The following is a 144179-nucleotide window of genomic DNA, read 5'->3' as shown; positions in this document are numbered from 1 at the left end:
GAGAGAGTGGAGATCCGGCCATACAACAACAGACTGAAGGAACTATGAGTCTTCTTGGAGAAAAGGAGACCTGTGAGAAGGAAGAATAGCCCCCTGCATGATGGCTATATGCTTAAAAACTAAATTGTGTCTGCACTGGGTCCAAGTTGTAGGGACGCAAATTTCTGTTCCCTAAAAGAAAAACTTCCTCAATCAAATTTACAAAAAGTGGAATAACGTAACCTACAAAGTTGGATCATTATAGGTCTCCAAGAGGAAGTCATGTGACTACTTTTCAGAGCTTCTGCAGAGAAGTCTCTTGTTCAGGAATGGCTTGGAAAAGATCACTTCCAAAGTCCTTTCCTTCCTTGTGAATTTACGATTCTGCACCTTATCACGGCCTAAGGTATGTGCTAGTTTCTTGAGTCTGCAGTGATTTTTCCATCATGCCGCATGTTTAACACACACATTTGGTCTCAGGGCAGACAGACAAGTGTCAGCAACATTATCCTTCCAACAGGAGGTGATTTATTTTCCTAAGACTTTTCTAGAGGGCACCAAGGTAGCTCAGTATAGTGCTTGCTCAATGACCTGCATAAAGGAGGAGCATCTTCCCCAGAGAAGCATCCCGTGACAGACAGATGCTGTCAATAATACCGCCGCTCCCATTTCATGGCTTAGCAAAGGAGGCTTGTGGCTGCCATGGCGAGCCCAAAGATGTGACGATGCTGTAGGTGTGACTCAAATGTTCATGTCTGATGTTGGAATGAAATAAGCTCTCACAAGTCTCTGAACACTTAACAAAAGAGGTTTACTTTGTGCAGCTAACATAGCAAGAATATTCAACAAAGGTACAGTCCTAACTAAAATCCCACCTTCCACAGGAAGTCTTCCCCACCACCTCTTAATTCCAGTGTCATCCCTTTGTTATTTATTTCCTCTTTGTTGGGTTTGTGTATCTCTGCTTGCTTCTTGTCTCCCCCATTAGACTGTAAGCTCCTTGAATGCAAAGATTCTTTGACTTATTTCCCCAGTACTTAGCACCATTCCTGGCACATATTAAGGGGTGTGTGTGTGTGTGTGTGTGTGTGTGTGTGTGTGTGTGTATCCATATATACATATTTTATGGATTATTTTTTGATTGACATTTAGCTTCTCTGGACATAGCCCATCTCCATTGGAAATATGTCAGCATATTTCCAAGTCTGCAAGTCATCAGAGGATTATAACTCATGGCTGTCTGTAGGCACCCACCAAGTTTAAGAGGTCTCTATTGAATGTGCCAGACCAGGAAACTACATCCGGGGCTGCCAGGAAGACTGCATCAGCATTCTGTGTCCTGCCACAGTTGACCACTGAGTGGTGGTGACCAGTGCTAGTTGGCTGAGTTCAACCTCAGTTTAGATGGTGCAGCCCCATCTTGGCCCACCCAGTATTCTTCCAGTCCCCAGATGAAGTGTGCAGGCTTTTAAGACAAGCAGATAAATTAGGGAAACAGTGACTTGCCATTAAGGTAAAAAGATTAAAGAGGAGGATATTACTGGTGCCTCACAGTCAGGTCCCACACAAACACACACTCACTCTCTTGTGGTATTTTCATAACCCCCAGCTGAGAAGTTAGATTCTCAGCTGCCTCTGATAAATTTGATAGGTCCCACTTTTCTTCTCCTGGGTTCCCACAAAGTGCTGGAAGTGGTGGCCAGTTTAACAGCTTGCCAACACAATTTTGAGTCATAGAGCAAAAAAAATTGGATACAAGCTTGTGATTGCAATATGCCTTGATCTTTGGGCTTTCCTGAAAGATAAGTTGATAAGTTCAAAACAAAAAAATAATTTAAAAAATTAGCAATCATTTGTATAGTGATGGAAGATGTGTAAAGTACTTTATGCAGATTAACTCAGTTGATTCTCCCAACAACTCCATGAGGTAGATATTATTATTATCTCCATTTTCCAGATGAGAAAGCTGAGGAAAGTTAATAAATAGATTTGACCAGGATCACATAGCTAAGTGTGTATCTGAGGCAGAATTTGAACTCATCTTTCTAATTCCAGATTTAACACTCTATCTACTGACTCACTAGCTGCTTCATAGCTACATATTTGCAAAGGAAACTCATCAATAAATTCTTATTTAAATATACACAGAAAATGAAATTAGTGGCAAGTAACTGAGGATGATACAAAACAATGGCACAATTCTTTAAAGAATGTAAGAGAAGCACCAAAGTCCAAAATGGACCCAAGCTGGTGACATATCATAGGAATACAAAGAAAGGACAAAGCTCAGTTTGGCTTTGTTAGGGATAAATATAAGGTCGAAGATAGGATAGGACCATCGCTTTGGGGATAATTATAATAACAATGATAAGAAGGCTGAGTGAATCAATTTTTAATTTGTCTATTTCCTTTTTCAAGAAAAATATTTGAACTAAGAAGGACAAAGCAAAATTTATGAACAAAGAGTAAAACCGATGATCAATGGGAATTTGGTAAGACATACAACTGTCTAGTGAGTTCAAGATGAAAAAAAAAAAAACAATTGTTTTTATCAATGACATTAAGATATATAGAATGTACAATTTGGAGTGATGGGAAGTGTATTGGGTGACAAAATTGCAATTCCAAATGGTCTTGAAAGATTTGCTGAATGAAATATGATGAATTTTAATTAGCATACATAAATTCAAAGTTCTATACCTGGATTTAAAAAATCAACTTGACAAAAAGCATGAAAGATGTATGGTTATTCAACTATATTTATGAACAAATATTCTGTTTTTATAATGGTCTGCAAATTCAATATGAATTAAAAATGTGACAAAACAATTCTGGGAGGATTCTGGGAAGATGGTAATATAGATCAGTAAATCTCAAGTTTTCTAGATTTCTTCCACAAATAGAACAAATTTTCATCTAAGGGCAAACATAAACTGGTAAAAAATTAAGAAGACCTGGGGCAAAACACAGGTCCTCCTGATATAATCCATGAAGATCCAAAGTATGACCCCAGACTGGGGATTCGCCAGGGTAAAGCACAAATGTCTATCTCCTCAGAAACACCTAAGTAGGGACCTCTAGGTAAACCGGGTTTGGCTAGAGCCTCAGCAGGAGCCATAGAAACTTTCACCTCCAGGACAGTGTGAGTGAGGAGTCAGGATCTGAGTCTGGGAAGACTGTGGGAATCTCTGCTTACTAGGAACATCAGGCCCAGCTGTGCTGCAGAGAAGTGGCTCTGGGTGAGAAGGAATCAGCTCACCTAGTTAGTGTGTGGGGGGGGGGGGGAGAGGGGAAGGCAAGGATGATGCTGACTACAAGAACTTTCAAGAGAGTGGGGCTTTTGTTTGGGGTTCCAGGTCAAGAGGTGAGCTGAAGTGAAGCTAGAGGTATCATCCATCCATTCCCCACCCCATGTTTAGAGGTATTTACACTAATAATTCTTATTTGAAAAAAAAAAAATTAACCTGCAAAGAAGAATGAATGGAATCATAGACACCTTCTGTGGGAATAGAGAAGACTAGGGTTCATCTTCAGATGTATTGTCCTCCTTCAGACGAGGACAGTGAAATAAAAGAAGCTTCCTCTCTCCCAAAGAGTAGCATGAATGTAATGAAAAAAAAAAAAGGCTACTCAACTAGAAAAGGAGCTACAGATTCTTAAAGAAAATAATACTTTGAAAAATTAGAATTTATCAAGGAATTTGGCAAGGGGAAGTCAATAAAACTATGAGAACAAAAAATAATAAAACAAAATATAAAGAATGAACAATTAGAACAAATGTAAAAAAAAAATCTTATGAGGAAAAACAAAAGATCTGGAGAACAGATTAAGAACAGAAAATACAGAGTAATTGGACTATCTGAAAGCTGTGACCAAAAGAAAAAAAAATGATACAATAATGCAAGAAATAATTTTTTAAAATTGCCCTGGATTGATAGAACAAGAGGTGAAAGTAGGGGAAAAAATCCACCAATTACTACCTCAAAGAAATCCTTTGTGGAAAACACATAGGGATATTATTGCCAAATTTCAAAACTCTGAGATCACAGAGAAAAATTTGCAAGAAACAACCAAAAAAACAATTCAAATATGATAAAGCTATAATTAGAATTGTATAGGACATATCAACAGCTACAATAAAAGACCACAGGTCCTGAAATCATATATACGAGCAATCAAAAGAACTAGGCCTGCAGTCAAAAGTATCATATCCAACAAAATTATCCATAATACTGAATGAAAACAAATGGGATTTCAATGAACTTGCAGATTTTCAGGACTTTGTCTCAACTATATCCCCAATCTTAATAGAAAATTTAACATATAGAATTTTGCCAATATCAAAGATTAATTTCAAGGAACCCAACATGGACAAATCGTTTATGTGTCATGAGTGAAAATTTATATTATATATTTATTACTCCTGACATCAGGAGTTGGATAACTCAAAAAAAAAGATTGGGGCAGAACTGAGTATGATCTGATTCTAAAAAGCAATACTATCTAGAAAAAGGTGAAAAATAGCAATTATGTTATATAAATGAAGTGCAGAGGAAGAACCAATACAAAGGCATTAGAGGGGTAGGAGGGCTCATAGTTCTGAAAACTTACATCAGGAATGGATTAAACAGGGAACACTATACACACACACCATAAAGTGTATAACACCTTCTAAAATCCATAAAGAAATAAAAGGGAAGAATAGGATAAGTTGGGATACAGAAGGATGTATAGATTTATAGCAGTGGGACAAGGTATGTAGATTAATGGGCAAGGAATAAAGGATAAGGTGGGGAATAGAAGGGTGTGTAGAGTAATGGTAGTGGGACAAAGTGTATAGATTAATGGGAAAGGGATAAAGAGGGGAGAAAGGGTAACAATGAATAAGGCTGGGCACAGAGGGTGTTTAGATTAATCAGAGTGTGATAAGGTGTGTAGATTAATGGGAATGGGATAAAGAGGGAAGGAAAGGGTTGGGGGGACAAGATAAGGGAGGGATCCATAAATAGGAAAGATTAAGTAATAGCAAGAGTTAGCAGAAATAGAGAAAAATTATAACAAGGATCAGGAGAATTTATTAGAAAAAAAATCATAGGGTTAGTAATCATTGATCTTAGACAAAGTCAAACTTCAAGATTAAATCAAGAGAGAAATCTACATTATATGTCAGCCATATTAATATTGTTTTAGATATATGTTTACTTGTGGGTAAATGCATATGCATATGTGTATGCATTTAGTATATTTAGATATATATATGTGTGTCTGGGTTTATGGGTGGGTATGAATATATATATATATATATATATATATATATGTTTGGGTATGTATGGAAATATATGTGTGTATTCATATGCATGTGTGTGTGTTTAAGTAGAGGAGAATAAAAGGAGAAAAAAGAATAAAGTAAAAAGTATACAGCAGAGAACAGAAGAATAACTTGCAAGGAAGTAAAGAAAAGATGGGTATTCATGAATATAATTTGTTTTATTAGTCTATATGCATCTTGAAATGGAAATTTATTGTTATATATTTTGAATCTTCCCTGATGTCCTACTGGGTACATGACAATGTTTTGTTTTGTTTTGTTTATTTTCCTTTTCTTTCTTTTTTTTCTATTCTGTTTTTTCTTATTTTATGTTTAGTTCAATAAATAAATTTTTAAAAAATAAAAATGTTAAAGATGTTATCTTAGATTACATTGAGAGGAATAGTAATGGAGGAAATAATTCCATTGCATTCTGCTTTGATCAGGACACATATGGGTTGTATTTTCAGTTATTAAAATATTTTAGAGAAGACAAAAAAAAATTGCAGTGTATCTGGAAGAATGCAAGCAGGATAGACTGGAGATTTATATTTTTTCAAGACAGATCTGGCCAAGTCACTTCCCTTCTGAAAAACATTTCAGGTCTGCCATTTTCACTAAAATAAAACAGAAAGTTCTTAACTTGTCATTTAACTACTTCCACAATTTGACTCTCACTTACCTTTTCAGCCTTTTTCTATTCTATTTCCCTTCATTAACTCTGTATTCCCCTCAAATTAGATCTCTATGCTCTACTCTAGATAATCCATGTCCTACTTCTATATTTGATCCTTGAAATAAAAGGGTACCTTTGGGATTTATTGAATTGATACGGTCAAACTTGTACTTTAGGAAAATCATTTTGGTATCTGTGTGGAAGATAGATTGAAATGGAGAGAGTTATTGTGCAATTGTGTAATTGTGATGAATTAAAAAACTATTTCAACAGTCCAGATCAAAGGTAATGAGGGCCTGATTTAAAGTGATAGTTGAGTGAGTGGAGGTTAAAATTTTTAAAAAGCTGGACAACTGTGTGGATATGTGGGATGAATGAGAGTGAAGAGATATCAAGATTGCTAATCTTTGTGATTGTAAAGATGGTAGTCTGCTCAACTGATATATGAAACATTAGAAGAAGGATAGGTTTGAAAGGAAAAATAATGGATTCAGTTTTCCTTTTGAAACATTCAGCTTGAAATGTCCAATATGCCACTGGTGTCACCCAGGTGCTTCAATAGATATTGGTTTCAGAACTCTGTAAATTTAACTATGATCGATGTCTCAAGAGCAAAGGAGGAGGAGTACAAAGGTAAGAGAAGACAATTTCTATCTGAGCAGGGAAATCCTAAAAGCCAATCATGTCTTAAGGATTACTCAGAAAATGACCTTTCCTCCCTAGCTTCTGGATAAACCAGAAATTAGGTTGTAAAACAAGCCCACAGTTATGGCGAATGATCAACAGCTAAAGAATTCTGCCATATTTCCTCAAACTGACGGGTCTCATACTACCTAAAAAGGAAGAATCAAGAATGTTACAGTCTATCCTTTTTCACAGAGGATCCCATCATTGAGACTTCTCTGAGGGAATACCTGAATAATTAGCATATATTGTATCTGAAAAATGATCCAGGCCATTCATTACATTACCACCATCTATTCCTAGAACTAAATTCTAGGGAAAGTAATTATACTTTATTATAATATTATAATTATAAATACAAGGAAGGAGTCCACAAAGTCTCTGAATGAGATGGAGTAAGATGAAAAGGTAATATGGATTAGAATCTCTAATTCAATTCAATTCTGAAGAGTTTAGGTTATTTCTAACAACCAAATGGAGTTCCTAAGAGCATCATTGTTGGTGATCTTACTTTTAAGAGTTTTTCTGGTGAAGAGCAGTTCCATTCAGCTGACTGAGGGACTCCAAATTTATTAGATGCCTAAAACTAGAAGAATAAAGGAATATGTCTACATATGTATGTAATCATTTTTGATTTTTAAGATTAAATCTATACATTCATTACTATTATCAATATGTGAAAGTGGTATGCAGCAGAATCTTCTATATGAATAATAGAGATTTACCCCCAAACATAAATTCTGAAATTTACTAGCTATGTGACTATGATTATCTATAAATGGATATATACATATTTGTAAATGCATATGCACAAATGATGAATAAAGTTGACTCCTGACTTTAGTCAGAATCTCTTACTATCAAAGCATCATTTTTTATTTAGATAAACAATAAATTCATAGTTAAAATTAACTTTGAGGATTCTTTGGGTTTTCATTCTTCTTTTATGAAAATAAGAACTTCTAGAATAGAAATGCAGAGTTGGTCTCATAGATTAAAGCTGGAAACAGCCTTAGAGAGCACTCAGTCAACGCTTTCATTTTATAAATGAGAAAAGTAAAGACTAGAGAAGTTAACTGTCTTGCTGAATGTCTCATAGATATTTAGTGTCAGAGAGACTGGGATTGATGGTCTCTAAGGTCCCTCCTTGGAGGCAGTTAGATGACACAGTGGATAGAGCATTGGGCATGGAGTCAGGAAGACCCAACTTCACATCTTCTCTCAGACACTGGTCTTGTGACCCAGGGCAATTCATTAGCCCTGTTTGCATCAGTTTCCTCATCTGTACAATGAGCTGGAGAAGGAAATAGCAAACCATTTCAGTATCATTGCCAAGAAAATTCCAAAAGGAGTCATGAAAAATTGGACATGACTGAAAAACTACTAGTTTATACTAGTTACAACACTTACCAGTCATTTATTAAGTATCTACTCTATACAAAACATTGAAATGGGCACTAAGAATATACTGACTAAACTAAAAAAGTAATATCTAGAAGCATTCTGCTAAAGGTGGGATGATAGCATTAGAATACTACAAAGAAATAAAAGAAATCTCATATAGGTGTCAGAGATCCAACAGCTAAGGGCTAGGGGATAGAGGGATCGCTAAGTCAGAATTCTGTTTATATTTCTACAATCACTTATGCTATTTTGAGACAATCTATTTATTGATTGTAATTGTCAATATGTAAAAATGGTGCAGTCGAGTTGGAATCAGGAACAGTTTGAATTTAAAGACAAGTTCTGAAACTTGCTGGCTAAATAACAACTATGATCAAGTCAGTTATCTCTTTTTCATCTGTAAAATGGGCATTATTCTACATGTAGTGTCTTCCTATAGAAAAGCAGTGTGGGATATAGTGGTTAAATGGGTTGGCCTTAATGACAGGAAGACTTGGTGCCTATCTCAAATATACATTACACTGTCACCATGGTAGATTCATTTAACCTCCCATTGCTCCTACACAAATCTTTATGATTATAAGTCACAGATGAGAAAGGAAGGAAAAAATAATTTATTAAGTTCTCCCATATGCCAAGTACTGTGCTAAGCATTTTTATAATATTAACTCATTTATGCCTCAAAACCACCCTAGGAGGTAGGTGCTATATTATCCCCATTTGACAATTGAGGAAACTGAGGCAAGGAGATTGTATGACTTGCCCGGGGTCACATGGCTGGTTAGTGTTTAAAGCTGAATTGAAATTAAGATCTTTCTGACTTGAGGTTTAGTGCTCTACCTACTCCATTGCCTCATTGTCTGCCAGAAGGAATTTCCACGCTGGGATTTACTGGAAACTGATAGAATCACAGCCTTTTTAAAATGTAGCTACTTCACGGGGCTATTCTGAGTATAAAAGGAAATATAATGTGCAATGTGCTTTGCAAACCCTTAATATAATTGTATATAAATGTTAGTTCTTTTGATTGTTTGCCAGTTACGGGCTTTAGAATTTAAAAAAAAGAGAGAGAGAGAGAGAGAATCAAACACAGTCACATTGCCTGGACATCATTAACAGTTTTAATCAAGGCAGAACATTCTGCATAAATAAATGACTCATTAGGACAATGGAAGCATAAAGAGGAGTCTAATTCATTAATTTGATAATCATTTTTCTTTCCTGCAGACAGAGGCTGGATGTCCACTTGTTGAGGGGTGCTGCAGATAAGGTTGAATGAGATGACTTCTGGGGCCCCTCCCAGGGGAGGGTCTGAGATTCTATGATATACTGTACCTGTGATACATGTAATTGATGCTATAATACCACTAGCACCTAGCACATTGTGAGTACTCTATAAAATATTTAGCTAGCACAACCCACATCAGCATGTAAATTAGGGCTGATCTCATATGATCTGGCTCCATGGGACTTGATCCAAGACTCTTGGTGTTAACAAACAGTAACGGAGCTTCAGTATGTAATCCTTGGTGTCACAGGATTCTAGACTCAAAACTACACGAAGCCTTAAGGGCCACTTTCTCTTATTTCCCTCATTTGACAGCAAGGAAATTAAGAAGCAGAGTTGTTAAAGGATTTAATTTTTTTTTTTAATTTTCAGTTTCAATTTTTTTCCTTATCTTTGCCCCTTTTCCCACTCATTGAAAAGGCAAGAAATAAGATCCCCATTATACAAATGAAGTCATGCAAAACATATTTCTATATTATATTCTGGGGGCAAGAAGAAAATAAAGAAAAAAAATTATTCAATCTATACTTCAAGACTATGAGATCTTTATCTGGAAATGGATTGCATTTTATATGATAAGTCCTTTGGAGTTTGGTGGATCTTTATATTGATCAGAGTAATTAAGTCTTTCATAGCTGGCAATCTTTGCAATCTTGCTATCACTGTGTAGATTGTTCTGCTCCCTCTGCTCACTTCACTTTGCATCAGTTCATGTGTTCCCAGGCTTTTTCTGAAACTATGTATTAAGGAATTTTCTTAATCGAAACCCAAAGTTTCATAATTAAAAAGTGACAGAGCCACGAGTAGTGTCCAAGTCCTCTAACAATGCATCACGGAAAATAGTGTTGATCAAGTTTACTTAGGTTTTATTAAAGTAATTGCTAAATTCCTTCATGCGAATACATGTGTTATTGCATGCTATTAAAGTACTTTAAAAAACTTAAGAAAAACTCAACTAATGTTGAGTCACCTCAACATTAATAGGTGGTCTGGAGCTCATGGCTCTGCCTCTAATCAAAGGGGGAGAGGATAGTAAGAAAAGAAGTCTCAAAGTAGTGTAGGTAAATGAGAATATAAAGAAATTGGGTAGCATCTTTATCAAATTTTCAGTAATAGAGAGAAATAGCTAGATGATAGTCAGGACCCGACAAGATTTTGACAAACTGGCTCATTTGGCCAAGTCTAATAAGATGAAATTAAATAGGGATGAATGCAAAGTTTTAGACTTGGTTTCAAACAATTCGTTAAACACAAGTAAAATGTTTCAGGGACAAAGTTAGAAAGCATGGTGCTTGAAAAAGATTTAGAAATTTCAGATTTGGATACATGAATGTATATGAGTGAACAATATGACACAGTAGCATAAAAGAGCTAATGTGAAATCACTATAATGGGAAAAGCATGTTTTCCTGCAATAAGAAGCTGATGGTCCTACTATATATATATATCCAGAACCCAATCTTGATTGAAGCATTCTTGCAGTATTTTATTACTTTCTGGACACTACATTTGATACCTGGACTTATAGGGTCTAAAGGGGGGGGGGATATTCAGGATAGAAGATACCCTTCAATTCTTGTCATGTTAGAAGTAGTTGAAGGGAGTGGTAATATGGCATAGCATAAAGACCGGTGAAATTGAAATAAAAGCTGGATTCACATCTTGCCTCTGAGTTTTTTTCCCTCAATGACTTTGCATAAGTCATTTAATTTTCCTCTGCCTCAGTTTTCTCATTAGATACAATGAGGAGGTTGATGCCTCTGAGGTCCCTCCAACTCTAAAAATATAATCATATAAGCTGGGAAGAGGCAGTGAGATGGCATAGAAAACATAGAATTGGGTGTAGAGTCAGGAAGACTTGAGTTTAAATACAGCCTTAGACATTTTCTAGCTGTGTGATCCTGAGCAAGTCACTTAACCCTGTTGCCTCAATTTCCTCATTTATAAAATGAGCTGGAGAAGAAAATGGCAAACCACTCCAGTATCTCTGCCAAGAAAAGCAGAGCTGAAGTCACAAAGAGTCAGACACATTACTGAAATGACTAAACAACAAAATAAACCAGGAATAATTAGCCTGGAAAAGCAAAGAATTCAAGGAGTTCGGTTTTCAAGAAACTAAAAGACAGTCACATAGAAGATGGATTAGGCCCATTTCACTTGACCCCAGAGAACACAACTAGATAGAAATTGCAAAGAATCAATTTTAGGCTCAACATCAAGAAAGCATACTCTACTAAATAAAGCTAACCCAAAATGGAATGGGCTCCCTGGATAGATGCTGGGGTTTTCTTTATCTGTGGTTTCCAAGCAAAGGTTTATTGATCACTAGTCCTCATAAGATTATTTTGGGTCTTCTCTGAGTTCTCTTCCATTTTCTCTTATCCTCTACTGACTAGCTCTCCCCTCACTATTTGTAGCTTCTCTTTGTGTGTTATCTTCTCACTTTGGATTGTAAAGTCTTTGAGGGCAGGGATTGTTTTTGCTTGTGTTTGTTTTTGCATTCATATCATCAGAGCTGATAATAAAGACTTGTAGTTATCGAGATTTTTTTCCCCCTCTTGTAGAAAAGCTAGATTACTGCTCTGAAATTATGTGATTTTCTAGGCATTCTGAAGGAAATTGCACAGGATCTAAGCCTTGAATAAAGCCAGAGTTTTTAAGAAGTAGAAATGAGAAAGGTATGCATTGAAGGGTGGCAGATGCAAAGGGAAAGGTGGGAGATGGACTACTCAGTTCAATGATCAAAAAATAAACCAGTTTGAAGAGAGGGTCTTAGTCAACCAATCAGCATTTATTAAACACCTACTGTATTTCAGATATTGTTCTAAGTGTTGGAGATCGAAAGAAAAGCAAAAACAGTTTTTGTTCTCAAAGTCAGCACATTCTGATGAGGGGAACAACATGCAAATAACTCTGGACAAATAAGATATATGCAAGATAAATTAGGAGGAAGACATTTCTTTATTCAAGGTTTAATCTAGAGGGCCTTTGAGTTTCTTGTAACTAGTATTCTATCTTTCTAAATATATTTGTTTCTGTAATATGTTGCCTCAAGTTCTTATTTCCTGAAGAGGTTTTAGTGAGGAATGTAATGGTAAATGTTTAACAACCAGTTGGAGAGGGGAGATGTGCCTAGACAACACTTTTAAGTTTAATCTGCATTAATACTTTTTTTTCTATTGTTCTCTTAAGTTCAGACAATCAACAAAAATGTAAATAAAGTGCTAATTTCAAGTATTTGCTGATTTCCAAAGTATAAATATTTGTTGGGATCCAAGGGAACTCCAAAATATTGGGATTCTGGATTATGGTACAGGTGTCTCAAAAGAGACTTAGACCATCTCCAAGTCAAGAGGCAGAGTTTTAGTATAATTGAAACACTAATTAAATTGGGCTACATCCCAAAACAGAAAAATAACAAAAAAACCAGGGAGTAAGTAGGTAAATTTATAAGGATTTGGGGAATAAAGAACAAAGAACAGAGCATCCTCATGGGATGAGGGTTCACATGATTGGTGGGAAGTTTGGTAATGGAGGGTAATTATGACCCCCTTTTTTCTTTCGTGAAACCTAGAAGTACTTGTTGTTTGAGTTCAGATGTGAGATAGCAGTCCAGACTTTTGTATGACAAGCCAGGCATCCTTGAAGGATAGCCTAGTAGAATAAAGATCAGGCTCAACTCCCTTTCTTTCACATACAGTCTCCAAGATTGTGCCACATCCAAGGAATTAAAAAATGAGCAGATGCCCATCAGTTGGGGAATGGCTGAATAAGTTATGGTATATGAATGGAAAGGAATATTGTTTTAAAAGAAATAATGAACAGGCTGATTTCAGAGAAGCCTGGAAAGACTTACATGAATTCATTCTGAATAAAGTGAACAGAACCAGGAGAGCATTGTACACAGCAAGATTGTGTGATGATAGACTTAGTTCTTCTCTGCAATGTTATAATTCAAGACAATTCCAATAGACTTGGGGTGGAAAAGGCCACCTACATGCAGAAAGAGAACTACAGAGATCGAATTGAAGCATATGATTTTCACTTTTTTTTTTTTTTTTTTTGCTTTGTTATTTCTTTCTCATGACTTTTCCCTTTTGTTCTAATTTTTCTTTTATAAAAAGACTGATACAGAAATATGTTTAAAATGACTGTACATGTATAATCTATATCGGATTGTTTGCTGTCTTGGGGAGGAGGAAGGTAAAGGAGGGAGGGAAGAAAAAAAATTTAGAACTCTAAATGTTACAAAAATGAATATTGAAAATATCTTTATATATAATTGAGAAAATAAAATAATACTAAATTCAAAACAAAAAAAGGCCATGCCACATCACGCTCAAAAACTACATTCCTAAGTTGAATACATTATTACCAAGACCAGGCAACCTGGGGCTTTCTTGAAAAGTATTGGGGTCTCTACTACTATTGGGGTGTTACTATATTATGTTCACAATGAAAATTTAAGGATCAGCAACCTGAGCTCATTGGAGCCGCTCCAGCATACTCCTGAATGGGGTACTGCAGGGAAGTATGAGTAATCCATGCTCTGTAGTCTATTAAAATCCCTTGAGAAATAAGCACAACCTTCCAAGTATGGGGACACAAGCAGCACTGTAACTGTTATAGCTGATATAGAACCTTTTCAGGGTCAAGACACCCAAGTCTTCAAGGTGCTCAGCCAGGCCTTTGCTTTCTTTCAGAAAGAGCAGCTTGATAATAATAGTAGCTAACATTTATATAGCAGCTGAAACTATGCAAAGGACTTCATATAGATTTTCTCATTTGGTTCTCACTGCAATCCTATGAGATTTTAGAGATGAAAAAACTGAAGGCCGAGAAGTTAAAGAATTTGCCCAGAGCAGCCCAGTGAGCAAGTACCTGAAGAAGCATGTAACAGCCAGTCTCTACCTACAGCACCATCCCTGTCTATTTTTGCCCAGCTTGAGATAAGGCCTGAGGTTCAAGGGGTATGGATGGTTTGCAAAATGGCCCCAGTAAAGCTCCCATATTCACCACTTCAGACACATAAGAGGATCTGAAACCTCCTCACCTTGAATCCAAGCAAGAATACCTCTTTCCCCAAGGGCAATAAGCAGAGAGGCTCAGTCTGGGGAAGCTGGAGGGAGGAGGCTGTAATTTGGCTAGGAGAGGGTAATTGGCTTAAGATGGGCTGATAAAGATCAATTGCCCAGGTTTGGAGTTATGACACCAACAAAGTTACAATGACATTAGCACAAAGAGAGAGACACAAATCCATTACAAAGATACAATCAAATATTCAAAAAAGCCTGGCATGCTCATTACTTATTCATGCTAATACAAGTATATTAAGGAATCTAAACAGTGTTAGCGCTCAATCACTCACAAACCAAATGAGGTTTTGCATTTATCAGGCTCCAGTCATCAAAGCCCAACACTAGCTGTACAAAGGTGGTAATATGACATAACTGGAGATATTTATATCAGCTTACACAGACTGAGTGATACACCGGGATTTATTAAACTGAGTAATGTCTTTACATTCAGTTTGGCAATAAGAGAAATAACTGCTCAGGAGTCATTTCCCCCAGACAGTAAGATTTACCTTTGAAATCTCTTAAAGATACTGTATCTTTTTTCCAAAGGATTCCTGGATGATTTTCAGATTTTAATAAACTATTTATTGTTTAATTTGGGCAACAAAGAAGAGGATGCCCAAAAGGAGGTTCTATAACTCAGAAATCATGAAGTCTCCAGGCTGGATGTTGCTTGTTTTTTTTTCCTAAGTGAGCCTGAGCACTGCCTATTTTAAGTAACATCTTTTAATTTGAATGTTCTTTTTGATTGCTTATTTATTTGTTGTTTAAGGAAATGTTCTCAGTTGATAATGAAGGAAAACTTTACCTTAGGAATGGATGGGCAGGTCCAACTCCCTTACTCCAACTTCTTTGGATTTTAATGGATCATTAATAATAAGTAATCTGTACTCTAAAATTAAGGAATGTATAATAGGAATGTGCTAGGATTGTTCCAGAAAAATCTCTCTCTCTCTCTCTCTCTCTCTCTCTCTCTCTCTCTCTCTCTCTCTCTCTCTCTCTCTCTCAATCTCTCTCTCACTTGCTCTTGCTCTCTCTCTCTCTCTCACACACACACACATGCACATATGCATGAATGTATCCATTGCACACAATAGAATTGTAACAAAAATATGATAGAAGAATGTCCTAGGATCACTTCAGAATAATCTTCTCTCCTCCCCTCAGACATAAAATGTTCTAGAACCGGAATATCATGAACTAGGAATCCCTGTTAGAAATATTCTATAACTATTTCAGAATATAACATACACAATAAGAACCTAATATAAACAATATAGTACGTACTGTAATCACATAATAATGCTAAGTTCATTAAAAATTGCTGCTATCACAAGAAAATGGTATTTACACACATATATTGTATCTAGGTTATATTGTAACACATGTAAAATGTATGGGATTACCTGTCATGGGGGGAGGGAGTGGAGAGAAGGAGGGGATAATTTGGAAAAATGAATTAAAAAAATAATAAAAAAAAATAAAAATGCTGGGAATCTAAAAACAAAAAACAAAAAAAATTTAAAAAATAAAAAAATAAAAATTGCTGCTATCTAATGTGAACTGGGTCCTCACAGCTGGGAGGCAAACTGTTTACTCTTCCCCAATACTTTCTATCCTTTTCATGGCAGCATTTGACCCATTCAGCCCCTTCATGTCTATGAAAGATAACCATAGATAACATTTCAGACAGACTGATAAAGACTAATAAAATTCACAATTGAAGAAAAGCAAAAAATTTAGGGAAAAATGGAGTACTTCTCATAGAAGGAAAATTATTCATTAAGGAGTGTGCATATACTTTAATATATTCAACAAGGTATTCAAAAGTCATGATCCAAGAGACTAGAATCTTCATAAGTGCTATTAAAGAATTAAGATTAGAAAAAAAATAAAGATAGAAATTAGAATTCTCAAGTAAGAAATTAAAAAGTCTAACAGAAGAGAAGAAAAATGTGAAAAGAAGACAAAGATGCTTTCCAAACAGTTCTTTCCTAGAAAGAGAATGGTAAGAGTATAACAAAAAAAAAGAGGCAGAAAGAAAATTAATTGAACAAAATCATATGACAATAAGAATGGAAGAACAAAGATTCCAACCTTGAAGATAAGATGCAAAGAGGGAATATATTATACCTATGCCCCCCAAAATAATGAAAAACAAACCTGAGAAAGATACTTCAGGAATTACTATATTAAAATTGCATAGAAAAATCAGAAACAGAAAACAGAAATTGAAAGAATTTGAGGAATAACAATAAAAAGAAAACTGAAATCTAACTCACAAAAAAGCATCATGTTTAATCAGGATTACAATATAAAGAAACAATTATTTCATGGAAAAAAAATTTAAATCACTTTTACATTACAAGGAAAGGCAATGATAATGTCATGGCTGTTAGGTAGATAAAGTGCTGAGCCTGGAGTCAGAAAGATCTGAGTTCAAGTCCAGCCTCAGACACTTAGCAGCTTTGGGACATTGGGAAAATCACTTAACCTCTACTGGCTGGACCCTTCAATGCACCTAGCACATAGCTATCCATCTTGTCCACAAATACAGCAAAATACCACTCAACTCTCTCAAAAGCATTGTTTTGACAAAGCTATGGAAGATAGCAACCTTTACTCAATGAATCTGGTAAGTCACTTAACTATTGTTTGTTTTAGTATCCTCAGTTCTAATATGAGGATAGCAGCATCTCTCTCCCAGGACTCTTATGAGGATCAAATGAAATAATATTTATAAAGCACTTGGCATAGTGTCTGACACATATGAAGTGCTGTATAATTTCTAGCTATCTCATCATCAATATCATCAGCATCAAATTCAGCAGCATCATATGTCTTATCCTGACTAATGAAGAATCAAAGAAAAAAAGTTGAATAGATATTCCGAAAATGCAAGGAAAATTAGCTTACATCCCCAAAATAAACATCCAATGAAATTGTCTTTGATTGTAAAATAATAAAATTTGGATAGCTGGAAAAATAAAGAATTAAATTTATAAGCTCAAAAAAAAAAAAAAAAAAAAAAAAAAAAAAAAGAAAAGAAAAAGAAAACCCAGAGATAAATAGAGCATTTAACAGGCAAACTTATTAAACAGAAGAAAGAAGAGCTTCTCATAATACTAAAAGACTAGTAAATGAAATTAATGTTGATTGTATATAGGGTTGGGCAAATTTATGCTTCTGAAAATTTTTTGTATTTTAGTGTTCTCTTTTAAAAGAAACCTTTCATATGAAAATTGTTGAGAGAGCATCTATGGATGAAATAATCTTAAAAAAACCAGAAGATATAATAGTATGGAAAGGGGGTTGTAACAACTAGGAGGATAGGATGAAAAGAATTTAGAGATATGAAAACATATTCTCTCACTGTTTATTGTTGTTTTTGGTGGCAGGATAAAAGAGAGGAATTCTACATTGTGAAGGAAAGAGGAGAGACAATTAGGAAGGTCTTAGAAAAAGACAATCAGGATTTGAGAGGAAATATAGGTGGAGTATTTTTTATTTTTCCTTCCTGATTTTGGAGCTGTGATATGAGGAAGAATATAAAGAAAAGACTGAAAGAAAGAAAAAAGGAGGAAGGAAGGAAGGAAAGAGATTGAATTATTTTTAAAAAGACAAAACTCAGAGTTTTTTCTCATAAAATAAAAATAAAGGGATGAAACACAATCCACAATGCTTAAGACAAAAAGTAAAATTTGTAATTATATCTGATAGAGCAACAATAACATTGATAATATCAAGAAATATAAGTATGTAAAACTAAATTATGGGTAAAGACATCACTATAAATGCAAAATAATATTATTAAATATTTGCAGCAAAATTAATAATTTCTTAAAAGAAAAACTAGGTGAATTCCAAAAATAGATAGTGATAGCAGTACACTTTAATATTCCTATCTCATAAGGAGATAAATCCAATAGAAAATTAAGCAAAGAACTTTCAGTGCCAAGATGGCAAAATAAGGAGGAAACCCTCTGAAGCTCTCCCAAATTCCCCTCCAAGCAACTAGAAAACTACCTCAGAAATGCTCTAAGAGCAAAAAAGCAGCTTACCAGCCATGCAGGAAATAGGTCTCCCTGGGATTGGTAGGGAAGTAAGGTTCAAGAGCAGTAGCATCCATTAGCTTCAAATCAGGAGACCCGAAGCAAAACTCCAATCATGGCAGAATCTACCAGCAAGGCTCCATCCTCTGCAAGCCATAGCCTACTGGGCAAGTAAACAGTAGTGCAGGAAAACTCCACCCCAACCATCCCATCTCCAGCATAAGCCACCACAGATATCTTGGCTGCCTACTAGTGGAGCCCCACTCTAGGATTGACCAACTATGAGACCCTACCCATGGGATCTACCAGCAGAGAGGCCTTTCTTCCACAACAACTCGGCAGCAGGGCTCCATTCCTGAGGCAGACCAACAACAAGATCCTTCCTCCAGGGTTAATCACTAGAAAGACACTGTTATCATAGCAACTAGCAGCAAGACCCTACCCCTGAAACAGGCCAAAAGCTAAACCCTATACTCGGGAGAGGCCAACAGGGAATACCAGCCCAAAAAATTTGGGACAATGAAAGACTAGAGCCCAAAATTCACATAAAAACAAAAATAATTACTTAAAAATTAGAATTGAAGAAGTGGAAACTAGTTATTCTATAAGACATCAAGATACAATAAAGCAAAATTTAAAAAGTAAAAAAAAAAAAAAAATAGAATATATTATGAAATTTCTCACTGGAAAAACAACTGACAAAATAGATCCAGGAGAGATAATATAAAAATTCTTGAAATCCATGATTTAAGGGGAAAAAAAAAAAAGCCTGAACATCTTTCAAGAAATTATCAAAGAAAATTGCCCCGATATATTGAATCAGAGGGTAAAATAGAACTTGAAAGTTCTACCACTACATTGCAAAATGAAAACTCCTAGGAACATCACAGCCAAATGCCAGAGTTCACAGATCAAAATATCCAAAGCAAGCAGCAGAAACAAACAATTTCTATATTGTGGAGCTACAGTGAGAATTACGTAGGTTTTAGCAGCTTCCATATTAAAGAAGCAAAAAGCTTAGAAAATAATGACATATCCAAATACAAAGAAGCTAGGATTACAACTAAAAATCACCTACCCAGGAAAACTGAATATATACCTTTAGAGGCAAAACAGACATTTAACAAATGAGAAGACTTTCAAACATTTGTAAGTAAAAGACCAAAGCTGGAAAAAAATGACCTCCAAATACAAGACTCAAGAGAAACATTAAAAGAAACAAGATAGAGAAAAATAAAGAAAAATAAAAAAAAAATAAAAATAAAAAAAAATAAAAGTTCAATAAGGTTATATTGGTTATATTTCTATATGGCAATATAATATTTGTAATTATTACTATATGAGTACTTAGGAGCATATGTAGATAATTAAAAGAAATATAAGTAGATAGCCCAAAAAATACAATAAAGAGTTAAGAAATAAAATTGCATTGTTGGCAGAGTTGTGAAGTGATCCAACCATTCTGGAGAGCAATTTGGAATTATACCCAAAAGGCTATAAAACTGTACATACCTTTTGATCCAGCAATACCCAAAAGACACTCAAAAAAAGGAGAAAGGTTCTATTTCTTTAAAAATGTTAATAGCTTTTTTTTTCTTTTCTTTTTCTGAGGCTGGGGTTAAGTGACTTGCCCAGGGTCACACAGCTAGGAAGTGTTAAGTGTATGAGATCAGATTTTAACTCAGGTCCTCCTGAATTCAAGGCTGGTCCTCTATCCACTTCGCCACCTAGCTGCCCCCCTATTAATAGCTCTTTTTTGTGATGGCTAAGAACTGAAAATAAAAGGGCTGCTTATCAATTGGAGAATGGCTAAATAAGCTGTTATATATGAATATAATGGAATATTATTGTGCCATAAGAAATGACAAACAGGATGATTTCAGAAAAACCTGGGAAGACTTTCATGAATTGATACTAAGTAAAGTTAACAGAATCAGGAGAATGTCATACACAGTGACAATGATATTGTTCAATGAAGAACTGTGAATAACAGCTATTCTCAGCTATGCAATGATCTAAGACAATTACAAAGAAGTAATTAATTGAGGAAGCATACTATTTGCCCCAGAGAAAGAACTGATAGTGATAGAACATAGGCTATTTCATTTTCTTTCATTTTTTATTTTATTCATCCTCTTGTACAAAATGACTAATATGAAAATGTTTTACAAAAAAATTTTGCAAGAAGGAAAATATAGAGCTCAACAGATTGCTTGAAAAATTAGACCTGTGGTATAAATGGGAATATTAAAGAATATACATATTTCCAAGGCAATCCCAGTAAACTTTGAATAGAAAACACCATCTGCATCCAGAAAAAAGAACTATGGAGACTGAATGTAAATTAACACATGCTAGGTTTACTTCTTTTTACTGTTTTTTTTTTTTTTTTCTCCCATGGTTTTTCCTTTTTGCTCTGATTCACAATTAAGTTGAACATGATTCATAAAGCAATGTGCATTAAATAAATAAATATATTTTAAAAGAATATACATATTTTTCAGCATAAAATTATACATTTTAAAAAATTGATTGTATATTGGAAAGAAAGGAATTACAAGTAATTATAGAAGAGCAAAGATGACTAGTAAAGATAACTTCTATAGACTATGCTGTAACAATACAATAACAACAAGCAGCTACTAAAAGAAATGTGCAAAAGATATGAACCTTAATGAGGCTAAAAGAACAAAGCAAAAGGGAAAAATAGATACAATAAATAAGTGTTTAGATGCTACAATGTAGTACACCTCACAGGATACAGCTAGAATATTTTTCAGAAGAAAATGCATGACTCTGAAAATATATATTAACAACATAGAAAAAGAAATGATAGCTGAATTAAAAATTCAATTAAAAAACACAATTGAAAAAATGAATTAAAAAATCATAAAATAAGATAAGAGCAGTGTAGTATAGCAGTTAAAGCACTAATCAGAAGTTTTAGGTTCAATACTCCCTCCTTACATACCTTGGATGTTTGACCCAGGCAAGTCACAGTGTCACAGATCACTCTTCAAGATCCAAGACTACATAAGTTCATAGAAAAGTGCTAAACCTCATCGATTGAGGGAGTTCTTCCCTAGGAGATCTGTACTATAATGAAATCACATTCTAATAAATAAAATAAAAATATAAAAGAAGTCTTAAAAATCAAAGAAGTAGATAAATTTGGGAAAAAAACATACAAATAAAATTAAGCTATTTAAAAATTAACAAAGCTTAAATGCCATTAGTTAACACAAAAAAACCCCAGAAAATTCAATTTACCAAATTAAAAAATAAAAAAATGTGAATTCATTACAGAAAGATAAAGAGAATTAAGAAAAATTGCAGAAATTATTATATATAAATGCCAGCAAAATTGAAAATTAAAAGGAAATGCCTCCCATATTGATGGATTTATGTTTCAAGGTTATGACCACCCTATATTCTAAATCAAAAGAAAGGGGGAGATGTTAGGTTCTTACTAAGTGCTAATGAGATAATGAGATATTAGGTTCTTACTAAGTGCTAAGTCGGTACTTGACAATTCTCTAGTTCAGGCCTTTCCTGGGGAAGAGCTTGCATGCTTAGGAGGAGCAAGTTCATTGGTTGAAGTAATTCTTCCCAGAAATCCTTGCATTATCCCACGCCCATTCTCTGGGAGGATAAAGAGGGCAGCTCTGGAGGAAAAAGGGTGTCTCTGCTCTAGAACAGACTTGAGGCAGCTCTCTGCAGGGAGGGAAATCACTTCTCTGGACGAGAGTTAACGGTGTCTGGAGACAACGATTCTCTACAGGAAGAAGAATCTGTCTGAGAGATTTGAGTTGACACAGCAGATCTCCTCCCAGAGAGCGATCGACAGCTTCTGGAGACAACAGCATGTTATATATGTGTATAACATGAAATAGTAAATGAATCAAGAAATAGGGAAATGATTAACTTCATTATATAAGCAAAAATAATAAACCATATAATTTTATCAATAAATACAGGAGAATTATTTAAGAAAATATATTACTCATTTGCATTCAAAATCTTAAAAATCATACACAGAGAAGGACTTTTCTGTGTCATCAAAAATATATGTAAAAAACCAAGTTACTATCATTTGCCATGAAAAACAGTGAAAACATTCTCCAACACAAACAAGGGTAAAGCAAGGATGCCTTATCTTCCTATTATTACTTGATGTTGTTCTAGAGATTTACCAATAATAATAAGAAAGGGGAGTAAAATTAAAGGCATCAACATCAGAAAGAAATGATAAAATTAACTTTATTTCCAGTCAACAAATGATTTACTTAGAAAATCAGAAAATTAACAAAATAATAAATTAAGGTGATTGTTTCAGTAAAATGTCAAGATACAAAATAAATCCACAAATGTTCTGTATATTTTTATACATTTTAACAAAACTAGAAAGAAATAAAAAGAAAACTTCCATTTCAATAATTAATTTTAAAATAATTAACCTATTAAGACAATGAAAACAGAGGCAAATATAAAACAATTGTTACAGCAATAGAGAAATGGGAATAAACAGAGAATTATCTAGAATTCATGATTAGGTTATGCCAATGTAATAAAAATGATAATACTTTCTACACTAATTTTTAGATTTGTACTATATTAGCCAAACTATCAAAATCTAATTTATATAAGTAGAGAAAATAATAAGATTTATTTAGAGGGGAAAAATTCTAGGATCTTAAATAAAATATAATAATAGAATATTTATTTGTGTTTCTACACCATGAATCAGTTATCATTAAAAAAACAAATAAACAACTATGGGGTTGGAGCTGGGAATGGGAAGAACACAAAAGAAGATCATAGGAAAAAGCTAAATAAGAAAGATTGCAATTAATAGTCCAGAATCTAATAAGCCTAAGAATATAAGTAAAAAGTGGAAGGTATCTATAAATAACAAGAACTTTGGGGAAATTTGGAAAGAAGTTTGATAGAAATCAGATGAATAATGATGTCTAACAACATATATCACAAACATCTCCAAAGGGATACAGAACCTCAACAATAACAACAACAACAAATTCATACTGAATAAAAAACTTGGTGAAGAATTGGAGGAAAATATCTAGGGAAACATTTCTTAGCCAAACAAGGAATCAGGAAAAACAAAAATATGCCATTTCAATTACATAAAATTAGAAAGCCAATTTATAAAATCAATGAAGGTGGTATAAAAGGAGAAACTGTCAAGTAGGAAAATTTTTGATATCAAATATAATTTGTAAAAATCTTCTATTCAAAATATATAGAGAATAGGCATACATGTATAATACTAAGAAGCATTCTCTTAGAATGAGTAGTTCTTGGAAGAGTAGTTAAAGGAAATGATATTTTCATAATATTTGTGAATTATCATTAGCCATATAAATATGTTCTAAGCTACTAATAGTAAAAAATATCTTTTTTTTTAAATTCTGAGGTTTTATTAGGTTATAAAAAAATGGAAACAGTAAATATTGGAGGGATTAATAGAAGATAAGCATACTAATACTCTGTTAATGGAGTTGTAAATTGGCACAATCATTCTGAGAAACGATTTAGAATTATGAATGAAAATTGGCTAAGATGTTCATACCTTTTGCCTGAGTGTTGTCATGCCTGAGAATATAGCAAAGGAGAGGAAAAACTAAAAAACAAAATGCTCCAAAATGTACCACATATTAAAATACCATTTCTTGAAGTATCTAGAAATTGAAATCACATCCATTGATTGGGACACTACATAATAAATTGTTTTTTATGAATATAATGAAATACTCTTCTATAAGGACAAATATGAGAAAAAAGATAAAATTATTAACTTATGCAATATAAAATGTGAAGAACTAAAAGAACAGTATACACAATGACTAAAATAATGCAAGTGAAAAAAATACTCAATGCAACTTAAATTTTTCTTAATTTTAATAATCAGTTTGAATAAAGGAGAAAAGATAAGGAAATACACCTATTTTGTCTCAGCAGAGGACGTGGGGATAGGGTGTAAGTACAGAATGCATTGTCAAAGTCATTGCGTTGGTCTTTTGTTGAGCCCTTTTTCTTTGTTATAAGAGAGGGTTCAAGTTTGTGAAGCTCTGGATTTGAGCTTAATATCCTTTCCAATTTTTATTTTATTTTATTACTTTTCCAATTTTTCACCATATTATATAGTTTTAAATCATAGGATCATATTTCTAAGACTGGAAAAAATATTAGAGAAATCTTATGAACTACCCAAATAAACTGAGGCCCCAAAAGGTTCAATAACTTGTTCAAGCATGGGAATCAAGTTACATAGATGAAAACACAGATCCAAACCCAAGTTTTCTGATGCCATATCTTATGTTTCAATTGCCTAAACTGCTTTCCAATTGAACTACCTAGGCATATCTTTATTAAACCTTATCTTGTTTGAGTTATTTCTCTAATTTATTTTTAAAGATACTCCCAATTCAATTCCTCTTTTCTAAGGAATCTGTTTCTTTTCCAAAGAATTCCCGCATCAGGGACATAGATACAAATTCAGCCAAGCCTCACCAGTTCAGGCTAATTTAGGGGAAAGTCAATCTGAAAGAATATTTTAAAGGAAATGGAGTTTTATTACCTTCAAGTAAGTAGAGCAACTTAAACAGTTAATAAAGTGTTGTCAAGCGGAAGCCCTACTGGTCCTACTTTAATGAATAGAAAAGACTGATTTGTATCAGTACATTGTTTGTATGCAAATAAATGCTGTTAAAAAGACTTCCCTTAAGGAGGATAAACTATGCCCCTAAAATCTCTTTTATATACTACTTGTATAGCAAACCTTTTCCATATACATAGTGTAAAGGTAACCCATTCTTAGTGAAATTTTTAAAAATTCTGAATTAGAAGAACTAAAATTAATGAGGTTTTATTGTATTAAATATCTGAATCACAGAATGTCAGGAGTTGAAAGGGATTCCAGAGATCATTTAGGTCAGGAGTTCTTAACCTGGAGTCCTTGAACTTTTAAAATTTTATTTTAGTAGCTATATTTTAATAAAGTTGATATTTTATTTTATGAATCCAAAAGGATTATTCTGTGGTCTCCTTACCAGCCTTCCAAAAGGCTGCATAGATGAACTAATCTTGCCTAACCAGTAATCCCATTTCCTTAAATAGATCCAGTGATCAGGAGAAAATGTATTGCTTTCTAAACAGCCCACTGCATTTTTTATAAAAAGCTTTTAGTCCTTAGGGAATATGTCCCAAAAGTTTGTTTGTAAATAAACTATATACAACTCAAAACTCTCTTTTTTTAATTAATTTTATTATTATAAAAATTTTTTGACAGTATATATGCATGAGTAATTTTTTTTTTTAATAACATTATCCCTTGTATTCATTTTTCCAAATTTTCCCCTCCCTCTCTCTATTCCCTCCCCTAGATGACAGGCAATCCCATACATTTTACATGTGTTACAGTATAACTTAGATACAATATATGTGTGTAAATACCATTTTCTTGTTGCACATTAAGTATTAGCTTCCGAAGGTATAAGTAACCTGGGTAGAAAGACAGTAGTGCTAACAGTTTACATTCAATTCCCAGTGTTCCTTCTCTGGGTGTAGCTGTTTCTGTCCATCATTGATCAACTGGAAGTGAGTTGGATCTTCTTTATGTTGAAGATATCCACTTCCATCAGAATACCTCTTCATACAGTATTGTTGTTGAAGTGTATAGTGATCTATACACTGCTCATTTCACTCAGCATCAGTTCATGTAAATCTCTCCAAACCTCTCTGTATTCCTCCTGTTGGTCATTTCTTACAGAACAATAATATTCCATAACCTTCATATACCATAATTTACCCAACCATTCTCCAATTGATGGACATCCATTCATCTTCCAGTTTCTAGCCACTACAAAAAGAGCTGCCACAAACATTTTGGCACATACAGGTCCCTTTCCCCTCTTTAGTATTTCTTTGGGATATAAGCCTAATAGCAGCACTGCTGGATCAAAGGGTATGCACAGTTTGATAACTTTTTGAGCATAATTCCAAACTGCTCTCCAGAATGGCTGGATTCTTTCACAACTCCACCAACAATGTATCAGTGTCCCAGGTTTCCCACATCCCCTCCAACATTCATCATTATTTGTTCCTGTCATTTTAGCCAATCTGACAGGTGTGTAGTGGTATCTCAGAGTTGTCTTAATTTGCATTTCTCTGATCAGTAGTGATTTGGAACACTCTTTCATGTGAGTGGATATAGTTTCAGTTTCATCATCTGAGAATTGTCTGTTCATATCCTTTGACCATTTATCAATTGGAGAATGGTTTGATTTCTTATAAATTAGGGTCAGTTCTCTATATTCAAAATTCTCTTGATTTCACAGTCTACTCCACAGAAGCTTATAGAACCTATAATATAGCTAACTTATCTGTTCAGAAACCCAGAGTTGTGTTGATAAATGTTTAACAATCAGTTGTGGGGGATGCGATTGTCTGCTAAGAAGTGATAAAAACATAAACTAGTGTGTTGACAATGAAAATAGAAGGAAGAGGACATATGGGAGAGAAATGTTGCGAAGCCATTATCTATATGATTTGTGATTAAATACTGTAATGCCAGAGAAACTGAGGCAAGATAGAGATTAGAAAGTTTTAAATATTTTATTTGGATTTCTGAGAGGGAGAGATTTTCTGGGACCAAAGGATCCATTTTCGTCCCAGGGCTGATGTCTCAAAGCATTCAACAGCAGCAGCAGCAGCTTCAGCAGCAGCAAGGAATGTGAGTTTCCACTGAAATATAAATATGCAGCTCCAAGATTAGGGTAGCAAGGCAGGGGATGGAGTCTGAGCATTGATAAACGGTGGGAATTTCCAAGGACAGACCATCAATCTAGTTCTGACAGGGTGGGGGGTAGGACCATAAATTCTTGATAACTTAGGAGGACTTAGGAGCCAGGAAGTCTGAACTCCCCTTTATTTTGACATTACACATTTACAATTTATAACTTTAGAGTAGCCTGCCCTAAGTTATATCAATCCTAATCATCAGGAGGGGGTGTGTGGTTGCAACCAGGGGGATTGAGGCAGAACAATTAAGGGAAACTGAGACACAACAATTAGGGAAGCTGAGGCTGGACAATTAGGGAAACTGAGGCAGGACAGTAAAAGGAAACTGTGGCACAACAAAATAGGGGAAGATGGGGAATGAAAAACTAAGGATAGGGGATGCTACTATTGCTGGAAGTTTGGAAATTCCAGCAATAGAGAAGTTCAGAAGTGAGATGGGTAGAGAATGAATAACCAGTTCCATTTTGGAGATGCTGAGTTTGTTATGTTTCTGGTGCATACAAATAGAGATACTCAACAGGTAGTTGGAAGTACACTCAAAGGAAAGGGACTACATAAAGAGATTTTGGAATCATCTGTATAAAGATAATAATCAAAGCCATCAAAGTTAATAGTATTACTGATTGCATCAGGAAAGAAGAGTAGAAGGCTCAAAACAAAATCTCTAGCATATACAAACATATGTTGGGACAGGGGAACCCATGATGATCTAATAAATAAATCAAAGAGGTAAAAGAAAAATCAAGAGAGACAACAGTATCATGAAAATCCAAGGAGAAGAGAGCATACAGAAGAGTGTATGGTTAACAGTGCCAAATGTTATAGAGAGGTTTAGAAGGATAAGGACTGAGAACAAGTCAATGCATTAAAATTTTTTTTCAACACTTATTTTCTTTTACTTCTCTCTCTACCAATCTGATAGAAAAAGAAAAAAACCCTTGTAACAATTATTCTCATATTAATCATGACCCTATTCTGCCTATATTTCATCACTGCTGCCAGGAAGTAAGTCGCATTCTTTATTGGTTCTCTGGAATTTTGATTCATTGTTTTGTTATTCAGAGTTCTTAAATCTTTCAAAATTGTTCATTTTTATAACATTCTTCTAGTGTGAGTTGTTCCCCTAGTTCTATTTACTTTGCACTGTATCAGTTCATACAAATCTTTCAAGATTTCTTTTAGACCATCTCTTTCAATATTTCTTACCAATTGTTGGTTATTTCTTTAGTTTCTAGTTCTTTGTTACCCCCAAAAGAACTACAAATATTTTTTGTATATATAGGATTATTTCCTCTTTCTTTGATACTTTTGAGATATAGGCCTAGTAGAGATACCAGGATCAAACACAAAATATTGTCTGGTATTCAACTTTCTTCATACCCTTGTCCCCTACTACCTTTTCAGTCTTTTTACACTGTACTCCTCTATATAATTTTCTTCAATCCAAAGATACTGGCCTTTTAGATGTCCCATGAACAAGATATTCCATCTCTTGTCTCTGGGCATTTTCTTTAGCCATCTCCTATGCTTGGAGTATTCTTCCTCTTCATTCTAGCTGCTGGCTTCCCTATCTTTCTCTAAGTCCCAATTAAAATTCCTGCTTTTACTGGAAGCGTTCCTTCTGTTGTCTCCTATTTATCTTATATATTGCTTGTTTTGTGGCCATGTTGTCTTCCCCATTATATTGTAAGCTCCTTGACAATAGGGACTGTTTTTGTCTCTTTTTATATTCCCAGCACTTAGTACAGTAGCTAACACATAGTAGGTACTTAATACATATTGACTGATTAATTCGCGGTATCAAAAGTTATACACAATTTACTAACTTATTGGTGGGTCTAAACTGCTTTCCAGAATGATTGATTCAGTTCATAGTTCTACTAGTAGTCTGTAAGTGTTTTTGTTTTCCCACAACCCCTCCAAAATTTATCATTTTGTAAAATATAACTTTCTCAATCTGACAGGCATGAAGTAGAACCTCAGAGTTCTTTTAATTTATATTTCTCTAATATCAGTGATTTGAGTTTTTTTTTTAATGTAGATATTAGTAGCTTGCCTATTGGATTCAGCAAGTAAGAAAACAAAGTTTATGTGAGACAATACTTTTAATTGAATGGCTTAATGAAAAGTAAAAGTGCAAAAGTATGCTGAGAAGTAAAGAAGAGAAATAGAGATCATGAATGTAGATCACTTTTCCATGGAGTTAAGCTGCAAAAAGAAAGGCCAGTATAGGTCCATAATTTGAAATGATACTAGGGTGAAGGAAAGGAATTTTTACTGATGAAGGATGGGAATGTTTACAGGGAAGGACCAAGTAACTAAAGAGACATTGAATATTGGGAATAGACAAGAAAAGACCAAAGGAACAAGTTTGTAGAGGTGACTGGAGATAAGCAAGGATCAAATGCAAGAGCAGAAAGGTTGGCCTTGGCACGAAGGACCAATTCTTTTGAGATTGTAGAAAGTAATAATGGGGCAGAGACTAGGGAAGAGGTGATGTGGAGGAACTTTGCAGGATAGGACTAGGAACATATGAAATCTTTAGGATATATGAAGTTTTTCTGACACTATAATATCATAGTAATATCTTATACATATACACCTCCAAGCTACAGATTAGTAATTTATTTTATTTTCCATGTGTACTATATGACTAGGATCATCTTCCTCTCTTTCTTCTTTCCTGATCTTTTCTTTGTAAGGATTTGGGGAAATCCCTGCAACTCATCACGTGATATTGATAATAATAGTCAGTTATTCTACAATGACATCCATCAACTCTTTTAGGACTCTCAAGTTTACATCCTGAATTGGATATATTTATTTAGCTTTTGTTCACGACAATCATAGCTTTCATTCATATAGAATTTTGTAAGTTACAGTGTGCACATTCTTCAGCCAGCCTGAGAGAAGGACAGTACTTGGAGCATGGAGCAATGAATGAGAGGGAACTTCAAGTCAGGAAGATCTAAATTTGAATCTCTTCTAAGACAATTAATAACTGTGTGAATTAGGCAAGTCAATGAATCTCTCTCAGTTTGAATTTCCATATTGACATGATGTGGGATAATGATAACATCTAATTTCCAGGATTGTTGTAAAGATCAAATGATGTAACATACATCATACCTTAATGCACTATATGAATGTTAGCTATTTTTAAATATGTATATATGTTTTTAATAGTTTTAAATATATGTATTATTCTGAACTTAAGAAATAAAATAAGCATTTTTATAAAACAGTAGAATAAAAAAAAGATGTTTGCACATGAAATTGCCAATGTACAACTTGCTATTTCTCTTAAATATTTAATAAAATTATCATATAACTTTTTTCTTTTTTTCTTCCTTCCTGTTCCCTGCCACCCCACCCTCTCACCTTACACATAAGGAAAATGAGTGTCAGCTAGTTAAATAAATTGTAATAGAAAAGCATCTCTTCTAATCTCATGTTTAGTGTTCTTTCCACAAAAAAAAAAAAAAAAAAAGCAAGCCTCCTTTTCCCACAGATCTATGCAGGTTTTAACATTGAGTATTACCTGTATTGCTTGGAGGTGATAATCTTTTAGGAATAAACAGGAACTAAAACTAGAGGTTTGGCTACTCAATAACTTCTAAGGACACTGTTAGGATGGCTCTTCCTGTCCCTTTGTTTGAGGGAGTCACATCCACATACTTTGGAAATCTTATTGACTCTTATAGCAATATCTCTTTGTTTTCCAAAAGAAAAACCCACAATTTTTTTTTTTTTCTTATTAGTCCAGCTATGTGGATCTTCTGATGCAATGACACATACCCACATTGCCCAGCACCTAGGACTCTCTAGCAGCACTTAGGCAAGAAAAAAAAAATAGTAGAGCTCTTGCTTGATTCCAATGGCATGCCATTTATAAACTGTGACTGATAAATCCGATGCCTTGGAAATCAGATAAAACTTTGATAAATGACTTCTTAGTGAGCTGCTTGCAATAGCTACTCCTGTCCACATTTAGCCACCCTGCAACAATCAGGCCCCATTTTGTTTAATCAACAGCTCAGACAACAATGCGTTTGAAAGCTATCACACCATTAAGAGATGGGAAGATATTCCTTTCCTGAAGGATACAGTAAGACAGAAAACTACAAAAACTCCCACCCTCTCTACTGAAGAGCTTAGCCACTTAATTCATCTCCCTTTCTCTGCTTTTTGGGGACTGATTGGGAGAAAAGTTGACCTTCATATCCTCAGTCCTCCATCCCCATTCCCTTGTTCCATTATAATCCTGGATCTTGTTTTCAGCAGGGAGATGCCCCCAACAGTCTTTTATCATACACCTAAAATAGAGGGAATCTCACACTGAGAGTGACGCCCACCTCAAAATGATGCAGTTTTCCTCTTTTTTGTTTATGAAACTGCTACCTGGAACTTCATCTCCTCCCCAACGACGGTCTCCATCCTTCATCTGCAGAAGCCAGACATGAAGCGGAATCATCCAAAGAAAAGTTTTGTTGTTCTAAGCAAGCAAACAAGCAATTTGTGCCTATTCATGAGGAAAAAGCAATTGAAAAGTTGAAAAGTTCTCTAAAATGCAGGTGTACAATTCAGTCCTTCCAGGGGAAAACATAATGAGGAGCAGCATGGAGTATGCAACACTATTCTAATCACAGTGGCCCCCACCCCACTTCAGACTATAAATCTTATCCCGTCAGGAGATGTCACTTCAGGCAAGAAAGAAAACAGGAAAATCAGCCTTCTTAGGAGAGATGGAGGGAGGAAAAGGCGAAAAGAGAGAGAATGAGAAGGGCAAAAGAAAAGGATGAGAAGGTGAAGGAATTTGTGTCAACCGCTGAGATCATGGGGCTTCTCATTCTTCTTTCCTTACATCATTCAAGGCTGATTAACTTGCACCAATAATAATAGCAGCTTGTTTTAGTATAAAAGTATATCTCATAAATTATAATATATTGTCTCATTTGATGTTTGCAACAAATCTATAGAATATATAAAAGTTACAAAATATATGCAAAGATTGAGCCAACCTTTCCTTGGCCATTGTCTTTCATTTTTCTAACTCTATCCTGGCAAAGGGAGGAGTTGTACAGTGCAAAAATCAAAAGCTTTTCCATCAGAGGATTTTGGTTCAATTCTTGTCTTTGACATAGACAGCTGGTGTGACCTTAGACAATCTACCTGTTTCCTCATTTCTAAAACAATGGAGTTGGACCAAAAACCAAACACACACAAAATCTCTAAAACAAAGGAGGTGGTCTCTTTCAGGTCCAGATCTATGGAAGCATCAGAGAACTAGAGATGGAAAGTCCTTAAACTGATCTAGTCCAGGCTCCTTAGCTTTGCAGGTGAAGAATCTGAGATTCAGAGAGATTCATTGCCACTTACCTTGTGAAGAAGCCAGGCCCTCCCATTCCAGGCTCAAAACTCTTTCTGTTGTAACACATGCCAGCCTGCTCTGAACTAACACTAGCAGATACAATTTCTAGTTCCTTTTTTGATCTCCAAGGCCTCTCTTTTTATGCCATGTTTTTTTGTACTAAAGAAATTTATCTGCTAAAGTCAGTGATTCCATCAAAGCAAAAAAATTGTTTTTAAGTCCACTACCATCATCATGATCAAATCTGGTCTGCTCAGTATCTAAAAGTAAATGGGAGTGTGATGTTCTATTCTATAAAAATTAAACAGATATATCCCTATCCCCAAGAAAGAGCTGAAGGAGAAAGAAGGGGGAAAAAAGAGAAACATTTTTCTTTAATCCAGCAGCCATCATGCCAAATTAGACAAACTTGCCTTGAAAGAACAATAGAAAAACTATGGTTGGGTTAGGATAATTGCAGATATGCTCTAGGGTCAAATTAGTTAAAGGGAATGGCTCCCTTCCTGGAAGACCCCTCATATTTATGATTGTTCTATCAAATCACAATGAATGGTGACTCATTGGCAAGCAAGCCCTTTGCGGCAATGTATCTAGACTAGGGGACACCTATGAGCAACCTGGCAGAAGGCCAGAATTTAAACACTAAGCATGGTCACCCCCATGGAAACCCAAAGGTGATGCAGACTGCTTTACAGGCCCCAGTTTAGTGGGGAAATACAATGGGGGCCCAGCAGAGAAAACCCCACACTTGGCCCTAATGCCATAATCACCTCTGCCTTCTCCACTTAGTAACCCTTAAACTGAAGGGATAGCTAGCTACAAAGGCACCCATGCTAAGCCTAGTGATGTTCTACATCTTAACATGGAAGTTGGTCTACAGACCATACCTAATATTCAATCAGTCCCTTCTCTCCTCTCCTCCTCCACAAACAAAAGGGGAAAGCCAGGGCAGAAACCCAAAGGCATATTTGTATTTAATTTCCCTTGATTAAAAAAAATGTAAATGCACAGAGGTTGACACAATAGAGCCATTATGGTCTATTGGGTAATTATTTCCTTGATAGTTCATGACGGCTCAATTGGAGCCATAATGAACTATTATACAATGACATCTTCAGAGTTTTTGTTTGTTTTCTTCTTTTTTTCCTTCCTTTCTCCTTCATCTCTACTATTTTTTTTTTAAAGAATTTTTCATTTGCAGATCATTGACTTTTTAATGGCAGATTATTTACTCAATAGTCAATAACGATGCCTTTGGATTCATTATGGCTATCGTGTAAATAGCTAATTGCATTAATTACAGCCTTTTTACAAATGTTTAGTTTACAGCTCATCATACCCACAGACTGCAATTGCTCCTATTGGATGCTGGTAGAATGCATGACCTGGTGACAAAAAGGAAGAAACCTTTTCCTAGATGGTGACAAAGAGGAGGATGTTCTCAACATCTCAACCCCACTAAGATATAAGTAGATAAATGTGTGTGTGTGTGTGTGTGTGTGTGTGTGTGTGTGTGTGTGTGTGGTCCAGTGCATGTCCAGTATGTATATTAGTCAAATAATTATCTTGCTTTGCATGCTATGGGGAGGAGCAACAATTATTCCTATGTAGTTGAGAATTTCGTGCTGAAAAATATCACTAATCCTGTGTTGAGAAGAAAAATGTATAATTTAAGTTCTTTGGGAAAAACATGATGCATTCTGAGCTACGTTTTTTATTTTTGCTTTTCACCCTACTTAAAGATCGCATGATGTTGGTCAGGTCCTATAAGGTTTTCTGGTTGCTATTTAGTCTTTTAATTGTGTCCAAATCTTTGGGAACCCATTTGGGTTTTTTGGTGTTTTGTTTTTTTTGTTTTTTGGCAAAGACACTACAGTGGTTTGCCATTTCCCTTTTCAACTCATTTTATGGATAGGGAAACTGGCAAAAAAGTTAAGTGACCTGCCCAGGATCACACAGCTATTGTTTGAGGACAGATCTGAAGATGTCTTCCTGACTCCAGGCCTTGCACTTTATCCACTGCAAGATAAGAAAGCCATATTCTGCATCCCAGTGATGAGGTTTAGATTTGGGGAACCCAAATGAAATTAGGGTTACTGGTGGTCAGGGAGTTAAATGAGGTCTAGTGGCAGGTTCAGGGTACAGGATAGGTTTGGCTCCCCTGCATTCCTTGGGATTCGGAACAAGGATAGGGAGTTCTGGGGAACTCCCTTCTGGTGGTACAGAGGTTCTCTGTAAAGGAATTTACAGACCCAAAAACCTAGATTGATAAATGAGGTTTATTATGGGGATTGGAAGTAAAGTTCTGCTTAAGGTAATAGATGAGGGTAAAGAGAAGACAGCACTGGAAACAGTATTCCAGTGGGCAGAGACCCTTGGAGTGCCAAGTGTAGGGCTGGCATGTTTAGAACCTCTGCAAAGAGAGAATTTTAGTTTGCCTCTTTTTATAATGAGAGATTTAGTTAAAGGGGGCCCGTGGGTGGAGTCCCAAGTTGGCTCAGATCTGATGGGGGCTGGGACAAGCCCAGATCTCCTATTGGAATTCAAAGGGGTGCTTTTGACCTGGATTTGTGAATCAAAGGTGCAGGCTTCCTGAACTGATAATGCATCAGCCAGGAGAGGGTGGGAGTAACCTACAATCTGAAAGGAATTACAAATGTAGTTTCTTAAAGGGACTACAACTGCTTCACCAATATCCTAGTGTCCCAGATCAATGAGCACAGCTCCTCTGTTGTCCAAAGGACCAGTCAGATACAATCTGGTCAATGTTATTATCATTCTCTTGCCATTCATTATAAATATGTTGTGATTGTCTAAGGCATGTTGTTTCTTGGTAGACCAAATTCCCTTGCAAGAATTCCTTTGATAAACTTCATTATTCATATTTTTAAAATAGATAAAATGAGTTGTTCATTCAATTTAATAAGCCTTTACTAATGTTCTATGCATTATATTCTATGTCCTACTATGTTCTAGGAACTGTGCCAAACATTGGGTCAAGAAATGGAGAAGTAGCTTATGTACAAGGGAAATTTCCCTTTTTTCAAAGGATTAGCCCAACTCTCTCTGACTCATTTTCCTTCAGTCTCCTTTTCTTCTTGAATTTCCACTTTCAAGCAAAATTGATATGGTTTCATTTTCTATGCATTATCTTATATCACATTTAACTTAACATTTTACACAACTTAGGTATTCTCTTTATCATATTTACTTCAATGTACTTGTAACCAGGAATTTTTTTTACCTCAAAATTATCCTGGATTTGTTTTGCACACACACACACACACATATATGTACACAAGCATATAGACAGATATATAAGTAATATACATGTATACATATATGTGTGTGTGTATATACACATACATACAATCTCCCCTCTATAATACATAGGCACATAGGTGGTCTAATGGATAGAGTACTAGATCTGAGATCAGGAAGACCTGAGTTCAATTCCAACCTCAAACACTAGTTTGAGTGTTGTGTGACACTGGCTAAGTCACTTAACCGTTAGCTTCAGTTTCCTCATCTGTAAAATGAACTGGAGAAAGAGATGGCAAACCACTCCAGTATCTTTGCCAAGAAAATCCCAAAAGGGGTCACAAAAGGATCAGGCATGACTGAACCAACTGAATAATAACTAGAACGCACACTTCTGGAAGGAAGAGATGCATCCCCCTGTGTACCTAGCACTATGCACATTGTCTGATACACAGTAGGATCTTAATAAAGGTTTTTAAATTGATTGATTGAGGAGTCAGATTTCATTTAGGAGCTCAGTCATGAAGCATAAAGTACTTGGTGGACATAGTTGCTTCAGCATTTTATTCTTTTTATATGTCATTCAGATGGGATTGTATTAGTCGGCAAGGCCATTAGCTGAAGGCATAGGACAAATGCTGAACCTAGATCAACCTTTTAAAAAAGCACATCAAATCCTCTTAGTTGTCAGCTGGGGCATCCTTGGGTCAAGTGGACAAGAAGAGATGCCCAGCACCAACCCATCCTTAACCAATACCTTTCCTAACAATGATGCCCAATATGACTGGGCAAGAGAACTACTACCAATAGCATCACTTGACCAAAATAAATGCCAACCAACATGGCATTTAAAGCAAAGAAAATAAACTTCAATTCAGCTTTAGAGTTGATATTTCAAGAGATAAATCACAAGAATAAAAAAAAAAGTACCAGCAATTATTCAAAACAGAAATTCCTAGGCCATGGCAAATCTAGCTTAATCATTTGTTATCTCTCTACAGCTACATCACCAAAATTTAAAAAAAATGATACTGAAAAAGATGCTTTTGAAGCTCCACATAATACTCAATCATCAGAGAAACATTAATTTATGTTCACTAGACTGATATAGGCAGACTGAATAGTAGAAAGGGAAAACTGGCCTTAAAGCTAGGGAGATCTACTTTGTGTCACATCTGACACATACTGATGGTGCCATCCTTGGCAAGTCACTTAATTCTCAGGGCTTTAGAAGAATGCCTAAGTGTATGATTTGCAGAGAGGTGCCTGCTTACATTGGTAGAAGAAGTTTTCCTAGCCAAGAGCTCCCCATACCAAAGAAACCACAAGTCCAATCTCTGTCTTTACAGCTCTACCATATTCACCAAGGCTGCCTTATTTAGGAATGCATTGGACCTAGGGCAGAAAACCTGGTTTGAGTTGAAGCTCTGTCTCTTATTGGTTGTATAACCATAGGCAAGACACTTAACCATCCCAAGATATAGTCCCTCAGCTGTAAAGCAGGGGGAATTCCTGCATTAACTGTTTTATAATTTTATAACCATATTACAATTTTATAAGATTCCCACATTAGCTGTTTTATAAATTTCTTGTCAAATAAAATATAAAATGTTCATTTAAAAAAGACAACAAAACAAGAAATCAAGCCCTGATTCTAAATAAATAAATAAATTTCTTATCAATATTAAATGAAAAAATGAATGTAGAAGTGTTTGTTAACTATATTTCTTAAACAAACCCATCATCAGTATCATTATATTACAGATAAGCACTGAAAAGGTAAGCCCTCTCCTCTTGTTCATGGAGAAGTGTATCTAAGAGAGAAGCTACTTCTATGCAAAAGGGATTGTGTTTGCTAAAAGGAAAGCCACAAATGGAGAGTGACTGTGTGGCCATTATAATAAGAATTGAATAAAATGAAGATTAAAAACTGGCACCAGAAAGAACACGCTAGACTCCAAGTCATGCAAGGACCTAGAGAAGGACTTCTCCTAGAGAACATTGCATCCATGTGAGTTTGATGAGACACAGAGGCAAGAGAGATGGGTATTTAATGACATATGCTAGTATATTAGGGAACTATGTGGCAGCAAGACTCAGAAGAGAAATACAGACACATTAGTGAAGCATGTGAAGCAAGGGGCAATCTGGTGGAGAAGCATAACAGAGAGATTAGTATAGCAGGAAATCACGTGTAGTGAATTATTGGGCAGGAGGTAGAGAGTTAACAGAGAGACATTTCCTCTTACTAGGACTGTGAATCATGTAGACTTGTAAAGGTTAGACTACAAAGGTATTGGGGGAAAGTGGAATTCATCCATCCATCATTCAATAAGCACTTACTATATGTCAAGAATTGTGCTAAATGCTAGGGATACAAAAAGAGGCAAAAGATAGTGCCTAGCCTTAAACAGTTTACTATCTCACTTAATATCCTCTAAAATTGAAGTGTATGTTGTTGGGTTTTTTTTTTTGTCAGTGGGTTCACAATTTTAATTGTCAAAGGCTCAAAATCTCCATATTTACTTTGACTCTTCTTTCTTCCATACCCACTATATCTAATATCAAAGCCTACAACTTCCACTCGAAGATATTGCTTACATTCATACTTTCTTGGCTGTCCCCACTATAACTGGCATCTAAGTTATTATGGTAGCATTCTGATTGATCTCAATGCCTAAATTCCTCGCCTGTCTTCTGTCCTTTCACACAGCTGCAACAGTGATTTTCTTCATGCCATTGTTCAAAGACTTTTAATATTTCCTCCATGTCTAACAAAGACTAAACTCCTTAGCCCAAGATTCAATGATCCTCCATCTCTACATTCTGATCCTTCATCTAGCTTCCCAACCATATATTAGACTGCTCTATCTCATAATCTATGCAAATATAACAGACCTAACTTGTCATGATTCTTCAAACTGTGGTAGACTTCACTATAGATATGTTTTGGTCATTAGGCTTCAAATGCCCTCATCCCCGAATCTTTCTCTGTTGAAATTCTACCCCTCCTTCAAGAAATAGCTCAAATGCCACCTCCTTCATGAAGTGTTCCTTGATCTCCCCTATTAAAAGCAATCTCCTCTTCTTTGAATACTGTGTCATGACCCTTTTATGTCTTTATCAATTCAATTCAATTTTCCAAATTGAACTGAAATAGTAACTCTCTTTTACATTTATTTCTGACATCTTGTCATCGGCTAACCAAGTCACCAGGGGCAAGTCACTTCTAAGACATTAAATATAGAGTAAGAAAACATTGGTTCAGATCTCAGTCCTCCTACTTTCTACCTGGGCCACTGGGCAAGTTAATTCCCTGCTCCAAAACAAAAACATTTGGGAAAGAAAGGAGTTGATCTAGATCATATCTAAGATCTCTTCCATCTGAAAACTCAGAGACTCTATGATACTTTTCTCTGGTCCTATGAATAAGTCATATTCATTTGCCTTTCTTTCTCAGTGCCTTGCATGTAATAAGTGCTCAATAAAAAAACTGATGAATCAAAAATCATATTCATCAGTGACTTCCAGAGCAGCCTGATATAGTAGAAAGAATATTGGACTTAGAAGGCATAGATCCCAGAATTTGAATCCTGCTTCTGACATATCCTAGCGTTTACATTGTTTACTAACAGTGTAACCCTGGACAAATCCTTAATTTCTGTTTGCCTCACTTTCCCCAACTGTAAAAGGATAATAAATAGCATCCACTTCCCAAGGTTGTTGTGAGGATCAAATGAAATAACATTTATAAAGGGCTTAGCACAATATCTGGCATACAATAGATGTTTCACAGATGCTACTATTATTATTAATTACTACTATCTACAAAGCTGGAATACTTCTTCAACCTTCTATATGCTCAGTTATTTGCATATTACCTTCCATATTAAAACATAAGCTCCTTACACATAAAAATCAATTAGTTTTCGTTGCTGTTGCTATAGTAATTTTTCATTTTGTTTATAGTTTTGTTGTTGTTTGTTCTTATCTTTTTTATCCTTATTTGGCACTAAGTAGGGCACTACTGAAATGCAAACATTTATTATACTTATTGATTGTTTGACTGACAGCCTTGTAGACTGTTAGAAAATGCTTTGTAATATTTAAGTGCTATAAAAATGTGAGATAGCAGAAGAAAGAGCAAGAGTAGTGGTAGCAGTAATGTACTACTAAAGTAATTGCTATAGTAGTAGTAATGTAATAGTAATAGTAATAACGTAGTTGTAATAGTAGTAATATGGTTGTAATTGTTGAAATATCATCATCACTAAAATTCCAGTGTCTATACTGTGCTGCCCTCCACAATAAAAGATTTGAATTTGTACAAACCACTAGCCTGAAGTTCCCATTACACTAAATCACAAAATAGTGATTATTAGGAAAATCTCACTCCCTCAGATCTATGACAACATTAACTAGGCATGCAGGAATACCTCCCTCTAAGAAGACTCAGTATCAAAAATGTAAATAATCAGGGAGGATTATTATAATGGCTCATCTTGCAAGCAACTTAGAGCAGAGTTCTCTTAGAAAGCCTTTAAAATCTCTAAAATTCAAATAGATGTCCATTGTTCAGAAGATGGCTAGCCAAAGTATGGTGCCTGAAGGTAATGGACTATTACTGTGTCTAAGAAATGATGACTATGAAGAATTCAGAGAAGCATGGGAAGATTTACATGAACTGACACAAAGTGGAATTAGAAGAACTTGGAAAACAAGATATGTAATGACTACAAGAGTAAAAACAGATACTTTCTAACTATAATGATCCTGTACAAGAATTGAGGAAATTCAGCATCTTCCATTCTTTGTAGAAGTGGGAGACTGAGTGTAGAATGCTGCAAATGCAGCCACACACTATCAATGTGTTACATGGTTTTGCTGATCTCTTTCGTTCTCTATCTATTTTTAATCTTGTTTTGTAGGAAAAGAGAATGGATATACTAGGAAATTAAAATAATGCAAAAACAAGAAGTATCAATACAAAGGAGAATTAAGTAAAAAAACTTCTAAATTTCAAATTCCAAAAATTTCTAAAAATGTCTCTTGTGCTAGCTTTACATATCTTTACCAATATTTATCTTTTAATATGATTCTTTTAATGAAAAACAAAGTGGGTGGTTCAGACCTCTGAAAAACTAACTAGTTCTAAAGAGGAAAGCCTGTTTATAATAGGGTGGGCCTATGCCTAGCATAGGACAATGGACAAAGTATTTAAAATAAATAGGGAAAGGAATCTCAGTTCCACATTAACTTACAAAGCTTGTGCTTTGACCTTCTAGTCAATTAAGTTTACCCAATTTTAGCCTTGAAAGCAAATGGTAGAGTAGAAAATCAAATTTAAAACATAAGCCATATCCTCAATAGGAAAATAGAGAGGGTAAACTTTTAATGCATTTGATTCAAAAACAATTTAATAGCTAAGTGATCCATGATTTTCCTTTACATATATCCTCATTAAAAAGAAAGAAAGCAAGAAAAGATGAAACTAAGAAATATTTTTGAATACCAAAGAATCCAATGCCATCGTCTTTGTTACTTAATTTCCCAGGTATCTCAGCATGATCTGAATAAATTATGCTGACAATACCACAATATAAATGATAAATCAACAACACCATTTTAGTGATATATCGCATGAAATGTAAATAATAACCAGGGCCGCTAATTGGCTCACTTCTCAGAAACAGAGCTGGAGCCAAGCTATTTCACTAGTAATGCTTCAGTTGTGTGCCACCCTCATCATTAAGCATTTCTGGCTGGTAAGCTATTTCTACTGTTCTGTAGAGGAAAGCAGATTGTAGCACACACAACAAAAATTAACTTAAGGGAGTTTCTCTTAGTAAAAATACAACTAGTAGGTGGATGCTGGGTTGGCCATAGACCAGATGCCAATAGCCCTTTCAGTCCCTACCATTATGATTTTCCTATTGCTTGTACTGAGCATCTCTCTCCCCTCAAAATTTCGAATCCAAGAGAAATAAAGCTCTTTCATTTCTGACTTTTCCTAACTCAATTTCTCTCTTTCTTTCTCTCTCTGTTTTCTCTTTTTCTCTCAGTCTCTTTCACTCTGGGTGTGTGTATATATATGTATGTATATATGTATGCATATATGTGTATTTATTCATATATGCATGTATAATTTATATACTATAGTTAATAAATTATAACATATGCATACACATATATACATACATACATATATATGGGAGCTTTGCTTTGATGAAAATGTTTCAGTCAGTCACATATGACACCTTCCATTGATCAAAAATATACCAAAAAACATGTCTAAGATACTCTTGGTATGGGGAGAAAACTATGATTTTGTATCCAGGGGACCATGGCTTAAATCTTGTTTCTATTACTTATTAGCTGCCTCAATTTGGGCATGTAATTTTATTTCTCTGGACTCAGTCTTAAATGTCATTTATTCCAGCCCTTTCTTTCATTTGTCAAAGGGGAGGCCTAAAAGACTTGGCATAGATGACATCTAAGACCCTTTCCAGAGCTACATCTTAAGTTTCCATTATTCATCAAATTCAACAAATATCTATTAAGTGCATGCTATGTTCAAGGAGAGAAAGTGTGACACAGTAGATAGAGAGCTGGGCCTGTAGTCAAGAAGCTCTCAATTCCAGCTGTGCCTCTGAAGCATACTAATCACATATCTCTAGTCAAGGAGATGGCCTCTCGGTTTCCCAGGTAGCTCTGTGAGACTATAAATTACAGGTGATTTGCCAGTGATCAGCATCAGTGGAAAGTGCCCGTGCAGGGCATTCGGTGCACTGATGTAATCACAGTCCTGGACCCAACAAAAAACACTTAACATTTGAGTTAGGTACTGAGAGATAAAAATACAAAAATAAAATGGTCTCTGTTCTCTGAGCTCTTCTGTTTTATTTAGAGCTCATGGTTAAATGGATACAAGGTAATGTGAGGTAGATGATAACTGCCAGTGAGAGTAGTCTCAAAAGGTAGACATTTGTTAACTCTGACAATGATGGAGGCTCATAAAGGTGGTCCCTGAGCTGATTCTCAAAGGCAGATAAGTATTCTAAGATTATGTCTTCCTCACATCAATCAGGCACCTACACTCTGAGGATCATGTCCAGTCATGCTGATCTACATCCTGCCACTGGTCCCTATGAGTGCAAGAGAAAGTGAGGTTGATGATCTTGTACAGTCCTCCCTCATTTAAATTGAATTCATTTGCACATCATGGCATCACTTCATTGATGTCATGGTCCTCTTCAACAATGAAGGACAATCTCTGTGAGTAAGAGCTGCCCTATGAGGAATCTAAGTAGAACTGACTGGTTGGGTAACTCTGCTCTTCTCTTCTCTTCTTCTTATCTCTTCTCTCGTTCTTCTTTTCTCTACTCATCTCTTGTCTTCTCTTGTTTTCTCTTCTCTTCTCATCTTATTTCATCTCATCTCATCTCTTCTCTTCTTTTCTTCTCATCTCTTCTCTCATTCTTTCTCTCCTCATCTTTTTCATCTCTTGTCTGCTCTTGTTTTCTTTTCTTTCTCATTTCTTCTCATCTCTTCTCTTTCTTCTGCCCATATAGGATATCATACCCTTATCTAAGGGGCCCTACCTAAAGGAATGTAAATTTTGATAACTGAAATATTGCAAAATATCTTGGGGTTTAAGACCTAGGACTACACTTTAAATCCAAATTACTCTGGCTCTCACTGATTGGCCAACAATAGGTCCCCATTCAAGCTCCACTTGGTCTTTCAGAGGGAACGTAAATAGCAGTTGTTTCTATTCTGGCCAGAAACTCTGAGGGTCTCTATCTCATTTCTTACTTAGCCTTAATAACAGATTAGGGATTACATCAGTCAAACTGAGACCTGTTAAAAACTTTAGCTTAAAAAAGCTAAGAGCTCCCATTTCATCCAGGGCCATTTCCAGTCATCCTGATGAAAATCTTGCCACTGGATCCACAGGCTCTGGAGGACAGAGTGAAGTCAGTGATGTCACCCAAACCCTTCTTCACTGAAATCCAATTCACTTGCATGTCATGGCATTACTTCCCTAATGTCATGGACTTCTTGATATGAAGGACAAAGGACAGAGAACACCTACATTCCACTAATTTAATAAATTCTGTCTTATCAACAATAATAATAATATTTGATGTTTTAATTTTGCAGAGAAATTTACTTTTTTTTATTTAATCCTACAAACTTTTAAAAAAAAAAATTTGGCTCCTCCCAAATGGAGGAGGGAGGGAGAGAATGATGACTGGGTGAGACAGATTCTTTAAGACTTCCAAGTGAACACTGAGTGACCCATTTAAAATATAGTCTCAAAAAGTTTAGTATTGTTATGTCATTCAACTTTTAAATTGTAAGCTCCTTGAAGTCAAAAATTATCTTTACTTTTCTTCATATCTCCAGTATTTAGCATAGTACCTGACACATAATAGATTTTTTTTTCCCTGAGGCAATTGGGTTAAGTGACTTATCCAGAGTCACACAGCTAGGAAGTGTTAAGTGTCTGAGGTCACATTTGAACTCAGGTCCTCCTGACTTCAGGGCTGGTGCTCTATCCACTATACCACCTAGCTGCCCCCAAATATAATAGATTTTTAATAAATATTTGTTAACTTAATAATGACAACATATATGTAGCACTTTCTATGTGCCAAGCACTCTACTAAGTAGTTTACAATTACTATTTTATTTGATCCTCACAACACTACTATTATCATTGTGCAGATGAAGAAACTGAGATTAAGGGACTTGTCCAGGGTCACACAATTAGTAAGTCACTGAGGCCATATTTATACTCAGATCTTCCAGATTCTGACATTCTATCCACTGCCTCAAAGCAGATCTGTGAAGTTGATCCTATCATTATCTCTACTTTACAAATGATGAAATTGAGAATGCCTTTAACTCTCTAGTCTAGAGTCAAATAGCTAGGAAACATTTGAGGTATAATTCGAGTTTAGGTTGTCCTGATACCAACTCCAGCACCTTTATCTGGGGAGCCAATTAACTTATTGGTGTGGTTACTTTCATTCCTAGAGAAGATTGCTTTTTCATACTTAGTGATTCTTGCCTGTGTCCTTCCATAAATCCTTCTGGACTATCATCTGCTCTCCTAAACACTTACAACATGGTCAGCCTGCCTCTTTCAGGTATGTGTGTCCTTGATGATGTCTATTATTTCCTTTGCACTTTTCATCATTATTAATGGGTTACAGTGTGCTTCTGCCTAGATCTTTGGGTAACTTATTATTCTGAGTTCTGAGATTTTTGTCATCCAAGATGTACAGACATAGAACATTGCCAAGAGAATTCTGAATTTAAAAAGATGTGATCTGAAGTCAGGGAAAAGCTTAGAATCATTGGAAGTACTGTATAATTTCCCAAATGCAATCCAGTTTGCTTTCCATATCTCCTCTTAGATCCAGCTCAATGTTTCTCTGTAGTTCATGGCTAAGCTATGTGTACTAATGGACTAACTTAAAGGACTGCCCATCTAATTACATGTCACAATGCTATGATATGCAGTTGGCTATGACATGCATTTAGAGACTTAAAAATTATTCGATTTCTTTTACCCAGACAAGTTCTTCTGACCTCTCAAAGTAATATGAATTTGTGTTCATGCAGGGATTCTCACAGGGGACTCTTGCACAATGGTATAATTTGCTCAGGAATCTACAAATGTTTGGGGACTGAATAAAATGGTACACCTGGAGAAATGATTTAGAAGCTTGATGGGTGGACCATTTTTACTTTAACTGATACTATTCAAGGGCTTGTTCTTTACCTTGGCCCTAGGCCCAAACATACCAGCTACAGGGTTATGAGAGACTGTATGTCCCATCCAAACTTAGGAAAGTGCTAGCTAATGACTAAGTGTTCTCATGACTTATGTGCCATTCTACTTAACAATAGAGAATGAGTTGTCTACAAGTACCTTAGTTCATCTTTATGCTAACGAGGGTATTTTATATTCCTTGGTCTATTCACTGTCACTAAATATATGGGAATTTAATGGATGAGGTTCATGACACCTGAAAGTGGGGCAGTCCCATTCCCTGAGGAATTCCCTTTACATCTGCTCCCTGACAATGTATCCTACTCTAAGATACCACCATCCTCTTCTCAGGCTCCTTCCAAATGGAGGAGGGAGGGAGAGAATGCTTCCTGGGTGAGATGGATTCTTTAAGACTTCCAAGTGAACACTGAGTGACCCATTTAAAATATAGTCTCAAAAAGTTTGGTATTGTTATGTCATTCAACTTTTAAATGCTCTGCCCTATTTCTTTCCAAGGGTTAACTCAGTCAATCATCTCAGTTCCAAAGAAACTCTTTCAAAGCTTAGAAGGAGACTACCTTGTTTCAGCTGTCACAAACATTTAAACCAAGAGGGACACCACCCTGAACAGGAAAGAATGCTTAAAGATTTCTCTACAGACCTTTCTTTGTAAATTATGATTTTCCTCCTCCTCCTCATTTGTGTGTGTGTGTGTGTGTGTGTGTGTGTGTGTGTGTGTGTGTGTGTGTGTGTGTATTAGTCCTGTATCTGCATATGGCAAGGAAACAAAATAAGTCAGATGCAAGACCTCTCCCATGGAGCAGTTTTCCATGAAGATATACAGTAATGATTTAATACAGATAAATGTAGTGAAGACATTCATTAAACAACTATGCAAAGCTTATAAATAAGAATTTACATTAGATGAAAGCAAGGGTAACATGTAAATGGGATGGGATAGAGAAGAGAGGGAGACAATTGTGTAAGTTAGAAATTATCCTTCCAACTGAGTCCTGATACTGTTTACTCAGTTAGGAGCATCTATTTCAATTCATTTGTTCAATTTTATTTCATTTAATTCAACAAATATATACCTACTCTGTGAAAATCCTTGTGCTTAGAGTCTGGGGAAAGGAAAACTAGTTTGGTCCCCAGCCTCAAGAGGCTTTTTAATACCCTAAGACAGTATACAATACAATAAGTACCTAAATGAGTATGATATAAAGTAGAATACAATGAAAGCTCAGGAGAAATAGAGAGTAAGTGCTAAAAGAAAAGATGAAGAAGGGGAGATCGCATAGATTAGATATGGAGATGAATTTTAAATCACTTTAAGAACTGCCTGAGGGTAGAGCCAAGATGGTGAAATAGAAACACCAAACCAGTTGAATTCCCCCAACATTCCCCTCTCTACAACTTTAAAATAATGCCTCAAATAAAAATTCAGAGCAGTAGTGCCAACAAAAGATCAGGATGAGATATTTTCTTATCTGAGAAAACTGAGGAGGTTGGCAGTGGAAAACTGTGTTACAGTATGGCACAGAAGGGCATGGGACAGTAGGCACCCTAACTGGGGGCTGGGGAGGTAACTGCACCTGTAGCAGCATCAGCTCAACATCTTCAGGAGCTCTCAGCCCAGAGATGAGGAGGTCTGACAACTTGTTAGAAAGAGGTTACAGGGGACTCTTTGCTTTGTTCCCTGGGGCAGCTGACAGTGATAGCTGATTCTATTACCTATACACAGTTCTGAGTCACAGTTTCAGAGTAGAGAGGAGCATTTGTGATTGGTCAAAATAGAGCAGGAGCCCTAGACAGTTACTAAATCAAAAAAAGCTTTAATGTTTGTGGTTGCAGGGAAGTGGGAGCCCTTCCTGAGAAAAGATCAGAGTACAGACCAATATAACAGTGAGCAAACCTCTACCTGGATGACAGCACCTTGGAAACACTGAAAACTCAAAGACCCCCAGAATTAGCTCTAAAAACAGCTGTATGAAAATGCCTAAAGTTTGGGACAGCGCTTTACCACCCCAAGATGAGCGGAGCTTAACTTTAACATGAAGTTCAAAGTCAAGAAATAGGATGAAAAAATAAGCAAACAAAAGGAACAATAACAAAAATAGCATTTGAGCACAAAACCTTCTAGATGGCAATGAAGACCAAGACACAAATTCAGAAAGCAACAATGTTAAAACATCTAGAAGTCTCAAAGAAAAATGCTAATTGGATACAAATCCAACAAGAATTCCTGGAAGAGTTAAAGAAAGAAATAAGGGAATAGAGAAAATAATAAGAAAGAAATGACAATAATGAAAAACATTATGAAAAAAGAACTAACAGCTTGGTAAAAGAGGCACAAAAATACTGAAGAAAATAATTCCTTAAAAACGGAATTGGTCTAATGAAATAAGAGGTACAGATTCTCACTTTAAAAATTCCTTAAAAAGTAGAGTTGGACGAGTGGAAGCTAGTAACTCCATAAGACTTCAAGAAGCAAGAAACAAAGTCAAAAGAATAAAAAAAAATCAAAGAAAATGTAATTTATCTCATCAGAAAAATAACTGACCTGAAAAATAGATTGAGAAGAGATCATTTAAAATTGCCCCAATATTTTAGCTCCAGATATAAAATAAAGAAATTAAAGAATTCATAGAGGGGCATGGATATGAACCAATTACATTGGGATGCAAACAAAAAAAAGGATTGAGAAAGAGGAATGAACTGGGAGAAGAGGGAAAGGAAAAGTAGAATGGAGGAAATTTCCTCATTTAAAAGAAGTATACAAGAAAGAGCTTTTATAGTACAGGGCAAAATGGAAAGGGGTGGTGGGTAATGCTTGAACCTCACTCTCATTGGGTATACCAGCTAGTAGGGTATAGGAAACTATCATACTCAACAGGGAAATAAAAAAGGAAAGAGAAAGAGGGAATAATAAAAGGAAGGGTAGATAAAGGAAGTCAATAGTCAGAAGCATAACCAATATTTGAGGAGGGATAAGGATAATCAGAAGGAAATAATTGAAATCATAACTTTGAAAGTGAATGGGATGAGTCCACCCATAAATGGAAGTGGGCAGAAGGACAAATCAGAAATTAGAATCCAACAATATGTTTATAAGAGACATACTTGAAATAGAGACATAGAGTTTAAATAAGGGGCTGGAGCAGAGTTTATTCTTCAACTGAAACAAAAAGGCAGGAGTAGCAATTATGATCTCAGTTCTTTTTGTGGTGGCAAAGAATTGGAAATTGAAGAAATGTTTATCTATTGGGTAATGGCTAAACAAATTATGCTGTGTGATCATGATGGAGTACTGCTGTGATATAAGAAATGATGAGTGCAATGGTTTCAGAAAAACATGACATATGAACTGTTACAAAGTGAAGTGAGTAGAACCAGATCATTATACACAGCAAGAACAACATTATAAGAATGATCAACTATAAAAAGTTAGATACTCTGATCAATACTATTATTCTGGACAATTCCAAAGGAGAAAAAAAATGCAGCCATCTTTAAAGAAGGAACTGATGAACTCTGAGAGCAAATTAAAATATGATTTTTTTTCATTTTCTTGATTTTTTGTGATATGACTAATGTAAAAATGTTTTGCATGATTTCACGTGTACAAATTAATATAATTTTGTTTATCTTCTAAATGAATCAGGGAGAGGCAGAAAATAAGGAAAGGATTTGGAACTCAAAAAAATTTCAATGCTAGAATTAAATAAATAGTAAATTAAAAAAAAAAAAAAACTATGCAGCAAATGACAAATCGGGCCCCAGATCATTGCTTATTTGCAATGTGTGTCCAAGATATATATTATAATAGAAGACTGTCTATAGACAGTCTATAGACTGTCTTCCAAACTATGTATGACTACATGGACAAGCATATACCAAAAGGCAAAACAGGTAGAGATATTTTTTTGGGGGGGTGTTACAAAGTTTTTTTTTTTAATATCCCCAACTTTCTCTGTGAAATAGAGGTCCATCTTTTTAATACTAATATTCTATCAGAACTGTATGGTTGTAGTCAAGACAATCTATATAAAATCTCCATAGAACTGAAAATGAGCTTTGCCCAGAAGGCAAAAGTTGAGCAAGAGAAGATTACAACATTTTACAAACAAGGAGTTATAAAAGACAACCAGAACAAAAGATGTCTTCAAAGAAATATATGAAGGAAAGAGATAATAGGTTGGTCCCAAGATGAGAATGAGGCACAACTGATAGACAGCCTACATGCAATAATTGAGTGGATTCCCTCATGGTACACTTACAAGAGGACATGGACAAAAGTCAGACAAGTGGCAATCTGCAATGGTTCAGAGAATATCCACATTGATCAAGTATTTGAGTATAACAAATGGCACTTTTAAGAAAGAGCAGAAGACATTTTGAAATTTTGCAGCTCCTCAAAGATGAGAAGCCCATTTTATATCACGATCAGCTTGAAATAAGAATCCTTTCTCATATTTCTTACTTCCTTTCAATTTCTTAGACCCATCACCTCAACTAACATGGGCATTGTATTGAATGTATGAGGTACTCTTTTACTTCTCAGGTGAATATTAGTAGGTGAGATTTTTATAAGTTTTTTTAAACAAATAAAGAGATGTTTTCTCTGTCTCTCCCCCTCCCCTTTTTTTCTTTTATTCTTCTCCCTCCGTTTCATCTCTCTATTTCCCTTCCTTCTACATCTCCCTCTTCTTCTTTCTTTTTCTCTCTCAGTTCTGAACAGCCCACTTCTATGAATAATATTTCTCACAATAAATATTAAGTTTAGAGCTATTGGTCATCAAGGAAGATTTTAGCTTAATTGGTTATTTCATTCAAAATGCTAGGCAATTCAGACAACTTGATAGTCCTATTCTCCCCACCCCTTTCCTGTCTTTCAAATTAAGTGATGGGATCATTGATTGGACTGAAATGACTAGTTGTGTGCCAGAAGTATATTTGTGAATTCTTTTCCTCTGGTTCCCAGTGTCCAGGGATGACCTTTATTCATTCAAAAAAATTTTTTTTTTTTTTAGTAGCTTCAGTGGTTTCTAGACAACACACATAATGCAAGAGAAAGAGGGCTAAATAGACTAGAAGTCAGGATACATGGATTTGAACCTTGACATCACTATTTAACTAGCTGTGTAGCTGGGTCCTGCTCCTGATTGATGAGTCCCTAGGCAGGATAGCCATTTTATGAGGGGCCCCACACATGTTCACTTTTCTCACAGCTCAACTCAATCTCTTGATTCCCAACCCCCACCTCTACCTCTATTGTCCAGTTCCCCTTTATAGTTCATTTTTCTTACTAATTAATATTAATATGTAATATGTAAAGCTCTCCAAGAGTAGGAACTGCTTTGTTTGTTTGTATTTATATTCCTAATTCTTAACACAAGCTCAATAGAAGTCCTTTACTATTTATGTCTCTCTCTCCCTCTCCTCATTTCTCTCCCTCTCCTCATCTCTGTCTGTATGTCTATCTCTGTGTTTCTCTGTCTCTCTGCCTCTCTCTCCAAGTGTGGATCTTTCTGTCTCTGTATGTGTGTGGAGAGAGATAGACAGATAGAACAAAGAGAGAGAGAAAAAGAGAAAGAACTTAAAAATAAGGCTAGCAATGTTTGTTCTAACTATCTCCCAGAATGATTCTGAGAAATATACTCTGCAAACCTAAAAGTGCTGCTGAAATTTGAACTTTAATTGTTATTTTAGGAGCTAAATGTAGAAAAAAAATAATAGTCTAGTTAATATTCCAATTATCTATTTGCATATACAATATTTGCAAGGCATGCTGGTTAAAAATGTGTCCTGCCCTCAAGGAGCATGCATGTAAAACGTAGTCATAAATAGGAATGAACATGCAGACAATTGAATAAAAATAAAACCAATACTTAGATAATACATCAGGTTAAGTATTTGCATTGCAAACCAGCCAATGAACCCTAATCATCCTCCACAATCCCTTCTACACATTAGTAGCAAACATCCATTCTCAGAATTATTTTCCAAAGTGTGATACTCATAGTCATTATGGCCTATGCAAAGATGCAACTGGGGGCCATGATTAAACAAATCAACCTGGTCCTAGGCTTTAAGAGGTGCAACTAGGAAGCAGCATTCTTTGGCCTAATTGCAGTCGGGAGATTCTGTGTGCAAATGGAGAGGCCTGTGGAAGATCATAAAATCGTGGGCCATTGTAATTTGGCTTAGCTTTAATGAAGACTGGGCTTGTCATCTGGCATTATTGGTCATCAAACCAATGGTTAACTTTGAATAGCTCCAGTCTACAGTTCACAATGTCTGTCCCCTCTATGCTCTAAGCCCCATTGCAGCATGCCAATGGTCTGACATTACAATAGCATTAGCCAGAAAGGATGCCAATTTTGCAAGGAGCCAAGGAAAATAAAATACTTTACCACAATGTATATTCCTAATTATCTTCAGCTCTGACCCAGGCCCTCGGTTGTCTCTCATGCATGGGGAACTCCCATGGCATTTTCCAAGAGGAGTTGCTTATACGGGGGGGATTACAAAAGTGAGTTTGGGATCAAGGCCTAAGTAATCTTTGTTTAAACGCCAAAGTCTGCAGTGTAGTCTGCCAATATATTAAAAGCTTCAAAATATGTCCACGGCATCAGTGGGGGAAAAAAGAAAGTTGGATTTTAACCTACAGAATTCTGGCTTCCAGTGTGAGTGGTTGGTCGAATAAACACATCCTGTGCCTTTTTATATCACACCTTTTACCTAAGAGGAAAACTACAATTGTTAACCCATTAATTACCAGTCATAAAGATTGGATAATCAGCATGCATAATACTTTTGGCTCAGAAAAAAAAAAAAGTGAGGTGACTTCTTCAGTATGTTTAGATCATGTCTATCCTTGGAAATTTTTTAGAACGAGACTGAGGGGACTGTGTGATCTAGTTGAAGGAGAACTGGATTTAGAGTTAGAACCTGGGCTTGATTTTTGATTTTGAATGACTCTGAACAAATTACCTCCTCTCTCTGGGACTCAGTTTTGTCTCTAAATTGATAGGATTGGACAAGGTGATCTCTCAAGTTCCTTCCATCCCTGTTAGATTGATGAGACAAAGATTTACTTGAGCTAGGGGACTGGCCAAAGGACTTTTCACTGTCCTCCAGGTTCTTTAAATGTGCATGAGTCTTTTCCTGGTTAATAAGATAGGTTTTGTATATCATATCTAATAAAAAGGAGTGTTGCTTAGTGGGTAGAATTTACCTTTGAGGTAAGAAGTTCTGGTGGCAAATCCTGCATTTGACATTGTGTGCTAGAGGGTATGTATCAGTGACATAGGCTACTCTCTAAGATTTTAAGTTAGACAGTTGCTAATTTGTATCTGTGAAGAAAGTTTCCATTAAAAGGTCTCCTATATTGGTGAAATTACAGTTCCATACCAAAAATAAATGAATAAATAAAATAAAAAATACTTCACTCTGGAGCAACTTTCTCCAGATGAACAACAAAAGAAGAATATTTTGGAGGAAGGGGGTTCCATTTGGTAATGTTATTGACATGATAGAATGCTCTTAATTTTGTTTTATTTTTGTTGTTCAATTATTTTAGTCATGTCCATGCCTAGTCTTTATAACCCCACATGGGGTTTTCTTGGTGAAGATGCTAGAGTAGTTTGCCATGGCCTTTTCCAGAGCATTTTACAGATAAGGAAACTGAGGCAAACAGGATTTAGTGACTTGCTCAGGTTCACACAACTATCAAGTGTCTGACATCAGATTGGAATTCAGGTTTTTCTGATGCCAGATCAGGTATTCTATCCACTGCACCACCTACTTGCTATGCTTTACTTATTCCCTGTTATGTAGCTAAAAGATAATTCATTTGGACATATATACATATATTGTATTTAATTTATACTCTAACATATTTAACATGTATTGGTCAACCTGCCATCTGTGGGGGGGAAAGGAGGGGAAAAATTGGAACAAAAGTTTTGGCAATTGTCAATGCTGTAAAATTACCCATGCATATATCTGGTAAATAAAAATTATAATTAAAAGATAATTCAATAATATTATGAAAAACAATGCATATGACATGTTGGACAATACCAAGGGAGATGTTTAGTAATAATTCATCAGTCTTCTTGTTGAAAGGAATTTTCCAAAATAGATTTGGGATCTTAAATAGGTAAATGAAGGAACAGGGATTAAATACCCAAAGAATCTCCTTCTCTCTTCTAAATTTTTGAATTTGCTTGATATCCTGACTCAGAATCACAGCTGTCAAACTAGAAAGTATAGAATTTCCATTGATTAGATCACCATTCTAAAAACAATAATATAAATCTTGGATAATTTGCAAAACAGGTATAACTTCAAAGTTTGCAACCTATTAACTGCTATTTTCTTTTAAAGAGGAATTACCACATGTCTTGGTCTACTATTTCAGATCTGTATTTGAGATGTTGGTTTCTTCAGATTTTAATCAAAAACAAGAATTTCCTAGGAGAGTCCCAGAAATCACTATGAAGCAAACAAAATTTTCTTTCTCTAAAAGTGTATTAATACATTGAAATTTAATAATTAGTTGTGGTTCTAGTGGGCTCCAGAATATCCTTGATATTTGTATACAGAACAATTTGATTATTCAGAGAACACTAACACCTAAGGGGATCAGAAGAGGTTTGTTATAAAAGGTGGCACATGAAGTGAGCCTTTAAAAGAGAAATTCTAAGATTTGGTGATCTGACAAAAGGGTGGTCCAGGGAAACCTAATTAAAGATTTACAGACAGAAGATGAAATGTCAAATTTAGTGAACAAGAAATAGGTTTGTATTGCTGGAAGGTGCTTTACTGAAAGTTGAGTAATGAATAGCAAAAAAGATTAGAAAACTAGAATGGAATCACATTGAGGAGATCTCTAAATAGTGAACTGAAGGTTTGTATTTCTTCCTAAAGGCGATAGTCCTGCTCCATAGGTAATGAATATTCCTTGTACTTAAATTATTTTCTCTCCCAGTCTTTCCACTTTTCAGCTAAACTGAACCTGGCTCCGCCCTAATGACACAGCCTCCCTATCCACCTTTTCCAGTGAGCATTATCTATACCTTCATGCATTATCCTCAGTTCCCTGGCAGAGGCTAGGGAGTAGGACTAACCTTTGCTCACCATTGCCACTTCCAGCTTCTTTCCTTACCTCTATCATTCATTAACTTCTCTTTAGAGGTTTATGTAATTCATATCTTCCACCCAATCAAAACCCTGGCAGTTATTGTCTATAAATCCCCAGGTCACACCTCTTTCTTCTTCAGTGAATTTTATTTTTCTCTTCCCCAATTTCTGGCCTCATTTTTAGGAACTTCAAAATACATATTGACTCTCACTCCAACATCCTAATAACTTAGTTCCTTAATGTAGCCATATCGAGAAGGCTATTCTACTATCCTACCTTAACTAGAAACAAAGATGGCTTATTTTGATCTTGCCATTACCCATAAATGTGCCACTTCCATATTTAAGAATTATGAAGTTTCTTTATCTGAATATTATTTGTTGTTTTTCCATCTCTCCCTCGAGCTTCACTTATCAAACCCTACTCTTTGTCCAGACTATGACATCCTATCCTTCCCCATCTTAGTTCTCTCTCAGGCTATCTCTCCACTAGCCACTCTCTACTTTTTCCTCCTTCTCTAATCTCTTGAATAACCTAGTTCCCTTATTATATTCCAAAGCAACCTGACAAGCCTTAGTTTTGGATTACTCCCATCATTCTCCACCTGGCTTCTATGAAAAAAAATCATACAACTGTTGTAACTGGGAACACTAAAACTTTGTGTTATACTGTAAGTGAACCTCACTACTACAAGACAATCCTACTATACCTCCCTTATCAACTCACTTCCTCCATAGATGCCCTGACAAACCTTTTCATCCCTTCCCAAACTTCTCATAATCCTTAGAGATCCTCACCTTACTCTTATTGAGAAAAAAATTATAGGCCACTGATCATGAGGTCCCTCCTCTCCCTTCCTTCTCATTTCATACCACTCAGATGCCTTCTGCCACTAATTCTTCCTTTGCCTCTATCTCATATGAGGAAGTGGCTTTACTCTTTACCAAGGTTATATTCTCTACCTCTTCAAGGTCTTCCATTCTGTCCCATCTCCACTGATAGATTATCTCTTTTGTCATAGCCATTCCTTTACTTATTTTCAATTTCTCCCTATTTACTGACCCCTTACTTACTGCTAACATGCCCATGTCTCCCCAATTCTGGGAAAAAACCACTCACTTGGTTTTTCCATTCCTACTATTACCCTAAATCTCTTGTGCCCTTTGTGGCTAAACTCCTTGAAAAGATCTTCTACAATAGGTGCTTTTATTCTTTCTCCTCTCACTCTCTTCTTGAATCTTTACAATCCTATTTCTGATCTTTTCATTACATTAAAATAGCAAGATACAGTCTTTCCTGGCTTTTTTTAAAACTACATATTTAAACACTCTCAGTTTTTTTGGCTGGATCTTCATCCAGCTCACATCATTTTCCTTGGAGTTCTAGCCTGGGTCTTCTCTTCTCCCTTTATTCTACTTCACTTGGTAATCTCATCAGCAACCATTGATTTAATTACCATCTGAATGCTGACAATTTTCAAATTAACCTATCCTGCACCAACTTCTCTACTGACCTCAAATTTAAAATTGCCTTTTATAATCTCAAATTGGATGTCCAGTAGACATCCAAAACTAAATATGTCTTTTGCCCATGAGCCTTGACCCACTCCTATCTCACCTGATATTACAAAGGTCAATACCATTCTCCCCAGTCCTCAGATTTACAACCTTGGGGTCATCCTCAACTCTTCACTATTTCTCACCCTGCCAACCCATATATGTTCTGTTGCCATAAATTATCAATTTTATCTTTGAAGTACTTCTTAAATATGTCTTCTTCTTACCCCTGACACTGCCAACACTCTGATGCAAGCCATCATCTTCTCATAACTGCACACAAAAGTGATTTTTTGAAAGTACAGATCCAATAGGTCCAACCATGTAATTTTCCTACTTAATAAATTTCACTGACTTTCCATTGTTTACAATCACAAAATTTAAAAGTTCTTCTTCTTCTTTTCAAGGCAGTTGGGATTAAATGACTTGCCTAGGGTCACACAGTTAGTAAAATGTTAAGGATCTGAGGTCAAATTTGAACTCAGGTCCTCTTGCTCTATCCACTGCTCCATCTAGCTGTCCCAGTACTATATATTTTCATTTTGCAGAATTAAATGAATTAGACAGATCTTGCCTTCAAGAGCTTATATTCTAACAGGGAAAGATTAAATACATTGGGAAGAGATTTGCAATCTGGGAAATCATAGTGATTGTGAATAGAGCTATAGGGTAGATGACTTTTCAAGTAGCAGTGGTAACATTGATTTTGATGGCTGTTTTCTAAGTAAGACATGAAAAGTAGTGAGTGAGAAAGTCTGTATGGTAGCAGGAAATATAGCAAAATGCCCATGGAAACCCAGGTTCCTTGATATCTGACTGAATAAGAGGTAGATTATTCCTTGGGGCCAGCTAGATGGAGCAATTGCTGAGTCTATTGTCAGTGACTGAAGATTTCCTAGCTTTTAGTGATACTTGTTTTCTTTTCTACATATTCATTAACCAACCCTTTAACAGTATATTATGGAATTTTCTCATGAATTAGTGTCAAACTCACTGGCCTATAGTCAGCAGATTCCATTCTCTTTCCCTTTTTTTTTCTCTTTGATTTTTAAATAATACTGAAGTGATTCCTTTCCTGTCAGATCATTAGTCACATAGAAAGTAGTTCACCTTTTTCTTACTATACGTATAGTAACGTATTTGACAAGGTAACATATGAGGTGATGGGCATTACAAAGGTAAAAATTAAACAGTTCTTTGCCCTCAAGGGCTTTATATTCTATTGGGGATTGGGGAGATAATAGGAAATAGAGAAAAGTAAGTAAATACAAGGTATATAGAAACCAGTTTCAAGAAGGAGAAAGTACTTCTATTTGGGATGTGAAGTGGGGAGAGTAGGAAGGATCTGATGAATGAAGTAGTACCTGAATTGTGCTTTACATGAACTACAATATGTGTTTCTATGATTCTAGTTTAATAAATCCCATTAACTACTGCCTTGAAGGAGAAGAAAGCTGTAAAGAGTGATATAGAAAATGCTAGAATACTTTCAAAGGATTACTTAGGGAAAGAGGAAATTCTAAACTTGGGTCCTTACTGCATCCAGGTAAAGATACTGCTTAATCTCTAGGATTACAGAAGGACTTTCTGATCATGACACTAAAAAAAGTGTAATTTGTTAAATAAGAAAATACATTCATAAGAAATTCAAAATCGCATTACTGTCTACCCCTACCCAATGCCCTGTTTTGTTCATATTATTTCTCATGCCTATAGCAACCTCATACTTGCTTTCTTTTTTTTCCCTGAGGCAACTGGGGTTCCATGACTTGCCCAGGGTCACACAGCTAGGAAGTGGAAGTGTCTGAGGTCATATTTGAACTCAGGTCCTCCTGACTTCAGGGCTGGTGCTCTATCCATTGCCCCACCTAGTTGCCTCCACACTTTCTTTAAAGCCTAATTCAGAAAGTCATCCTTTCCATGTTTCTCTAGGTTAGTCACAAAACCTGACCAACCAAATTAAAATACTTTCTTTTACAATGTTTCAATGAATTTATAAAATAATATTGTAATATTGTATAATATAGTTATCTATATTTGTGTCTTTTACGAGATTGCAAACTCTATATGTAAGAAAAGTTCTCCACTCCCCCAATCTCTGGTCAGTGGCCTGAATATAGTGGCTACTTAATATTTGTGTGAATGAATAAATAAAAAAACATGCCTAAGATGATCTAAATCTCAGTTTTTGCCTCTGCAAACATATCATTTTACCTCATGAACTAAATGATTTCTAGTATCCTTTCCAGTTCCAAATTCCATGATGATAGATGCCACAAACTACTTAATCCAGAGACCTGAGTAGCAAGCCACAGAAGAATTGTTGCAGTGAATTCTGAAAGTAGACTCTCACTTAATGTTTGAGTAAAACTGACATGGAACTCAGGTTAGGTGCCTTAGCCCATGCAATCTTCCTTTTCGTGGTTCTTAATGGAGCTGATTTGGACTGAGTTTATGTTCTATACTTTACATGATGGGTTTGCTATTTAGAAAGAAACATATAAATAAGATCTGGTTTCAAAATCAGTAGGGAAGCTCACTACTTGAAAAAAAAATAACAATCAAGAAAGATATTTTAAAAGTAACAAATCCTTTTTTTAAATAAAAATTTGTCTGATAGCATAAACACTAGATATTTTTAGCAGCAAATAAATAGAATTAAAGTCAACAGCCATTGATTGGAAAAGGGCCTTAAAATGGTGACACATGAATTTAAGACTGTATTATAAGACAAAATAATACAAAGGATTCATGGAATCATGAGGAAACATGAACGGATGCAAAGTTTAGCAATTAGAACCAAGAAAACAATACATTGAATGACTCAAACAATGGAAATGGAAGAAACAACAAACAGAAAAAACTGAAACCAAATCTTCCTCCCTCCTCACAGAGGTTGAAAGCTAATAAATGTGAATCATTGCACATATTTAGTTAATGAGTTGGTTAGTTTAATAACTGACAATTTATATAGTGTTTACTATGTGCCAGACATTCTGCTAAGAGCATTACAATTATGATCTCCTTCAATCTTCACAACTCTGAGAGGTAGGTGCTTTTATTATCCCCATTCTTCCTCCCCCCATAAGCTCCTTTTTTAGGAATTTAGCCACTCTTATGGAATATTGGATTCATTAAGAACTTACCATGTCTTAATAACATCTTCTCCCTAGTTAATTGAGTTCGGCTAGGGAACTTAGCTCTCCCCTTTCCTCTTGTTAGTCACTAAAGCCTCATATGGAATTCTGCCTGCTGTTAGGAACATAATAAAAGGTTTGCCTTTTGATTCGGAGATGGTGTAAGCCTTTGGCCCATCTCTCAACACCAGCCTATAACCCCAATATACTTCCTTATGCCAACATTTAATGGCAAACTTCATCAATTTTACTGATGAAGAATTGGAGTTTGGGAGGAGAAATGATTTGTTCATAATTACAAGGCTTAAATAATGATTTTTCTTAAAACCAGGCCTCCCTGAATGACCAACTATTCTCACAAATCAGATTGTACAGCTTTTTAGAGAGATCAGAGTTAATGGATTTGAAAACTTTAGGTCTAACATATGAAGCAAAAGGAAATAGAATGGTGAACCTTAGAAGGGCCAACATCCTCTCAGCTCACTATCATTTCCTTGGAATTGGTATCTTTTTGGGACAAAGAAGCTAAGGGAGAGGCTTGGAGATGACAAATTAACTCAGGGAACCAGTATATTGTTCAAGGAAATTTGGGCAATAGCAATGAGAAGTATAGAGAATGACAGCCTCATGCTTTGAGTTAACTCCTACTCCCATGACCTCCCTCACATTTACCTCAGGAAGAACTTAGAGGACTAAGTACAGAACAAAGTATTTAAGTAAAAATTTGCATGGAAAAGAAATTCTTGGCAACATTGCTTATTGATCTTTCTCAAAATTGTCTGAAGAAATTTCCCAGAGGGCTTAAGTAAGAAATTAAACATCATTTTCCTAAGTAACTCTCTGTGACTTTTCCCCCTTCATTTGTCTTCCTCCCAGAATTACATCTGTTCCTAGAACCACAAAAAGTTTGAATACTTCCCAAGTACTGCCTATAACTTTAGATCCATATTTGGAAATGAAGAATGTCAATATTTTGTTTTTCCATTTATTTGAATCAAATAATAACCTTGAACTTGACAGTCATTTTATTTTTGTTCTCTAAAAAAGGGAGATTTGGAAAGCTGAAAAGCACTCAAGAATTCATAATCTATCATCTTTTAGTAATTAATGGCCCAAAGATACTTTGAAGTATAAATATGCCAGATGCCCCAGCAAGAAACTAACCTTGAGAAAAACTCATCAGAAAATATAGAGCAAATGCAGACAGGGAAAGGAGCTGGATCTAAGAGATTCTTACCCAATTCTAGGAATTATTGAGTTATTATAATCTGTTTAAAAGCCAAGCACTGCCTATCTCTTCATTGTTGCTGTTTTTCAATACTTGCAGAATCATCCTGGGATTGCATAACAACAAAGGATTATAGATTTAGAGCTGAAAGTGACCTTAGAGGTCATTGAATCCAGCTCCCCTAATTTTACAAATCAGGAAATTGAGGCCTGGAGATATTAAGTGACTTGTTCAGTGTCACATGGTCAGCACATATCCCAAAAGGAATATGAACCTAGATTTTCTTAACTCCAATCACCTAAATGACTCTGTGGGATGGAGCCCACTTAAAAACAAACAAAAAATTCAAAATAAAACAGAAAACAAAAACAAACTCTTCCAGCTCAGTATCAAGTCTGTCCTCAGACATTTACTACCTATGTGACCTTGAACAAGTCATTTAATTCAAAACTTCTTCAACTGAGACTTTCAACTCCACCTGGACTTGTGTAACTGAATGTGGAGTTTGCAAAATCATGATTTATTATCAATAAATGCATGCTTTGTCAATCTATTTTATATACCTATATACTTGGGGTCATGTACAAATTTCTTGGGCAAAAATGAATCATGAGTGGAAAAAGTTTAAGAAGTCCTGATTTAACCTCTTTAAGCCTCCATTTTCTCATCAGCAAAATGGGTATAATAATGACATCCACCACCAAGGGTTTGTTGTGAGAATTAAGTGAGATATTTGCAAAGGATTTTATAAACTTTAAAGCAACATATCAACATTAGTTGTTGTTGTGTTTCCTGCTGTTGCTATTGGAATACATTAGGATAGAAGGGTTTTTTGAGGTTTACATATAATACTAGGAAAAGCTCTTTCATATAAAGACACCAAATGTTCAGGGGAGGAGAAAGACCCCTTCTGAATGTGGCTTTTAATGAGCAGATGCTTAAGGAGCCTTCTGTGCAGAGCCTTCTAAAAGGACGGGGGAGTTACAAGAGGATGAATTTAAAACAGTTATCAGATCCCCAGTACATGCATTAAAAAGTTGAGCTGGTGATGATGATGATGATGTGACCTTAGATTTAGCTCTCCCAGACATCTAATAGATGTGTCTTTGAGCAGAAGACTATGGTGCCTTAATCCAGATTAGAGAGTAATGGTGGGTATGTCAGCTACTGCATCAGATTCCACCAGACACTACATCAAAGTAGAGAAAGCCTTGAGCCTTTCAGCATCTCTTAGGTGACATCCCCACCTACCTTAGAGGTAAAGCCAGCTTTGACAAGGGATTTGTAGCATTTGAGTCACTCTTTGATATGACTTTATTTTTTTATATCTATACTTATCTTCCTTTCTCTCCTGCTTTTTAATGACAACCAGAATAATAACAATAAAGATCCATCAAACATTAACCACACAAGAATAATAGTAGAATATGTTCCAAGATCATTTCTATTTGAATTATATTTAAGAAGAAAGATGGCAATGATGATGATAATGATGATGATAATCATATTACTAATATTCAGAATTTTATGTTCAATTTTAGGTGATTTTCAATTTTAAATATTCAAATTTAGATGATATTTTTAGGTTTAAAAAATCTTCACGCTTCTCTGAAGAATGTAGCATATTTGTCATTATTTCCATTTTGCAGTTGAGAAAACTGAGGCATTCTTGCCCAAGAGTCACACAGTTAACAAGTATCAAAGGTGAGATTTGAAACCAACCTCCTGACCCAATATTCTTATTCGTGTATCTCCCTGTTGCTCAATGCCTTATCTCTGTTCTGGCCAAGTTCCCCACAAACACATATACCCTTCCCAAATGGGGCTCATGACCATCCTTTCATCTTTGCCTACCTTAGTCTCTCAGACTAAACTGAATCCTTGCTTTCTGTTCATCCCCTTCTCTAAATTGTGCTTCTTTAAATTCCCAGCTTCAACTCAGCTCAAGTCTTTCTTCACCAGAAAGCTGTTTCCCTTCTCCTCTTGGTTTTAAATTTCACACAATTAACACTTTATTCTATTCTGGCTTATTCTCTAATTAACTGTCTACATCAATTGTTTTGACGCTTAATCATATAACAGTCATGTGTGTGGTCTTCTTTCCCTCTACAGACTATGGGCTCTGTGAGGGCAAGAACTATGTCTTGTATTTCTTCCCTTGTCCCAACCTAGAACAAGACTAAATACCTAATAGGTGTTTGGGGAACATATGACTAATTAATTGACACCTGGAATCTACTCTGTTGTCTCCTTAACAGCTGGAGACCATTTTTTCCCTTTTCCTGGCCCTGTCAGCATAATATAATAGAATAACCATTGCATTTGAATTCAGGGATATAGATTTGAGTGTCAGGTTGGCTACTGACGTGGGCAACCTTGGAAAAATTACTAAATTTTCTTATCTGTAAAATGAAGGAGTTGAAGCAGGCTTCTAAATCCTAATCCCAAATCCTAAACCTCTATTGTTGGCTCTTTTTCTCATATCCCTCCCTATCTCTAGCCACATGGTCCAATGTATTGCCTGAAAGAAGCTATTGGCTAGCTGGAATTTTCAACTCATCCTTCCAAACATTGTGAGGAGGTTGAATAACATTTTAATTACCATTAGACCTGATGTAGCTAAGCAGAAATGGTATTATCCTCTAACAAAAGAAAAATTGATTAATTAAATCATAGTTTTAAAGGCTCCTAAAGTGCAATCCAAATGGATAAGAATTTCAGCAAAAATAGTTTGGACATAAAGCACATTTTATTTCTCCCTGTTGTGGTTTTTGATGGTATTTAAGGACTTGGGGCATGACCTGTGGGGTCCTGTGATGGGTGGTGGGAGACAGACTTGAAATGGTATGGTCTGAGTTTCTCACAGATGATTCCTAGAACACTTGATGATCTCCTTAGATAGTGGGAAAAGGAGAGCTGCCTTGTCAGGATGAAAGGCGAGGGAAGCATCTGAAATATGCAATTAAAGTTATTGGAGGATGCTTGTGATCTCTGCTCTGGTTTCCTGTTTCCGGAGAAGGGGAGCTGGCTCGGGCCTCCTCGGCTAAGACAAGGAGCTATGCAAAACCGAGTGCGCTCTGTGCCAGCTCTTGCTCACCCTCCACAGTATGGTTTGCTGTTAATTTGTCACGCCACATATTTGCCTTATGTCTAATTAGCATCAAATTGCAAACTGCTATTTGCTAACAATTTGTTGCATCAATCTGCTTGAAAATCTATAGTTTAGAATTGGATTGCAGCTTATTCTGTCTATCAAAGTTCTAATTCACACATACACAAAATAGCTCACCATTCCCGCCAAAAAATGCCGTCATGTTTGCAATGGTACAAAAGGAGAGGGATTTCTTAAAGGAAAAGGATCATTTTGGCTCTTCGTGTCTGGTGTCCATTTCATTAGTCTGTGGCTTTGGGATCTTCTAGGATTCCTGGAGGTTTTTCCGGGGACAGGAAGTTTTCCCATTGAAGCCTGTTACTGATCCATGAATACATACTCACCTACCACATATGTTTTTATGGTACAGAGGATGAATATTGATTCTGAAGTCCCATAGCCTGGGTTCTAGTACCATCGCTGATGCTTATTAATATCTGTGTGACATGGCAAGTCACAGCATCATTGGGCTTGTATATAAAATGAAGGGTTTGGACAAAGCAGCTTCTGGGGTTGTCTCCAGCACTCTCTCTGTGATTCTATGGACACCTTGTGCTAAAAGTGAAGTCACATGAGGGAGAGGGCAAAGAACTGAGTTGTCAGAGTGCTAAAAGTAATAGGATGTCTAGCGAAGCTGGGGAGAGAGGAACAGGGTACAATGGGAGAAAAATTAAGCTAGCATTTATATAACATGTTAAGGTTTACAAAGTGCTTTATAAATATTATCTCGTTCATCCATATCATAACCCTAGGAAGGAGGTGCAATTATTATTATTTCCATTTTACAGATTAGGAAATTGAGATAGAAAGAAGTTAAATTGCCCATGGTTATATAGTTGGTAAGAGTCTGAGGTCAGAGTTGAACTCAGAACTTCCTAACTTGAGACCTAATATTTTATGTACTGTGCCAATTAGTTGCATGACTGTTAAGCCACTGGGATACAAATGTCTTTGCAGGGAGAGAGAGTTCATAGTGCTCCACACTTCTAATTATTAATGCTGAAAGAAGTACCTGATTTTATACCTCTAGTATCCTATTTCTATGGTATCCTATTTTCTATCCTAGTGTTTCCATTTTATATATATATATATATATATATATATATATATATATATATATTTCTACACACACACACACACACACATATATATGTATGTATAGCACACAGCACTTTGAGGACTGAAACATTAGCAAAAGTCATAAATACTACATCGTTAATATTGATTTTCAAAATATCTAAAAAAAAGGAGTATATCACTATCATGCAGAAAACCTGTGTTCATGTACTGCTTTTGAAACATGTCACTTAATTCCCTGGTCCTCAGTTTCCTCATATGTTTTTTGAGGAGAGTGCTTGGACTCAGATGCCTTTTATATTTCTTTCCATCTCTAATTGTAATTATGCCCTAAAAACAAAATTGAAAAAAGTATTGATAATTTCTGACCCAAATATCTTCTTTTTTATCCCTACAAAATTATCCTGAAAATGGTCTACACATATATTGAGGGAATCATTAATGGGGATATAAGAAGGTAATAGACAATCTTTCAGAAATTATATTCTATAATGAATCATAACTTTATGGTCATACACTTGCCTAAAAGATGTGGAGAATATTATATCTCACAGATTATTGTTGTCTTGAAAGCAGGTTCACTGCTTTGTTCCTGGATCATGGCAGAACCAGATTAAAATGTAATTGGGAAGTGTTTTACAAAATTTTTAAAAATACAACATAGATAATGTTGATTTGTAGTTTTCTCAAGCAACATGAAACCACTGCTGTAAAATCATTTGAGCAATTTTAAAGATTCTGTTCCCATAAGGTGTCTTTTAATATGTCAAAAGCATAAACATTCCCTGAAGATACAAAAGAGATAACTTTGTTCAATAACTCCCTGATTATTAAGAAGCAATTAGAAAAATAGAGCTTTTATATTCACCAAAACTAGTTGATATTGTCCTAGAAGATGTCCAATGCAGAGTTCAAATGGAAAAGGCTTCCAGAAGCTACTTTTTATGGCACTGGATCCATTGCATCAGAATATATTACAGCATTTCCAAAATGAGCTCTATAATTATACAAAAGAGCCTAACTATCTGAACAGGGAAAATCAAGTAGATGAAGAATGATTATTATCTAGACTACAATATTTAACTGTATAGAAAATCCAGAGTTGGTCCAATTGTGCATATATTTTAGGCAATTCTACTGTTGCATGTACAAAGAACTGAACCTAAAATTAAATAAGGGAAAAAAAGACACTGAATTGCATTTAGGAAACAGTGCATTTTAAAACATTAAATTTTTTCTCTCCATAATAATCCCCCCCTTTTTTAGTACTCAAAGCCTTTCAATGATATCATACGGTAGTAAATCATAGAATATAACAATCTTTAAAGAACAAAAATTAAGGCTCTTTGACCTTAAGGAAAATGGAAAGGCATATGAATGGTATAAATATAATGCAGTATATTTAAATAAGACAAATACAAGAAGACTCAGTTTCCCCAACTCTAAAATGGGAATAATAGTTATACCTACCTCCTAGGGTTATTATGAGAATCAGATAATATTTGAAAAAGCTTAATACATATCAAAAGCTTAATGAAAATACTTGTTTTCTTCCTCCATTCCCCATATTATGAAAAAAGAAATATATAAATAGAAAAGTAGTTGAGGCAAAGAATGCCATACATGGATTAGGTTCTTCAGATTCAAATAGCAATAAAGTAATCAACCATTTACTAAGCACCTATTAAATATCAAATATTGAATTAAGTATTGGATGCTTAGATATTTCGACTAAAACTTTAACTGATTGACTGAATTCAACTGAAACAAAGAAAATCAACCTGATTAATATGAAATATACGATCATATTTTTACTAATATGTGTTTGAATGTGCATGTATACACACACACACACACACACACACACACACACACACACACAGAGCAGCTAGATGGTATAATGGATAAAGTACCAGACCTGGAATTAGGAAGACCTGGCCTCAGACACTATGTAAACCTGGGCAAGTCACTTAATCTGCCTCAGTGTGCTTCAGTTTTCTCCTATGTAAATTGAGCTGAAGAAGGAAATGGTAAATCACTCCAATATCTTTATCAAGAAAACCTAAAATGGGGTAACTAAGAGTCAGATATGACTGAAAAAAAAGATTGAACAACACACATGTGTCTTTCCATTTATGATAAAGAAATAAGATAAAAATTACGTGGGTACTAGAGTCAAGATTACATGAATTCTGTAAAGAGGAAATGCCAGGTACATAATACACTCATTCTCAGCTGGATTTGCCAGGGGAAAAGGGAGGCTTCTGCGATGACATCAGTATCCCAGATACTAAGCAAAGCTGATATGTAACCTTCTGTCCTGTTGCACTACATGAAATACATTTTATCAATTAAATTCATTAAGCTCAGAAAATGAGTCTGTGAAAACAAAATCACAGAATCTTCAAATCTCAGAGCTAGAAAGGACCTAGATTCCCATGCCACTGGACCCAGATGCTCTGGAGGGAAAAGTGAGGCAGGTGACCTTGCACACAGCCCTCCATCACTTAAATGCAATTCACTTGTACATCATAGCATCCCCCTGATGATATGATCCTCTTTGAGAACAAAGAACAAGCAACAGCCTCTGTAAGAAAATCTGGTCTGGAATTGGTCAGTTGGAAAACTAACTTCCTTCCTTCCTTCCTTCCTTCCTTCCTTCCTTCCTTCCTTCCTTCCTTCCTTCCTTCCTTCCTTCCTTCCTTCCTTCCTTCCTTCCTTCCCTCTCTCCTTCCTTCTTAATTTTTTCTCCCTTTCTTCTTTCCTTCTTCCTTCCTTCCCTCTCTCCTTTCTTCTTTTTTCTTCCTTCCCTCTCTCCTTCCTTCTTCCTTTCTTCTGTCTTCTTTTTTCCTTCATTCATTTATGTTTTCTTTTCTTTTCTTTCTTCCTTCATTTCTGCTTTCCCTTATTTCATCCCTCCCTTCCTTAATTTCCTCTTTCCTTCCTTTCTTTCATTCTCCCTCCTTCTTTCCTTCCTCCTTTCCTTTTTTCCTTCTTCTTTTCTTTTTCCTTCCTTTCTGCTTTCCTTTCCTTCTTTCCTTCATTTATTCATTCCTTCCCTCCTTCTTTCTTTCTCTCCCTTCTTCCTTCCCTTCTTCCTTCCTGCCTTCCTTGTTCCTCTTCCTTTCTTCCATCTATTATTCCCTATCTTCTTCCTTCTTTCTTCCTTCCCTCCTTCCTTTCTTTCTTTCTTTTTCTTTTTTCCTTCCATCCTTTGTTTTTTCTTCTTTTCTTCCTTCCTTCCTGCTTTCCTTTATATCCTTCCTTCTCTCCTTCCTTCTTATCTTTCTTCCTTTCCTCTCTCCTTCCTTTTTCCTTCCCTTTCTACTTACCTGCCTGTTTCCCTCTCTCCTTTTCTCCCTCCCTTTCTTCTTTCTTGTCTTCCTTCCTTCCTCCTTGCCTCCCTCCCTTCATTCCTTCCTTCTTCCCTTATTTTTATATTGTTGTTGTTGTTGTTATTGTTATTGTTTGTTTTGGTTTTTGGTCTTTTTTGCTTTGTAGGATTTTTTTTTTGTTTTTGGTTTTGTTGATTTTCTACTTTCTGTTGACTCTAATTGTTGGGAGATTTCTGCTCCTAATGAACTAATATATGCCTCTCAGCAATTTCTATCCATTGATCCCAATTCTGCCCTTTGGGGCCAAACAGTACAAATCTAATTCCTCTTCTACATGACAGCCTTTCAGATACTTGAAGACAGCTATTGTGAGTCTCTTATTTAGTTTAAACATTTTAAATTCATTTAATTGATTTTTCCCACACACAAACCTTTGTTTAACTTTATCTTCTCCATCCTATACTTGTGCAGTTTAGTTTTTGAGCCTAAGGGTAGGACTTTATTTTTATCCTTATCCAAATATGAGACGAATTCCTGACTCCCAAAAACCAATTGCTAAATCATTAGGGTGAACATTTACACCTCAGAAATCATCAGACACTATGAATCAGGAGTTGAATGATTGCTTTGCTATTTGCCTTGACTGAAAAAATTTGATGGAGAACATGTTAAGAATATACATTAAACTTAAATGTATATTGTGTGTATAGTGTTTTTGAAAGCTAGTTATTAAACATTTACCATCATTCCCTGACCCATAATGCTTTATTTTGGCAGACTGACCTGCATTTTCTAGGCTTCACTGGTCATATTGCTGCTAAACATTTCCAAGAAACTATATTACTTTGGAATACCAATGCAAACTTTGGAATACCAATGCAAACAAATGTGAGAATTAACAAAAATAGAAAGATAATTTCCACCCCATCATCTCCTCTAAGATTGTCAGAGAAAGTGATAACCAAGCAAATTCTGATCTAGAGGCAAAATAGACCTTGTTTCCCATAAGTAACATAAAAAAGACAAGAAATTCTGTGCTACCTGAGACCTATAGGCCATACTTGGGTGATCTGAGTACGTTGGTGTTAGTCCAAGGAATGGGCCATACTCCAAGAGCCATATCTCTGGATGCGTGAGAAAGAAGTCAGCCATTGATTGCTTCCTGGGGGAAAATTCTATTTTCAGCTATTTCCTTGGCTGAAAGTATTGGGGTAGGGGGATGAGGGGAAGAGGCGGATGCCATGTTATATAAATACAGGAAATTAGTTAAGTACCTTCTTTACAGAAGCTCTTGGAATGACTCCTTTGCCTAACAAGACATTAAATGAGTGTTTCCCCATACCAAGATTCAAATAAAAACGATTCTAGCAGCTACTGTACGAATGTACATTTTCTATATTTGAATTGGAGGAACGCCAGACACAGCATATATCTACAACCCACACAGAAGCAAAACAGGGAAGAACAACACTGAAAAGAGGTATTGAGGAGACCTAACAAATGTATAACTGTTACTTCTGAAAGGTATTTCTTTTTAAAAAAGAGTTCAAGTAATTATGTTTTGGGGATATGTTTTGGAGGGTCAAAAGCCAATTCATAGAATCATAGATTTATAATTGGAAAGGACCTCAGTGGCTACCAAACACAACAAAAAATCCCCAGAACTCTACTTCCCAAAATTGATCACCCAGCTTTTGTTTAATGTTCTTCCAATGCAGAGAACATTCTGCCTCTTGAGCTTATCCTTGCAAACTTTTGAATTGTTAGAAAATTGCTCATTATACCAAGCCTTTTTTTTTTTCAACTTCCAAACTTTGTTTGTGTTTCTACCCCTGGGGTCAAACAATACAAGTCTATTACCTCTTTTATTCGGCAGGTTTTTCTTTTTTTTTAAATTTTAATCTCTAGGCTAAGTAGCTCCAACACCCTAAGTCAACTCCAAGATATCATGGACTCAAAGGCTTTTATCATGCTAGTTGCCTATTCTTGGATGTTCTGGACAATCTCTCTTTACCAATATCAAATTAGCTTCATTGATCCTGACATCACACTGCCAACTCACATCGAGCCCACAATCTATCAAAATCCCAACAATTTTCAAAGTCAAATTATTGCCTGGCTATGCCTCTCCAATCTTTTATTAATGAGATGGGGTTCTTTTTTTTTTTGAATCAACAATAAAAACTTTACATTTATTCCTATCATTTATTTATTCTTTGATCTTGGGCACCTAGGAAGCACAGGGGATAGAGGGCTGGGCCTGGAGTCAGAAGACTCATCTTCAGGGTTCAAATCATAAGGCACTTATTCATTGCATGTCCCTGAGCAAGTCACTTCACCCTGTTTGCCTCAGTTTCCTCATCTGTAAAATAAACTGGAGAAGGAAATAGAAAACCACTATAGTATCTCTGCCAAGAAAACCCAAAATGGGACCATAAAGAGTTAGACATAACTGCAAACGATAGAACCAAAAAAATCATCTTTTTAGATGCTGCCCAATATTCTAACTTGTCAAGATCATTTTTAGAATTTGACTCTGGCATCCAGTATGCTAGCTTTTCCCTTCATGTTATCTATAAATGGGAAGAAGAGAGAAAGACACATATACACATACACACACTGACAGAAAAGAGAGAGACAGACAGAAGGAGAGAGAGACAGAGAGAAAAAAAAGAGAGAGACAGAGAGAGACAACAAGATAGAGACAAAGAGACAGACACAGAGAGAAACAGAGACAGAGAGACAGAGACAGACCAACAGTAGAGATCAACAGATCAAGAGATCTCCAGAAGATGGTTAGATGAAAATCCACCATTATTACACTATCATTATTTGTACCACGTTTGTGATCTATTTCCCAACCTCTTCACTTATTTGCATTTTCTGTTGAGGTGCCCTGTGCTTATACTCTGATAATAAAATTGCTTCTATAATCTGCTCTTTACCCAAATGCTTTCCACGATGCTTTCTTCTCCAGGTTCTAGATATCTTCAGATTTATGCTAGTCCTTTTCTCTCTCCCGCTTCTTTTAAATAAGCCATATCCATCCAGAGTCAGCTTCTAGTCTTTCTACCAAGGCTCTCTGACATGTAAAGTTAAAATTTCTTCCTTATATCAAGACCTCTAGTTAATTGCCTACATTTTGTGCGTTTGTGTGCAGGTATTTTAAGGTATGGTCCTTTAATGCTGTCTCCTTTTTTTGAATTTTTACTCTTGCAAACTTTTGGGTACCTCAATTACTCATCTTTTGTTATTATAACTACTCTCCATGGTATCTAGCTAGGTGAGTATACATAAGTAGTTTTGTACATACAACTTCCTCCCTGAATTTTTGGGTTAAAGACTTTTGGAATTTTTTTTTTTTTTTGAGATTTACAAAACAGCAGGCAAATGTATTTTTACATCATGTGGGTTTTGGGGGGGAGGGGTTAGGCAGTTGGTATTAAACGACATGCCCAGGGTCACAGAGCTGGTAAATATTAAGTGCCTGAGTCTGGATTTGAACTCAGGTCCTCCTAACTCTAGGCTTGGAACTCTCTCTGCTGCACCAACCAGCTGCCCCTATACCATATTTGTAATCCCAAATCGACTTGTCTTCAATAGGAAGCAGGGATGAAAATTACATCTACGTCCCCAAAGTTTTTAGTTTATTGCCAAATATTTTATGCTCTTACCATGCTTTCTAGGTTACTTCTGGCAGTATCTTTTTTCTCCTATGTGAATCACTAGAAGTGGGTAGTAGTTACGTGTTTTGATAAGTCTTAGAAGCTTTTCTATTATGTCTTGGCTACATGTCTTGAGAGGATGACAACAGAGCTTTCTTTTGTTGTGATCAAGTCTACAAATAGCAGACTCAATTCCTTCAAGAGGGAATCACTAATCACCAGGACTCTTCTTTTTCTCCTATTACCCTTACTGAATGATCATACCACATTTCAGTCCATACTAGATTCCCTGAAGGACAGAGAGCTGATTCCTGTTCCTATTTCTAAACCTTCTTCCTTTCCTTCTCTGTAGGATAAGCTTTCACCTTATTACCATCCAACACAGATCACAAAGCTATTCTGCCTTCTCATATTTGTATCTCCTTGGTTTTCACACTGAAAGCCTTCTAGTTTTAAAGGAAGACATCATTGCCTCTTAAATAGTGGGATATGAAGAGGGATTCCATAAGCCTTTTATCTTTCTTTTATGAGAGATCAGCCTTCATTTGAAATATTTATGTTTTAAAAATTATCATTGATATTTAATACCCAGTTGAATGAAAACTCCTTGAGGGAAAGAAATGTTTTGTTTGTTTTGATTAAGCAGTTTTTCTTCTACTGAGGGTTAAATATTCAATGTGAGAGGAAATGTGATGCAGTGAATGGAACGTTGGTCTCCAAACCAGGATGATCTAGACCCAAGTCCTCCTTTAAGATGCCTACTGGTTATGGGATTTTGAGGAGTCACTTAACTTCTCAAGGTTTTAGACATCTCTTAAAGATTATAAGTTGCATAAAAAGTGTTGACTTGTATTGATGGAGGGAAATTACTTACTCATGAAATCATAAATCCAGTCCTTCTATCTCTGGTACTTGGAAGGGTGCTTTGTATATAAAAGTTGTTTAATATATTTTTGTTGAATTGAGTTTGAACAACACAGCTATTTAAAGATACTATTACAACAACAACAAAAATGAATCATTAATAATAAGTTAAAAAGAAACCTTAAGAAATCATCTTAATAGGTGAGGAAATTTAGCAAAAGAATGAGGAAATTACTTGCTCAAATTCAGACAGGAAGTAGAAGAGCAGGATTCAAACCTAAGTCTTCTGACTTCAAATCAAATGCTCCTTAAAGTCCAAAGGAGAAAATCCAGAGTTCAAATTCCACCTTAGATACTTCCTAATTGGGACAAATAATGTAACCATTGTACGCCTCAGTTTTCTCAACTAAAAAATGGGAATAACAACAGTACCTACCTCTCAGATTTGTTATGAGGATCAAATGAGACAATATTTGTAGAGCTTAGCACTTTATGAACCCTTAATAAATGCTTGTCACCTCCCTCCTTTTCTTTTTTCTTCCCTTCCTCCCTTTTTCTTTTTTTTTCCTTTCTCCCTCCCACCTTCTCTTCCTTCCCTCTCTCCCTTCCTTCCTTCTTCCCTTCTTTGCATTCTTTATTCCTTTTTCCTTCCCTTCCTTCCTTCTTTCCTTCCTTCCTTCCCTCTTTCCTTTCTTCCTTCCCTTTCCTGTCTTTGTCTCCCTCTTCTTCCTTCTGCCAATTAAACTACACTTCCTCTCTTAAGAAAATAGATTTAAATATCATTTATGTTATCATTGGTATGACTGAGGTGCTGTCTTCCTTTCAGTGCACAATGCTAAAAGTTTGTTTTATTACAAATATCTATATGTTCTATTTCATGGTAGTAAGCTGGATACCATGGATAGTAAAATAAATAATCTATAGAAAAGCTTTTTTGTTTAAATTAGCTTCATAAAGCCATAGTGGAAAAAGATAACTTTCTTGGTATTAGTGAATCCAAGAATTTCTGAATTGGAGGGGACCTCCATAGCCATCTAGTTCAACTAATAGCCCCCCAAAGAATTCCCTCTACAAACTTTCTGACAATTTAACACAGCCTCTGCTTGAACACTCCTGGAAGGAGGGACTTATGATCTCTGAAGGAAGCCAGTTCTACTTCTACAGAAATCTAAATGTCTTTCCTGACATTAAGCCTAAATGTGTTTCATCTGTTGCTCTTGGTTCTTAAATTTTCCAGGGCCCTTAAGGACCTGTGGGACTGAGAAATAAGGAATCTAATAATCTTAAGGGATGGTCACTCTTCCTTCTCCAGGATAGATATCCATTTAGATGAAACAAGAGTGCTTATACACAAGCCATTCCTCTTAGACTGGCTTCATCACTCCTTGCTATTCTTTATTTTTTCCTCTCACCTTCAAAACATACCCATTTGAAAACTTTTCAGTGACTCAGTAGCCCCTTCTGGAATATTTCTACTATTCTTTCTGTCTAGTTCATTCCAATAAATTTTACATGGATGCTTTGCTTTGGAAGAACAATTACACTGCACTTTAAATGTTGAAGTATTTACTGATTACACAAAAAGATAATAAAATTAATGGAACCCAATTCTGCCAAAGGCAATTAAAGTATTTTGTGGAGCCAGTGGATTAGTGTGTCTAGAAAAGCACAAGACTGATCTTCCTCTGGATTAGTATCCAACAAGATTGAACGTAGGGACAGTGTTTCCTCTCTGCTAGCCATACCAAATTGGTTAACCAATATGTGAGCACAGGGCAAGGATAGCAAGTAAGTAGCTGTGAGTTTATCATAGTTTCTGTGTCAAACAAAGCCTTCATTCATTCTTTCTTATTTCTAAAATTCTATAATTAGTGATAGAAAGGTTTTAGGGTCTTGGAAGTTTTCAGATTTCCAGAGTCCATCATTAAAATATAACTAATCCTAATTGTTGATGTTTTCATTCAGTTAATTCTATCATTGAAGCCTGGTCATATTACCAATAGCTCTCTGAATGTTTTATGCCATGTTAACATAAGGCAAAAATGATTCTTTAAGTTCACTAGCCAACACCTCATTGAATCTGTGCCTGCACATTCTAAACTCAAAACTTGGGCCAAACTCTTATGTATCTGTGTTCATGTTCCTGTCTGAAGAATCTTGTAATGGAGGAAGGGGATGATGGGAAGATAAAGGGGACTCTCCCTGCTTGCCAAAGTCAGTCCTATGTGCTTTTCAGCTTTGGATTCTGTCAGATGGGGATGGTGAATGGAAGAATGGAATGTGTTCCCTCCGCAACACCAGCCACCACCCTTGCTGTTTGCCCCAGTGAATTTCATATGTTTTTTTTTTTTTTACTTCATGAATAAAGTGCCCAACACACATGATTTCATCTCTGTGGACACTCCCCTGATGTAATGTATAATACACACACATACACACACTCACAAAGACATACATGGGCTTTCACAGCTGGTCGTTAGGAATTTAAGGAGTCAAAGAAGAATGTATCACTTGGCAGTCAATCTCCTGGTGATGAAGCTCTGCAGGTTGTCAGACAATAGCTACAGTTACCATTACCACAAGGTGCAGTGGACACTTTACCTGTTTGGTAGAATCCATCAGCATGGAGGTTCTGCTGCTCTGAACTGCAAGACCCTGGGTCCCTTCTTCAATATCACAGTAGGGCATCCAAGGAGAAGATTAATAGAAAGCTAAAAAAGTAAAGCTGTCATTTAACCCTAACTTCTCTCCTTGGGGCTTCTCTGAATTATTGATTAGAATTGCCCAAGGGCAGTTAGGTAGTAAAGTAGATAGAGGAAGCACTGGGGCTGGTGTCACAAGGAACTGAGTTCAAATCCAACCTTGGATTCTTACCAACCCTAGGATCCTGGGCAAACCACAACCTTCCTAAGTCTCAGTTTCCACAACTATAAAATGAAGATAAGAATAGCATTTACCTCACAGGGTCAATTAAAGATAAAATAAATTAATAATTGTAAAATACTCAGCACAACACCTCACATACAGTAAGTGCTATATAAATAAAAGTTCATTCTTCTTTTGCCAAAATCTCTATTCCATTGTATTTTTCAGACTTTGATTGGTTCCTCAATTTCATCTTTTTAGACTGACCTGTCATATGTTTAAAAGTCCTTTTTTCTATCTTGAAGGACCTTGATTCAGGTATAGTATGTTTGGAAGTACAGAATTTAGACTCAGAAGACCATGTTCAAATCCCATACTTGACATTTATTACATATATAAATAGAGCATTTTCATAGAGCTTTAAGATATATAAAGGTACTTTATAAATCTCTAATTTTATCTTTACAATAACCGTAAGAAGTAGGTGTTATTATTATTTCCATTTTATAGATATGGAAACTGGGGCAGACAGAGGCTGGATTTGGACTCAACTGTTTTTAACTCTTGGCCAGTGCTCTACCCATTATGCTTTCTAGCTGCCTGAGAAAGACTTTAATCCCTTAAGCCTTTCTAGATTTTCATTTCCTCATCTCTAAAATGAGAGACTTGGACTATATGGCCTGTGAAAATTTACCTACAATCCTATGATTGAATGATCTTGAAAATTCCCCCTCACTTTAAATTCTAGCCTCCTCATTGTCCTTCTCTAGTCCTGCCCCAGCTCTATCTTTCAGAAGGTTCAGAGACTGAAGTTCCACATGGCACCCCACCGTCTTGAGCCCTTGTACAAGATGACAGTCACGCTCAACCTCACCATACATATTTCTCTTTTTTGTTTTGTTTTTGAGTATTTCCATGCTGCTATTATTTTCCTTAGTGTATAGAGTCTCTAGGTAAAGAATGTAACAGTTAATCCCTAAACCAAATCCCTCTTCATGACATACTGTTGCTCCAAATTGCATGGTATTTCAAGGGTATTATTTTTTTCTTTGATTTTCAGTAGTTCTTGAAATAAAAACTTTTTGAAATTCTAAATGAAGTATGTGTATTGATGCCCCTTTGTTCACATGTTTACCTATTCTCTCAAAAACCCTCTCTCAGGTCAGTGAGGCATGCTTTCCCCTTATAAAAAACATATTTTCCTTTCCTTTTTTTCTCCAACAGGTTAGCTTTGTTTATATGTTCACTGATCCTATACTTTATTATATATTCTACTTGCTTGCCAAGGAGAGAATAGAAACTTACTTGTCTATAGCTCCCAGAACCGCCTCCTTATGGATGGAGATTGTGATGGCAATCTGTCAATCCTCTGGCATAGTGGCCTTTGTGGTGACATCCTCCACTTTTTGGCCAGCAGTTCCACAATTTCACCTTTGAGCTCCTTCAAAACTCCTGGGCGTGTGGCATCTGGATCCAGTGATTTATTTATGATCAGTGTGTCAATTTGGCCTAGATCAACCTGCCTGCCTATCACAACTTCAGCTCATACCAGGAGTCTGTTAATCTGCATGTGGATGTTCCCCTAAAGTATTCTTCAGAAAAAAAATAAGAGGGGGTGGAGACCAACAAAGAAAAATGTGGGGAAAGAGGGAAAGATGGTGAAACTGTGAGACCAGAGAGAGAGAGAGTGTGTGTGTGTGAATAAGAGATGAAGAAGAGGAAGAAGAAGAAATAGAAAGAGAGATGAATAAAGAGAAAAGGGATATGAGAAGAGGAAAAAAGGAGACAGAGACAGAGAAAAAAAGAGAAAGAGACAGAGATAAAGACAGAGGGAAAGAGAAACTAAGAGTGAAATAGACAGATTAAGAAAAACAAAGACAGAAAAAAAACAGACTGAGACTGAGAGAAAGAGAGACAGAGAGAGACCCAGGAAAGAAATGAAAAGAGAGGCAGCAAGACAGAGAGAGAGAAGGGACAGAGAAGGTGGGGGAGAAAGAAAAGGGAAGAGACATAGACAAAGAGACAGAGAGATACAAAGAGAGACAGAGAAACACAGAGAGACAGAGACAGAATGAGAAGGAGAGAGAGATAGAGACAACGAGAGACACACAGAGAGAGATGGAGAGAGAGAGAGACAGAAAGACAGAGACAGCAAGAGAGAGAGAGAGAGAGAGAGAGAGAGAGAGAGAGAGAGAGAGAGAGAGAGAGAGAGAGAGAGAGAGAAATGGAGAGTGATGCAGTGAGACACAGAGGGAGAGAGATAAAGACAGAGAGAGACAGAGAGAAAGATGGAGAAAGATGCAGTGAGACAGAGACAGAGATGGAGAGACAGAGAGAGATAGAGAGGAGAAACAGAAGTGAAATTAGAAGAGAGAACAAGGAGAAAGGAGAAGGAAAAGAATAGGAGAAAGGTGAGAGAAGAAAAAGAGAGGAGGCAAAAAGAGAGAGGGAAAGAGAGCAAAAGGAAGAGTGAAGAGAGTGGGCAAAAAAAAAAAAAAAAGAGGAATGCGATTCCATTGCTCTTGTGAGCCCAGTCCCCAGATCCCCAGCATCGATCACCAGGTGGATGATGAAGGAACTTGGTCCCCTCACCTATGACCGGCGGCTATGTTTTTTCAGTGATTCCACAGGAGTCAAAAACCCAACAAAGCACATCGCGGGTGCTGTAAAGAGAGCATGCTGCTCATGTCTGTGACCACTGTATGCAAAGCCTGGCATTAGTCACAGCCAGGCCGGCTGTGACAGGCCTGAAGTGAGGGAGATTAATGTGAGGCAGGGGCACTTTATTATTGTCATTCTGTTCTTTCAGACTCTGCCTCTGACTTTCAATTTTGCTCCAGAATTAATTGTCTGCTCCCTGCAGTATGACTGATGTAGAAGGATACAAGTAACACCGGCACCTGGTTCTGGCCTTGACAATCTGACTCACTGTGGCAGGATGTATTGTGTGCGGTCAGGCCCAGGGACAGACGGGCATCTCTCAAAGAAATCAACCGATGTTTCTTTTGACTTCAATCAGATTCGACTGTAGATTATCCTTTTCTAAGAACAATTTTTCCTTGTAGAGATGCTAACAAAATGCCAGAGCCATTATTAAGTACCACTCCGCCATCCTAGAGCTTGGTTTTGTACAGTCTCATCTGAGGCCTTTCATTTCTCAGCTTTTCTGCCTTTCTTTTTTCTTTTTTCTTGTTTTTTTCCCTTCTTTTTTTTTTTTTTTTTTGCTGTTCTGTTTGCTGGTAGTAAATTAGTAATGTAGCTCTGTTAAATCTTTCCCTCTCAGATTTAAGCATTGTTGTGAGAACATTATATATGGCAACTCTGACAATAAAAAACACACAGTTCTATGCCAGCGCCATTGACTATTTGTAGCATTTATAGTAGCCAAGCAAATTACTCCATCTCACTGCTCCTACTTTCAATGTTCACCCACAAAGGGAAGACAAATATTTAAAGATTTCCTTCTCTGATGTGAAATATCTTCCTATAGAGATGATATGGGAAAGACTTCAAATAAAAGACCAAAGTAACTCTTCCTTAAGAAACCAAGAGTTGGTTCTCGAAGAAAAATTAACCTTAGAGGTGAAAGCTGGGAAGGAACACAGATACCTGTATGTTTATGTCCATTCATTCACCATTTATGCCATGGAGACACAATTGTGAGCACAAAGAAGGGAAGTAGAAGAAAGTATCATCTTTGTGCATAAACCAAAAGTAATTCAGGCCATTTCTTCACACAAACTCAACCAGGGTCCAGTGTCTTACTGAATACTTACCACAAACCTACCTGGTGTCTAGTGCCTTTTTATGAAACAGATGTGCTCCATAAAAAGCGGGCATAAGCAAAATTTTTAAAAAATTAATTTCTACTTTGAAGGCACTGGAGATCCTTCTTATCATTTAAAGGAGACCTACCCCAGAGCTTTTGGAACTACAGTTTTGTGTAGCAAATCTTTTTAAAGTGAAATACACCTTAGAATAGACATAGAAAATGCATTAACTAGATATACCCAACATCCTAAAGGACTCTCCTTAAAGCATCCGTTAGTGTTTTGGGGGACGCAGCTATTACCAGAGCTGGCATCTGACACAAGGGGAATTCGGAGGGACACCATAAAGGGTGCGTGTTGATGGTCTCTGCGCCAATCTGTACTCCCTGTATTATCCCACTTAAAGCCTGATTTTCTGTGAGACTTTCAGGAATTCCCTCCAAATATGCTGCCTGAATGTAACCTGTAATAAATTATTGCAGCTTTAACTCATCTAGTACTTCAATACGATTACGGTATTATGTTAAAGGGTACAGAAATATATAATATGCTCAGCTGTCTCTATAGTTGATACCAGAGGGAAAATTACCACCACTCAGTGAAGAAGATCCAACCTCATTACATTAATGATTTATCACGATGGGAAAAATGTGAAAAGTAACTAGTTGCTTTTATGAAAAGAGGCAGCCTTTCCCACTTGTGACTCCCGTAGACTCGCTCTAAAGGAGGATTTAGAGGGGGTTCTCCACCATCCCAACCCCCCTCCCCAGAAATCTCTCCTCTGCCACTTTAAGAAGAAGGTGTGCAAGCAAATGTTGTAATATCCTTCAAACCTGACATTAAGTATTCAAATGTTACTTAAGCAAAGTGTGAGCAATTAAATTAATCAATCTTCCCAGCCATGTACTGAACAGATGTTCAATAAATCCTCTTCGCTTACAGGGAGGGGGAGAGAAGTCCACTTTTAGCTGTCCTTCAGAGATGACATCGCTCAGCCCGTCCTCCTTCTAGGCCTCATGGGCCACTGTCAGGCAGTTCTGCTGCGTTGTTTCTTTATTATAAATAACAACAGGCCACCTGGACTACCTGTACTACCTGGGAGCCTGAGGTTTAATGATCCTTCCCACTCCAGGCTCAGCTCTCTCCTGATCCCTGATAATGGGACTGATGGGAATGGCACTGGAGTGACGGATGGCAGTGACGGATGACTCCAGACAAACGTGTGCTGACAAGCAGTGAATATAGGGCAGTGTTGCAGAAAGGTCAAGATAAAAGTACTTGCTTGACTTCCAAAGTTTCTTCAGGAAGAAAAAAATACCCAGAATTCCAATAATAAGGCCATGTACACTAACTTTGTTCAAGGAAAACTAGGTTAACTCACATGTCCCAATCCTCCCCTCTGTTTGAAAACATGGAGCAAGATAATTCTTAAAGTTAAATCAAAATAGCAAATTTACAAAATGCCACCCAACTCCACCGCCCTCCCTTGAATTCTGCCCTTACTACTGCTTGAGCCTCTCTTCAGATATTCAGTTCTTGTGACTCTTCTTTCCTCCTAGAAGTCAGGAGATTTTTTTTCAGAGGTTCAATCTAGAGATTCCCCCCAACCCCAATCTCAGCCTATCTTTCCTATATAGACTTTTTCAATATAAAGCTTCTGTGTTCTCTTAACATCTCATCCTATTATCCCTCTTTCTCCTTTCTTTCTTTCCTAAAAAAAATCAGTACCTAAACACTTAATTTAAAAAAAAATCTATGAATTTAATTTATTTTTATGATATGGTGGGAAAAGAACTGAATTTAGAGTCAGCAGACCTGAGTGTGAATGTTGGCTGGGTCTTGTACTAACTGTGTAACCTTGGAAAAGTCATTTCTTATCAGATTCCTCATCTGTAAAGTGAGTCGAATTGGATAACCTGCAATATTCCTTCCCACTCTAAATTTTTGATCTTATGATTCCCAGAACACTTTGGGGATAGTAGATTTTACTTTTTCCCACCAAACCCATTCCCCTGAAGAGGAAGCTGAGGGAAACCAAAGGGTCACAGGAAGCCACAACACTGTTGAACCAAAAAGGTGTGTAGCAATATCAGGGAGCTTCCATGTGTTCTGTGCTCTACATGTCACCTCTGAATCCCTGCTCTGCTCCAAAAAGACCACTGACATTCAGAAATCATGGTAAAAATGTTTGCACCACAGATATACAACTTCAACCTTTTGAGTGCTGCCATCCCATATATGGACTTTATCCACATTTTAATGAGGCTTTAAAATCTCCAAGATTAAGCTGGTATTTTATGTAGAACTGCCTGCTTTTTATGATATCCTGACATGTTGTACAACATTTGTGACTATATTGATCCTTATAAATTCAACATCTATATATATTCATGAAAAGTATCTCTTTTCCCCATTCAGGACCAGGGTGATCCAGACATACATATCCTGAGAAAAGACAATAAGGCTGCAGTAATCATGGAGTCAAATGGCCCTGTGACGTTCAGTGTTTCACATGAAACTCTTTTTACCATCTGCTTAAAAACTCCATAGTAAGGGACCGTCAGTGTCCTTCCAGGTATCCGATCGGCTAAGTGTCCCTGGGTCTCCTTCAGGTAAACCCGTTATAAATCCTGTGGGGGCCAAATGCTCTTCCTCCCACTTGGGACATTATACATCTTCATGCCCTCATGCCTGCCCGACTACAGAGACCAACCTGCCTATGTTTCTTCGTGCCGTTTCATGCTTTTAATCTGAAACAAATGATTGCAGGGGGGGAAAAAGCATTATCACCTTGGCGAAGCATCAGGAGTGTAAAAAAAAGAGAGAGAGAGAGAGAAGAAAGGGACCATGGGCAAATTCATCTTCGGCTGCTACAATCAATCTCTCACCTAAAGAAATACACAATAACTAGGCGGGAAAGAGCCAAGATTTATGGCCTAGAAACATCTACACTGACCAGCATACACCTAGTCTTCTTGGCTCCCTCCCTTTCAGAATGGCTCTCTCTAACAGTTACAATGATAAACTGTCTCTCCCTACTGTTTTACAAGTGCATTAGCTTTATTTAATGAGATCTCGGAGTAATTTAACAGATGTATATAGGACATAAGACTAGGAAAACTCTTGCTACTTGGATACTTTTGCCAAGGTATTCTAGGGCAAGCTAATCTACAGCACAGCTTTATATTCTTTGAAATAGGATTATTGGAATTTGGGAAGGCTTTTAAAACTGATTTTAATGGAAATATTATATTATAATCAACGAGGAAAGTGCCACTCTCACTTTGACTTGCATTCAGCCCATCGAAGCCAGGATAAATGGGCTTTCTTGAAATCCTAGTTACTCATTCACTTATTGAAATGCCAGAGAAATCCTTACTACTAAAAATTAATCCATTTGCCTCTCCTCCCCCCCCCCAAATTTTTCCATACCCCTTCATGTTTCAGAAAGGATGTAAAGAGGCTGGGATAGCAGTAAAACGAAAGGGAGCCAATATAATAGATCACGCCATGGCTCCCCTTCCTAAAAAAAAAAAGAAAAAAAAAAGAAAAAGAAAAAGAATATATGAAGAATCCATTATTTATCCTACTGGCTATGGCCATGAATTCCATTGCTATAGCTCCAAGGCAAGGATCACCCCGTACCTGTCAATGAGTAGGACTGTATTCTCTAGACAGAATACAGAGTTTAACATGGCTGCTGCTCTCTCTCTACACTGGCTTTCTGGGATACTCTATTTCCTGGGAGATATTATAGGGAAATGACAGTGGTATTAACTTTTTAAAAATAGCTTTAATAAACCACCAATTAATAATGGTGAGGAAGAAGCAATGGGAAATTACCTGGTTGTGCTTAATATAAAACTAAAAGTGGGGGAGGAGGGAGAGGATTTTTTTCTCTTCTCTTGAAAAGAAACAAGGCAAAACCTCTCAAACTGGGTTGCCTATTTGAGAAGCAAAGCTTTGTATATTCTGTTACCACTTCTTCACGTGTTATATATTTGCCTTTATTAAAAAAGAATATTGACCTAGGCTCAGGAAATTACTACAATGAAGTTCATTAAAAAGGAAACAACAACAAAAACACTGATTTCCAGCAATTCTCTCCAGTAGTAAGCAAGATGGGTATTAATTATTCTTGGAGTGATTTTTTTCCTTCTTTCTTTTCTTTTCTTTTTTTTTGAAAATAATAATCTAAGGTCTCAGTTGGGGAGTGTTGTGGGTTGTGTTTTTTGTTGTTGTTTAAGCATACATTCCTTCTTAAAATTCTTTTTGGCTGAAACAGTATTGGGCTGATATTTACTATTCTGGTTAAGTGTTCTGTGTCCTTCTCCTTTGCAGGGTATTATAGTAACCTTGGATTCTTCCATAAAGCACATTTATACGTCCTTACCCATGAAAGTTCAGGACATTTACGACATATATGTGACAGCCAACAGACACAGATTCAAGAACCCAATGTACATGTGTATCTGATCAAGGTAAACAAACTTAACAGCCTTCCACAGAATATATAATATTTTATCTAGTGCTAATGGCTACTTATGAATAATTTAGGCAATCCAATGCAGTCTTTTAAAAAATATAATATACAGGATAAATGTAAAAACTCCGTTGAATGAAAGGTTATGAAATTAGCAGTGACCTTATATAGAATTGCAACTAGAAAAGAAAGCAACAGATCACTGTGGAGTTAAGATTGCAGGGATGGAAAGAGAGGGACAGATAGAGGAGGGAAATAAAGGGAGTGAAATCTTACAATAATCTGGAGAGAAAAAAATTCATTGCATAAAATTTCATTTCTTGAGAGCTATACATCAAATTGTATTTGTTTAATGAGGTTGACACAAGAAAGATGTATAGAACATGTCAGACACCCAGTACCAATGCGTTCTGGGAAGAAGATAACATCTCAGAGTCTGACCACTCACTTAGTCTTCCAGCCGACTTCGGTATCTGTTGGTTCTTTGGGGGATTATAAATGAGAGGGCAGAAGGAACAAGGAGCCAAATAATGAAAAACACACAAAAAAAGAAAAATTATAACATTGTAGAAGCAAAGTAAAGCCAGATTTATTGACCTCACAACTACATAATCAGGAGAAAGTTATCACAGAAAAACTTTTACTAAGCAGAATGATCTTAAATAACAAGGGAGTCCTATGAAATTTACAGCACTTTTAAGATATGCAAATTGAATGCAAGGTATAGACATAAGGGTAATTAATTGTAAATCTAAGAATAATGTTTCTTTGTCAGGGCTGTCTCCATGTTGTGGAATACATTCTAATGTGCCTTAACTCAGAATATTTTTTAAAGGCTGGTCTAATTATAAGATGTTCAGAATTTCAAAATACTAGTTATTCTTATCATTTAATTTAGCAGCTGAAAAGTTTCATAACAGAATTTACTGATTGCATAAAAATATTTTAATCTTTCAAGGTGGAAGCACTTGTTCCCAGGTCCAGGCAGTCATACCTTGTCTGTTAGAAGGTCTTATAGCAAGGAACCACTTTCTAAAAGACTTGGCTTGGAGAAAGGATACAGGGGAGGGTTGGAAGCTTAAAACAGCCATCCATACTGACAGCTGTCACCCTTCTCTATGTTCAACCAATGTTTGGAGGTGTTGTAATGGTTACTTTATACTTTATGCAAGCATCCTATCAGCAAAAACAAATCTATGCATTTACAATTTTTACCTGCTTTGCCATACATATAATGCAAGCTGTTCACGTTTCTGTAATTAAAGTAGTGGCAGCATTTCTCATGAAAGAGAAAACTTGAGAGATTTCTGGTCAAAGGGAAAAATCACATTGCATTCATCCACAAAATCTGAGTTTGCTGAGGACATATAGACTGTGAGGGGGAGAGGAATATCTTATATTTCTATAAGGCTAGTGGTTTGCAAGGTATTTCACAATAAATACCTTCATATCTCTTCTCTCTTTCTCAGCTGAACTTGAGATAGCTATTAACACACTAGATATAGGTGCCTTTACTTTCTCTGCTCTCATTCTTTTAAAGCCTCTGAAATCTGATTTCTCTCATCATTAAACTCAAACTAGTTTGCCAATAAATTCATAATTGTCAAATCTAATGGTCTTTTCTCATTATTCATTCTTCCTCACTTCTCTACTGTATTTGACATTACTATTTTCCCTCTCCCTTTGGATTCTTTCACCCCTCTAGGTTTTCTGGACACCTTTTCTATACTCCTGCCTATCTAATGACTCATTCTCAGTAGCCGTTGCTGATTTTTCAGCCATGTCATACCTATTAACCATGAACATTCCCAAAGGATTTGTCCTGAATTCTCTTCTCTTTTCCCTCCAGTCAATCTTATTTGCTAATTTCATTAGTTCCCATGATTTCAACTACTATCTCTATGTAGCTATTTCCCAAATCTATACATCTAGTCTTAATCTTGATATCTTGACATACAATTGTATCACCTACTATCTTTTAATCATTTAAAATAAGGTATCCTATAGGCATCACAAATTCAAAATTTATAAAGCTAAACTAATTGTTTTTCCTCTCAACTCCTGTCTTCTTCATAATTTTGCTATTACTATTAAGGATGCCACCAAATTCCCAGGCACTAATACTTGCAACTTCAACATCTTTGACATTGTTCCTCAGTCTTGTTCATTCCATATATCCAATATATTGTCAAATCTAGCATTTCAGTCTTCACAACACACTCTATACTCAGCCATCACATTAGAACAGACTTCATTGCCTCTTCCCTGGAAGAGTTCTTCCCTTGCAAAAGTTCTCGATTGCAATATTGGTCTTCTTGCCTTAAGTCTTTTCTAGTCCAATCCATCTTCTACTCAGCCACCAAAGTGATTATACTTATTAAAGCATATGTCACTCTCCCCACCACACACACACACCCAAAAACTTCAATTGTTCCCTGTTACTTCCACATAAAATAGAAAATCTTTCATTTGGCATTTATTTTGCCTCATTTCATATACTGTGATCTGGCCATGTTATTCTACTCATATATGTGTTTCCCCATCTTCTAACTCCCTGCCTTTGCAATATCTAACCTCCAAATCATAAGTGTTTAATTTTCTCACCTCCACCTCTTTCTCTGGCTTCCTTCAAATCTTAGCTTAAATCCTGATTTTAATTCTAAATTTGAATGCTAAATGTTGCAGAAGGACTTTCTTAGTATCTTCCAGTTGCCTTCCCCCTCTAAGATTACCTCTTACCTATTCTTCATTCAAATTCTTAGTGCAGTTTTATGTGGTCTTAAAAACCCTACTTATTATGTGTGTGTAGTTTATACGTATATATATATATATATATATATATATATATATATATATATATATATATATATATATATATATATATATATATTTTTTTTTTTTCTTCATCAGCTCATTGAGAAATCAAACTGATTTTTCCCTTTCTTTATCCCTGTGCCTGCCAGACAGTAATTAAATACTTCTGAACTGATAACATATAGTTAACAACTATGTTCAAGGACTATTATTTTCATTTAACAGATGAGGAAACTGAGTTAAGAGATTAAGTGACTTTAACAAGATTATTTAATTAGTAAATAGAAACATAAGATTTGAATTCAAATTTCTGATTTCAATCCCAAAACTATTTTCTTCATTTCACCATGACAAAAATTAGCAAAGAAAATAGAGGAAATGAGGAAGAAAGAAGTTAGTCCACTGATCCATCTGCAAGACTAGGACTCAGTAAAGCAATGAATAAACTGGGAACATGAAATCTACTAATAATATCCCTTGCTTGCTTGCTGAGATCATTCTGGAGACAACAAAAAAAGTCTAAAAGATGAGAATTGGGAAAAAGGTAGGTGAATGGAATCATTTTCATGTATGATATTGCCTAAAGATCTGGGTAAAGGACATAGGGAAAATTCAGGTCCTTATCATTCCCAGAGAAACACAGGAAGCATGTCTCTCTATTTCTTCTTAGCCCAAAACTCAAGTTGGTGAACCAGGCTTACCTTAGGGAGCTATTGCTCTTCCCTTCAGAGCCTCCTGTGTCCATTGTTATGATAAAATCATTGATCATTGGCTAATTTAGTAGCAAAACCAACATGCTTTGAAACTTTGACTCGGAAAATAGAAGTCTAAAAGATAATACCCAAAGGAAACAGAGATCCTCAGCCCCTGATCAGGGTCATGTAGGTACCTTCCCCTTTACTCCCAAAAGAGAGAGATCAGGCATGAACCTGATGACAGGAAACCCATATGTGTGAACAAAAGAAGGAAACAATATAAACAATAGGTATGAGAGAACAGTAAAGACATGAGCAAGGTTGTTGATGCTAAACCACTGATTAACACTATGGACCGAGCAAGGAGAATTTATATCTCCCCTATATGAGGCCCCAAGACTAAGGAGGGCCTAGCCTATAGGGTATAGAGTTTTGAGGTTCCAACAATTAGACCCGGGGAGCTGTGGGGACAGAGTTAGGCCATTATATTTAGGTGAAAAAAAAAAGAATTGGGGAAATAAAAAAAAAGTTCTGCTAATTTAATACTTTATTTTGAGCCTGCTTTGACATGTTGACTACAAGATGATATTAAACTCATAAGGGGAAGAAAAGAGAGGACATGAGAGAGTCGGGTTAAGTCCAAATTAAACTTTTCATCCTTAAGCTTTCCCCAAGCTTTTCCAACAGCTTGCTGAGCATAATTTGGACTTGGTTATTTAAAGCTCTACAGGATAATACAGTATGAAAACGGGCCTGCACAGTAACTCATACAATTTATCACATGGAGAAGAGCTACTAATCTTTTTAGGAAACAAGGTATTCAAAGTTATTTAATGCTAATATTTATGCATCACCAAACATTGTTAGCACAACCCAATTTCTCCTCCATACACAAATGGGGATCTGAGGTCTTTAGCAACAAGTCCTATATTTTAAGCTCCTCCTGGAACAAACACAGTAACTTCAACCAGGGCTTATTATTAATAGCACCTTCAAGTTAGACCTATACTGTATCTACTGCTCACAAAAGGGCAGATTTTTAGAGTCTAGATACTAAACCATTTGTGTCTTCCTATAATTTCTTATGAGTCAACATGGGTATCATTAGGCAAAAAGGGATCAGTTACTAAAACCCATAGTTTAAGGCATAGATGGTTATGGTCTTTGTGAACACCCAGGATGAGTTAATTTCAAAAGTTCTCTTTTCAATAGACAATTTTTGTGACTGCTGACAACAATAATGGAGGAAATGATTTCTTGCCTTTTTTATATATTGTTTTACACAGACACAGAGCATGAATTAGAGTTTCCCCTGTTTATTGAGGCTAGTAAAAGAGGAAACAGTTTCCTGAAGGTGAAGGTTGTTAACCGGAATAATGAGTTACAAAGGGAGTTGCCCTCTCTACTTTAAAAATGATTGGTTTCTGAGTCCAGATTTTGCACCCTCTGAATTCTTTTGCCACTTGTTTCCTGTAGTAACCATTGGTTCTTATCACACTTTGCCTTATGTTGTTATCTTTTTGGTTTTATGAGTTTTATTTCCTCCACAGTGATAGTAAATTTACCATACTAATTCAATCTAATATAGTGTCTTGATTATAGAATCACAAAATTTCAGAAGTGGAAGGAATATCAGATGCCATTAATTTCAACCTCATTCTTAGGTTGAAGACCTCTCAGGATAGGAAACCTACTATTTTCAAGAAAAGCCTATTCAACTTTTGTATAACTAATTATTAGAAAGGTTTTTTGATATAGAGCTGAAATCCCCCTTTCAGCATTTTTTAACCTATTGCTTCTCTTTTAGTCCACTGGAAATAAGATCAATTCTAATCCTCTTTCCCCATAATCACCCTTCTGTTACATGGTAGTTTTTTTAGGTTCTCTGGGGAAAATCTGTAGGAGAAGGAAAAAGGATATGAGCTGAATAAAAGAAATGAAATTGTGTAATGACTTGGAGGAATTTTGACTTTTGAAGAGGGCCAGAGATTGAATTTGGGGAAGATAAGATTAGAGGCATTTCATCAAAAATTGAAGAAAAAAAATTGAAGGGGAACTATCTTCGGATCTAGTTTTTACTTCTGTTTGCTATAATGCAATGTTGATGTAGAAGAAGAAAGATTGGGAAGTACAGAGAAGGTGGGACCTGAGATGGACATAAGAAGGAAAAGAATAAAACAGCTGGCAAGTCAAGTAAGAAAAGGTGAATGGGAAAATAATATGGATGGGGAAAGTTTGTGAATTAGAAAGGATACTGATTCAACAGCAAGAGTATATTGCGTGTGGTTTTGGAGTTGATGAGACCTGGGAAAGGATATTGGATTGGGATATCAAGATGTTAAGAATTAAGAAATAATAAACTTTAATGGTCTTAATGAGGCATGTAGAATTAGGAATAGATACAATTTTTTAAAAAAAATATAAGCTAAATATTTCTATCCATATGAAAAACAGGATAAATTTCATAATACCTTGAATTAAACAACAAATGTTGGTATTTCTGCCTTAGCCAAGTGACAGTTACCCATGTTCCACATGCATAAACTGAATACTCCCCTAGAAGAGAAGATAAAGGGTTTTCCGGGATATTTCTTCACACTCCAGGTCATCTGGAACAATAAAATATTCCTTTAAAAAATAGAAACTAAGTTTCAATGGCAGGAAATGAAGGTTCTGAAATTATACTGGGAAGATGACCTTTGCCAGGAATTTGGAGGATAGAAGAATGTCATATAAGAAAAATGAGGAAAAAAAACAGCAAATGGACAACTGGAATGAAAAAGAAAAGCACTCTGAATTTCAGGCCTTTCTGAAGAGGAAGAAGATGGATACTCTGAAGAGAAAGTAGTTGCTTGTCTTCCAAGAAATGATATAGTAGATGTGCAAAAGCTATAAATGACCAGCTAATAAAGATCAGAAGAATAAGAGATTGGTGGTTAATGATTCCTTTTTCAGGGTCATTGAGGCAAAATATTGAGATGATAACAATAATGCAGAGGTCTCCTGCCTTCCTGGGTTATGTGTCAAGATGGGTCAGAGATCCACTTGTGACTTCTCAAAATGGATGATTTCTAGGTACCTATGATGATTCGCAGGGGCAGAAATGTGACTATAACCAAAGACTATGATGTTTGGAATGAGAAAATAAAGACTATGGGGGCACAGGTAGTGTTTTTTTTCATAGCTACACATGAAAGGCAATGGATAAAGAAAAGAAAATTCATAATTAAGAAGATGGTGCAAAACATTTGTCCAGTGACTTTCAATTTTATCAAAAGGGATTTAATTAAAAGAAATTTGTGGCTAGGAGGAAGAAAATTTCCAGTGTATATCAAAGCTAAATATGATAAAGGAAAAAAAAAACTAAAGAAATAGAAGCAATGTCATATAATGGAGCATGAACATAAGACTGTGGTATGGTCTTTTAAAAATAGTGTTAGGAGTGTTAAAGCCAGAATGAGCTGAGGCTAGTGAAGGAAGTTAAGGACAACTAAAAAAGGTTTCTTAGTTATAATGGGGAATGCATTGGATCAAGGAAAGGACTGCTCTCTGATATGTCTCCTAGGGAGACATATCATGTTGACAAGGATAATTGACAAGAGAGAGAAAAAAGAGAAACTTTACTCTTATTTTGTTTTCATTTTTTTTTCTGTAAAGAAGAATAACCTTTGCATTGGAAATGACAAATCAAAAAAGGCCTAAAAGGAGGTAACTTCCAAAATAAGAAAGGAGATATTGTACACACAATATGGAGGAGTAGACATTTTCTTTAAAATGAAAAACTGAAAAACTCTCCCAAAAAGTAATTGGGTGCTGTGTCTATAAATTAAGACATAGATAAACCTAGCAAGATAACAGTCTTATGAATTAATGACATGGAAACTTGATTCCTAATTCCTAATGCCTACTTACTTACTGTCTAGGATTCAATCAGCAATTTCCTTGTTACTATAGTCTCAGCTAATAAACACTGACCCTGCTCTAATGCCATCCTTCTGTGGCAATAAGCAACAGGCATTGACTCTCCCTACCCATTCCAGAGGAAGGAGAGGTAGAAGGTAGAGTGTGCTCAGTCTGTGGCTGTCACACTCAGCCAGACAATTAAAGACCAGAGGCAACTGGAGCAAGGAGCCCACATTTGTATGGAGCTGTACCAGGTTTGAAGGAGAAAATATCCTGACATGTAGCTAAGGTCAATAATGACTATTCCCTTATAAGTAACTGGGGGTAGGTACTGCAAAGGCAATTAAAGAGAACTCCCCAATGGTGGGAGGAGGATACCAACAGAGTTCTCAGAAACTCTACTTTCTACAGGAGAATCATTTTTTTTTTTGTGGGACTAGAAAATTGAGGAAAATGTATGATGTGCCCCAATCTGGTTAATAGTGAACAGTGGAGGAAAATAACTCCCATAGACTCTCAAGAAGAAGAGTTTGTGGGACAAGGGAAGGAAATTAAAAGAAGGGTGGAATCTCAATTCAAATAGTAGGAATGAGTAACACTGAAAAATACTTCCATAGAAGAAAAGAGATATTCTGTAATAGTAGATAAGAACTTTAAGATGAATTTAATCTTTTAAAATTTATTTATTAAAACTTTTTAATTTTTTAAACATATACATGGATAATTTTTCAACATTAGCCCTTGCAAAATCTTATGTTCCAATTTTTCCTCTTTCCCCCACCCCACCTCTAGAGACCAAGTAAAAAAGTATATGTTAAACATGTTAAAATATATGTTAAAACCAATTTATACATATATATTTATACAATTATGATGGGTTTAATCTATAAGGCATCAATGTTTAGTAATACATCTTTTTTGAGAGAATATTGTGTCTCCACTAGAGAGTCTATTACCTCAGGAGATGGAGAATGAGAGTACCTGGATGCAACTAGCATATGAAAATTTTGGCAATCACAAATCCAGAAAGAATAATCCATGGAAAATGAGAAAGAAAATGATTATGATGAGAGCAGAGGGTAGGAGTGGGCCACACAGTTGGTGAAACAGGAAATTTCTATCAGATGACACTTTTATCCTTTCTCTATTTGGCAAGAAATGCACTTCTAAGAATGGGGAATACTTTAAAAAAGGGAAAGGGGAAGGATATACAAGTTAATGACAGAATTTGTTTAGAAGAAGGAGCTTAAATTGTATCAATTTAAGCTCCTTCTTCTAAACAAATTTAATTTTATGAGTACGGAAACTAAGGAAGAAATAAACAAATAAATACCATGAATCAAAGAATAGATGCTTAGAAAAGAAGAAGAGAATTAATGAAAAGAATGACAAATAATTTTTTTTTAGAAAATAGCAATTTACCAAAACACCCAAAAGATTGGTATAGATTCAGTTTAAAAAATTTTTTAAAAGATACAAAATAACTTAAATAGATGGAGGAATATTCAGTGCTCCTGGCTGGGTCATGCCAATATAACAAAAGTGAAAATAATACCCAAACTAATATTCATAAATTTTATGCTATGCCAATTAAAGGCATATTTTGCATTGTATCAATTAAAGATATATCTTACAGAGTTCAACAAAATAAGTACAAAATTCATTTAGAGAAACAAAAACACAATCTAATTAATATATCAAGGGAAATAAAGAAAAAACTAGAGGTCAAGAATGAAAAGCTATAGCAGACCTCAAACTATATTATAAAGCAACAGTCATCAAATCATTTGATATTGGTTAAAAAAAGAGAGAAGTAGATCAATGCAATAGACTTGACAAGGAAGAATCAGAAAAAAAAATAACCTAATAACCCAGTGTTCAATAAACCAGAAAACATAAATTATTCAGGAAAGAATTCCTTATTGGATAAAAAAAAATGCTAGAGAAACTTGAAAACAGTCTGACCAAATTGAGGCTTAGAACAATACCTTATCCCATATTCTATAACACATTCTATGACTATGTGATTTTAGCATTAAAGATTAAACCATAAAAATTTAGAAGAGAAGCAGATCACATACATAGATAAAGGTAGATATATTCTTAACTAAATAAATGATAAAAAGAATTACAAAACATAAAATAGATTTTGATTATATAAGTCCTTAAACCAATACTATCAAAATTAATATACACAAAATTAAATTTTCTAGAATAACAATTTTAAACTCCTTCTTCTAAACAAATGCTCTTATTTACTTCTATAATCTTCCCCTCTTCCTTCTTTACATACTCCTCTTTCTTAGAACTGCAAACTATAGAGTATAGAAGTATCATCTGACTGTAGAAATTTCCTTATGTCCCCAAAATTATGAAAAGAAAGTAGTTGAATGAACAAGAAAAGATCTTTGTATCAATTTTTTCTGACAAGGGCTTGGTATTTAAAAAAAATATGTATATACATATATATAAACATATATTATATTATATATATATACAAATAACAATGTTTGTATATATACATACTCACAAATATATATATATATATATACATGTGTCATATAAATGTATATATGTATGTATATATTAATTTGTATATATACACACATATATGCAGGCAGATAATCAAAAGCCATTGCTCATAGATAAGTGATCAAAGAATATGAATAAACAGTTGTGAAAAGATGAATTGCAAATTACTAACAGTCATATGAAAAAAATGTTCCAAATGATAAATGTAGGCGAAATACAAATTGAAACAAATCTGAAACTTCACCTCATCTCAAGGAAATTGACAAAGATGACAATAAATGGGAATATTCAATGCCAAACAAGTTGTGGGAAGATTGATACACTAATGTACTGTTGGTGGAGTTGTAAATCAGTACATTTTGGAAAGAGATGTGAAATTATGCAAGTAAAGTTTCTAAAAGGTCTATATGCTTTGACTCAGGAACTCTACTACTACCTTCTACTACTATACCTCCCCCAAGATCATATAAAAGGAAAATCCTCACATAAACAAAATGTGAATAGCAGTGACTTTTTTTTAAATCATAGAATAAAAATGAAAATAAAGTAGATGCCCATGAACTGAGGAATGGTTAAATAAGTTATGGTATATAAATGTAGTACATTATAACCATGATATAAGACAGGATATATATTTAAAAATATTGTTGCATGAATGAGATGGCTCCAGAGAGAGAGAGAGAGAGAGAGAGAGAGAGAGAGAGAGAGAGAGAGAGAGGAAGACTAACAGAGAGAAGCATAATGAGAAAGATTCTGTTTATACAAAAACTAAAAAAATATCAATAAAATTTGATAGTGAAAAAGAATTTTTGGAATGCTAAATAAGATCAAATGATAGTGATGAAGAAAGATTTGTCATCTATAAAGATGAGTAAAAATTCATAAAAGAAGAACAGGAAAGACAGTCATGAAATTCTCTGGGTAACTGGAATATTTCAATAAATTAGTGCTGTCTGAAAAAGAATCTGGCTCAATAAATAACAAAAATGAGAATTCCAGTGTTTTAAGGTATGTAGGAAATTAGAAACACTAATACAATGTAAAGTTTAGGGATTTTTTATGTTTAACTCATTTGTTCCAAATATTCTGGACAAAAATATGAAATTAAACATTAAAAGTCCCTAAACTTTACATGTTCTTTATCCTAACAAACTCATTATGGGACACATAGTCCAAAGAAAGTTAAATATAGAAAGTTTCAATTTACAGAAAAATACTCATATAAATATTTTTTGTTATAGTAAATAACTAGGAAAAAAGTAGGTGCTCATATATTACGGAATGGTTGAAAATCTAAGGTATATGAATAGAATATTATTTTTGGTAACAAATTTAAACTATGAGGATTTCAGATAAATATGGAGAGTTTTTAATGCATTGATGAAGAATAAAAGTAGTAGAAATTTTTATAGTAGAATCTATAAAAAGGAATGTTATGGTTAGTACCAGCAAGACCTGGATAACAGAGAAAGGAATGATCCTAGTGAACAGATATGACTAAGTTAAGATCTATTTTAAAAAAGTCAAATAAAGAACAACACAAAAAGTAATGGGTACAGAGAGTGGAAGGGAAAAATGGGGGACAGGAAGAGAAAGGGAGGTGGGGAGAGAGATGTATTGGCAAGGAGGGAGGGACCAAGAAAGTAATATACATTGACTATAATAATATAAAAGAAAAGGTCACTCAGAGAAAGTCAGACTGAGTAATAGATAAACCAATGAAGGCCCATGATAAGGTAGAGAAAAAAGTTTCTCTCCTTAATAAAAAAAAAAGGTAGGGAATGAATAGGGCAGAATATTGTTTGCATGATAAGTCTTGGTTACTGTATTAGAAGTTTTTACTTAGGTGTTATTCTTTACTTAAATCAGAGATTAGAAGGGGGATTGATTAAATGACTGATATAAAGACAAAAATTATCAGAAGAAATATATTTTAAAATAGACTTTTTCAGATGGAAGTAAAAATACAGAAATAACTGAACAAATAAAAATCCAAAAACTTTTAAAGTAGCATAACTTAAAACAAGATCTTAGAGCCCTAAAAGAAGAAACAGTAAAAAATAAACTACACAGTTCAGCCCAAGAACTGACCTCTTTTAAAAGTGTGAAAAAACAAAAAGTCTGAATGCAAGTTTTCAGGAAATTATACAAAAAAGTTTCCAGGATTTCTTGAAAATAGAGGCCAAAGTTCAAATCAATATAATCCATAGGTCATTGTTATAGGGGACTCCAAAATTTAACTGACTCAGAAATGAGTCATCACGCTATAGTATTTCATAGAAACTTACATACAGCTGGGAAGATGTGAACTACTTATCAAAAACACACACACACATGAAACCCATCAATTTAAATCATGCAGGACTTTTCATCAAGATCAGAAATGAAAGGAGGAAATATGGCTTACTGAAAGCAAAGGAAATCAAGCTTCACTCAAAATTGCCTACTCAGAAAATCTGATCATATTCCTTTATGAGAAGTGATGGGTTTTGAATGTAATCAAAAATTCTAAGTGAGGCTTTTGACATACATACTGACCACTATGAGGAACAGCCACTAATATATCTGTGTTTAGGGAATGGAGTAGATGTAAGATAATTCTTGATTTACATTTCTATCAAAAACTAAGGAAAGGGTGGAAAAAATTTAGAAAAGGTTATATTAGTCAAAGTGGACTCCCAGGATTGATATTTGGTTTGTGCAAGGAATAAAGGTGTGGGGGGACCATGGAGAGAAGTGAATGATATATGTGTGTGTGTGTGTGTGTGTATATGTATATGTATATATGTATATATGTATATACATATACATATATACATACTCTATACGTATAATGAAATAATTTTGTTTAGTTTATGTTGTAATAGACTTGGGGTCAAGAAGATCAGAGGTCAAATCCAGGGATCAAAATAGCTTTTAGGTGTCAGCATAACATGGTGTAAAGATACTTGCTAAAATATTTCAGTTCAAATGTCACCCCTAACACTACCTGTGTGACCTTGAATTAGATACTTGACTTCCCTGGACCTTAGTTTCTTCATATCTAAAATGAGAAGAATAGAATAGATGGACTTAGAATTTCTTTCCTGTTCTAGATCTATAATTCTTTCAATGGAGGACCATGGACAAGTCTTAAATTTGTTTTCTTAACTGAAATGGAGATTAAAAAGTGTATATTTTACATAATATTGTGACGATCAGATGAGCATATGCATAAAGTATATTACAACATGGCATAAATATGAATAATGATGATGGTATATATAGAGAGTGAATTTAGGATTTGATTGTTAAAAGCAAAACAAACTTAAAAGGACAAAAATAATGTATGAGTACTTAATGAAAAGAAAACCAAATTTAACAAGTATAACTCTAAATGTAAAGGAATTGAACTCATCTATAAAAAGGAAGAGAATTACAGAAAACTTTAGAAAACATGTCCCCCCCATGTTGTTTATAGTCTTCATAAGCCTGAGACATATAAAAATTTCAAATGAGACACTAAAATTAGATTTTACATATTAGCTATATTTATTAGATGATATATATATATATATATGTATTAGATTAATACAAAAAAATAAAAGAGAAAACAATCATAATATTGGGATAATGCAGAATTGAAATAATTATTAAGAGAGACAAATAGGAGAATTATGTTGTGCATAAATGCACCATCGGCAATAAAATATTAACATTCTATATGTTAAATTATTTTTCTTTGTATTAAATTTAGATACATGTATATATGTTTGTACATAAACACACATACACACACACACATTCCAAATGTCAGAGCAACTAGTTTAAATAGTGAAAAATCCAACAGAAAAATGAAAGAAATTACAGGTAAATTAAATGTTGGACAAAATACTTGATAAATTTATGGGAAAAAAATTAATTCTAATCTAAGATTAGATATTTATTTTTTAAATATACACAGGACTTTTACAAAAATTGATAAAACTTTCAGACACAAAAAGTAATACTAATGTTCAGAATTCCTCAATTTTATATATCCTTTTATAAAATATATATACAATAACATGGCAATCAGCAAAGGACTTATGAATAAAAATTATAGACCAAAATAATTAATAATAAATTTTATAATTATCATATCATATTATACTATATGATGTAAATTTATAATAATTTTATTTATAAATAATAGGTCAGATTTCAAATCATAGAAATACTTTTTCTATATATATTAGACTGACAATAATCATACAACATACTCAAAGTTCTGGGAAAGAATAATAACACGCCGTAAAAAACAATATACATCTCTGAATGTATATCAATAAAAAAGAAGAGTACCAATGAACTAAGAATACCATTTTTACAAATCAAACAACCAGAAAATTAAAAATCCTGGGAACAACAAGAAAAGAAAATTTGAAACTTGAAGATTAAATTAATAGAATTAAACATAAAACAATTTAATATTAAATTAAAAAGCAGTTTTAAAAGACCATTGAGATTTATTAACTATTAGTTAATTTAATTCAAAGAGAAAGAAAAAATCCCATATAACAAAAACTAAAAAAAACCCGACAAAATAAAAATGAATTGAATAGAAACAAATTGATTAGAAACTTTCACATTTCACATACCAACAAATCTAAAATTTTATAAAAATTTAACTGAAATAGATGAATAGTTTTTTAAAAAAGCAAAATAATCAAGTTAACAAAACAGGAAATAGACAATATCAGCAATGTAATCTAAGGAAGAGAAATTGAACTACCTTCAAATGACCTCTCTTGGAAAGAAATACCTCAGTGCCAAATAAATTCAGTTATGAAAACAAGTTATTCCAAGGCTACATAAACTAATTATAAATTTTTAAAAAATGTTTTCTACCAAAATTCTTACATAACACAGAGATGTTTCTAATACTTTAAACAAATTAAAATGAACATACACAGGGAAATCCTCAACCTTTGTTAATAGAATTAAAAGAACACTGTACAATTTTATATATAAAACAAAAAAGTTTAGAAGTGTTAATGTTAGTGAAATAAGTTAAATTTAGCCAAAAAAAGAGAGGATTTTTTAAAAAAAGCTATCTTGGAGAAACGAGGAGGATCATAAAAGGAATAGAACTGTTTTCTTGGGTGGTTGGGACAATGATCACTGAAATAGAAAGAAGGCAGAGTTGGTTCTTATTTGGCTTCTGCCTTTTTTTGTCAAGGAAAACTACGTTGCACTGGAAATAGCAGAACAAAAATGATTTCCAAGGAGTTGCTACCCAAGATAAGAAAGATAATAACATAAGTGTAGATGTAATAGAATGTGAATTAACTGGAAAAATAGTGAAAATTCTGTAATTTATTGACTTACATGATAACCTTTGAAACTTTTTTGATATAGTCACTTGTTTTACATGATTTGGTATTAAGTTCATAAGATTTTGACATATATTGTTTAATTATTTACCATGAAACTTGACATTATATTAGATATGAAGCTTACTTAGCTAGATTTTAGTAAAACATATGATAAAGTATTCATACTATTCTTTTTGGAAAATGGAAAAATTTTAGATTAGATAATAGTGCAATTCCATGGATTAAAAATTGGTTGAATGGACAGATTCAAAGAGTAGTCATTAATAGTTTGATACTGATTTCATTCTCTAGCAGAATGCTCCAGGAATTTGTTCTCAGTCACATAGTGTTTAACACTTTTATTCATTGAAATAAAGGCATTGTTAGCACATTGCTTAAATTTGCAAATGGCACAAATCTGGAAGGGATTGCCAAACACATGGGCTGACAGAAATTAGTTCCCAAAGATCTATATAGGTAAAAATGTTAGGCTGAGTATAAAGGGGATTGAAATACAAGAAAGATAAGTGAAAATCTTATATCTGTATTTCAAACATAAGCATTAAAAATATAGAATAAGAGAGACATGGTAAAATAATTATTGCTGCCAAAATATCCATAGTGGAATATAAGTGCAATATGAGACAACAATATGATGTTAATGTTCAAAAATAAAACTTTAAGTTTCAAATAAATTAATACAGTCTTGAGTTTTGTTAAGAGAGTTCTAATTTATAAAAATAAGTAGGTGATAGTGGGACAGCAAAGTGATATAATAGATAGAGCATCAAATCTGGAATATATGAAGAAGAATTTACAGGAACCTTCAGCAGTGTTGGCTACTCTGCCCTGGTTGCAAGCTAGTAGATAAGCAGAGATGTTATAAGACATCCAAAACAAACACAAAAGAACAATAGTGAACCCCAAAACACCAGAATCTCATGGAATCTGGCCACATCCATCCAACCAGGAGTGAATAATCATCACTGACCCAGTGCAGCTGCTGCCACTTGGAAAAACTACCCTGCCCTAAAGGTATACCTTAACACTAAAAAAAAAATGTGTGAAAGAGAAGAACAGATTTCAAACTCTGAGGAGACTAGAGGCAGATTTTCTCCAGATGAAGCCCCAAAAGGTGATATAACCTGGTCCCCATCACACAAGGCTCTCCTAGAAGAAATTTAAAAGGATCTAAAAAGAGAGCTAGAAGAAAAATGGGGAGAGGAAATGAAAAATTTGGAAGAGGCTTTGGAAAAGGCAACACAGAAATTATCTCATAAAATTCACTACAAAATAGACTTAGTGAAATGGAAAAAGCATATAACTCATTAAAAGATAGATTTGATAAAATGGAAAAAGAAACCAACTCCCAGAAAAACAGAATTAGTGAAACAAAAAAGAAAACAACTTCTTAAAAAACAGAATTTGTGAAATAGAAAAATTTCCATAGAACAAAACAACTCATTTAAAAATTCAATTGGATAAACACAAAAAGAAGTTTAAAAAGTAAATGAAGACTTCCGGCCAAGATGGCGGTGTGGAGGCAGACAGCTGCTTGAGCTCCTCGTTTTCTCTCAGAACTTACTTCATGACAAGCCTCTGACTTAATGCTTGACCCAGAAAGAAATCCACAAATAATCACCAAGAGAAGACATCCTTGAAAGTCGCCAGAAAAGGTCTGTGTTTGCTCGGGGGAGGGTCAATCAGACTGGGCGCAGACTGAGGGCAGGCAGCCAGAGAAAGACAGGCAGCTCACACAGCTCAGACCAGAGGGGGAGGGGTGTGATCTATGCCGTTTCTGTGAAAGGGCTTTTGCCCCAGTGTGGATGCTCCGTCTTGGCAGCAAGCCAGGAGCAGCGGAGAGGGTGTAAACACCGGAGGTGAAGATTAAAACCCCAGAAAGCCAGCATCTCTCAGAGCCTGGCCACCCCCAACCCCCACCTGGACTGACTCGGTGCATTCTCAGAGCCTCAGAGCGCAGACTCAGTACAGTCATTGCTGTTCTGTTAGTGGCTCTCTGCTGCCCTACCCCCAGTCTGTAGAGGAAGCCCATTAATACCATCCACCCCCATCCCCCGCAAAACAGACCAATTGTTTCTCTTGTCAGTTTGTTTTCTTTGATTCCTACTCTGACAAAATGAACAAAAAATTCAAAAGGGCTCTAACCATTGACAGCTTCTGTGTGGAGAGGGAGCAGACTTCAAATGCTAAGGAGACTAGGAACAGACTGTCCCCAGATGTATCCCCTGGGAGGGATATAAGCTGCTCCTCAATACAAAAGAACCTCATAGAGGAAATCAAAAAGGCTCTCACAAGAGAGCTGGAAGAGAAATGGGAAAAGGAAAGGGAAGCTTGGCAAGAGAGCCTGGAGAAGTCATCCCATGCATTCAAAGACAGAGTGGATAAAGAAATCAAATCATTGAGAAACAAGATTAGTGAGCTGGAAAAGGTAAACAACTCCAAGGAAAATAGGATTAGTGAGCTAGAAAAAGGAAACAGCTCTCTAAAAAATAAAATGGATAAAATGGAAAAAAAATCCATAGAAGATAAAACTCAATTGGACAATTACAAAGAGATATAAAAAAAGTGAGTGAAGAAAATACATCATTGAAAATTAGACTGGAACAAGTAGAAATGAATGACTCAAGGAGAAACCAAGAGGTAGTCAAGCAAAACCAGAGAAATGAAACAATTGAAAAGAATGTCAAATACCTTACCAGAAAGACAACAGACCTGGAAAACAGATCCAGGAGAGACAATTTGAGAATAATCAGACTCCCTGAAAAATGGGAGGAAAAAAAGAGCTTGGACACCATTTTCGAGGAAATTATCAAAGAGAACTGCCCAGACATTCTGGAAACAGAGGGTAAAATAGGCATTGAAAAAATTCATCGATCACCTACTGAAAGGGACCCTAAAATCAAAACGCCAAGAAATATAGTGGCCAAAGTTCAAGAACCATCAGACAAAGGAAAAGATATTGGAAGCTGCTAGAAAAAAGCAATTCAGATATGGAGGATCCACAATAAGGATAACCCAGGATCTAGCAGCGTCCATATTAAAATAACGCAGGGCCTGGAACATGATATTCTGAAAGGCTAAGGAACTTGGTATGCAGCCAAGAATAACTTACCCAGCAAGAATGAGCATCGTTTTCCAGGGAAGAAGATGGACATTTAACAAAATAAATGAATTCCATCTATTTTTGATGAAAAAACCAGACCTACATAAAAGGTTTGATCTTCAAATACAGAACTCAAGAGATTTCTAAAAAGGTAAAAAGAAATCTTGAGAACTATACTTCTGTCAAAAAAATATGTAAAGAACATAAGTATAATTTGTCTTAGAAGCTAGAGGTGGAAAGGAAATTATATCATAAAAAAATGTAAAGTGGTGGTACTACATCTCATGAAGAGGCAAAGGTAACCTATTATATCTGAGAGAAAGAAAGGAGGGAGATGAACATAGCGTGTATCAATAGACATATTCGATTTATGGTGAAACTTCTTCCACTTCATTGAAAAGTGAAAGGGAAGGAGTAAGCTAAGGGGAAGGGAATACAGAAATTTTGAGGAAAAGGGGTAAAATAAGAGGAGGATCTTTAAGGTGGGGGAGGGATCCAAAAAAGGGAGGGCTGTGAAAAGCAAGTGGTGTTCACCAGTTTAATACTGGGTAGGGGGGTAAAAGGGAAGGAAAGGGGAAAAGCATAAGCAGGGGTTAACAGGATGGCAAGCAATATAGAATTAGTCCTTCTAACCATAAATGTGAATGGGGCAAACTGCCTCATAAAGAGGAAGCAGTTAGCAGAGTGGATTAAAAGTCAGAATCCTACTATATGTTGTTTACAGGAAACACACCTGAAACAGGGTGAGACATTCAAACTAAAAGTAAAAGGGTGGAGCAGAATCTATTATGCTTCAGGCAAAACCAAAAAAGCAGGAGTAGCCATCTTCATCTCAGATCAAGCAAAAACAAAAATTGATCTAATTAAAAGAGATAAGGAAGGGCATTTTATCCTGCTAAAGGGCAGCATCAATAATGAAGCAGTATCAATATTAATCATATATGCACCAAGTGGTGCAGCATCTAAATTCTTAAAAGAGAAATTAAGAGAGCTGCAAGAGGAAATAGATAGCAAAACTATAATAGCAGGAGATCTCAACCTTGCACTCTCAGAATTAGATAAATCAAACCACAAAATAAATAAGAAAGAAGTCAAAGAGGTAAATAGAATACTAGAAAAGTTCGATATGATAGACCTTTGGCGAAAGCTAAATGGAGACAGAAAGGAATATACTTTCTTCTCAGCAGTTCATGGAACCTATACAAAAATTGATCATATACTAGGGCATAAAAACCTCAAAATCAAATGCAGTAAGGCAGAAATAGTAAATGCATCCTTTTCAGACCATAATGCAATCAAAATTACATTTAATAAAAAGCCAGGGGAAAATAGACCAAAAATAATTGGAAACTAAATAATCTTATACTAAAGAATGATTGAGTAAAACAGCAAATCATAGACATAATTAATAACTTCACCCAAGAAAATGACAATAATGAGACATCATACCAAAATGTGTGGGATACAGCCAAAGCAGTAATAAGGGGAAGTTTTATATCTCTACAGGCCTACTTGCATAAAATAGAGAAAGAGAGGGCCAATGAATTGGGTTTACAACTAAAATTGCTAGAAAAGGAACAAATTAAAAACCCCTAGACAAACACAAAACTTGAAATTCAAAAAATAAAAGGTGAGATTAATAAAATTGAAAGTAAAAAAAATATTGAATTAATTAATAAAACTAAGAGTTGGTTTTATGAAAAAACCAACAAAATAGACAAACCCTTAGTAAACCTGATTAAAAAAAGGAAAGAGAAAAAGCAAATTGATAGTCTTGAAAATGAAAAGGGTGAACTCACCACTAATGAAGAGGAAATTAGAACAATAGTTAGGAGCTACTTTGCTCAACTTTATGCCGATAAATTCGATAACTTAAATGAAATGGAAGAATACCTTCAAAAATATAGCTTGCCCAGATTAACAGAGGAAGAAGTAAGTAGTCTAAATAGTCCCATCTCAGAAAAAGAAATAGACCAAGCTATTAACCAACTTCCTAAGAAAAAGTCCCCAGGACCAGATGGATTTACAGGTGAATTCTACCAAACATTTAAAGAACAACTAACTCCAATGCTATGTAAACTATTTGAAAAAAAAGGGATTGAAGGAGTCCTACCAAATTCCTTCTATGACTCAGACATGGTAATGATACCTAAACCAGGTAGATCGAAAACTGAGAAAGAAAACTATAGACCAATTTCCTTAATGAATATTGATGCTAAAATCTTAAATAAGATATTAGCAAATAGACTTCAGAAAATCATCCCCAGGATAATACACTATGACCAAGTGGGATTTATACCAGGAATACAGGGCTGGTTTAATATTAGGAAGACTATTAGCATAATTGACCATATTAATAATCAAATTAATAAAAACCATATGATCATCTCAATAGATGCAGAAAAAGCATTTGATAAAATCCAACATCCATTCCTACTAAAAACGCTTGAGAGTATAGGAATAAATGGACTATTCCTTAAAATAATAAGGAGCATATATTTAAAACCTTCAGTAAACATCATATGTAATGGTGATAAACTAGAACCTTTCCCTGTAAGATCAGGAGTGAAACAAGGTTGCCCACTATCACCATTACTATTCAATATAGTACTAGAAACTCTAGCCTTGGCAATAAGAGCCGAGAAAGAAGGAATTAGAGTAGGAAATGAAGAAATCAAATTATCACTTTTCGCAGATGACATGATGGTATACTTAGAGAACCCCAAAGACTCTGCTAAAAAGCTATTAGAAATAATTCAGAATTTTAGCAAAGTTGCAGGATACAAAATAAATCCACATAAATCCTCAGGATTTTTATACATTACCAACACAATCCAACAGCAAGAGATACAAAGAGAAATTCCATTCAAAATAACAGTCGATAGTATAAAATATTTGGAAATATATCTACCAAAGGAGAGTCAGGAATTATATGAGCAAAATTACAAAACACTTGCCACAAAAATAAAGTCAGATTTAAATAATTGGAAAGACATTCAGTGCTCTTGGATAGGCCGAGCGAATATAATAAAGATGACAATACTAATCTATTTATTTAGTGCTATACCAATCAGACTTCCAAGAAACTATTTAAATAACCTAGAAAAAATAACAACAGAATTCATATGGAAGAATAAAAGGTCGAGAATTTCAAGGGAAGTAATGAAAAAAAAAATTAAGTGAAGGTGGTCTAGCTGTACCTGATCTAGAACTATATTATAAAGCAACTGTCACCAAAACCATTTGGTATTGGCTAAGAAATAGACTAGTTGATCAGTGGCATAGGTTAGGTTCACAGGGCAAGATAGTGAATAAAAATAGCAATCTAATCTTTGACAAACCCAAAGATCCCAAATTTTGGGATAAGAATTCATTATTTGACAAAAACTGCTGGAAAACTGGAAATTAGTATGGCATAAACTAGGCATGGACCCACATTTAACACCACATACTAAGATTAGATCAAAATGGGTCCAAGATTTAGGCATAAAAAACGAAATCATAAATAAATTGGAGGAACATGGGATGGTTTACCTCTCAGACTTGTGGAGGAGGAAGGAGTTTGTGTCCAAGGGAGAACTAGAGACCATTATTGATCATAAAATAGAAAATTTTGATTACACCAAATTAAAAAGTTTCTGCACAAACAAAACTAATGCAAACAAGATTAGAAGGGAAGTAACAAATTGGGAAAACATTTTTACAGTTAAAGGTTCTGATAAAGCCCTCATCTCCAAAATATACAGAGAATTGACTTTAATTTATAAGAAATCAAGCCATTCTCCAATTGATAAATGGTCAAAGGATATTAACAGACAATTTTCAGATGATGAAATTAAAACTATTTCCACTCATATGAAAGAGTATTCCAAATCACTATTGATCAGAGAAATGCAAATTAAGACAACTCTGAGGTATCATTACACACCTGTCAGATTGTCTAAGATGACAGGAACAAATAATGATGAATGTTGGAGGGGCTGTGGGAAAACTGGGACACTGATGCATTGTTGGTGGAGTTGTGAAAGAATCCAACCATTCTGGAGAGCAATCTGGAATTATGCCCAAAAAGTTATCAAAATGTGCATACCCTTTGACCCAGCCATACTACTACTGGGCTTATACCCCAAGGAACTACTAAAGAAGGGAAAGGGACCTGTATGTGCCAAAATGTTTGTGGCAGCTCTTTTCATAGTGGCTAGAAGCTGGAAGATGAATGGATGTCCATCAATTGGAGAATGGTTGGGTAAATTATGGTATATGAATGTTATGGAATATTATTGTTCAATAAGAAATGACCAACAGGAGAAATACAGAGAGGCTTGGAGAGACTTACATCAACTGATGCTGAGTGAAACAAGCAGAACCAGAAGATCATTATACACTTCAACAATGATACTGTACGAGGATGTATGCTGATGGAAGTGGATTTCTTCAACATAGAGAAGAGCTAATCCAATTCCAATTGATTAATGATGGACAGAATCAGCTACATCCAGAAAAGGAACACTGGGAAATGAGTGTAAACTGTTATTTTTACCTTCTGAATCCAATTCTTCCTGTGCAACAAAAAATTCGGTTCTACACACATATATTGTATCTAGAATATACTGTAATATATTTAACATATATAAGACTACTTGCCATCTGGGGGAGGGTGTTGGGGGAGGAAGGGAAAAAATCTGAATAGAAGTAAGTGCAAGGGATAATGTTGTAAAAAATTACCCATGCATATGTACTGTCAAAAAAAAGTTATAATTATAAAATAAAATTAAAATTAAAAAAAAAAAATTAAAAAAATTTTAAAAAAAGGTAAATGAAGAAAATAATTCACTAAAATTCAGAACTAAACAAATGGACCTGAAATATATGATGAAAAAAAAAAGAGCCTAGACAGTATCTTTCAGGAAATCATCAAAGAGAACTACTCTTATATTGTAGAAACAGAAGGTAAAGTGACCATTGAAAGAATTCACCAGATACCTCCTAAAAGAGACTCCAAAATTAAAGCTCCAAGGAATATTGTGGCTAAATTTGGGAACTATCAAATCAAGGAAAATATTACAGGCAGACAGAAAGAAACAATTCAAATACTGAGGAGCACAAAATAAGGATTTCTTAGGAACTAGCAGTTTCCACTTTAAAGGATCAAAGGGCCTGGAATCTTATATTCCAAAAGGCGAAAGAGCTTGGAATGCAGCCAAGAATAAATTGCCTTGCTAAATTGAATATTTTCTTTCAGGGAACAAGATGGACATTCAATGAAACTGGTGAATTCCATTTATTTTTGATGAAAAGACCAGAGCTAAACAAAAAATTGACAATTAAATACAGAACTCAAGAGAAGCATAAAAAAGTAAAAAGAAAAAAAACTATTGAGAACTGTATTTCAGTTTTAGGTATACATTGAGAGTACATGTGTAATTTGATTTTACTGTTATAATACAAAAAAAGAAACTAGATATGGAAAGGAGGTTGTAACAGAAAAAGGGGGAAATGGAGGTAAAATGAGAAAAATTACATCTCAGGAAGAGGCAAAGAAGACATTTTAATTGAGGGAAAGAAGGGAGGGTGATGAATATTGTGTGACTCTTATTCTCATCAGATTTAGCCTGAAGAAAGAATATTAGATATATTTGGTTTCACAGAGAAACATCTCTCATCTTATAGAAAATGGAGAGGAAAGGAGAAAAGGGTAGGGTAGGCTAAATAGAAGGGAAATAGTAGGGGAAAGGTATAAGAAAAGGAGAGTGTCTTTAAAGGGGAAGGACTGCTTGAGGCAAGGAGTGCTCATAAGTAAAATACGGGGAGAACAAAAAGTGGAAAAGGAAAGAGAAAAATATAATTTGGGGTTAATAAGATGGCAGGAAATACAGAATTAGTAGTTTTAACTGTAAATGCAAATGGGGTGAACTCTCCCATAAAGCATAAGTGGATAGCAGACTGGATTTAAAAGCCAGGATCCTACAATATGTTGTTTACAAGAAAACACATTTAAAGCAGAATGATACACACAGAGTAAAGGTAAAAGGCTGAAATAGAATCTATTCTGCTTCAAGTGAAGTAAAAAAAGCAGGGGTAGCCATCTTCATCTCAGATCAAGCAAAAACAAAAATTGATCTGATTAAAAGAGATAAGAAAGGAAACTATATCTTGCTAAAGGGTACCATAGATAATGAAGCAATATCAATATTAAACATATATGCACCAAGTAGTATAGCATCTAAATTCTGAAAGGAGAAATTAAGAGAATTGCAAAAAAAAAAAAAAAAAAAAAAAAAAAAAAAGACAATAACTCTATAATAGTGGGGGACCTCAACCTTGTTCTCTCAGAACTAGATAAATAAAACCACTAAATAAATAAGAAAGAAATTAAAGAAGTAAATAAATATTAGAAAAACTAGATATCATAGATCTTTGGAGAAAAATGAATGGAGAAAGAAAGGAATACACTTTCTTCTCATCATGGAACCTATACAAAAATTGACCATATATTAGGACATAAAAACCTCAAAATCAAATGCAGAAAGGCAGAAATAGTAAATGTATTTTTTTCAGATCACGATGCAATAAAAATTACATTCAATCAAGGGCCAGGGGAAAAGACCAAAAAATTTGAAATTAATAATCTCATCCTAGAGAATGAATGAGTGAAACAGTAAATCATAGACACAATGAATAATTTCATCCAAGAGAATGATAATAATGAGACAACATTCCAAAATTTGTGGGATGCAGCCAAAGCAGTAATAAGGGGAAAATTTATATCTCTAGAGGCTTACTTGCATAAAATAGAGAAAGAGAAGATCAATAAATTGGGCATCCAATTAAGAAAGCTAGAAAAAGAAAAATTAAAAAACCCCAAAGTTGAAATTCTAAAAATAAAAGAAGAGATCAATAAAATTGAAACTAAAAAAGCTATTAAATTAATAAATAAAACTAAAAGTTTGTTTTATGAAAAAAACAACAAAATAAGCCTTTAGTTAATTTGATTAGCAAAAAGGAAAGAGGCAAATCAAATTGTTAGTCTCAAAAACGAAAAGAGAGAACTATCCACCAATGAAGAGGAAACTAAGGAAATTATCAGGAATTACTTTGCCCAACTTTATGCCAATAAATTTGACAACCTAAATGAAATGGAGGAATACCTACAAAAATATAGATTTCCCAGATTAATAGAAGAAGAAAAAATATTTAAATAGTCCTATTTTAGAAAAAAAATAGAACAAGCTATTAATCAGCTCCCTAAGAAAAAAAATCTCTAGGATCAGATTGATTTATATGTGAATCTACCAAGCATTTAAAGAAAACTTAACTCCAATACCATGTAAACTATTTGAAAAAATATGGAATGAAGGATTCCTATCAAATTCCTTTTATGACACAGACATGGTACTGATACCTAAACCAGGTAGGTTGAAAACAGAGAAAGAAAATTATAGATCAATCTCCCTAATGAATATTGATGCAAAAATCTTAAATAAAATATTAGCAGATAGATTACAAAAAAATCATCCCCAGGATAATATATCATGACCAAGTAGAATTTATACCAGGAATGCAGGGCTCATTCAATATTAGGAAACTTATTAACATAATTGACTATATCAATAACCAAATTAACAAAAACCATAAGATTATCTCAATAGATGTGCAGAAAAAGCATTTGATAAAATCCAATACCCATTCCTATTAAAAACACTGAAGACTATAGAAATAAATGGACTCTTCCTTAAAATAGAGTATAGCAACTATTTAAAACCATCATATGTAATAGGGATAAGTTGGAACCATTCCCAACACAATCAGGGATGAAACAAGATTGCCCTATCACCATTACTATTCAATATTGTATTAGATATGTTAATCTTGGCAAGAAGAGAAGAAAAAGAGATTAAAGAAATTAGAGTAGGTAATGAGGGAACCATATTATCAGTCTTTGCAGATGATATAATGGTATATTTAGAGAACCCTAGAGAATCAACTAAAAAGCTATTAGAATTTCAAAGCAATTAATGAAAAGAAAAGCAAATGAAGGTGGCCTAGCTGTACCAGATCTAAAACTATATTATAAAGTAGTGGTCATCAAAACCATTTGGTACTGGCTAAAAAAATAGAGAAGTTGATCAGTGGAATAAGTTAGGTTCACAGAACAAAATAGCCAATAACTATAAAAATGTAATATTTGACAAACCCAAAAGCCCAACTTTTGGGATAAAAATTCACTATTTGACAAAAATTGCTGGGGAAAATGGAAACTAATATGGTAGAAAGTAGGCATAAACCCACATCTAACATTGTATACCAACATAAGGTCGAAATGAGCTCATGATCTACACATAAAGAATGATTTTTCTTGTGCATCAAGATGACTGTATAAATATATGTATATATATATATATATATATGTATGTATAGGATCTAATGCATATTTCAGCATATTTAACATATATTGGACCACCTGCCAGCTAGGGAAGGGGATGGGGGGAAAGAGGGGAAAATATGGAACAAAATATCAAGAGTCAGTGTTGGAAAAATTACTCATGCATGTTCTTTGTAAATAAAAAGCTTTAATTAAAAATAACATGTTAATGCATAAATTGTAATTGTGACTGCTTACTTCATAGAAATTTTCCCAGTTTTCTTGCTATTTTAAAAAATAAATGTCATTTTGTTTAATGATTTTAGATTTTGTACTAGCCCTCTATTTTAACTCTCTGTGAATCTTTATATTTCAAGTGTGTTGTTGTAAAAATATATATTATTAGATTCTACTAGCTAATAAATTCTGCTCTCTTCTATTTGATGGGTAAGTTTATCCCATTCACATTTATGATAATTAATTATGTATTTTCTTCCACTCAATCAACTTATACTTTTCCTTTCTTTACTCCTTCTCTCTTCTTTACAAAGAAGAAAGAAATCACATGATAAGAATGTGCTTAGCACCAATGGTCATGTTGATGTAATTAGTTTCTGCTTCACTGACCCTCTTTTCCTTGCCTCAAAAAGAGCCTAATAACAGCTTTTTTCTCTTTCAACTTTTCTTTTAAAACCCTCTTCCTAATCTCCCTTTATCCTTAGAGAATCTTTAGCTTATGACTAATCCTTTAGTCATATTATCCTTTTACTACTATCCTTTACTTGTCTCCTTTTCCCTTTCCCTGGTCCCTATTTCCTTGTGGATTTAAATGTGTTTCTACAACAAACTCTGTGTGTGTGTGTGTGTGTGTGTGTGTGTGTGTGTGTGTGTGTGTGTATGTGTGTGTGTGTGAGATAGGGTACCTCTAGGTTAAGAAATTTAAATGCCAGTTGTAACTACTCTTTTGTCCTACAATTGTTAGAAAATCACTAGAATTTATTGAATGGAGTGACATGATCAGATGTGTAGTGGAAGATGGATTGGAATGGGAAATAACTTGAGAAAGATAACATAGTAGGCAATTGCCATAGTCTAAGTAAGAATTGATAAGGTACTGAATTACAGTGGTAGCTGTCTAAATGTAGAGAAAGGGATATTTTGAGAGATGTTAAAGACCCAAAATGCTTCCTGGAAGAATTAAATAAATCAGTCAATGTGAAAAGAAATATTCAAATATTTCAGTGATTGTGATGTTATCATACTTAATGTTTGTTCCAATTATGCATAACCCATCCCATCCACAATTATTTATCCTACAAGATTGTTGTCTGTGTTCTCCCTTAAATTTTCCCTGAGAGATGTATTGAAGGCCTTTCCCTCCCTTTCTATTTCATGAGGACACCAGCAGAATACTTAGACTGTCTAATTAGCCTCGTTCATTCTTATTAAATGACTAACTCATCTTTATTTTTTTCTGCACATTTCTTTGGTGACATCATCTAGTCTACTTATTTGAAGGTTGGTTATAAGTTCATGATCATTATATTTTTTTCACAGCCCTTTGGGATTACAGTTTTAAATTCATGACACTGCTCTGTTCCATGACTTTCAGTCCCCAAATATCACATGTAAAATATTGATCTTAAAAAGATGGGGCTCTGATTCTAGGAGATATTTTGTGTGACTAAAGAAACTTTTCAATTTCCAAAGCTGATCTAGTCAGCTTTCTTCTTCCTGTTGAATTCTGGGTCCATCTCATTGTCTGAATTAGACAATTCTTATTTATCAATACATACACAGAAAAGACACAATCAGAAATGTCATCAAGTAATCTTGGATGTGATTAGCTATGAAAGAGGAGAAAAATTAATGTTGGTTTAGTACTACTAGGTCTAACTTTCATGTAATTCAAAACTGCTCCATAGTCAGAGCAGATTACTTAGCTAGGACCTGGTTAGGGCAACCAGGATCAGAGCATCTCATGGAACATATGAGAAGAAAAGGGGTCTTTTCAAGTTTCTGATTTCTTTCCTATCCTTGATGCAGAAATCATTAAAAAAAATAAGCTTTTCTAGCTTGAAAGAGATGATTCAAAATATGGAAGAGGCATTCCAGAGGAGAGGGAAATTCTTTTTAAGAGAGACTTTTAAGAAAATCTTTCAGACTTAACTGCAACTGCTCTCTCCATAGTTACCAATACTTAATTGCCAAATCTAGTGATTTTTGCTCAGCCCTCATCCCTCTCATCCTATTTCCTACATTTGACACTTTTGTCTACTCTGCTCTCCTAGATACATTTTTTTCTTCTAGATTTTCACAACACAACTGTCTTCTGATTCTTCTTTTGATCACTTCTTCATGTTGATATCTTCTCATTCTTCTTTGATGGTTCATTATGCAAATCATGCCTTTACCTAGGTGTACCCCATGGTTCTTATCTTGCAGATCCTCTTTTGTTCTCCTACATTTTCTCTTCCAATTAAATGCCCATATTTCTGTAAAAGGCACCAGTATCCCAAGTTTGTAATCTCAGCTTTGTACTTCACTATTCAATTTCCCTTACCTCACACATGTAAGAAGTTTTCCAGTCTTACTATTTAGAGTTCCACAACAGATGAAATTGAAACTATATCCACTCATATGAAAGAGTGTTCCAAATCACTACTGATAAGAGAAATGCAAATTAAGACAACTCTGAGATACCACTATACACCTGTCAGACAGGAACAAATAATGATGAATGTTGGAGGGGATGTGGGAAAACTGGGACACTGATACATTGTTGGTGGAGTTGTGAAAGAATCCAGCCATTCTGGAGAGCAATCTGGAACTATGCCCAAAAAGTTATCAAACTGTGCATACCCTATGACCCAGCCGTACTACTACTGGGCTTATATCCCAAAGAAATACTAAGGAAGGGAAAGGGACCTGTATGTGCCAAAATGTTTGTGGCAGCTCTTTTTGTTGTAGCTAGAAACTGGAAGTTGAATGGATGCCCATCAATTGGAGAATGGTTGGGTAAATTATGGTATATGAAGGTTATGGAATACTATTGCTCTGTAAGAAATGACCAGCAGTAGGAATACAGAGAGGCATGGAGAGACTTACATCAACTGATGCTGAGTGAAATGAATAGAACCAGAAGATCGCTGTACACTTCAATGCTGTATGAAGATATATTCTGATGGAAGTAGATATCTTCAACATAAAGAAGATCCAACTCACTTCCAGTTGATCAATGATGGACAGAAATAACTACACCCAGAGAAGGAACACTGGGAAGTGAATGTAAATTGTTAGCACTACTGTCTATCTACCCAGGTTTCTTATACCTTCGGAATCTAATACTTAATGTGCAACAAGAAAATGGTATTTACACACATATATTGTATCTAGGTTTTATTGTAACAAATGTAAAATGTATGGGATTGCCTGTCATCGGGGGGAAGGAGTAGAGGGAGGGGGGGATAATTTGGAAAAATGAATACAAGGTATAATATTATAAAAAATTACTCATGCATATATACTGTGAAAAAAATTCTAAATAAAAAAAAATAGAGTTCCACAACATCTCTTGCATCCTACTTTTCTCCAATCATGGAGCCACCACCTTAGTTCTAGCTCTTATCTATTATCTACATTATTACAGAAGTCTCAGAATTAGTATCTTTGTCTCAAGTTTTTCACTGTTTCAGTGCATTGAACATACCAATGCCAAAATAATTTCCCTTAAGTAAAGGTCTGACCATGTCATTCCCCTACTTGATCAGCTCCAATTCTTATTGCCTTTAGATTAAAATATAAATTCCTCCATTTAACTTTTAAAATTCTTCATCACCTGTCCTCAACCTATCTTTCCATCCTACTTTTCTTCCATTCTACAATCTAACCAAATTGGCCTTTTCTCTGTTCTTCAGACATGACATTATATCATCTAACTCCTGTCTTTGGCTGGAATAGTCCCACATACTTGAATGTACTTTCTCCTTGTTTCTGCATTAGAAAATCCCTCTTTTCTTTTAAGATGTAGTTTAGGAAATATCTTCGGCATGAAGCCTTTCCTGATCCCCTAATTGCGAGTGCTCTCTCTTTGTAATTAAAGAGGGAACCTACATGTAGAATAAGATTTACATGTAGGGTGAGTGTATTGCCTTATGTGGCTGAAGAGGAGCCAGAAAAGGCAGTTCTAACCTCCTCTCCCCCATCCTTCTTCAAGGAGAATTTATATTCCTATCAGGAAGGAAAGCAGGTGGTTGAAGTCAGAAGCTACCACTTTGTTCTCCTCAAAGAAAAGGAGTACTGGGATAGATATCAATCTTCTCCCTTCAATATTTTTATGTTGGGAATATGACTGTGTTCAAACTGACTTTTAATCACTTTATCATTTGATGGGAAAGAGGAACCTTGGTTCTATCTAATCCATCTAATACCAGTTCTACAATGAGAAATTAAACTATTTCTTCTTACTGACTCCATCCTAGATCTGCCCAAATGTAGGTTGGAGCCTTCATCTCCATCATTAAAGGATTCCTATACCAATGGGTTTGGGGCAGGAGTTACAACTTCTTAGTTTATATATATATATATATATATTTCATTAATTTTATAATTATAATTTTTTTGACAATACATGTGCATGATTTTTTTTACAACATTATCCCTTGTATTCATTTTTCCAAATTTTCCCCTCTCACCCTCTACTCCCTCCCCTAGATGACAGGCAATCCCATACATATTAAATGTGTTACAGTATAACCTAGATACAATATATGTGTGTAAATCCAATTTTCTTATTGCATGGTAAGAATTGGATTCCGAAGGTATAAGTAACCTGGGTAGAAAGACAGTAGTGCTAACAGTTTACATTCAATTCCCAGTGTTCCTTGTCTGGGTGTAGCTGTTTCTGTCCATCATTGATCAACTGGAAGTGGATTGGATCTTCTTTATGTTGAAGATATCCACTTCCATCAGAATATATCTTCATACAGTATTGTTGTTGAAGTTTATAGTGATCTCCTGGTTCTGCTCATTTCAATCAGCATCAGTTCATGCAAGTCTCTCCAAACCTCTCTGTATTCATCTTGCTGGTCATTTCTTACAGAGCAATAATATTCCATAACATTCATAAACCACAATTTACCCAACCATTCTCCAATTGATGGACATCCATTCAATTTCCAGTTTCTAGCCACTACAAAAAGAGCTGCCACAAACATTTTGGCACATACAGGTCCCTTTCCGCTCTTTAGTATTTCTTTGGGATATAAGCCCAGTAGTAGCACTGCCAGATCAAAGGGTATGCACAATTTGATAACTTTTTGGGCATAGTTCCAAATTGCTCTCCAGAATGGTTGGATTCTTTCACAACTCCACCAACAATGTATTAGTGTCCCAGTTTTCCCACATCCCTTCCAATATTCATCATTATCTTTTCCTGTCATCTTAGCCAATCTGACAGGTGTGTAGTGGTATCTCAGAGTTGTCTTAATTTGCATTTCTCTGATCTGTAGTGATTTGGAACACTCTTTCATATGAGTGGATATAGTTTCAACTTCATCATCTGAAAATTGTCTGTTCATATCCTTTGATCATTTATCAATTGGAGGATGAGTTGATTTCTTATAAATTAGAGTCAGTTCTCTATATATTTTGGAAATGAGGCCTTTATCAGAACCTCCCCTCCCCCCGGAAATGACTCAGAGGTGGTTAGCACAGCTGCCTTGCGAGGAGCCCAGTGAAGGACCCCCGCTGTGTGGCCTAGAAACTGCCCTGAGGTTTGAGGCTGAACAGTGAAAACATCACAAACCCCAGCCAAAGCCTCCTGTGGGGCCGTGGGTATTAGCAGCTGACTCGAAAAGCCCCTGCACTCAAACTGGAAGTCTCTACCCAGAAAGCACAGTCGCTGTTGCAGGTGTTCCACTGCTGTGGGTGTTCCGCTGTTGCTGGAGTTTCATTACTGGGAGAATTCCACTGCCTCAGGCTGAGCCCCACACTATGTGGATTAGAGGCTTCCCCAGGCTGTGTCCCCCGCTGTTCAGGTTCTTAACTGCCCCAAGGAAAAGCCCTGGATAGAAGCAGGTGGCTGCACAGCTGTGCTGAGATTGGTATTGGGGTGATTATATTTTCTGGCTTTTTTGTTTTAAAGTGGCTTTGATTTCTCTTCTGATGTGCTGTTTTACAAGCAGAGTAGAGCTATCAGCCTATGCCAGATTCCTCTATCTCAGTGGCTTCTCTGATCCCAGAGTTCTCCCCAGCCTGTTTGGAACAGTGTGCTAACCCCTAGTCCAACTCTGTCTGTGCCAGTCTTTTTTTTTCCTCCCCTTGGAATCGTCCTTTTATGTCAAAATTCCAGATTCTCTTCGTCTGATAAGTTGTGCTTCTAAACCTTGTGGTTTTTATCAGTCTAGCATTATTTTTGAGGCTGATTTAACTAGTTGATATTGAGGGAAGAAGGGAGCTTAGAAATTTGCGTGTATCTTCTCAACCATCTTGGCTACATATATTTTTATTTATTCATTTCATGTTTATGTATATGTTTTTGATCTCCCTCATTATAATATATGCATAAGCATAGGGATTATTTCATTCTTCTTCTTTATTTTCCCAGTGCCTTGCATGATGCCTTGCATTTAGCAGGTGTTTAATAAATGCTTGTTGAATGATTACTTGATTGATGGTGGTATCTGAGACTTAGAACTCTAGGTGTTCAATAAGTGTATTTGATTAATTGAACTGAATTGAATTCTTAATGGAGGAGGGTAACAATATTGCTGTCTCAATGTAAGTTCAAGCTAAATATAAAATTTTGTAAATCATTCCAAGTAGTTATTTTAGCACAATATAAAAAATACATCTTTCTGTCTTTCCCTCCCCAAGTCAGTTTTGACTAAAGGTAGTATGATTCTTTTTTTTTAACCATTTCTTGAATTGCTCAGGACAGCAACATAGAAAGTGTAGCAACATAGCTGGGTACCATAGAAAGAAGGTTTTATCAATCATATTTTAATGCATTTAAGAACTAAGCAATCCTTAGAAACTGCCTAGCCCTATCCTTATATTATATACATACATGTATACCAGAAAACTGAGGTAAAAGGAGGAAAAGCTCATATAAGATTGAACCTAGACCAATCCAAAATGACAAAAATATCTAAAAGGAATTGAAAAAGAAAGAATAATGTCCCCATTTATAATTCATCTAAGGTATCTGTAAGACAAAGACCAAAAAAATCCATAAAAATATTCTCTACCCTCAATGAGCTTCCTGCAATTCTAGTTCCTGAAGAATTGTATCCATCCTCAAGCCTTATATACAAAGCTTTCATAACGGTTATTATGTAGAAGTTCTGAATTCTAATACTGACTCTGTCACCTGTGTGAGCGGAAACAAATTACTTCACTAGTCTGGATTTCCATTTCCTTATCTGTACAATAAGAGGATTGAATCAGATGACATGAAAATAATAAAGAGTGATAATTTTGGAGTGACAGCACCTGCGTTCATATCCTGGCTCTGATGCTACATGTGTGACCAAGTTACTTAGACTCTCTGAGTCTCAGTTTCCTCATCTGTAAAATGAGGTTATACCAGACAGTCCCTGAGATTCCTTACAATTCTAAATATATGAACTTCTGACTAAGTCTATTTCAGTCAAATGATGTACACTTGTCCTGATATAGATAAACTAACTTTTGAGACAGGAATGCATTTGAATATTTAAAACACATTGCAGGACGTTCTCCTTATAAAATCTTCAGAAAATGATTGTTCATGACAATATGCTGGGGTACAAATAGAAAATGACAGATAGGTTCCTCCTTTCATCCACAGATTTAGAACACAATATAGACAAACAATTTGGATTATGGATCAAGGACACAAAATGAAAATAGATCATTCTGTTTTGAAAAGGAAAGTATTGTTTTATACACCACTGGATGTGGTACTTGTGAGAATTGTCAATACCTTTGGCTTTGATATCTAGGCTCACCAAGGTCAGAACCAGCAATGAACAGCTCTCCCCAAAAGAGCCCTGCCTTCCTGAAGCCAGGCTCTCAAGCAGCTGGCCCATCTCCATGATGAATGAGAATTACAACAGTTTTCAAGAGACCAACAGAAGGCTGCCAGGGTCCTAATCAGCTATAACAACAGTAGTAAAGATCTAAAGAGACCAGAGTATTTCCAAAACCACAAAGTTCCCTGGGACTTAGTTTCAATAATTATGACTAGAACAGCTGGACAGTCTAGGAACATGACTGGAATAGGTTAGAGGTTGTGACATATGGTACCTGCCCCTGGCAATTTCTCCATCAGAGCAAGAAGATAAAACCAACCAACCTCTTTTCCCTCCCTGAATTTTCTGCCTTCCTTCAACATCCCAGGTTATAATCCATTCCCAAATCTGCTTCACTAGGGAAAGAAAAAATTCAACAAAGAATAGTTAGTAGGCATCTGATTTTTCCAAATCCTTGTTCAGAGGGAGCAGGCTGGTTGGCAGTTACAAATAAGAACAGTGGTGATAGAAGGTATGAAAAACTCAAGTCAAATTAATTGGCATATATTAAGTGTTTACTATGCGCCCATCATTGTGCTAAGCCCTGGGGATACAAGGAAGGCAAAAATTGTCTATAGGCTCAAAGAACCTCCTATAATCTAATGTGGGAGAAGACATGCAAACAATTATGGATAAATGAGATATAAACAAGATAAATTTGAGGTAATTGCAGAGGTAAGGCACTAGCTTTAAGGAGCCCAGAAAAGACTTCTTACAGAAAGTAGGATTTGAATTGAAGCTTTATGGAAGTCAGGAAGCCCAGAGGCAGAAAAGAGGAAGTTGAGGAAATTCCAGACATGAGGAACAGACAAATAAAATGTAGTCAGGAAATGGAGTGACATGTACAGGGAACGTATGAAGGCTGTAAAAAAGAGTATAAAAATAGGAAAGGGACAAGTTATAAAAAGCTTTAAGAGCCAAACAATGGGTGGGCTTTATATTTGATCCTGGAGGTAATAGGGAGCTACTAGTGTCTATTGAATGGAGGAAAGGAGGGTTTCCATGGTAAAACTTATACTTTAGAACAAAATCACTTGAATATCTTAGTGGAGGAAGAACTAGAATATAAAGGTATTTGAGATAGGGAGATTGATCTATTAATTAATTCACTTATATTTATTAAGCATGTGCCAGACACTGACCAATCAGAGTGCAATTATAAAAGGCAAGAGGTGATGGGAGATTCAAGTATGGCAGTGGAAGTGGTGTAAATGAGACATATTGAAAGAGCAAAGAAATACCAGCCCCTAAAAGAAAAGCTGAATGTGACTTGCTTGACTTCCCTCCCAGAGATGTAGCCCCAGCACAAACCATAAATGGAGGAAAATTTGATGGGTTCCACAGGCAAATGATCATACTGTTTTATTCATCAAGAGAACATTCAATTTTTTTTTTCCATTTTACACACTCACCCTTTAGCTGCAAACTCCCTTCGATCTGAAGGTGGACTTTGTCTTTCACATAACAGCTGAGTTCACAGGAAGGAGTATGGCCTGTGCAACACTTTTTACATAGGGATTTTCAGTTGGCCACAAAGAAAGGGAAGTCTGGCCTGGCTGGCAGCAGTGCTTGCTTCTCATGAAATTGGGGTTCTTCAGCTGCTGGTAAACCTTCTGGAAAATTTATCTGTGTCACTATTTTGATTCACTTAAATTCATCAAACATTTATTAATGACCTATTATATGCCAAGCACTGTTAGGTACTTGGTATTTAAAGGAAAAAAATTAATTCATTTCTACCCTTAAGCAGATTACATTCTACTGGGAAGATAAGATCATGAAAATCATCATCACCTAACGTTACAAAAGCATTGTGAATGTCTCCCTGGTTCAAGTGTCTTTATTCACTAATCCAGCCTTCACCAAAATTTACAATAAATACAAAATATAGTGGGATGACACTAACAATTCAGGAAAAATCTCTTTAAAGAGATGGCAATTAAGTAAAGTCTAGTATCACATCAACATTTAAAACTGGATAGGTGATATTACAATACTGGATAATTATTGTATTGATTCATGGTTAAGATAATGGCATAAAAGAGGAACAATAGCCAGACTATATCTGAAAGGAACCCAAAAGACAAAACAAAACAAAATACATAGCAATATTTGCCCTCATCTAGTCCAGAACCCCAAAAAGATTAGTATGGAGCTGCACAAGGGAAGCCAATGAGAGTGCAGATGAATGTGGAAGTCTAAGGAGGTGGAAAGAGCCAAGCCAAGAAAACCTGTGTGAATTTCCACATATGGAACTATAGCCAGCCAGTGCTTTGCAGAAGGCAGCCAGAACAAATTCCATTTATCAGAGACCTGAAGCTAGATCTTGACTCTATCCTATCAGAACAGAAGAAGGATATAGAACCAGTTCCTATAGGTCACTGCATAGGGAGATAAAGCCTAGTTGTGTGCATGCCTCCAGGAACTGGGACCCACAGTACCCAACTCAGTACCTACATACAATCAATTGAGGTTATAGGAAATGGTATAAGAGTCCCAGGACCAAAGTGATCTCCTATTATGGTCCACTAGGGCCACATGAAAGGTTAAAAACAACTCTTAATTGGGGATAATTTAAGGCAAAGACAAAGAACAGACAAGATTAGATAATACAGGGGAATACTAAGAGAATAAAGACAAAGGTTGAAGCAAAAGATAGGGTCTCATATCAGCCTAACTATTCAAATCAGCAGTCATTGGCATCAAGAACACAGAGAAGACAATAAAACAAAAACATACAAAAATTTAAAATCTATCATCCTCTTCAGGCCAGTTCCAATGATCTTGTGATGAAAAGAGCTTTCTACACCCAGAGAGAGGATTGTGGGAATTGAGTATGGATCACAATACAACATTTTCATGCTTTTTGTTGTTGTTTGCATTTTTTCTCATTTTTCCCTTTTTTATCTTACTTTTCTTGTGCACCTATATAATTATATAAATATGTATGCACATATTGAATTTAATATATATATTTACCATGTTTAATATATATTGGATTATTTGCCTTCTGGGAAAGGGTAAGGGTAAGGGGCAGAAATTGCAACACAAGGTTTTGCAAGGGTCAATGTTGAAAAATTATGCATGTATATGTTTTGAAAATAAAAGGTTTTATTAAAAAAAAAAAGAAAGAGGTAAGACAAAAAAATCAAGCTCAAAAATGAAACAGGGTAGGATAAGGAAATAGGGGAAAGGAGATGAGAAAGAGAGAGAGACACAGAGAGAGAGAGAGAGAGACACAGACACACACACACACACAGAGGGAGAGAGAGAGAGAGAGAGAGAGAGAGAGAGAGAGAGAGAGAGAGGGAGGGAGAGAGGGAGAGGAGAGACAGACAGATAGAGTTGAAGAGGAAATAGTCATGAAAAAAACTTCAGTTTTGGAGAGTTGATCTTAGAAAGTAATCTAAAGAGATAAACTGTAAGATTAACAGATAGAGGTCTGGACTTAATCAAGAAAGAAAAGATAAAAGAATAGGATCATACCCATTCAATTCAATTCTTTCTTTTTCTCTTTCTCTACCTTCTCGTTTTTTGTAAAGAAGAACAAATATGAACATATTATAATGGAGGGAAATACATAATTGACCATCTTAGGATGGTCATGCATATGAACATGCATAAGATGAATTCACCTAAAAAATGAAAGAGGGGAGCAAAATGGATTAGAAAGAAGAATCCAACAATTTGAAATGTTACGATTTATACAGTGTTAATTTGAGGAGCTAGAGAAATCATACTTATGGTACTTTTTTTTTTTTAAGCAGCACTTCTGGTTTTGGACAGAAAATAGTAAAATTAGATATAATTAAAAGATAAGAAGATGGACATTCAATGAAATAGGAGATTTTCAATTATTTTTGATGAAAAGAGCAGAGCTAAACAGAAAAGTTGATCTTTAAATACAGAACTCAAGAGAATCATAAGAAGGTAAAAAGGGAAGAGAAAAACTATTTTTAAAGGTTAAAATGTTTACGTCCTTACATGGGAAGATGATATGTGTAACTCCTAAAAATTGTATGTTTGTTGGGAGTATAATTAGAAAGTGAAGGTATAAATTGACTTTAATGTGATGATATAAAGAAGAAATAGGAGTGAAAAGGAGATTGTAGTGGAAGAAAAGGAAAAATGAGGTAAAATGGGTAAATTACAACACATAAAGAGGCAAAAAAAAAAAGACCTATTACAGATGAGGGAAAGAAGGGAGGGGGATGGGCATAGTTTGAATCTTAGTCTCATAGGATTTGGCTTAAATAGGGAATATTGTACTTAGTTTAACGTAGAAACTTGACTTACTTTATAAGGAAGTAGAAGGAAAAAGGTAAAAGGAAAGGGGAAAGCTAATAGGAGGCAGAAGTAAAAGGGGAAAAGGCTAAGAAAGAGGGGAAGGGCTGAAGAAAGAGAGGGCATATTGAGGGAAGTCATGGTCGGAAGCAAAACACTGTGAGGAGGGAAAGAGGGAAAGGAGAGAGAAAAGTATAACTTGAGAAAATAAGATGGTAGGAAATATATAGTTACTCATTTTAAATGTAAATGTAAATGGGATGAACTCTCCCATAAAATGGAAGCAAATAACAAATTGAATTAAAAGCCAGAATCCTACAATATGTTGTTTACAAGAAACACATTTGAATCAGAGATACATGAAGAGTAAAGGTAAAATTCTGGAGGAGGATCTGTTATGCTTCAGCTGAAAGTTAAAAAAAAAAAAAAAAAAAAAAAAAAGGAGAGGTAATGATCCTTATCTCAGATCAACCAAAACCAAAAATAGATAAAATTAAAAGAGACATGGAGGGGGTACTATATCTTGCTAAAGAGTGGCAAGATAATGATGTAATATCACTACTAAACATGTATGCACCAAATAATATAGCATCCACATTTCAGAGACGTTAAGAGAGTTGCAAGAAGAAATAAACAGGATAAGCAGGATATTTCAACCGTCCTCTATCAGAACTAGTTAAATAGAACCACAAAATAAATAAGAAAGAAGTTTAAGAGGTAAATAGAATTTTAGAGAAGTTAGAGATGATAGACTTTTGGCAAAAATTGAATGTGGACAGAAAGGAATATACTTTTCTCTCAGTAGTACATAGAACCTACACAAAAATTGACCATGTATTAGTACATTAAAACCTCACAATCAAATGCAGCAAGGCAGAAATAGTAAATGTGTCCTTTTAAGATCATGATACAATAAAAATTACATGTAATAAAGGGCTATGGGAAAATAGATAAAAATTAATTGGAAAATAAATAATCTAATCCTAAAGAATGAGTAAGTAAAACAACAAATCATAGAAATAATAGATAACTTCATTCCAGAGAATGACAATAATGTGAAAACATACCAAAATTTATGGGATGCAGCCAAAACAGTTCTTAGGGGAAATTTTATATCTCTATGGGTTTACCTGAATAAAACAGAGAAAGAAAAGATTAATGAATAGGGCATGCAACAAAATAACTACAGAATAGATGCAATATTTGGGAGTTCAATTACCAAGATACTGAGGATGTGAATGAATAGAACTACACAACACATTTGCAAAAATAAAGACAAAATTAAATAATTAGATTATTTAAATTGTTCATGGTTAAACCATATTAATATAATAAACATCACAATACTACATAAATTAATTTTAAAATTCAGTCCTATACCAAATTGTCCAAGAAATAACAAAATTCATCTGGAGGAACAAGATGTAATTAATTTCAAGGTAAATAATGGAAAAAGTGAAAAGGTCATGGGGCTAGTAATACCAGATCTCAAACCATTTTACAAAATAATAATCATCAAAAACAATTTGGCCCAATTTTAAAATATTAAATTAATCAGTGAAAAAATAACAAGAACCAAACACAACATTTTTCTAAAATGTTTCCCCTAAGAAGTGACTATTTGAAAACCACAAAGCCTTCTGGGAAAATTGAAAAGTAATGTGATATAAATTAGATCATCTTCTCATATCATGTACCAGAGCAAACTCCAAAAGGCTGACCCAACTATAAAATATTACATAAACAAATTAGAGGAGCAGAAAGGAAGATAACTTTGATTAGAATAAATAAAAGACATTCTTGATCATTCAAAAATAGAAAGGATTCAAAAAATTAAATAGATATTTTTATTACATAAAATTGAAATATTTCTATGCATATAAAACAATGCTATTAAAATAAGGAGAACAATTAACTTGAAAAATCATAAGAAATTTCTTTGATAAAGGTACAAGAGGAATTACCTAATTAATAAATGTTAAAAGTATATAAATAGGTAGTAAGTAAAAGAAGAAAGATAAGCTATTAATGAGAATAAGAAAAAACATGTCATATCTCTAATAATTAGAGACACGTAAGTTAAAACAACTATTGGGGGTTCATCTGACATTCATCAGATGGGAAAAGATGAACAAGGAGGAAATGGTTCATTATGGGGCCTCTGGGATTATAAGGATAGACATTGATGCATTCTTTGTGAAACTATGAAGAGGTCCAATCATTTTAGAAAGCAATTTGTCATTAGATCTAAAATCACTGAACCATGCATACTTTTCTATGCAACAATATCATTACTATACACATATTCCAAAAAAAAAAAAAAGAAAAAGAAAGAAAAAAAAAGGACCTATACATTTAAAAAATGTTTATAGCAACATTTTTGTTGTAGTAAAGAAATGGAAACAAAGGAGGTGTTCATCCAAATACATAATGGCTGAACAAATTAGGGTATATGGATGTAATAGATTATAAGAAAAGGGTTAAAAAGATTAATTCAGAAAAGTCTGGGAAGATTTGTATGAAATTATTCAGATTGAAGTGAACAGAACCAGAAAAACAATTTTTGTGAGTATAATATTCTAAAGCAAGAACTGACAAACTACAGCCCACGGTGAAATGCAACTCATCACTTGATTTTGTATGGCACAAGGTCTACAGTTTTCCAATCCCTGTTATAAAAGAAAATAACTGAGAAATTTAAGTACTATGATCAATGTAATATCACCCCAGGACATTTGTGATGAAGCATATCTCCTGCTTCTTGGTGGAGAGTTGATGGACTAAATATAAAGAATGAGTACATTTCCAGACATAGGCAAAGTATGGATTTGTTTTGCATGATTATAACTATTTGTTCCATGAAAAAGCTTTTTTTTTTTTTTTTTTTTTTTTCTTTTGAGGTTGTGAGAGCTTAGGTCAACTGGAAGAATAATGATAGTACTGCTAAAAAGTAATTAAATCTTCAAAAAGATGATGAAAGAAAGGAAATCAGTGACTTATTTTAAAAGTAAATATAAGGGATCAAAAAACAGTTCAAAAAGGAACACCAGAAAACTGAGGTAGTATTGGAAATTTCATTTAAAATTTAAATGTGTAAAAGAAATGTCCTTAGCTGTAAATGGTAGAAATTCACAGTTAAGTACAACCCCCTTTTTTCTGATATTTATATAATGAAATGTGATTCTTTTGTAGTTATGGAGTTCATAATAATCAAAAGGGAAAAATAACATTATATGTGCATTCCTACTAGAGATAGAAATATTTGAATTATATAAAGACAATTTTTTTTGGTCAGCTTTATTCAAAACTAGCTAATAGTTGAGGTCAACAGTCCGTCTTAAACTGATGGGGACTAGTTGGTAGGGACTTGAAATTCCCAATTAGAATTTTTTTATTAATCTTATAATTATAAAAAAAATTTTTGACAGTACATATGCATGAGTAATTTTTTTTATAACATTATCCTTTATATTCATTTTTCCAAATTTTCCCCTTTCTCCCTCTACTCCCTCCCCTAGATGACAGGCAATCCCATACATATTAAATTTGTTATAGTATAACCTTAATACAATATATATGTGTAAATCCAATTTTCTTGTTGCACTTTAAGAATTGGATTCTGAAGGTATAAGTAACCTGGGTAAAAAGACAGTAGTGCTCACCAGTTAGAATTTTTTACAGCTTTCTTCCTTCTCTTAGCTCTTCTTTCTTTTCCTATTGACCTCCTATTGGGCAAATCCTCCTGCCTTCTGTTATTCTAAATAGAATTCAGGAAATGGTTCTCTGACCTCTTGAGCCACCATGGAATAGTTAATGACAAATCCAAATCATTGAACAGAGATGTTTTGTACTTCCATTCAACTTGTAGCTTAATCTCCCTTTTCTAAACTCCTTTTCCATTTGGTGGTTCCAGTATTTTGTTGGCCAATGTTGCTATGATCCTAGTAGCATAAACTGACAATCAACAAATCTGAAGTTATGGAGTGGGTTTTTACCCTTTCCCCATGCTGTATACTTTCCCCCCATGAAATAAGATAGGCTTATTAAAGTTAAATAAAGGACCAAGATCCATGGGGAACATCTATTCTAAACTCACTATCTCCTTTACTTTATAGTTGAATAAACTAAGGTCTATAGAGAAGAATTGACTTTTTGTCCATATTCACATTATTGGGGAGTGGCAGAATCAGGCCTTGAAACGAGAATTCTGTACTCTAAGAGCAGATATCTTTAAATTTTGCTATGTTTCTTCAAGAATCCTTATATTGAAAGATTAAAAATTTGATATTTGCTTTGTCTGGGTTTAAGATCTCATTAATGTGCAACAATGACTAAATAACTTCACTCTCTCTGGGCAATAATATATGCATGTTAAAAATAATGAAATTGGATCAGAAAATCTGTAGGATGTCTCCGAGCATTAAATTGTGGGAATCAGCTTTTATATTTTAATAATTTTACTTATTTCATTTGATAGTCTGAAGACTTTAATGATTTATGTGACAAAGTTGGAAATGTTCTGGACTAAGAATCTGGAAACCTAGGTTTCAACTTTACTTTTTCTTCTAACAGACTATGCAAACTTGGCTTATTTCAGTTCTCTGTGTCTCAGGTAGTCCATCCACACCATGTTAGAATTGCACTGGATAATCACTAAAGTTCCTCTAACTCTACTACATAAATCTTTATTTTAGCAATTGATCTGTATTCTGAAGATTTTAGCATGCTACATCTTAAATTCTGTTTTCATATTTTATGTTCTTATTGATCAACTATAACTAAAGAGGGATTAATTTGGCTACTTCACTGTTGAGCACCTTTTGCTTTCCATATTGAATGAATGGAAAAAGTATTTATTAAACATTTAATATTTAGGCCTTATTCTAAGTGCTAGTGATATAAATAGGAAAGGAAAGAGTACATGCTCTCTTGTAACATGTAAATAAGTGATACCCAGAAAGAGCAGGATTATTTTTTATTATTTATGTGTGATTATATTTGTTTCTTTCCCCCTCTCTAATCCAGACTTTTTTTTTTTTCAATTAACAAAAATCAATTTTTTTCATCCTACCTTCTCTCTTTTGGAAAACAAAAACAAATAAGCAGGGTTAAAGCAAAATAAATTCTCAGATTTAGTTATCCAAAATTCTTTTTTCAATCTATACTCTGATTACTTCTCTTGTTGATCAGGAGGTGGATAGCATGTTTCATTAACAGTTCTTTGAAATAGCAATTGATCATTGCTTTGATCAGGTTTTATAAGTCTTTATATTTCTTTAACTGTCTTTAAAATGTTATTACTTAATAAACTCTTCTTCTACTTGCCTAACTGCATCAGTTCATATCTTCTCATGTTTTTCTAAAATAAATCCCTTCATCATATCTTATAGCATAAAAGTGCTTTAATAATTCACATATCATAATTTAAGTTGATATATATTTCCTTTGAAGGAAAAGGATGTTTTGCACTAGAAAGTCACATGAATGGTAACTGGAGGCACTGGACAACTGATTTTCCAAAAATGATAATATTGATATGATCATGAGCAACAGTATGTTCATTATGGATTAAGTTTTATTATTATTTTTTAACTTCAGTTTTAATAGTGGAATATTGCATGGCTCCTCCTACTGCTGCAGGATTCTTGATGACCATGATTGTGAGGACATTTCAAGTCCTGAAGAGCAGTAGCAGGCAATGGCCAGAAAATGGCACAGTGGTGCCATGGTGATTAGAGATGAACTAAAAGGCATTAGTGCTGAGAAATCCAAATTCTCAATACCTCAGCTCTCACTCAGGTGAAAGTTCTAATGAAATGTGCATCAAAGAGAAATGAGCATTCTCTTGCAGACCTTGATTACTTTTCTATTTTAAGCATATTTATATTCTATGTGTGTTTGTTATATAAACATCCTACACTTGAGCCCTTCTTCAGTGCTTCATCACAGTATAGTATTGACCTTGATTACTTCAAGGCTTGACCAGTGGAAGACAAGTACAGAACAGCTAAAAAAGATCATAAGCTTATTGGCCTCCAGACCTAAAACTAGAAAGAATATCAGAAACGTCTAGTTCAACTATTTCATTTTATAGATGAGAAAATTGAAAACAGACCGTTTAAGTGATTTGTCAAAGGTCACTTAGGCTGTAAGTGGCAGAAGTAGTACTCAACCTTCAATCTGGAAAGTGATAAACTATGGTATAATATAATATAAATTAAATATAAATAATATAATATAAACTGCCTAAGGATCAGGCTAGCTAAATATGGAAAGGCTAGTTTGCCATAGGACAATGATTTTTTTCAGTCATAAAAACTGAAAATCTACAAAAGTATATAGAAGTAAATAAACACATCAAAGAAATTATGGATCCTTGAAGAATTAAAAGGTATGAATCATGTATATACTTTGGTTGGTGGTAACCAAGTAAAGGTGAGTAGGTCTGAGAGAAGACTTATCTAAATTAAGCAAGCTCAATTCTCTCAGTTCCCAATTAACTGTTCAGATTAAAGAAATAATACTACCTTTCTTATAGGATGCAAGAAGTGAGAGGGGGAAGGTATTACTTCCTGCCAAGTTAGTTGACTAAATGTGAGGCATACTTCTTGGCTCCTACATACAAACTCCAGAAAAACAAAATTCACATTGGATGAAATGATCTTAAAAATAATGAAAAACTATGAGTGATTTCTTTTACTCCAGAACTCCTTAAAAAGTAATCTAGAAACCACAAGCTATAAGAGGGCATTTATTTCTAGCAAAGTGAATGTGAGCACAATCTAGCAAAGCTCTAGGTTTAGATGCAACAAGAATGGATGGTTATACTGAGAAAGCTCTAGGGTAGTCAAAAAGCCTCAGAGTTATCAGAAAGTCCTAGCCTGGAGACTGTGGAAGCTCTGAGGAGCAACAGCAGCCAATGAACAGAGACCAGCACAGTGGTACCAAGTTGATCAGATAAGAATAACTGAGGTCTAAGGCCTCAGAGACCACTTTGTCCTAAGATATAAAAAAGGACCCAGTTTAAATGGCTCGAATTTCAAAGATATGAAGGTGGGGTTAATTCAAAGAGTTATAGGTCAGCACAAGAAACCAGAGGATCCAAGGTAAGACCAAATAAGGCCTATTTATCATTTCACACAAAAATGTAGCATGAAATACTTGAGTCTATCATAAAACCCCAATTAAAGATAAAAAACCTGAGAGATATCAAAGAAAATGTCAATTAATATCAGAACTTAATGTAAATTCAAAGATCTTCCAAAAGAAAGAATAACTTCTCAACAATGGCAAGCTGAAATTCAAAAGCAAAATGTATTTTCCACAAGGATCCTATGAAGAGATTTTTAGAAATGAAATAAAGATTCTAGAGGGAAAAAATTAGAAGGAAAAGAAGAATCTAAAAGAGAAAGTGGTAAACTTTAAAACTTTTATTTATTTTTAACATTCATTCTTAAATTTTGAATTCCAGAGTCTTTTCTATTCCCACCCCCACTCATTGAGGTAAGCAGTATGATATCAATTATACATGCGAAATCATGAAAAGCATTTCCATAAGGCAAGAAAAACAAAGTTTAAAAAAGTATACTTCAATTTACTATCAGAATTCATCAATTTTCTTCCAGGAAGTAATTGTCTGGGATTGTTATTTGATAAAAGTAGCTATGTCTTTCACAGTGGATTATTATTACAATCATGCCATTATCCATAAAATTTTCTCCTGGTTCTGCTTACCTCATTTTGCTTCAGTTCATACGCCTTCAAAGGTTTTTTCTGAAATCATTCTTCTGATCATTTTTATAGCACAATAGTTTCCATTACAATCATATACCAAAACTTCTTCTACCATCCCCTGATTAATGAAACCCCCCCCCGTTTCTAATCCTTTGCCACCAGAAAAAAAAAAAGAGTTGCTATAAATATATGTGTATAGAAAAACGTATCTATGTATATATTTATATATAGATACTTTCTCTTTTTTTTCATATCTTTGGGGTATAGACCCAGCAGTGATGTTGCTAAGTTGAAGGATATGCATAATTTTATAGCCTTTTGGGCATAGTTCCAAATTGTTCTCCAGAATGATTGGACAACACCAATAGTGCTTTAATGTCACTATTTTCCCACATCTACTCCAGCATTTGTCATTTTCCTTTTCTGTACAATCTGATAGGCCTGAGTTATTTTAATTTGTATTTCTGTAACCTATAATGATTTTAGAGCAGTTTTCATATATATGTCATACATATATGTCATATATATATACACACACATATGTCATACATAAGACTATAGATAGAGTTACTTTCTTCTTTTGAAAAAGGCCTATTTGCATCCTTAGGAAAAAAGTTCTAATTTTCTTAAGTTTCCTTCTACTTTATATATATTTAAGAAATGAGGCCTTTACAGAGGATTTTTATTACTAACCCCCCAGTTTCCTGTTTTTCTTCTAATTTTGACTCTCCTGGCTTTATGCCAAAAAAAATTAATTTCAAGTAATCAGAATTATTCATATTTGCTGTCTATGATCCCTCTCTATTTCTTATTTGGTCACAAACTCTTGTCTTATCCCTAGGTCTGATGAATAAAATTTTCTATGCTCCCCTAACTTTCTTATGATATCACCTTTTATGTCTAAATCATTTGTCTGGGTCAGGCAGATGGCACAGTACATAAAGCATCATCCTGAAGTAAGGAGGACTTCAATTCAAATCCAGTCCTTACTAGCTTTATGACCCTGGGCAAGTCACTTAACCCCAACTGTACCCCCCAAACAACAACAACAATAAAATCTAATCATTTTCTTTGTTTACAGTGTGAAAAATTGGTCTTTGTCTAGTTTCTGCTATATTGCTTTTCAGAGAGGATTCTTGGAAGATGGCAGAATAGGTCAGAAAATTCCAAGTTCTTATATTTTCTCCATTAAGACAAAATTATACCTCAAAGTAAATGTAGAGACATTAAAAACAAGTAAGACTTGGAGCAGAACAGTTGCCTTTCTCCAACAATAAGAGAAGATCCAAAGAAAGAAAACAGAATGGAGGTTTGGCCCATGAGAAGCATAAATACCCCAAGCAGTTTCACTGAGACAAGAAGCAGGGGAACCCTGCAACTAACAGGAATTTTCACTCCCAGATAGATTGGGGGGAGTTGGACTTCTCAGATGAAGACTGAGGGAATCTTAGCTTATAAGGTATGCCAGGCCCAGGCATGCTGCCCAGAAGCAGCCCCAGGAGAGAAGGAACATACACACAACCTGTTGAGTGCAGAAGCAGTCCAGGGATGTTGCTGGTTGTGGGCACTTCCAAGAGAATGGAGTTCTTGGTTTCAGGTTCTAGGCCAGAAGAGGGAACTGAAGGAGGACCTGAGGGCAGAAGTACCATTCTCCAGACACCAGGACTAGAGGTGATTACGCTAATAATCTGCAACAAAATGAGCCAGCAAAGGAGAAAGAACCCACCACAGAAAGTTACTATGGGAAGAGAGATGAGGGTTCCTCTTTAGAGGAAGATATTGAAATTTTAAAAATTCATCTCCTACCCCAAAGAGTAAGATCAAATGGTCACTTAGCCAAAAAGAATTCAAAGAAGAAATCAAAAAAGACTTTAAAAATAAGTGAGAGAGATTGAGGAAAAACTAAAAAACAAAAAAATAGGAACAATCCAAGAAAAAACAAGAAGATAATGTAAAAAAAGGTCAGCTAACTAAAACAGAATATTCAGAATCTTAAGGAAGAAAATTGCTCAATGAAAACTAGAATTGGGCAAGGGGAACTTAGTAACACTACAAGAGACCAAGAAATAATTAAATAAAATATAAAGAATGAAAAAAATAGAAGTGAATGTGAGACATCTCATAAGAAAAACAACTTATCTGGAGTATAGATCAGAAAGAAAAAAAATTAAGAATTGAACTATCTGAAAACTATGACCACAAAAAAGTCTTGATATAATAATACTCGAAATAATTAAAAGAAATTTGATCTGAAGTTTTAGAGCAAGTGAGGAAAGTAGAAATAGAAAAAAAAAAAATCCACTAATCACTGCCGAAAATAGATTCTACAAGAAAAACATGTGGGAACAACATGGTTAAATTCTGAAACCCCCAGATCAAGAAGAAAATATTATGAGCAACAAGAAAAAAAAATCAAATATAACTGAGCTACAGTTAGATTCACATAAGAACTAGTTGCAACTACATTAAAGGGACCCAAGTCTTGGAACATTAAATATTGAAGAACAAAAGAATTATGGTGGCAGCCATATAAATATATATATACATATATATCATACCCAGCAAAGGTAAGCATAATCCTGAGTAGAAAAAAATGGACATTCAATAAATTGCCAGACTTTGAGGATTTAATTTCAAAAAACCTGAACTTAAGAGAAAATTTGATATACAAGGTCCAAGAGAAATATAATGTAAACATCAACTATTAATTTCAAGGGACTCAATAAGAACAAACTATTTTTGTTTTATATGTGGAAATCTAAACCATATGTCTAAGATTGTCATTAATTACTACATAGTTTAAAAGAAAGCTATTTAAAGAAATGAGATAAAGAGGGAAGGGTGGAAGGAAAGGATAAAGGAAGAATCCTGGAGAGGGATAGGTTAAGTAATAGTAAGGCAAGGTAAACAGTAAAAGTAAAACAAAGAAGTCGGCAGGGATAGGACAGAAATACATACAAATATAATAACAATGATTAGAAGTAAAATTTAATTTAAAAAAACCCATAGGTGTAGCAATCATTGATCTCAAAGTTAAAGCTAAAACAGACTTAGTCAAAAGAGAAAAATAGGAAAACACTACAAATCAGCCCTATTAATCAATATTGTTATAGATTAAAATAGCTAGAGAGTATAAAGTTGGAATATTGCTGTAGTGTAGAAAATGAGGGGCAGCTAGGTGGCGCAGTCGATAGAGCACCAGCCCTGAATTCAGGAGGACCTGAGTTCAAATCTGGTCTCAGACACTTTACACTTCAGTAGTGTGACCCTGGGCAAGTCACTTAACCCCAGCCTCAAAAAAAAAAAAAAAAAGAAAGAAAGAAAATGATAAGGTGGTGAATTTAGAAAAATTTGGAAAGACTTAGATTTAAAAAGAATTATATTATCCCCAAAATCAGAATGTATATGTGTATATATGTGTATGATTATGGATAACTATGTAAACATGTATATATGTTTATATTTATGTATATACAAATATATACATGCTTAATTGTAACCTTCTTGGAATCAAGAGGGAGGAAAGAGAGGGAAAAAAGAATAAAGCAAAAAGTGCACAGCAGAGAACAAGGAAGTAAACAAAAGATGGATAGTTGTGAATACAATGTGTTATATTTATTATATAGGCTATCTTGAAATGGAAATTTATTGTCTCATATTTTGAATTCTCTATTATGTTCTATTGTGCACATGAAAACTTTTTTTCTTTTTCTGTTTTTTTCTAATGTTTTCCCATTTTCTATTTGTTATCTAAGTTAAAAAAAAAGTTTTTTCAAATTGTTTTCCAGTTTTTCTAGCAAATTTTGACAAATAGTTCTTATAACCAAAAGCTTGGATTTATCCAACGCTAGATTAATTATATATACTTATTACTATATATTGCCTGCCTAATACATCCAATTGATAACATTATTTAAAAATTTTGCACTGTTATTCATTAAGTAAATTGGTTTATACTTTTTTTTTCTCTGTTTTTTTGTTCTCCCTGATTTAGGTATCAAAACCATATTTGTGTCATAGAAAGAAATTTAGTAGGATTCCTTCTTTACTTATTTTTTTTTCAAAAATTTATATAGTATTGAGATTAATTGTTCCTTAAATGTTTGGTAAAATTTATTTTTAAATCATTTGATTCTTGGGATTTTTTTAGGGACCTCCTTTATGGCTTATTCAATTTCTTTTCCTCTGATAGGATTACTTCAGTATTCTATTTCCTCTTAATCTATATAAATTATATTTTCACAGAAATTCATCATTTCACTTAGATTGTCAGATTTTGTTAGATTTTACTGACACACAACTAAACAAAATAATTCCTAATAATTGCTCTAATTTCATCTTTACTGGCGGTACATTCACTCATTTTATTTTTGCTACTGGTGATGTGGTTTTCTTCTTTCTTTTTTTAAATTAAATTAAGCAATGGTTGATCTACTTTATTAAGTTTTCCCCTAAAACTAACTCTTAGTTTTACTAGTTCAATGAGGTTTTTTTTTTTCTCTTTCAGTTTCATCAATCTCCCCTTTGATGTCCAGGATTTCTCATTTGGAGTTTAATTGGGGATTTTTAAATTGTTCTTTTTTCAGTTTTTTTTTAATTTCCTGCCCAATTTATTGATCTGCTATTTCTCTTCTTTATAAATAATAATAATAATAATAATAATAATAATAATAATAATAATAATAATAAACCATTTCGAGCCCTGGCATGGAAAACCAGGGATCAAGCTCCAACAAATGATGTTTAGGATCCTGTACCCCAGGATCAGAGTTCAACTTTAAAAGGATGAAATCATCTAAAAAAACCAAGTAAGAAACAGAAAAGAGCTCTGACCAAAGAAAGCTACTATGACAATAGGGAAGATCAAAACACAAACTCAGAAAAGGACAAGATTGTCAAAATGCCTACGTATGAAGCCTCAAAAGTTCTCTTGGAAGAGTTAAAAAAATTTCAAAATCAAGTAAAAGTAGTAGAAGAAAAGTTGAGAAAAGAAATGAGAGTTGTGCTGGAGAATTATTGCGGTGGGGGGAGGGGGAAGAATCAACAACTTGGAAAAGGAAGCACCAAAATTTACTGAAAAAAACAACTCCTTAAAAAAATAGAGTTGGCCAAATGGGAAAAAATCCATTGAAGAAAACATCTTCTTTAAAAGTAAAATTGGTCAAATAGAAAAGGAGGTACAAAAGCTAACTGAGGAAAATAATTCCTTAAAAATTAGGATTGGGCAAATAGATTAATAATTCTAGAAGACATCAAGAATCAGCCAAATGAAATCAAAAGAAGAAAAAAATAGAAGAAAATGGGGAAAAGGAATAAATCTGAAAAATAGATCCAGAAGAGATAATTTAAGAATTATTAGACTACCTGAAGGTCCTGATAAAAAGAAAAGAGAGTGGACAATGTCTTTCAAGAAACTATCAAGGAAAACTGCCCTGACATTCTAAAATGAAAGGGTAAAAATAGTCATTAGAAAACTCCACCAATCACCTCCTGAAAGAGATCCCAAAATGAAAACTCCAAGGAATATTGTAATAAAAATTCCAGAATTAATAGGTCAAAAAAATACTACAAGCTGTCAGAAAGAAACAATTTAAATATCAAAGAGCCATGTCAGAATTACAAGGGACTTAACAGCTTCTACCTTAAAAGACTGGAGGGCTTGGAATATGATATTCTGAAAGGAAAAGAAGCTTGGATTACAACCAAGAATCAACTATTCTACAAAACTGAACATAATCTTTTAGGGGAAAAGAAATTCAGTTCAATAAAATAGGGGTGTTCCAACTTTCCTGATGAAAAGACCAAAGCTGAACAGAAAATTTGATCTTCAAATACGAGAGCATATATAAAGCAATCCTGATTTAGACAAAGGAAAGACATATCTTGCTTAAAGATACTATAGACAATGAAGTAATATCAATATTAAACATATATGCACCAAATGACATGGAACCAAATTCTAAGAGAAATAAGTTACAGGAAGAAATATTTCATTTCCTGTCTTAATTTCCTTGAACCGGCTCTGGCTCAAGCTTGGAAAGCATTCTTTCTCCTTATCTTTGATTCATCAAATTTCCTCTTCCTTTAAGATGCATTTCAAGCTCCATTTTCAGCAAGAAGCCCTTCTTGATTTTCTCTCCCTCCCCTTCCCATTCTAATGCTTTCTCTCCAACTTCTTGTTACATTTAACTACTCTGTTTATATTTGTTCATTAACTTCATATTTATTTCATTTATTTATATGTGTACTTGCTTCTCCATTAGAATGTAAGCTCCTTGTAAGAAGGGAGTTTTCATTCTCTGTACTTGTATCCTGAACATCTGGTCTAGCACCTATTTGGTGCTTAATGAGTACTTATTGATTGATCAGTTGATTAACTATCCTAGCTAATTTGGAGAGGCTCACCACCAGCTTGTTTTGAGGGCAATAGATTTTTTTCAGCCATAGCCATTCTGGAGGACCAACTACTCAGTTATAAAGGAACTACAGTTTGCATTGATAGAGATACATTAATATTATAGATTCTTTCAGTATTAATGATATTAATAAAATGTAAAAAATCAAAAAATTTTTAAAAAGATAAACAAATTAGAGATAAATTTCCCCCAAGTGCTACTTTGGCTATACCCCACAAAATGTTGTCTCATTGTTGCCATTATCGTTAATAAAATCATGATGGTTTCTATGATTTGTTCTTTGACCCACTCATTCTTTAAAATTAAATGATTATTTTCCAATTAGTTTTTAGTTTCTATTTGCTAGACCCTTCATGGGATATAATTTTTATTGTATTGTGATCTAAAAATTATACATTTAATATTTATGTTTTTATTCATTTGGTTGTAAGGTTTTGTGCCCTAATACAGAATCAGTTTTTTTGACATCTACATTTAAGAAAAAAAAGTATGCTTCTTTTTATTCACCTAATTTTTTTCCAGAGGTCTATCATCTCATCTCATATCATATCATATCATATCATATCATATCATATCATATCATTTCATATCTATTCATTTCTTTCTTATTTATTTTATGGTTGGATTTATCTAGTTCTGAGAGAGGAAAATTGAGGTCCCCCACTAGCACAGTTTTACTCTTTGTTCCTATAACTCATTTAACTTTTTCTTTATGAATTTTAATGTTCTGCCATTGGGTACATGTATGTTTAGTATTGATATCATGTCATATAACTGAATGAGGGTGGATCACAAAATTGTGATTTTTATCAGTAAATGTTTAATTTATGTATCTATATAAACCAGGGTTGCATAAAAAATTTCTCAGGCAAAAAAGAGATCACAATTAGAAAAAGCTGCTCTCTGGTACCTTTTCAGCAAAATATATTTTCCTTGTTTACATCTTTTAATCAGGTCTATTTTTGCTTTTGCTTTGTCTGAGATCATAACTACTCCTACCTTTCTACTTCAGCTTAAGCATAAAAGATTTTATTCCAGCCCTTCTGCTTCGAGTTTCAAAATTTTATTAATACATGGTTGGTTCTAGTTTCTAATCTATTTTGCTCTTCACCTCTGATTTATACATAAGTATATATATATATATATATATATATATATATATATATATATATGTATATATATATATATATATATATATGCATCCATATATATACATGTTATCTATCTATCTATCTATCTATATACATACATATGTGTATATATCTATATATATATGTATATACATACATATGTGGTTTTTCCCTCTTTGAACAAAATCCAATAAGAATGAGCTTCAAATATTGCTCACTACCTCTCCATTTCTCCCTCTACCATAAAAGCTCTTTATTATGCATCTCTTTTATATAAGATAATTTTCCCCATTCTTTCTCTTCCTTCACCCTTTATCCATTGTCTCCTTCCTTCTCACTCCTTCATTGTTAGAACTTTATATCACTATAATTAATTCATTCCTATGTTCTCTGTCTACAAAGAATCATTCTAACTGCCCTAATAATGAAAAAGGTTTTTAGTTATTAATGTATTATTATACTATACATTTATATAAACAATTTAACTTATTAAGTCTCTTATAACTCTTTTTGGTTTGCCTTTTTAGGCTTCTCTTGTATCTTCTATTTGAATGTCAAGTTTTCTATTCAGCTCTAGTCTTTTTCCAGAAATGTCTAAAATTCCTTGACTTCATTAGATGTCCATTTTTTCCCTTGAAAGATTATTCTCAGTATTATAAGGTAGGTTATTGTTATTGATAATCCTTACTTTTTTGCTTTTCATAATATCCTACTCCAAGCCCTCCATTCCTCTAACATGGAAGCTTCTAAATCTTGTACAATTCTGACTGACTCCATGGTATTTGAGTTTTTCCCCCCTAACTTTTTGCAATATCTTTTCCTTGATCTGGGATCTCTCAAATTTGGCTATGTTTTTCTTCAAAATTTTTATTGTGGTATCTCTTCCAGGAGATGATTTGTAGATTTTTTTCAATTTCTATTTTACACCTTTGTTCTAAGATAATGGTTTAGTTTTTCTTTGTGATTTCTTGAAAGATGATATCTAGGCTCTTTTTTTAAATCATAGCTTCCAATAATTTTTAAATTATATCTCTTTGATCTATTTTCCAAGTCAGTTGTTTTTCTAATGATATTTCATACTTTCTTCCATGGTTTTCATTCTTTTGACTTTGTTTTATTGTTTCTTGAAGTCCCTTGGAGTCATTAGCTTTCATTGGCCCAGTTATAATTGGTAAGGAGTTATTTTTTTAGAAACCTTTTAGAAAGGTTTTGTACCTGTTTTTTTTTTTTTTTTTTTTTTTTTTACCAATTCTGTTCTTTTAAAGGATGTTACTCTTTTTAGTATTTTTGTGCCTTTTTTTAAAAAGGTTGTTTTCATAATTTTTTTATGTAATTCTCATTTTTCTTTACCAATTTTTCCTCTCCCTCTCTTATCGTTTTCTTTAGCTCTTCTAGCAGTTCTCATTTGACTTGTAATTTGCATTTTTTTCTTTTAGGCTTTGCTTTTGCTATTTTCACCTCATTTTCTTCTTCCGAGTTTGTGCCTTGATCTTACCTATCACCATAATAGATTTTTATGGTCATATTCTTTGTTGTGATTTGCATATTTTCCCAGTTTATTTCTTGATTTTATGTTAGAGTTTACTTTGTTCATCTGGGTGGCACTGTCAAGTTTCAGGATTTTTCATGCTGTTCTTTTCAAAGCCAGTTCTGGACTATCTGACATTACTTCCAGTATGGTGTGATCTGCAGAGAGGTTTGTGGTCACTGCTTTTAATGGCCTTTGTTTTTTACTCCAAAAGGACCTCTGCTTCCCTGCTGATGCAAGTGTTGGTGCTGTCTGCACTGGAATTTGGCTAATATTCATGCTCTCTTATAAATGCAGTCCTCTATGCCCTGGAATAGTGACCTAGAAAAGCACATGGATAATGAATTTACTAAATAGCACATAATCCCTTGTCAGTTCAAGGTTCATAGTCATTTCTTTCTGATTTGTCCAATCCTCTTAACATCTCTAAACTAAGAACCCCAAAATCTACTCCTGTTGTAGCTATCTCGCAAGGCCCACCACTGCTGTTTACTTCATGTATATTGTGGGTCAGCCTACTGATATCACAGAACTTTCCTTTTAACAGCCTATGTTGTCTTGGGCTAAAAAAAAAAAAAAAATCTCATTCCAAGCTTTTATCACTTATAGCACTCTGAAATTTGATTTGATGCACTATTTTAAAGTTGTCTTGAGGAAATTGTTAGGAAAATTTCTCTGGGTTGCTGTCTGTACTCTGCTTTCTTGGCTCCACTCCTTATTCAAGAAGCCTTATTCATGGCTTCTTTGAAAACTAGAATAGATCAGACAGAAATCAATAACTATAAGATAGCAGGAGATATTAGAACAAAATATTGAAAAGTAAAAGAAATTTTTAAAAGTTTCTGACTTAGAACTCAAATATTTCTTATCCTCTGAGCCACCTAGCAAGTTGTAAAATGTCTGATATCTAAAATATCTGATGGGGCAAGTAGGGGTTGCATTGTATAAAGCATGAGTATATGAGTTCAACTCTTATATTTTTGAGATTTTGAGTAAGTCTCAGATACTTACTAGCTATGTGACCCTAGGCAAGTCACCTTTTCCCCTTAGGCAGTTAGGTTAAGTGGCTTGCCAGGGTCACACAGCTAGGAAGTGTTAAGTGTCTGAGATCAAATTTGAATTCAGGTCCTCCTGACTTCAGGGTAGGTGCTCTATCCCCTACAGTATCTAGCTCCCTGAAAAAGTCACTTAATCCTGATTGCCTCCACAAACAAAAACAGAAATCTAATTTGGAAAATGAGTAAAGGAGAGACTATTCAATAAACACTGAAGACCTTAGATATTATGACTGAAAAGAAGCCTATATTTCCAAAAATCAAAGGTGAAAATTTCCCAGATCCAATAGAACCAGAGAATAAAGTAAAGCTAGAAAGATTCTACTGGTCACCTCCTGAAACACCTCAAAAAGGAAAAGTCCCAAGAATGTGGTAGACAAAATTCAGAACTCCCATGCCAAAGAAGAAAAAACTATTTCAAGTATCTAGAAAAAGATATGAACTACAGTTAGGATCACAAAAAAATGAAACTTTCTATCATAAACACTAGATTTTAAAATATGATATTCCAAAAGGCAAAAGATCTAAGTTTACAGCAAAAAAAAAATCCTTACCATCCATATCTGAGTATAATTCAACAAGAAAAATGGATCTTTAATGAAATATAGGACTTTCAGGTATTTCTGATGACAAGACCAAAGCTGAAGAACTTTGAAATAACATACAAGATTCTATATAAACCTAGCATGTTAAATTTATTTGAATAATTGGAATGAACTCTGCAATAAGGCAATGAAAACATTTTAATGGGGATAGAAGAAACAAGTATTTCTTTCAGAACTTTAATGTGCTCAAAGATTATTAAAGATGATAAATAAGAAAAACAGAAGACTTAAGTGTGAATTTATTGGGTCCTGAAGATTTGAAGAAGAAAAGAAAAAGAAAAGAGAGGATAAAAATGAATATACTAGTGTAAAAAAAAAGAATGGTTAAAACTTAATATTTGTCACTACTGGGGCACATAAAAAGATAAATTTATAAACATTGAAGGTGTAGAAGGAATGGGCATTAAACAAATCTGCTGACAAAAGAGGATTGAACACATACACAAAGAACAAAGAAACAAAGCACTAAATTGTTCATATTCACCCAGAGATTCTCTATCTAGTTTATCTCACAAGAAGATTAAAGATAGAATATGTGCGTTTACATATTTCCCTATACTTACCAAAATATATATACTCCATATATGCCAAAATATTCATAACGGCATTGTGTCAGCAAAAACTGGAAACAAGTAGATGTTCATTGATGGGGAATGATTGGATAAATTGTGGTATATAGGTGGCAAAGAATATTATTGCACCATAAGAAAAGATAAATATGATAAATTCAGGGAAACATAAGAAAACTTGAGTGAATTGATTCAAGAAGTAACTAGAACCAAGATAACAACATACTTAACATTATAATCAATTAAACTAAAAGAACAAAAAAATAAAGCTGAACTCTGAATAATTAATTGTAGTGACAAATATTAGTTCCAGTGAAGAAGTATTTTCCTGGTTTTGATAGAAAAATGAGGGACTATGAATGCAAAATGCCTCAAACACACACATCCTCAGATGGTTCCTGTCAAGTGGTTTTTATTGATTGTATAATAGAATGATTGAAGAAGGTTTCACAATCAACTTGATGAGCTTACTAGAAGGTAACCTTTTATTTGAATTTTATGATCCTGTGGAGAGTAAGTGTTTATTTTGGGACTTAATAGCATATTTGTATAAATTGAATAGACATGATCTTAGCTCTTTGGTGAAAAAACAAAAGACATCCTCATTAAGTCTTCAGTGGCAAAGAAGAACTAGTTGTTTTGGTTCTGTCCCTTAGTACCTTCTGAAGAAAAGAATTCAGTGATGAGGTAGATTAATCTTGGGGCTATCACAAGCTTATTTGATCAGGTTGGATTATTGGATACTCAGATTCCACTGGAAGAAGCCACCTACTGGGTAACTGGGTAATTTAAAAGGGAATCTTCATTGAGAACTCTGGATCCTTTTTCAACACTTTCCTTTCCATTATTCTTCTGGAGAGAAACAACATTTGGGACTGCAACCACCACCAACTGCCATTAACAGTGGCTTTGGAGAGACATATAGCTGAAGTAGAGAAAAGTCCATGGATGATGTTGCTTTTGGAGCACTGTGTCCTAATTAGAGCAGAGGGCATATCCTAAACAATGTGATCTCGGAATCTGGATTTTTAGGCAAAAGAAGGTGATTTTCTGATCAGTGCCAGCATTGTGGTTAATCTCAAGAATAACCTGAATTTTTGAATTCTTTCATTTTTATTTTAGCCAAATAAAATGATTTGCTAGCTGACATAATCCTAGAACATAGTCTTCTATACAAAGATTTCTTGGGTGACACCTGATTTGACTTACAAGAGATTGGTTTGATTCTATGCCCAAGTTCAAGAGTTCAGGAATCCAAACTTCTCCCCAGAAAAGGAAACTCTTCTGAGCAATGAATCTTCTAGAGGTAGAACAGGATCATGCACTTAGCTCCTAATTCTTGACAAAGAAGTTGTAAGGAATGAAAGCCATGATATAGAGGAAATAAGTTGTTTGGATGATTTGGGTCCAAAGGGAAACTTCATGGGATCATAAACTTAGCACTGGAAGAGACTCTAATTGTAAAACCACAATGTGGAACCAAGAATCTACAACAGAGTAGAGGAACATGAATCAGTAGGGCCTTGGGACCAAGAGAGATCCAATGGAGCACCATTCTTTATAGGTTATTAAAAAATCTCTTTTTACATTTTGTTTATGGACAATTTCTGAGTTTTTTTGCATTTTCTTCAGGCTTTGTGAAATGAAATAAAGGTTTTTCGATATCCCATGCAATTGTTACCTGAACAAAGCAATCGATAAGCCTTTATTAAACTCCTACTATGAGCCTGGCACAGTACTAAATATAGGGAATCTATCTGCCCACATTGGTGGGGAACTAGATCCAAACTTTAATCTATAATTTTCCAGAATAAATTCTGAGTGGAAGAAAAAAGAACTAAAGAGAGAACAATTTTTGTGTAACACTCCCATAATTGGACAGGATCCATCTGATCCCAGAGCCTGGGGGAGGGGAGGTTACTATGAGCTGCACATATTTTCCTTTGTTAAAAAGGAGGGTTCATTGTGGGGTGATAGACATGAACACAATGTAAAAACCAAAAAAAAAAAAAATCAAAGACATAGATAAAACTTGCTATAAATTAAAATTT

The sequence above is a fragment of the Sminthopsis crassicaudata genome, chromosome 2, assembly GCF_048593235.1.
Source record: "Sminthopsis crassicaudata isolate SCR6 chromosome 2, ASM4859323v1, whole genome shotgun sequence".
NCBI lineage: Eukaryota > Metazoa > Chordata > Mammalia > Dasyuromorphia > Dasyuridae > Sminthopsis > Sminthopsis crassicaudata.
The sequence above is the reverse complement of the archived record's forward strand: the minus strand, read 5'-3'. Positions refer to the sequence as shown.